General features: G+C 36.4%; 11 protein-coding genes, 1 non-coding gene and 4 pseudogenes across 14 annotated transcripts; 9 read left to right on the top strand and 7 right to left on the bottom strand.

The window, feature by feature from the left end:
* The first annotated feature begins 1,976 nt into the window (after positions 1 to 1,976).
* On the top strand, positions 1,977 to 2,915 carry LOC148579271 (protein FAR1-RELATED SEQUENCE 5-like; annotated as a pseudogene).
* On the top strand, positions 2,004 to 4,781 carry LOC107623759 (protein FAR1-RELATED SEQUENCE 9-like). The gene is made up of 2 exons (XM_088506999.1): positions 2,004 to 3,635; positions 4,658 to 4,781. The coding sequence occupies exons 1-2, from the start codon at positions 3,184 to 3,186 to the stop codon at positions 4,779 to 4,781; spliced, it is 576 nt and encodes a 191-aa protein (XP_088363125.1). The 5' UTR covers positions 2,004 to 3,183.
* A 7,280-nt stretch (positions 4,782 to 12,061) lies between these two features.
* LOC148579270 (small nucleolar RNA R71) lies at positions 12,062 to 12,169 on the bottom strand. Its single transcript, XR_015899240.1, has one exon. It is a non-coding gene; the product is annotated as a small nucleolar RNA R71 (small nucleolar RNA).
* Positions 12,170 to 27,397: 15,228 nt separating this feature from the next.
* Positions 27,398 to 29,396, bottom strand: LOC107621695 (uncharacterized). Its single transcript, XM_088489296.1, has 9 exons — positions 29,338 to 29,396; positions 28,909 to 29,254; positions 28,745 to 28,845; positions 28,489 to 28,660; positions 28,314 to 28,400; positions 28,083 to 28,220; positions 27,882 to 28,003; positions 27,717 to 27,801; positions 27,398 to 27,523 (listed from the first exon to the last, which is right to left on the bottom strand). The coding sequence occupies exons 1-9, from the start codon at positions 29,394 to 29,396 to the stop codon at positions 27,398 to 27,400; spliced, it is 1,236 nt and encodes a 411-aa protein (XP_088345422.1).
* A 2,624-nt stretch (positions 29,397 to 32,020) lies between these two features.
* On the bottom strand, positions 32,021 to 32,512 carry LOC107620240 (uncharacterized). The gene has a single exon (XM_016322432.1). The coding sequence runs from the start codon at positions 32,510 to 32,512 to the stop codon at positions 32,021 to 32,023; it is 492 nt and encodes a 163-aa protein (XP_016177918.1).
* A 4,333-nt stretch (positions 32,513 to 36,845) lies between these two features.
* Positions 36,846 to 37,509, bottom strand: LOC107622000 (uncharacterized). The gene is made up of 3 exons (XM_021114060.2): positions 37,218 to 37,509; positions 37,007 to 37,130; positions 36,846 to 36,891 (listed from the first exon to the last, which is right to left on the bottom strand). Exons 1-3 carry the CDS (start codon positions 37,507 to 37,509, stop codon positions 36,846 to 36,848), a joined length of 462 nt encoding a protein of 153 aa, XP_020969719.1.
* A 14,872-nt stretch (positions 37,510 to 52,381) lies between these two features.
* Positions 52,382 to 58,205, top strand: LOC107623118 (Tetratricopeptide repeat (TPR)-like superfamily protein). The gene is made up of 5 exons (XM_016325275.3): positions 52,382 to 52,846; positions 54,047 to 54,166; positions 54,279 to 57,137; positions 57,380 to 57,497; positions 57,916 to 58,205. Exons 2-3 carry the CDS (start codon positions 54,142 to 54,144, stop codon positions 56,954 to 56,956), a joined length of 2,703 nt encoding a protein of 900 aa, XP_016180761.1. The 5' UTR covers positions 52,382 to 52,846; positions 54,047 to 54,141; the 3' UTR covers positions 56,957 to 57,137; positions 57,380 to 57,497; positions 57,916 to 58,205.
* A 2,593-nt stretch (positions 58,206 to 60,798) lies between these two features.
* LOC148579269 (uncharacterized) lies at positions 60,799 to 61,624 on the top strand (annotated as a pseudogene).
* Positions 61,625 to 82,630: 21,006 nt separating this feature from the next.
* Positions 82,631 to 84,321, bottom strand: LOC148579268 (uncharacterized). The gene is made up of 4 exons (XM_088489265.1): positions 84,292 to 84,321; positions 83,770 to 84,244; positions 83,162 to 83,661; positions 82,631 to 83,095 (listed from the first exon to the last, which is right to left on the bottom strand). Exons 1-4 carry the CDS (start codon positions 84,319 to 84,321, stop codon positions 82,631 to 82,633), a joined length of 1,470 nt encoding a protein of 489 aa, XP_088345391.1.
* A 759-nt stretch (positions 84,322 to 85,080) lies between these two features.
* On the top strand, positions 85,081 to 89,623 carry LOC107624294 (uncharacterized). 2 transcript variants are annotated; one of them, XM_088506470.1, is made up of 3 exons: positions 85,081 to 86,013; positions 87,059 to 87,223; positions 89,358 to 89,623. In XM_088506470.1, the coding sequence occupies exons 1-3, from the start codon at positions 85,239 to 85,241 to the stop codon at positions 89,381 to 89,383; spliced, it is 966 nt and encodes a 321-aa protein (XP_088362596.1). In that variant the 5' UTR covers positions 85,081 to 85,238; the 3' UTR covers positions 89,384 to 89,623. The 2 variants fall into 2 exon arrangements, with proteins under 2 accessions (XP_088362596.1, XP_016182272.2); XM_016326786.3 differs by having other exon boundaries at positions 89,106 to 89,623.
* Positions 89,624 to 93,748: 4,125 nt separating this feature from the next.
* Positions 93,749 to 94,693, top strand: LOC148579267 (premnaspirodiene oxygenase-like; annotated as a pseudogene).
* Positions 94,694 to 115,098: 20,405 nt separating this feature from the next.
* LOC107622725 (small ribosomal subunit protein uS10c) lies at positions 115,099 to 117,449 on the top strand. Of its 2 annotated transcripts, none has more exons than XM_016324734.3 (4): positions 115,099 to 115,262; positions 115,837 to 116,121; positions 116,798 to 116,857; positions 116,959 to 117,449. In XM_016324734.3, exons 2-4 carry the CDS (start codon positions 115,867 to 115,869, stop codon positions 117,268 to 117,270), a joined length of 627 nt encoding a protein of 208 aa, XP_016180220.1. In that variant the 5' UTR covers positions 115,099 to 115,262; positions 115,837 to 115,866; the 3' UTR covers positions 117,271 to 117,449. The 2 variants fall into 2 exon arrangements, with proteins under 2 accessions (XP_016180220.1, XP_016180219.1); XM_016324733.3 differs by having other exon boundaries at positions 115,101 to 115,262; positions 115,772 to 116,121.
* A 745-nt stretch (positions 117,450 to 118,194) lies between these two features.
* LOC107620237 (serine acetyltransferase 1, chloroplastic-like) lies at positions 118,195 to 119,736 on the top strand (annotated as a pseudogene).
* Positions 119,737 to 123,957: 4,221 nt separating this feature from the next.
* LOC107622728 (sieve element occlusion protein) lies at positions 123,958 to 127,668 on the top strand. The gene is made up of 7 exons (XM_016324737.3): positions 123,958 to 124,176; positions 124,613 to 124,729; positions 124,819 to 125,276; positions 125,553 to 125,665; positions 125,762 to 125,889; positions 126,117 to 126,608; positions 126,727 to 127,668. Exons 1-7 carry the CDS (start codon positions 124,009 to 124,011, stop codon positions 127,342 to 127,344), a joined length of 2,094 nt encoding a protein of 697 aa, XP_016180223.2. The 5' UTR covers positions 123,958 to 124,008; the 3' UTR covers positions 127,345 to 127,668.
* Positions 127,669 to 129,409: 1,741 nt separating this feature from the next.
* LOC107622727 (succinate dehydrogenase subunit 7B, mitochondrial) lies at positions 129,410 to 131,858 on the bottom strand. The gene is made up of 4 exons (XM_016324736.3): positions 131,469 to 131,858; positions 131,291 to 131,359; positions 130,497 to 130,599; positions 129,410 to 129,744 (listed from the first exon to the last, which is right to left on the bottom strand). Exons 1-4 carry the CDS (start codon positions 131,523 to 131,525, stop codon positions 129,686 to 129,688), a joined length of 288 nt encoding a protein of 95 aa, XP_016180222.1. The 5' UTR covers positions 131,526 to 131,858; the 3' UTR covers positions 129,410 to 129,685.
* A 781-nt stretch (positions 131,859 to 132,639) lies between these two features.
* Positions 132,640 to 143,346, bottom strand: LOC107620236 (ABC transporter B family member 18-like). The gene is made up of 7 exons (XM_021114027.2): positions 143,161 to 143,346; positions 139,983 to 140,037; positions 138,558 to 138,748; positions 137,934 to 138,391; positions 135,750 to 136,290; positions 133,274 to 135,198; positions 132,640 to 133,084 (listed from the first exon to the last, which is right to left on the bottom strand). The coding sequence occupies exons 1-7, from the start codon at positions 143,344 to 143,346 to the stop codon at positions 132,709 to 132,711; spliced, it is 3,732 nt and encodes a 1,243-aa protein (XP_020969686.2). The 3' UTR covers positions 132,640 to 132,708.
* Positions 143,347 to 144,179: the final 833 nt, after the last annotated feature.

Here is a 144,179-nt window from a genome sequence, read left to right as displayed (position 1 = left end):
TCTTGAAATGTTTGTCGAAATTGGGGGATGTGGAACCAAGGTGGTTGGGGTTAGGATCTGAAAAGGAGATGAGTTGTAGGTAGCTATCGGACCAGTGCATTCACAAGTAGAAGAATGTGACGGCGATGAAGAGAGAGTCGATGATCTTCAATGCAAGGGAATTTCTCAGCAGACCCAAGTTCATTTTGGATCCACGTATGTCTTAAAATTCCTTATTTTTCTTTTCTTTGTAGCTCATGGAAGATTATTAATTTACTATGCTATGACACCTGTGGCTTTGTGATTGTGACAGATCTTATTACAACAGAAGAAGAAGAACAATGGTGAATTTGAAATTTTGTTTGTGCCTTGCCGACATTGATAATTACATGAACCGTGAGGCCACTTCTTCTTCTTGCTTGTATTTTCCCTCACCCCTATTGTTAATTTATACAATGGTACACCTAATATTTCGATTATTTCCAATGTAGATCTACCCACAATGAAGCTTACAAATTTGATAAAAATTGTATTCCAGTATTGATTGCCCTCCGCAGGCTCCATTAATTGTTGTGATGGTAAGATTATTAGATTATTTTGATAAAAATTTTTCATTTATATCATAATAAATATTTATTTAACAATGTATTACAAAGTAGTATGAATATATATGTTTTTCTTAGAACAGGGTTGTTTGACTTTGTAGTGTGTTAGCTATTAACTTAGAATCGAAATGCATTGCATTATAAATGTACTGAAAAAAGATAGAGGATCGAAGTTGTAGGGCTAAAAAATTCACATGGCTTGTCTTATCAACTGAGGTAGAATTTCAAAGATGCAAGATAAAATTACATGGTTGGTGACTATATCATTATAGCATGCATGTGAAAAAAACTAGTACTAAAAGATAAGTATCTCTCTTATAAGATTTTGACTTCAAAAAAATAGTCCATTTTATAGGGACATATCTTGAAATGTGAAATTAATAAACAGTTAAGTGCATATTTTAATTTTTAGTATTGAGTTTGGAACATAATTCGTTTGGAGAATTGGAGTTGTATTTCAATCCTGCTGGAGCAACTAACTTTTGTTAGATACTAAGAATATATTTTAAAACCCAATGGAAGATTGTTAATCTTGTCTTAAAATTCCTTATTTTTCTTTTCTTTGTAACTCATGGAAGATTATTAATTTATTATACTATGACACTTGTGGTTTTGTGATTGTGGCAGATCTTATTACAACAGAAGAAGAAGAAGAAGAGTGAATTTGAATTTTTGTTTGTGCCTTGCCGACATTAATAATGACATGAACCGTGAGGCCACTTCTTCTTCTTGCTTGTATTTTCCCTCACCCCTATTATTAATTCATACAATTGTACACCTAATATTTTGATTATTTCCAATGTAGATCTACGATAATGAAACTTACGAATTTGATAAAAGTTGTACTCCAGTATTGATTGCCCTCTGCAGGCTCCATTAATTGTTGTGATGGTAAGATTATAACATTTTAGCGAAAATTAGTAATAAAGTGAAGCAAATAACATGATATTCAATTTCAATACCGTTCTGTCTGTGTTTGCTATTGCGTGGGGGGGGGGGTGAAGTGCAATACACCATTATTTATTGAATGCATAAATCATCATTCATAATTCATAGATTTTTAAAGCAACACGGGCTTGGTTCCATTCCTGTGATGGTTTTTTCATGAGAAATAAAAAATTGATGTGCATAAAATTAAACAAGGGTAAATTTATTAAAAATTTGTATGCAGTAAATCATTTAAGTCCAGGAAAGATTTAGGAGATTTGATGTAGATTTAGTTTGTTTATTTGTTTTTTGTAGGCCCAAGCAGGGGAGGAAGCCTACTTTAACCATAATGACATCTCTCTTGAGGGTGAAGCCTTGCCAAGTTATTTACCTGACCATGGAAATGAGTTTTATGATGATGGAAGTTACTTTTGTGATGCTGAATAACCTGTAAGCGATGAAGGCATGGACATGGATTTTGAAGTTGACGATTTCTTTGATGATAACTTCTATGAGAACTGGGATGGCAGGTCAATTGATGGTATTGCTGACCTTGATAGTCTTAACTTGAAGTCATTAACGGTGGATGAGATTAAGCTGCTACATTTCCCAGATCTTAATGTCGCCTTCTCTTTCTACAATTTTTATGCCAAAATGAACAGGATTTCTGCAAGGAGGAGCAAGTTGAGGCGCAATGTTAACGGTGATGTCACACAACAGTCATTTGTCTACTTCAGACAGGGATTTAGAGAGATGAAATCCTATGACGAGAGCAGTCAACGTAAACGTGAGCCAAAACCGGAGACTAGATGTGGATGCTAGGCTGAGATGCATGTTCATGTCCACATAGATATTGGGAGATGGATCGTAACATATTTCCAAGAAGTTCATAACCACGAGATGCTTGCTGATGAATTGACCTTCATGCTTCCGGGACACAGGAAGATGGATGCCGGTGCAATCAACCAAATGAACATGATGTTGAAAGTCGGGATAAAGACTCCTCAGATTTATGCATCCTTTGTCAACACAGTAGGGGGCTTCCATAATGTTCCATTTTTAAAGAGAGACATGTATAACCAAATAGACAAGCAACAAAGGCTCTTAGGCAGGGATGCCATGGCTTGCTTAAAGTTCTTGCAATCAACGGCTGAAGACAATTCCGGAATGTTTGTTCAATACTTGGTTGACAAAGAGGGTCATTTGGTGCATCTTTTTTGGTCTGACAAGTGTAGTCAATTGGATTATCATATCTTTGGAGATGTGTTGGCGTTTGATGCGACATATCAGAAAAATAAGTATATGTGTCCTCTAGTTGTGTTTTCTGGTGTAAATTATCATAATCAAACCATTGTGTTTGCCGCTGCTCTTATCTCAAATGAGAATGAGGATACTTATACCTAGTTATTGCAACAATTCTTGGAGTGTATGAATGGAAAAGCTCCTCAATGTGTTATCACGGATGGTCACGAAGCCATGAAGAAGGCCATTAAATCAGTGTTTCCTGGTGCCTACCAATGGCTCTGTGCATGGCACTTAATTAGGAATGCAACAGCCAACCTTGGGAACCCAACCTTCACGTCGGAGTTTAAAAGATGCATGTTTTTCGATTATGAGATATCAGAGTTTCAAGACCGGTGGGAGATGATGGTTTCAAAACTTGGCCTCGAAGATGGTTTCAAAACTTGGCCTCGAGGATAATCAATGGGTGTGTGACCTTTATGCTAGGAGGAAAATGTGGGCTACAGCACACATTCGTGGTCATTTTTTTGGGGGTTTCAGGATGACATCTAGATGTGAGGGGCTGCATTCAATGCTTGGAAAATTTGTTCACTCGTGGCACACTTTGAGAGACTTCGTTGAGCAATTTTTTCGTTGTATATCACAAATGAGGTCGAGGGAATGCCAAACTGACATGGAATTTGTGGTAGGCAATCTGGTACTACAAAGTCCACTCCATGCACTAGAGAGATCAGTTGCAAATATACTCACAAGAGAAATATTCCTCCTATTCCGGCCGATGTTGACAAAGGCGTGCAGTTTGAAGGTCCGATCATGCACACTCACACCAACATGTGAGATTTACACCTTTCACGGTCGGGCAATTCATGGAAGGAGTGGCAGGTATCTCACTACCCTAGTTCTTCTATGTTTAAGTGCTCTTGCATGAGGATGGAATCTCTCGGTATACCTTGTGATCATATCGTTGCAGTACTTGTACATTTAGACTTCACCAAAATTCCAAACAGTCTCTTCTTGGCAAGGTGGTCAAAGAATGCTAGGTCTAGAGTGAGGGCATTCATGGACAAGGGACCCTTTTGTTGGGATTCCATGGTGACTTGTCGAAATTGGATGTTGAACAATCTATATAGAGAGATGTGTGTGCTTGCTTGTAAGAAAGTTGAACAATTTGTAGATGTCACTGGCAAGATCAGGAACGAAATCATTCATCTAAAGTAGCTAGGAGAGTCACTTGAGCCGGCCACAATGCAGAATGTAGAGTCCACCACTCTTGAAGGATGTGTGAGGGATCCACAAATGGTCTGTCGTACTAGGCACCATAGAAAGGGGTCGTTAATTCATTCCTCCCTAAGAGGCCTTAAACGGTGTAGACTTTGCCGACAGGTGGGCCATAATCGCCTATCATGCAACTTACGGCCTCATGGCGCTGACCATGCTATCAAAGAAGACTACACTGACCAATCTAGCGAGGAACCTGAGCTGGGAACCGACTTCATCCCTACGAACTGAATCCATATTTGTGAAGATGGTGCTTGTTATGTGTTATTTTTCCTTTTTTTTGTTGGTTGCACCTGATGGTTTGTGGTGTGACCATATGTACATCTGCTGTATTTGTTTTCATCCTTCTACCATTTTGATATCCCTGATTATGTGTGCCTGTATCCTGCTATTTCTGAACTTTTGATATGATAGTGTGGAGACTGAATGGAAAACGGTTTGCGTTAGTTAACTGATTTTGAACTTATGCTCATTTTAATCTCATTGCATGAAAGCTTTACTTTGCAAAGAGGTAGATCGCTGCAGCTATCTCTATTCAGAAATACATCCGTATGTGTGTAGTTGTTACTCAAGCATGATGGTATATGCCGTATTATTTTATTGAACATTTAACTTCAATATCACAGGCATATTGGAGGATGGCCAAGGTTAGCTCAACTTTCGGACAACGTCAAGCTTCAATTGTGGCAATACAATGCCTTAGGCGGCGCAAACAAGCTAAAGGAGAGCTTCAGAGACGTATCCAAGTGATTTCCTTTATTAGTGCAGTTAAGAAGGCTGATATATTTGGTTTTTGGGGGTTCTACAATTTTACCTGGAAATTGTGACTAGAGGTCATTTCGTGCACTATTTCCGGTTACCTACCCCCCTTTGTTTACATGCATGATTACTCTGTTATGTGAAAATTTGTACTTAAGCTCCTATCATTTAATTATGTGGCATATCTACCTGTTGACAACATTCCAAATTGCGTTATCCCCATTTTTTTCGTCCTTTTCTCTGGTTTGTAATCTTTTTTTTTATTATTTGAATTCAAGGTTTCATGTATCCAAATTATCATAATTTTATTCTACACTCATATGTAGGCTTCGAATGAAGAGTCTAAACAAATGGAGATTTCCAAACTTCAAAAGATTTTAGAAGCCTGGAAAATCTTCAATTAGATGCAGCTAAATTGGCAACAATTAGAATTCTTTACTCCTTAGGCTTCTATGGTTGTTTCCATTTACTAGGTAGAATTCTTGTGAAGTATGTGAATGAAAGAGGAGCTGCTATCATACTGAATAAAATTGTATATGTTGAACTCATATAGATTAATTTGATTCTAAACTAGTATCTTACTCCTATTAATGTTAATGGATACAATTAGCGTATAGTGTGGTGTCAAGGGTTATTTAATTTTCCTTATATGGTGAAGGATCTTCATTTTTAATAATAATAATAATAATAATAATAATAATAATAATAATAATAATAAATATTATTATTATATTATTATTATTATTATTATTATTATTATTATTATTATTATTATTATTATTATTATTATTATTATTATTATTATTAAAAATGAGTTAAACCTATGTAGCTGATAATTGACTTAATGCATCATAATTCATAGGGATAAATGACTATAGAGTACTTAACATACGATTCATACTGGTTGCAAATAGCTATAAACATAGCCTCCAAATTCAACAAAACAATGACAACAAACATAGTCTTCAAAGCCAAATAAAGAACGACGATACTACTTAACATACAATAATGCTAGCATTAAGCCTTCCAGTTGCATAAACTCAAACTATTGATCCATTCTTCTTCATCCATTCCGTACTCTCATTAAAAGGAGACATCAAGAGGCCTAGCGCAGTATGCATTCTGATCATGCTGTCATCTATCTAAAGATAAACATGAACATATATTAATTTACCATAATAGCAACTTGTGTGGTGTTTCTGTCAAAAGGTCACGTCTTATACTTGGGGATGAAGATTGTGCTAGAAAGCACCTCCCATTGCCATCCAATTCAATACCCAAATCCCAGAGGTTGCACTGTTTATTCCAATAAGGTAACAACATTTTAGCTCAAAATATTTAACTAGGTTTCAAAAAAAGCGTTCCAACAAATAAATTGACAAACCTGAAATGTTTAAAAAGATACCGAGTTTGGAATGATGGTAGTCTGCTAGCGTCTGATATCCTAAAGCACATAACTCCCCCAGCAGTCTTCAAGAATTCAAGTGGAAAGTGTGGTGCCGCAATTATACGACAGACCACATTCCCCTGTTTGTAGTAGAAGCATTCTTTAGTACAAGTGCGAATTAAAGTAGTATCAACTAATTTAATCGAAAGAGTCATTACCACAAATCGAATGACGGCTTTTCTTCTGATGCTCGCTTCTTTGGTCATTAAAGCATCCAAATGGTATAGAATGTGCTCTCTGAATGCAATTACCATCAGATACCAGTGTCCTGTTGGCTCCCTCAAGGGGATATATGCCTCCGAATAACAAAAAACAAGTGATACTTTTAGAAATGACTTAAACTAGATGATGACATTAGACGTGATGTGACTCACATAATTCAAAGTTGATGATCCCTTCATTCATGGGTCCTTATATTTCTGTAAGAGTTGGTGCGTGCCCAGATGATAGATATGGTGGACCCCCTTGTAGTTACCAGCAAGCCCCATCATATGCCTATGAACCACCTCCTCAATATAGATTTGAACCACCATACTCACAAGCCAACCACAACCATTCACCTCCATATGACCCTAACCCTTATCCACCCCAATCTCAATCCAATTACCCCTAAGAATCACCACTTCCATATGCACCATGTCTATACCCATCGACCTAAGAACCATAGGCTCGCCTCAAGGAAACAGTAGATCAATTTCATGCAACCCTTCATCAACTGGAGCAAGCGATAAATCAATTACTTTCCAGGCATTTGGACACTCAAGGAACCCCCATGGCTTCATGCGGAGAATCTAATGAAGAACGTAGCATGAAGGAGACACTAGAAACTCCGGTGGATAGTAAGCAGCATGACTTTGTATTGGAACAAGTGGAGGAAGCCAGAATTATTGAAGAGGAAGAAGTGGTCGAAGACTTAGGAGATACGGAACGTCCATGGGAAAGCCCAGTCATAGAGCACCTTCTAAGGAGTTTGAATTTGATGTTGAGGAGGGTGTACAACCTCCAAGGCATATAATAGTTGAAGACTTTGAAGGGGATGATCAAGAGATGGATTCAATCATTGATGAATTCTTATCTACATTTGAATCCTCTCTCATTGGACTTGACATGGAGATTAAAGAAGAAGAAGCACAACCTCCCATGCCCTTTGTGAACAATGAAGAAGAGATCGAATTGGAAGAAAGCTACCAAGAGGAAGAGGTTGATATTGAAGAAGCTTGCAAGGAGGTGGAAGTTGTCAAGGAAGAGCTCAAGGGAATGGAGTTGGAAATCACCTTGCCAAAGTTGTTGGAGACCTCTCCCCCAAAGCCATCACCATCCATTCCTTCATTCAAGTGGGTAAATCTTTTATCTCTAAGCTTAATTAGCCCATTTGAATATGCTTTGCTTGAGACGGATGGGCAGCTTAGAGCTCTTTATGGCTTTAAGAGTAAGAGGGAGATGGTTAGTGGTAAGAGTTACCCTGCAAGGTTCAATATGGTTGCATGCTCCAAATTGAAGTATAAGGGTTAGTATAATTCTCAATTGAATGGGTCTAGAAAGCTGTTTGAATGTCTCAGTGAGAATTTAAATTGCGTGCCACCCGGATGGAATCGTGATGATCAACAAGAAGACGGGTGTAAAAGCAAAGTTTGGGACCCTGGAATTCATTCCAACAATCAACACTCTTGGGGCCGTGTCACTTGCTTCAACTTGCTTGAAGACTTTATGCATCTAATTTGGGACCTGATGAGCGGATAATTTATACGCTTTTTGGCATTGTTTTTAGGTAGTTTTTTGTAGGATCTAGCTACTTTCTAGTATATTTTTATTAGTTTTCAAGAAAAATTCACATTTTTGGACTTTACTATGAGTTTGTGTGTTTTTCTGTGATTTTAGGTATTTTCTGGCTGAAATTGAGGGACCTGACCAAAAATCTGATTTAGAGGCTGAAAAAGGACTGTAGATGCTATTGGATTCTGACCTCCCTGCACTCGAAATAGATTTTCTGGAGCTACAGAAACCCAATTGGCACGCTCTCAATTGCGTTGGAAAGTAGACATCCTGGGCTTTCCAAAAATATATAATAGTCCATACTTTGCCCGAGTTTTGATAATGCAAATTGGTGTTTGAACGCCCACTTTCTACCCTATTCTGGCGTTAAACGCCAGAACTGGCATAAAAGCTGGAGTTAAACGCCCAAACTGGTACCAAAGCTGGCGTTTAACTCCAAGAAGAGTCTCTACACGTGAAAGCTTCAATGCTCAGCCCAAGCACACACCAAGTGAGCTCGGAAGTGGATTTCTGCATCATTTACTCATTTCTGTAAACCCTAGGTTACTAGTTCATTATAAATAGGACCTTTTACTATTGTATTTTCGTCTTGGTTATTCTGGTTCCCCCTCTGGGGCCGAAGCCAATGAACACCATTATCACTTATGTATTTTCAACGGTGGAGTTTCTACACCCCATAGATTAAGGTGTGGAGCTCTACTGTTCCTCATGAATTAATACAAAGTACTATTGTTTTTCTATTCAACTCAAGCTTATTCTTATTCTAAGATATTCATTCGCACACAAAAACATGATGAATGTGATGATCAAGTGACACTCATCACCATTCTCACTTATGAACGCGTGCCTGACAAACACTTCCGTTCTACATGAAAACAAGCTTGAATGCATATCTCTTGGATTCCTGGTCCATGCGTTTGATTGTCTCTCCTAACAACAGAGCCTTCAATTCCTTGAGATCAGAGTCTTCGTGGTATAAGCTAGAATCAATTGGCAGCATTCTTGAGATTTGGAAAGTCTAAACCTTGTCTGTGGTATTCCGAGTAGGATCTGGAATGGGATGACTGTGACGAGCTTCAAACTCGTGAGTGTTGGGCATAGTGACAGACACAAAAAGATCAATAAATCCTATTCCAACATGAGTGAGAACCGACAGATGATTAGCCGTGCGGTGACAACGCATTTGGACTATTTTCACTGAGAGGACGGACGGTAGCCATTGACAACGGTGATCCCCCAACATACAGCTTGCCATGGAAAGGAGTATGAATGGTTGAATGAAGACAGTAGGAAAGCAGAAGTTCAGAAGCAACAAAGCATCTCCAGATGCTTATCTGAAATTCCCACCAATAAATTACATAAGTATTTCTATCTTATTTTATATTTTATTTATATTTTAATTATCAAAACCTCATAACCATTTGAATCTGCCTGACTGAGATTTACAAGATGACCATAGCTTGCTTCAAGCCGACAATCTCCGTGGGATCGACCCTTATTCACGTAAGGTATTACTTGGACGACCCAGTGCACTTGCTGGTCAGTTACACGGAATTGTGAAGAAGTCTTGAGATCACGTTCTCCCACACCAAGTTTTTGGCGCTATAGCCAGGGAATGAATAATCACGATTTCGCGTACCAAGTTTTTGGCGCCGTTGTCGGGGATTGTTCGAGTTTGGACAGCTGACGGTGCATCTTATTGCTCAGATTAGGTAATTTTATTTTAATTTTAAGCTTTTTGTTTTTATTATTTTTATTTTCGAAAAATTTTCAAAAAAAAATATAAATAAATTATTCTATGTCTTCAGAATTTTTAAGAACGAATTCTAGAGTTTTATGATGATCTTTTGAAGTCTGGCTGGCTGTGAAGCCATGTCTAATCTTTTGGACTGATGTTTCAACTTATCATCAGAAGAGCTTGTTGATTTTTATCAATCTTTCTGTTGAATGTAATGATCTGCTAAAGCTTGGCTGGCCATTGGCCATGTCTAGTATTTTGGACCGAAGCTTTCACTGAAAGCTTGGATGGCTAGTAAGCCATATCTAATTCCTGGACCGGAGTTTTAGACTAACATTGCACGATTTCTAGAATTCTCATTAAGAATTTTGAATTCCTTGTTTTCTTTTCCCAAATAATTTTCGAAAAATCCAAATTTTTTTTAAATCATAAAAACCAAAAAATTGTGTTTCATCTTTGAGTAGAGTGTCAAATTTTAAGTTTGGTGTCAATTTCATATTTTTAATTTTCATTAAAATTTTTGAAAACTCATGCATGTGTTCTTCATAATCTTCAAGTTGTTCTTGATGATTTTCCTTATTTGATGTTTGCATTTTCTTGTTTTGTGTCCTTTCTTTTTTTCATATGCATTTTCAATTTGTTAATGTCTGAACATTGAAAATTTTTAAGTTTGGTGTCTTGCATGTGTTTCTTTTCTTAAAAATTTTCGAAAACATGTTCTTGATGTTCATCTTGACATTCAAAGTGTTCTTGGTGTTCATCTTGACATTCAAAGTGTTCTTGCATATTTTTCTTGTTTTGATTCATAATTTTCATGTTTTGAGTCATTTTGTTGTTTTTCTCTTTCTTCATTGAAAATTCAAAAATAAAAAAAAATATCTTTCCCTTATTCTTCTCATAAATTTCGAATATTTGAGTTGACTTAGTAAAAAATTTTTAAAAACTTAGTTGTTTCTTATGAGTCAAGTCAAATTTTCAATTTAAAAATCCTATCTTTTCAAAACCTTTTCAAAAATCAAATCTTTTTCATTTTTCTTTCATTTTTTTCGAAATTTTAAAAAATTGATTTTCAAAATCTTTTTCTTATTTTTATCTCATATTTTCCAAAATCTTTACTTGCCTATTAAGAAAGGTTCAATCTTTAATTTTAGAATCATATCTTTTTGTTTCTTGTTAGTCAAGTAATCAACTTTAATTTCAAAAATAAAATCTTTTTAAATTTCTTTTTCAAATCTTTTTCAAAATAAATTTCAATCATATCTTTTTCAAAAATTAATTTCAAAATCTTTTCTAACTTCTTATCTTTTCAAAATTGATTTTCAAATCTTTTTCAATTAACTACTTGACTTTTTGTTTGATTTTAAAAAATTCTTATCTTTTTAAAAGAAAAACTATCTAACTACTTTTCTCTCTCTGATTTTCGAAAATCACTAACCACTTTCTCAAAATCTTTTTAATTAAATAATTTAATTAGTTTTCAAATTTTATTTTGTTTCTCTTCTTAAATTTCGAATTCTAACTTCTAATTTTAAATAAAAACAAAAATATTTTCCTTCTCTTTTTAATTATTTTAGAAAACCCTCCCTCTCATCTCTCTATTTATTTATTTATCTACTAACACTTCTCTTCTACTCATAATTCGAACCCCCTCTTCTTCTCTGTGTTCGAATTTTTCTCTTCTCATTCTACTATTCTTCTCTTCTTCTACTCACATAAAAGAATCTCTACACTGTGACATAGAGGATTTCATATTTTCTTTGTTTTCTTCTCTTTCATATGAGCAGGAACAAGGATAAAAGCATTCTTGTTGAAGCTGATCCTGAACCTGAAAGGACTCTTAAGAGGAAACTAAGAGAAGCTAAAGCACAATACTCTGAAGAGGACCTAACTGAAATTTTCGAAACAGAGAAAACAGCTATGGCCGAACCCAACAACAACAATGCAAGGAAGGTGCTTGGTGATTTAACTACACCAACTTCCAATTTCTATGGAAGAAGTATCTCAATTCCTACCATTGGAGCAAACAACTTTGAGCTTAAGCCTCAATTAGTTTCTCTAATGCAACAGAATTGCAAGTTTCATGGACTTCCATTGGAAGATCCTCATCAGTTCTTAGTTGAATTCTTGCAAATTTGTGGCACTGTCAAGACCAATGGAGTTGATCCTGAGGTCTATAGGCTTATGCTTTTCCCTTTTGCTGTAAGAGACAGAGCCAGAACATGGTTGGATTCACAACCTAAGGAAAGTCTGAACTATTGGGAAAAGCTGGTCAGTGCTTTCCTGGCCAAATTCTTTCCACCTCAAAAGATGAGCAAGCTTAGAGTCAAAATCCAAACCTTCAGATAGAAGGAAGGTGAGTCCCTCTATGAAGCTTGGGAAAGATATAAGCAATTGATCAAAAGGTGTCCTACTGACATGCTTCCAGAATGGAGCATCATATGTATATTCTATGATGGTCTGTCTGAGTTGTCAAAAATGTCATTGGACCATTCTGCAGGAGGATCTCTTCATCTAAAAACCCCTGCAGAAGCTCAGGAACTCATTGAAATGGTTGCAAATAACCAGTTCATGTACACCTCTGAGAGGAGTCCTGTGAACAATGGGACGCCTCAAAAGAAGAGAGTTCTTAAAATTGATACTCTGAATGCCATATTAGCTCAGAACAAAATATTGACTCAGCAAGTCAATATGATTTCTTAGAGTCTGAATGGATTGCAAGCTGCATCCAACAGCACTAAAGAAGCATCTTCTGAAGAAGAAGCTTATGATCCTGAGAACCCTGCAATGGCAGAGGTGAATTACATGGGAGAACCCTATGGAAACACCTATAATCCTTCATGGAGAAATCATCCAAATTTCTCATGGAAGGACCAACAGAAGCCTCAACAAGGCTTCAATAATAATGGTGGAAGAAATAGGTTTAGCAATAGCAAGCCTTTTCCATCATCTTCTCAGCAATAGATAGAGAATTCTAAATAGAGCCATTCTGGCCTGGCAACCATAGTCTCTGATCTATCCAAGACTACACTAAGTTTCATGAATGAAACAAGGTCCTCCATTAGAAATTTGGAGACACAGGTGGGTCAGCTGAGTAAGAAGATTACTGAAACTCCTCCCAGTACTCTCCCAAGCAATACAGAAGAAAATCCCAAGAGAGAGTGCAAGGCCATAACCATGACCAACATGGCCGAACCTGGAGAGAGTGAGGAGGACATGATTCCTAGTGAGAAAAGCCTCATGGGACGTCCTTTGGACAGAAAAGTGTTTCCCTTTGAGGAACCAAAGGAATCTGAGGCTCATACAGAGACCATAGAGATTCCATTGAACTTCCTTCTGCCATTCATGAGCTCTGATGAATATTCTTCCTCTGAAGAGGATGAAGACATCACTGAAGAGCAAGTTGCTAAATATCTAGGAGCAATCATGAAGCTGAATGCTAAGTTTTTTGGTACTGAGACTTGGAGGATGAACCCCCCCTGTTCACTAATGAGCTGAATGCATTAATGAGGCAGACATTACCTCAGAAGAAACCAGATCCCGAAAAATTCTTCATACGTTGTACCATAGGCACCATGACCTTTGGAAAGGCTCTATGTGACCTGGGGTCAGGGATAAACCTCATGCCACTCTCTGTAATGGAGAAACTAGGAATCTTTGAGGTACAAGCTGCAAGAATCTCACTAGAGATGGCAGACAAATCAATGAAACAGGCTTATGGAATAGTAGAGAACGTGCTAGTGAAGGTTGAAGGTCTTTACACCCCTGCTGATTTCATAATCCTAGACACTGGGAAGGATGAGGATGAATCCATCATCCTTGGCAGACCCTTCCTAGCCACAGCAAAAGCTGTGATTGATGTTGACAGAGGAGAGTTGGTCCTTAAGTTGAATGAGGACTACCTTGTATTCAAGACTCAAGGTTCTCCTTCTGTTACCACGGAGAGAAAGCATGAAAAGCTTCTCTCAATACAGAGTCAAACAAAACCCCCACATTCAAACTTTAAGTTTGGTGTTGGGAGGCCACAACCAAACTCTAAGTTTGGTATTGAGAGGGCACAACCAAACTCTAAGTTTGGTGTTGAGAGGCCCCAACCCTGCTCTGATTATCTGTGAGGCTCCATGAGAGCTCACTGTCAAGCTATTGACATTAAAAAAGCGCTTATTGGGAGGCAACCTAATGTTATTTAATTATATCTATTTATTTTCCATTGTTATTTTATGTTTTCTTTAGGTTGATGATCATGTGAAGTCACAAAAACAACTGAAAAATCAAAAATAGAATAAAAACAACATTAAAAATAGCTCACCCTGGAGGAAGAGCTTACTGGTATTTAAACACCAGTAAGAGTAGCAGAATTGGCGTTAAACGCCCAGTCTGGCACCATTCTGGGCGTTTAACGCCAGAAATAGGCACCAGACTGGCGTTTAACGCCAGAACAGGGCACCAAGTTGGCGTTAAACGCCAAGAAAGGGAGAAAAAATGGCGTTCAACGCCAGAAACAAGCAGCAATCTTGCGTTTAACGCCAGAATTGTACTCTAAGGGCGTCTTGCACGCCTAAATAGAGCAGGGATGTTAAAGTCCTTGACCCCTCAGGATCTGTGGACCCCACAAGATCCCCACCTACCCCACCTCTTATTTTCTCCTCTTCACACATTTCCATAACACTCTTCCCCAAATACCCTTCACCTATCAAATCTTACCCTCGTCCAAATACCTTTCACCAATCACCTCATTCACTTTTCCTCAAAATACCACCTACCTTCAAATTCAAAACTCTTTTTCCCTCCCAAACTCAACCCCAAATACACGAACCAAGCCTCCCCCCACTCCTATATATACCCCTCATCACTCTTTCAATTTGGCACATCACAAACACCTTATACCCCCTTTGCCGAACTCACCCTCCATCTCCTCTATTTTCTTCTTCTTCTCCTTCATTCTTTCTTCTTTGCTCGAGGACGAGCAAAAACTTTAAGTTTGATGTGGTAAAAGCATTGATTTTTATTTTTCCATAACCATTTATGGCACCTAAGGCCGGAGAAACCTCTAGAAAGAGGAAAGGGAAGGCAAAAGCTTCCACCTCCGAGTCATGAGAGATGGAGAGATTCATCTCAAAGGTCCATCAAGACCACTTCAATGAATTTGTGGCCAAGAGGAAGGTGATCCCTGAGGTCCCTTTCATGCTCAAAAGGAGTGAGTATCCAAATACCCGACATGAGATTAGAAGAAGAGGATGGGAAGTTCTCTCCAATCCTATTCAACAAGTCAAAATATTAATGGTTCAAGAGTTCTATGCAAACGCATGGATCACTAGGAACCATGATTAAAGTATGAACCCGAATCCAAAGAATTAGCTTACAATGGTTTGGGGGAAATACTTAGATTTCAGTCCAAAAAATGTAAGGTTGGCGTTCAACTTGCCAATGATGCAAGAAAATGCATGCCCCTACACTAGAAGGGTCAACTTTGATCAAAGGTTGCACTAAGTCCTCATGGACATATGTGTGGAAGGAGCTCAATGAAAAAGTGACTCAAGAGGCAAACCGGTTCAATTGAGAAGACCGGACCTTAAGCCTGTAGCTAGAGGATGATTGGAGTTTATCCAACGCTCTATCATTCCTACTAGCAACCGATCCGAAGTAACTGTGGATCGGGCCATCATGATCCATAGTATCATGATTGGGGAGGAAGTGGAAGTTCATGAGATTATACCTCAAGAACTCTACAAGGTGGCTGACAAGTCCTCCACTTTGGCAAAGTTAGCCTTTTCTCACCTCATTTATCACCTCTGCAATTCGGTTGGGATTGTCATAGAGGGAGACATCCTCATTGAAGAGGACAAGCCCATCACTAAAAAGAGGATGGAGCAAACAAGAGAGCCCACTCATGGACCTCAACAAGAGCATGAGGAAATTCCTCATCATGAAATCCCTAAGATGCCTCAAGGGATGCACTTTCCTCCACAAAACTATTGGGAGCAAATTAACACCTCCCTAGGAGAATTAAGTTCCAACATGGGACAACTAAGGGTGGAGCACCAAGAGCACTCTATCATTCTCCATGAGATTAGAGAAGATCAAAGAGCTATGAGGGAGGAGCAACAAAGGCAAGGAAGAGACATAGAGGAGCTCAAGAGCACCATTGGTTCTTCAAGAGGAAGAAGACGCCACCCTCACTAAGGTGGACCCGTTCCTTAATCTCATTGTCTATTTATTTTTTTCTATTTTTGTTCTCTATGCTTTATGTTTATTTATGTTTGTGTCTTTATTACATGATCATTAGTGTCTAATGTCTATGCCTTAAAGCTATGAATGTCCTATGAATCCATCACCTTTCTTAAATAAAAAATTGTTCTAAATACAAAAGAACAAGAAGTACATGAATTTTGAATTCATCCTTGAGATTAGTTTAATTATTTTGATGTGGTGACAATACTTTCTGCTTTCTGAATGAATGCTTGAACATTGCATATTTTTTATAGTGAAGTTTATGAATGTTAAAATTGTTGGCTCTTGAAAGAATGATGAAAAAGGAGAAATGTTATTGATAATCTGAAAAATTATAAAATTGATTCTTGAAGTAAGAAAAAGCAGTGAAAAACAAGGCTTGCGAAAAAAATGGCGAAAATAAAAAAAAAAAGAAAGAAAAAGAAAAAGCAAGCAGAAAAAGCCAAGAGCTCTTTAAACTAAAAGGCAAGAGCAAAAAGTCAGTAACCCTTTAAACCAAAAGGCAAGGGTAAAATAAAAAAGATCCAAGACTTTGAGCATTAATGGATAGGAGGGCCCAAAGGAATAAAATCCTGGCCTAAGCGGCTAAACCAAGCTGTCCCTAACCATGTGCTTGTGGCGTGAAGGTGTCAAGTGAAAAGCTTGAGACTGAGCGGTTAAAGTCGTGATTCAAGGCAAAAAGAGTATGCTTAAGAACCCTGGACACATCTAATTGGGGACTCTAGCAAAGCTGAGTCACAATCTGAAAAGGTTCACCCAGTTATGTGTCTGTGGCATTTATGTATCCGGTGGTAATACTGGAAAACAAAGTGCTTAGGGCCACGGCCAAGACTCATAAAGTAGCTGTGTTCAAGAATCAACATACTGAACTAGGAGAATCAATAACACTATCTAAATTCTGAGTTCCTATAGATGCCAATCATTCTGAACTTCAAAGGATAAAGTGAGATGCCAAAACTGTTCAGAGACAAAAAGCTACTAGTCCTGCTCATCTAATTGGAGCTAAGTTTCATTGATATTTTGGAATTTATAGTATATTTTCTTCTTTTTATCCTATTTGATTTTCAGTTTCTTGGGGGCAGGCAACAATTTAAGTTTGGTGTTGTGATGAGCGGATAATTTATACGCTTTTTGGCATTATTTTTAGGTAGTTTTTAGTAGGATCTAGCTACTTTCTAGTATATTTTTATTAGTTTTCAAGAAAAATTCATATTTCTAGACTTTACTATGAGTTTGTGTGTTTTTCTGTGATTTCAGGTATTTTCTGGCTGAAATTGAGGGACCTGAGCAAAAATCTGATTCAGAGGCTGAAAAAGGACTGCAGATGCTGTTGGATTCTGACCTCCCTTCACTCGAAATAGATTTTCTGGAGCTACAGAAACCCAATTGGCGCGCTCTCAATTGCGTTGAAAAGTAGACATCCTGTACTTCCCAACAATATATAATAGTCTATACTTTGCCCGAGTTTTGATAACACAAACTGGCATTTGAACGCCCACTTTCTACCCTATTCTGGCGTTAAACGCCAGAACTGGCATAAAAGCTGGAGTTAAACACCCAAACTGGCACCAAAGCTGGCGTTTAACTCTAAGAAGAGTCTCTACATGTGAAAGCTTCAATGCTTAGCCAAGCACACACCAAGTGGGCCCAGAAGTGGATTTCTGCATCATTTACTCATTTCTGTAAACCCTAGGTTACTAGTTCATTATAAATAGGACCTTTTACTATTGTATTTTCGTCTTGGTTATTCTGGTTCCCCCTCTGGGGCCGAAGCCAATGAACACCATTATCACTTATGTATTTTCAACGGTGGAGTTTCTACACCCCATAGATTAAGGTGTGGAGCTCTACTGTTCCTCATGAATTAATGCAAAGTACTATTGTTTTTCTATTCAACTCAAGCTTATTCTTATTCTAAGATATTCATTCGCACACAAAAACATGATGAATGTGATGATCAAGTGACACCCATCACCATTCTCACTTATGAACGCGTGCCTGACAAACACTTCCTTTCTACATGAAAACAAGCTTGAATGCATATCTCTTGGATTCCTGGTCCATGCATTTGATTGTCTCTCCTGACAATAGAGCCTTCAATTCCTTGAGATCAAATTCTTCGTGGTATAAGCTAAAATTAATTTACAGCATTCTTGAGATGCGAAAAGTCTAAACCTTGTCTGTGGTATTCCGAGTAGGATCTGGGTTGGGATGACTGTGACGAGCTTCAAACTCGCGAGTGTTGAGCGTAGTGACAGACGCAAAAGGATCAATGGATCCTATTCCAATATGAGTGAGAACCGACAGATGATTAGCCGTGCGGTGACAGCGCATTGGACCATTTTCACTGAGAGGACGGACGGTAGTCATTGACAACGGTGATCCCCCAACATACAGCTTGCCATGGAAATGAGTATGAATGATTGAATGAAGACAGTATGAAAGCAGAAGTTCAGAAGCAACAAAGCATCTCTAGACGCTTATCTGAAATTCCCACCAATAAATTATATAAGTATTTCTATCTTATTTTATATTTTATTTATATTTTAATTATCAAAACCTTATAACCATTTGAATCTGCCTGACTGAGATTTACAAGATGACCATAGCTTACTTCAAACCGACAATCTCTGTGGGATCGACCCTTACTCACGTAAGGTATTACTTGGACGACCCAGTGCACTTGCTGGTCAGTTACACGAAATTGTGAAGAAGTTTTGAGATCACGTTCTCCCACACCAAGTTTTTGGCGCTATAGCCAGGGAATGAATAATCACGATTTCGTGTACCAGGACCCCAGAGGTTACTGGAAGTACAAACATTGGTGGAGATTTCTGGATGAGTTCAAGCACAAGCCACCATAACAAGGAGCTCACCAAACGTCCAACTTAAGGACTTAAACCAAAAGTGCTAGGTGGGAGACAACCCACCATGGTATATTCTTTCCTTTTTGTTCTTAGTCTTATTTTATTTTATTTTTCATTCGTGTTCATTCATAATTTCTGCATAATCATCTGCATTCTGCATACTGCATAAAAAAAAAGGCATCCCACGCGTTCGCGTGAACCACGCGCATGCATCACATGCGACGCTAAACCTTACAGAGAGTTACGCGAGAGCGTGGCTGGAGGCGTGCCTCAGGCACAAACACGCCCACGTGTGCGCGTCCTTGACGCGTCCGCGTCAAATTGCAAAATCAGCCTTCCACGCGTACGTGTCACCCACGCGTACGCGTGACCTACAAATCAGCGTAAAGAGGTGTCAGGCCGAAAGTTGTGCTGGCCTGGTGCGGGCACTATGCCCAAGGCACAAAATCACCCACGCGTACGCGTCTCTGACGCCTGTGCGTCAATTCGCTTTCAGACCACCCATGCGTACGCGTGGGCGCCGCTTACGCGTCAAACGGCCAACTCAGATTTCACGCGTACGCGTGATGCACGCGTACGCGTGATGCACGCGTATGCGTCGCGCCCCATTTCTAAATTCTTATTTCTTTCTTCTCTCTTGTCTTCTTCCTTCTTCCTCCTTTCTTACTTTCTTCTTCTTCATCCCTTTAACTTCTCATCCTTTTTCACTTCCATTCTATTTTTACTTAATTTATTTGTATACTTTCATTCATTGTATTTTAATTTTGTGCATATTTTTATTTTCTTTTTTAAAGTTATTCTTTTTACTTTGGTGTCACATGTTCTTATTCAACTGTTGTGTCTTTTCTGGTATTATTTTGGTGCTTAGTGACTTATTTTATACTGTTGGATGATATTATTTATCTGTCACTGCCAATCTTTTATGTTACCTGTATCCCTTTTGCATTGACATGAATTTATATTTTCTTGCATTACCCACACTCTCTTCCCCATTGTTGCAAATTTTTGCACTCTTGATTTGCCATGTGCTTCTACTGTTTTCTAACTTGCATGTTGTAGCTATCATGTAATTGAGACTCTCATCATTTGGCATTAACCCACTCATATTTTATTTGTTTTCTATCTTTATTTATGGGTTACTTTTCTTCTTTTCCTCTTCTTTCAGGATGGCCACCGGAAAAGGAAAGGAAAAGAACTTCTATATGGGGCGACAGACAAGTCCACCTGCATAATCTTTGGAGAAAAGCGTCAGTTGGAGCAACCCGTCCACTTGCACATCTTAGCATGCACTGAGGACGGTGCAATCTTTAAGTGTGGGGAGGTCGATACCGATCTCCATGGGTTAGTTATTTCCTTCTCAACACCAATGTTTTATTTTCTTTGATTGTTCATTGTTGCATTTGCATGTTTGATTGCATATTTGTTTGATTTTGTGCATATTTTACCACCACTTGGTTAAAGTAATATTTTCTTTTTCAAGAAACTTTTTTATAACATTTCACTAATTTGATTAAAAATTTTTTGATAAACTTGTTTGAAGGAATATTATACTGGAACATGGTTTTAGAGCTCGAACACACAAAATCAGTGAGATTTTGAGCCTACTTGATTGGTTGCATCTTATCAACCAATATTTTATTTTTTTGGTGTGTGTTTTTCTCTCTAAAATTGTGATATTTGTCTTGCTTAATTCTATATTTCCATTGTTTGATGTATACATCCACTTATGTGATTGAGGTCTTGTTTCACTAAGCTTACATATCCATATGGTCTTACCCTTTCATTATCCTTTGCAAACCAATGTTGAGCCTATTATACCCCTTTGTTCTTTACTTTAGCTCATCACTAACTCTAAGCGAAAAACAATAATGTCCTAAATTTGAATCCTTGGTTAGCTTAGACTAGTGAGAGTGCTCATGAATTAAGTATGGGGAAAAGTGGGTTTGGAAACATTTGGTTTAAGAATTGGGTGTTATATATATCTTTATGAAAATGTGAAAGAAATGTTTAGGACATGTTCATGCATTCAATAAATTAATCATATGCATTCAGATTTAAAAAAAATAAAAAAATAAAAAAATAAAAAAATAAAAAAAAATAAAAGAGAAAGAGAAAAGAAAAAAGAGCAAATAATAAAAGGGGACAAAATGCCCCAAAGTAAATGGTGATAGCAATGCATATGTACTGTACTCGAAATTAGGATGCATGAATATGTGGAAAATATGGTTAATAGATAGTTAGATGTGGTATTATGATTACATGGATTGTCTACAGTTAGGTGGAAAGTTAAAGTTAATTACGGATTCAGATTTTAGTCCACTTGGCAAAATACAATCCTACCTTGACCCTAACCCCATTACAACCCTTAAAAGACATCTTGATATGTGTATCTGTGCATTAATTCTTTGTTGATTGATAGAAGAAAAGCAAGCCTTAGAAAGCAAGGTTAGTAGAGAATTGAGAGAGTCGAACCTTAAACACTTGATGATTAGAGTGTATACACTTCCGGTGAGGGTTCGATGCTCGATTCCTTGTTCCCGGCTTTCACGAGCTATTTTCTTTTGCAAGTTTACTTGTACCTTATTTTATGATTTAAATTAGTGGAATCCAGTTTATGTTTATCTTGGGAAATTTGTTTACTTTTAATTAAGTAGGTAAAAGCATTTTGTATTTAGCTGCATTCATATAGATAGGTTGCATTTCATACATTCTACATTCCTCTTCACTCCTTTATAGCTTTTCTTGAGCTTATCATAAGGACATGCTAATGTTTAAGTGTGGAGAGGTTGATAAACCACTATTTTATGGTTTATCTTGTGCTCAATTGAGTGGTTCTTATCAAGTCTTTGCACACTTATTCATACAAAATGCATGGTTTTACAATTTCCTTCCCGATTTTGTGCTATGATTGAAAACATGCTTCGTTGCTCTTAAATTTTACTAATTTTAATCCTCTCTTATTACCATTCGATGCCTTGATATGTGTGTTAAGTGATTTCATGGTTTATAGGGCAGGAATGGCTTAGAGGATGGAAAGGAAGCATGCAAAAGTGGAAGGAATACAAGGAACTGAAGGAACTGCTAAAGCTATCCAACCTGACCTCTTGGTACTAAATCGATCATAACTTGAGCTACAAAGGTCCAAAATGATGCGGTTCCAGTTGCGTTGGAAAACTAACGTTCGGGACTTCGCAACGATATATAATTTGCTATAGCTGCCCCGAAGCCAGGTGACGCGCACGCGTGGATCATGCAAACGCGTGACCTGGCAAAAACTCAACCCGCGCGAACGCGTGGACGACGCGTACGCGTAACTTTGCAGCGGCCTATACGTACCAGAAATCGCTGGGGGTGATTTCTGGGCTGTTTTTGGCCTAGTTCTCAGCCCAGAAAACACAGATTAGAGGCTATAAAGTAGGGGAATGCATTCATTCAGAGAGACAACATTCATAATTCACAATTTTAGATTTTAGATGTAGTTTTAGAGAGAGAGAGGTTCTCTCCTCTCTCTTCAATTTTAGGATTAGGATTTCTCTTAATTTTAGGATTGCTTCTCAATTCCAGGTTCAATATTCCTTTAATTTATGTTCTCTTCTACTTTTATTTATTTTATTACTTTAGTTTGTTTATTTTCCCAAATTGGTTTATGGATTCCTATGTTTAATTTGATTCAATACAATTCGAGGTATTTCAGATTTATAATTGCTTTCTTCTATTTATGATATAAATAATTTGAATTTTTCCCCTTTTGGCTTTGGTTGAGTAATTGGTGACACTTGAGTTATCAAACTTAGTTGTTGATTGAAAATTGGAATTTTCTTATTGATTTGGATCCCTCTAAAGCTAGTCTTTCCATAGGAGTTGACTAGGACTTGAGGAATCAAGTTAATTAGTCCACTTGACAGGGTTAACTAAGTGGGAGCAATAACAATTTTCATCACCCTTGATATAGATAACTAGGATGGGATTTCCAGTTCTCATACCTTGCCAACATTTTTTCTAATTAATAACTTATTTTCTTCCAATTAATCATTCTTTCATTCAAGAATTTTTATTTTTGATTATATAAAATCTCTTGTTAATTTTCATTGCTTTAATTTATAATTATTTATTTGCCCATTGCCCAAACTCAACATTCCCCAGAAAACTCATAACCAATAATAAATACACCTCCCTGCAATTCCTTGAGAGACAACCCGAGGTTTAAATACTTCGGTTATAAATTTTATTGGGATTTGTTACTTGTGACAACCAAATTTTTGTACAAAAGGATTCTTTGCTGGTTTAGAAACTATACTTACAATGTGATTATTTTTATAAAATTCTTTACCGGCAGAAACCCGATCGTCAGTGCCCTCAATAACTTTTCCCCCAATCGCAGATAACCCTGGTCCGGCGGAATTGCTGAAGAACATGGCTGGGCGGCCAAGCAAAGGTTCTCTAGTAATGTGAGATCCTGTAATTCCTCCATTGAAAGCCCCACCCAGAGTGAAATGGAGTCTTTTGGAGGAAATTAGAGCCTGCTGCTCCCCTTTACACTACACAATGAAGCAACCCATGAGCACCCCTCAGTGGACCCAGAAAGAATTTTTTTGTTGGCCCAATAAAATGAACAACTTCAACAACGCATGATTTACAAATAAAGTAACTGTTCCTTACTGACTGAAACAAAAAAAAAAAACATTACTTTCTACAAACCTAACTAATCTGTATGGAAAAACCAAATTAATAAAAATGATAAAATGAAATTTACTGGACGCAGCCATTGACATTGAGAATAATAAATATTAACAAATTCAAAGTGACTAATACGTTTTCTTACTTTTTAAAAATAGCTTCATTTAACTATATCTTTTTCTATAAACCTATATATATCTTTTTCTTCGAATGATAGAACCCTAAACCATATCACCGTACCTTGTTATTCACTTTGCGATATGAGGCCTTCGCTGGCTTCCAATGTGCAGTGGCAGGTCGTCCGGCAGTTCCACGAATGAGCCCTTCATCATCATCCTCTGTTATCTCTATCGGCATATGGATGGTAGTGTTGAAGTCGTCAAAGAGGTTGCTCCTACCGTTGTGATGATCGTTCCTCTTTGGAGTCGTCCTCCCCGCAAGGTTTTGAGTCACATCCAACATGTCCCTTTTCCATCCTAGACTTCTTTGTCATTCCCGTGACAGGTTTCTCTTGTTGGACTTGTTGGGATATTATTTTTAACGTGTTCTGATCAATACGAATCACACTAGAGGAGATCAACTCCAACCTCTGATCACTACGTTTTGCAGAGAGTTCACATGACTGGAAGTGGGTTCGGCGAAGAAAAATTTTAAGTCAGTATCCTCGTCTTTGACATAAAAATAATATCATCACCTTAAGCACTCAAAATGATAAAATCTGTAGTTCGATAAAAGGACAATGTACCTCTAATTTATAGGTCAAAGCTTCAACTGCGACAGAGAGTGCCCTCAGACTTCCTGTTAACTCACTGTAGAGTGGATCTCCAACCTGCAAGGCATGCAAAAATGATAAGCACATGGGTTTTACACAGGACACGGCATGAAGGTGACAAAGGCCACTTACATTCACGGAAGGTTGGGTTAACGTGGCTGCATCGGGTATTTCATGTGCCTCATCGTTCAAGTGGCACTCGGTAGCTGGGTTGGGGGAGTCATCTATGTCCATGGTGGCTTTGGCTTGGGATGAGGCGTCCATAATGGTTGGCCGAACTCAACTCAATACGTGAAAAATACTATCATCAATATGTTTGCAACGCTGGGAATCTTCATCCTATTAATAAAATATGAAGGTCGAATACAAACAAAAATTTTCTGTTGGAACGCCATTGTGTCTTTCCATAAGAGACAGAATGCCATTGCTAAACTTAGTTTACGTCTGCCTTGCAACAGGAGAAAAGTTTTTAAACACATATTTCTCTTACTGTGATTGTGAACATGATATCGTGACATGAGCTCAGTCAACCTTATACATCGAAAAAGGCAACTTAGAAGGGAAGGATAACACCGTCATTTAAGCTTCTCAGTAAATTTTGAATTGGAGACAAACTCTATGCAGATCCATATTTTGTTTCTAACAAATAGTTCATTTTGAACTAGATCGTTAGTGATATAATTAATGGATCTTTAAAACACATGGTCATTCCTATCTTTTATATTTTTATGAAATTCTTAAATCTTCTACAAAATTTTCATAATTTTTTAATTTTTTTTAAATTATTTACAAATTATTATCATTTTTAAAATTTTTTGTAATTCATTTTGATACGAATACAACTAAAATTGGAACACAAATTTTAAGTTTAACATTTTTAAATCGAGTTAAAAAACTTTTTTGTAGGTTTTTTTGTAATTATTGTAAATAATGCTATAAATTTTAAAACTATTTTAAAAGATGTTATGAGTACTATAAAAATTTATAATGTATTTATTATCGAACCTATTACATAATAAAATTTTTTAAACTTTATAAATGGGAATATTTTTTGTTTTACGACATTCATATAATATTAAATGTCATTTCATTATTTGATTAATTCATACATAGATAAAAAAAAAGTTCATGGTAAATGGTTTAGGGCATTATTCTTCACAATGTGATTGATGTTTAGGTTATCTTTGATAATTAGGGTTCAGGATTAACAATTTATTTTATTAATTTAAATATATATATTTTTTGTTCATGGTACATGCTTAAGGGTTTAGGGTTTTATATTCTCGTTAAGACTTGGATTGGGTTTAAAGTTTTCAATTTCACTAAGAATTAGGTTATTACTATTTTTCATTCATTATTAGGATTTGGGTTAACATTTTTGTTTATTAATTTATACATATAAAAAAAATTCAACTACTTTTTATTTTAATCTAAATACAGTGATCTTTATAATCAATATTATCAATTTAAGGTAACCATAATGACTTTTACAATTAAACAGCAATATAATTATTTTTTTAACATTTAATGTAACTATAGTTATTTTTATATAATGTCATAATTTTTAATTTTTTTTACATTTATTTTGTAGTGAGTACAACTAAAATTGTAATAAAAAGCTTAAATTTAGACATTTTTATAAGGTTTTACTATTTTTTATTATAAGCATTTTTCCATAATTATTGTCAATAATTCTATAAATTTTAAAACTTCTTTACCAAAATTTATAAGTACTAACAAAATTTGTAACGTATTCGTTACTTAACCTATTGCATAATATAAATTTTTAAATCTTATAAAAATGCAATTTTTATAATCAATATTCACATCTAATCTAACTATAGTAACTTTTGCAATGTAACAAAAAATTAATTACTTTAATTAATCACAATTTGTTCCCTGCCTTCTTATGAGCCAGAAATGGGAATACTGTTTACTAACAATTAAAATGTTTAACAGAAAGTGAAACAGGATTAGCTATCAATGGAGAAAGACATCAAGTTATATTATCAAAGAATAATTGATTTAGAGGTTTAAGAGAAAGGTTTAAGAATGTTGATCAAATAATGTGACAATCACAAGCATAATCTTTAAAAATCTTGCTTTTGTCATTGAAGGGTCGATGTCCTTTTCGGCCAGAGTTTCAGATAACATTTGTTAGTAGATATAACACTAAGCTTTTTTGAGCAAAAATGATAATAAAAAATTAAATTTCTGAACGGTCCGGTTAGGCTTGTATGTGCTATTTTGTCGTTATAACCCTTGGTCCAATAAATTAAAGATTTACGCAATTGGTAATATACACTAGTGGCTGTACCAAAAATTCATAAGTCAACGAGGCAAAAAGAACACTTTTTCATTGTCTCCCCTGGAAGGCTAGAACAAAGGTATCGCATGTTCTCAATTATTATCTTACATCAATAAGAATTGAGGTCATCGGTATATCTGCTCAAAATAGAATGATAATAACTATATTTATTTTTTTCCTCGAAGTCACCATAGTCTCCCTAAATGATGGATCTGTTTTTCTAAATTTGATGTTATACACATGCATAAGGAGTGTCACGAAGAAAATTGGGCATAGCAGATGATAATTCTGTATATATATATATATATATATATATATATATATATTGTACTAATCAGCCTATCACTAATCAAGGATAGTTCATTTTGTATTGTGGATTCAATCCAAAAGAAATTAAATTTTGGCAAGCTAGCTAAGTGACTACTATTTAACATTTTTCCTTGTTATCCCAATAACGTTTTAAACTTAAATATAGCAAATGCACTAATTTTTTTCACAAACGATGAATGTTATTAACAAATAAAGTGCACACAACACTTTCTCATAGCAAGTCCGACCCTACCCTCAATGACTAGTTAACAACACATTGCAACATAACACAATGAACATAGCACTTGTGAAGGATAGGCCATACTATGCAGTACGTACCCAATTCACGTTATTATTCTCAAGAGCGTATAAGCTACCATGAGACACAAATAAACACAACTTTAAAATAAACCCTACATAGACTAAGCTAAACACAATTCTAATGATGCCATTAAAGGGAGATAATGCTTAGATGCCACGACGGTTAATTACTTCCTCGAGATGCCAAGCCTCTGCCACTGCTTAGCCCACATTCTAACTAGGCTTCCAATGGCATTGAAAGGGCCACCAGCCAGGGAAACAGCGGTCCTGCCTTTTAGAGTTGAATCATCCAGCTACACATTGCGATAAATTTGACAATTAAAAGTAAGTTAAAAATAATTATGCACACTATATTACTAATGGAACAATTAATAATGGTTTCTATTATAAGAACACCTAAAAACCATTATGCACACTTAATTACTAATGGAACAGTTATCGATGGAACAGTTAATTATGCTTCACGGTATAATGACATGGTGTTACCACTCCGCTAATTTCCAACGCATTAAACCTTCCTTCTAGGTCCAGCCATGAAATAACCCAAGCTGCCGCACTATCATTGCATACGCTCAAATCGGTGGGGTTTCAGTTAGCATGGTCACATGTTATTGAATAATTTAATTGCAGTTAAACAGTTATAGCTATAACCTTGTGTTGCAGTTTGGGATCCCTTGCCCTTGCTTAATTGGCCACTCGCGAAGGTCTGTTGGTGTAAATGCTCGAAGAGGACCATAATCGGGATATGTCATCAAGTCGTGGAGCCTTTCAACCTGAAAATATACACAAAACACACAATGAGCCATATAAAATGCGAAAGAGGGATGTCCATTTATTAACAAGCTCGCCTACCATGTTGCGGATTAGACTTTCCCTATCGGCAATCTTGTTTGAATTTGGATACGAGTCCAGGTGGTATACCATTTTATCAGCAAAGTCAACCACGACGCAATACCAATGGAAGAAGATTTCTTTGACAGGGATGAAAATCTGATTCCAGATTCAATTGGATTTTAAAACTTTTCTAATAAAAATACAATAACAACATTGTCAAATGTAACAGACAAGAATGTCATTACTTACACGATTGAGAAATCGACTTGGCTTAACCCAAAATGGCAAATACGTTTCAGCAAGTTCATCCACCAACAACCCCTTACTAACATCTTCCTAAAAGAATACCCCTAGCATGAGAATTCAAGGCTGCAAACCCAAAATAAACTCCATAGAAGAAAGTAGCAGGGAAGGATCAACTCACAGCGAAACGAGGTGGAAGGCACCAAAAGTATGGATGATTCAAGTGTTGGATGGAGCAAGTGTTACGCATGGCCACCATTTCAACAACTCTTCCATCGATCGGACGTCCAGGAATTAGAGTTTCTATGTGACGCCTAGTGAGGCGACATTCACGCATTCTCACCAAAGTGTCTCTGTGTTCAGTTCATTTTACTTGTTAACAGGCGTACTTACACAATCATACACAAATTAAGAGGAAATTAAAAAAATCCACATACTCCATTGGATGGCCCTCAGAAAACAAGTAATTAAACAACATAGTTTTTTCGCGGTTGAAGTCCATGTTAAATGTCACCTTAAATCTTGGCTTACAATTTTTCTGCATAAACCACAAGCCACATGCATTAACATGGAGGTAACAACTATGATTCATGCAACAAACCAATCTTACACGAGATGCCTTGTTGCTTGAACCAACTCTCGACCACTTAGGAGGTTCTGATCCATAACGTGTTAGCGTTGGTGAATGGAAGAGCCTTCTCCCCATAATAGGCAGTGACATTACCTGCCCGGCAGGGTTGTCATCATCGGTATCTGCAGCAACTATGGCTGGACTACCATCGAGGACCTCATGATCTTGGTTGGGTACATGCAAATTGGAACTGCCCGCCCCACCAGCAGCATTCTCAAACATGCAGTTTGAAACATGATGGCCTTGAAAAGAAGAAAAAAGCGCTGATACAACCTTCGCAGAGACCACGAACTCTTCGGAGTTGAGACATTGATTCCTATGCAGATGGAGAAAATAAATTAGAATCTACTATTATAACTATAATTCATGAAGTTCTGATGGATACTTTGAGATACATACGTAAACAGCTTAGCTTCTTGAGTGAGGGCAGATGCATGGCATATCTTTGAAGGTTCCATTGCAAAATTTTCAAAAGTCAAAGAAAATCAACCCTCACTATGCATCAAGGTTCACAACTAGCAAATTTATAGTAAAATTTCATGCACTTCATCACGACAAGTATAGCTAGTGAAGAGTGGTACGTAGTGCTACCAGTGACAGAATCATGGGGTGGGCCCCTCCCCCCATCTCAACATCTCTAGTTCTTTATATATATATATATATGATTATTAAATTCTTATCTAATTTTATTTTTTTATGTTTAACAAACATTATTTTGGTATAAATTTATTTAATTTTATTTTTTCAAATATTCATTTAATGAGTACTAATAAATTAATTATAATAAAATTATAAGGGTAAAAAACCTATTTAAGCCAAGAGAGGAAACATGTAACGCATATAAGCCAAACAAGAAACTGATTCGAGAATCAGCCAAAGCACATTATAATGTAATTCGAATCAACTTAGTTCGAATTACATTTGTTAATAATTCGAATCAATAGGGATCAAATTATTCTCAAGCAAGCCGATCAAGTAATTCGAATCCACTTGGATCGAATTATAGATGCTTAATTCGAATTGTATAAATTTGAATTAGTAGGTACACGTGAATAGGGGGAAGTTCGAATCAAATGGATTCGAATTACTCACAATTCGTGTAATTCGAGAGGAGTTGATTCGAATTACTCACATTTCGAAAATAAAAGGTAATTCGAGAGGAGTTGATTCGAATTACAAGTGAGTGCCCTATATAAGGGGTTCGAACCAAGTTCATTCGAATCAGTTTTCCATTCTCATACCCCACCAAATCCCAGAGAAAACGACCCAAAACCAGTCCGAGAAAGTCTGGAGCGGCTTGCTTAGGCGATGGGGGACGATCCGAGAAGGCTGTATCGACTGGATGGAGTCGCTCATATAGCCGGGGTGATCAACGATGAGGTTAGTGGTTTATGATGGTGGTTTATGATATTCGTATATGTTAGTGGTTTATGAAAGCGGTATTTGAAGTGGTTTATGATAACGGTTTTGCATGCGGTTTTATTGGCGGTTTATGTTAGTGGTTTGGGTTAGCTGTATTGCATGCGGTTTATGTAAGTGGATTTGCTCGTGGTTTTCGTAAGTGGAATTGCCCGTGGTTTAATGAGTGGTTTAATGAGTGGTTTTTCCCGTAGTTTTCTTAAGTGGATTTGCATGTGGTTTATTGTTCTAATTTTTTGGATGCGGTTTGAGTATGCGGTTTTGCTAGCGGTTTAGTACAATTTGCTTTTGCATGCGGAATGTAGATGCGGTCTAGGTTTGCGGGTTTTGTTTGCAATTTCCGTAGTGGACCGATATATCTCCTATTGCATGTTTTTTTTGTTACTTGTTTACGTCGTGAATTTTATCTGTTAGTGGTATTATAATTCGTCATAATTATGTGGTCAATGTAATGCCCAGCCCCGGCGTTGCATTACGAGCATGCGGCGGCAGCAGGGGATGCGACTTGATGAGAGGTACGTTCCGTACTTGCAGATGGCCGGACTATACCATCTTGCGAGATTGAACGACAGATGGTTTCAATTGGACGAGCCCCTTGTCAGTGCATTCGTGGAGCGGTGGCATCCGGAGACACATACATTCCACATGCCGTTCGGAGAGTGCACCATCACACTTCAGGACGTCGCGTACCAGTTGGGGTTGCCAGTGGATGGACGTTACGTTAGTGGTTGCCTGACAGACTTCCACGTATACATAGAGGGTGGCAGGCCAGCTTGGCAGTGGTTCCATGAGTTGCTTGGTGTGTTACCTCCCGCGAACCAAATACAAAAGTTCGCAGTGAATTGCACCTGGTTTCAGGAGACTTTCGGAGAGTGCCCCGAGGGGGCAGATGAGGAGACGGTCAGGCACTTTGCCCGTGCCTATATCATGATGTTGTTGGGCACCCAGCTGTTTGCCGACAAGTCCGGCAATCATATTCACATCATATGGTTACCGTTTGTGGCTAGGCTTGAGGAGATGGGTGGCTATAGCTGGGGGTCGGCGGCACTAGCATGGTTGTACCGGTGCATGTGCCGAGGGGCCAACAGACATGTCGTGAAGTTAGCCGGGCCGTTACAGTTACTTCAGTCTTGGATCTTTTGGCGGTTTCCTGGTTTTAAGTCTGCTGGGTATGATGCGTTTAGCTGGCCCCTTGCCTCGAGGTACCACTATCGTATTGTACTATTTATCCTTATTTAATTTATTTTCAATTTCGCATGCAATTTTATGCCTTTTAGAATCATTCATGAATGCAGTACCATGTTTAATTTCCTACGCAGGTGTTATATTTTATTAGTGTTATATTTTATTTTGTTATCTTTGTTGTATGTTATATATTTTTGTTATTAGTGTTATATTTTATTTCGTTAGTTCATCAGATCATGAAGCAGTGAGTTTGGCTTTGCGTTATTGTGTATCAGTGACGGTGATAACATGTGTATTTTCCTTATGTAACTTATTTCCATTATTAGTAACACATTTGACATACATATCTTCTACGAGACGGAATTTTCAGCACTGAAAACCGACTAGTTAGCAAACCTAGTACATCGTTTTCTAAAAAAAAGTACAGATGATCAAACTAAAACAAATCAGAACACAAAACCAGACATTACTATTCATTTCACCCTGCATGGCTGGGTCCTCCGGCCTGTGGACAACTCCGACGAATGTGTCCGAGTTGCCTGCAGAGGCCACATCTCTTGGGCCGGTTCAGATCTGCCTCATCTATATTGGTCCGTATTCGAGTGGACCGCGGACGACCCTCCCTTGCATGCCTCATACTCAGGTCCGGTATAACGGTCGGCCCGTCATAAGGTGGCCAGAAATCCTCCAGAATGGGAGGAGTGAATCCCATCTGATATACACTGAAAACCGAACTAAGTCGACACACCGGGTGGACGTATGGCTGCCAAGTAACACGTGAGTAGGCACAGCATGCCAATGCATGCGGACATGGGAAATGAAGTGCCTGGAAGTATCCACAATCACATGTCTGAGAACCCAGTGAGACCCTGTAGCTTCCCAGTGAGAATGAACCAGTCGGAGTCGTCTCTGCCACGGTGTACTCCGAGTTATCCCTGTCATATACAGTCACCGTAAAGCACCTAGCCATCTTTAGATTTGCCTCGATACACTTTACCAGGTATTGACTGAATTGTTGTCCGGTACCCAGCTAGGCCTGTGCCTCCCTCCCCTTGCAGACGAATAGTTCAGCCAACCTGCCGTATGTGGCCTTCACCAGCGAGCACACAGGGAGGTTCCTGACACCCTTCAGGATTGAATTCACACACTCAGAGATATTGGTCATCATGTGCCCGAATCTGCGCCCCTCGTCACAATATTATGTCCACAACGAATACTCAATCCTGTTCGCCCAGTCACACATCGCTGGATTCTCAGAACGCAGAATGTCAAACCAGTAATCGAACTCCACTTCGGTCTTGGCATATGCGGCGTTCACAAGAAGCCTCCGAGCATCTTTTCCCTTGAAGGTGAGGGCGGAATTTGCTGCTACGTGTCGAATGCAGAATGCACGGTATGCAGCCGGAGGTAGTCATCCCCCATCAGGAGCCTCAAGCGCGGCCTTGATGCCATTATGCCTGTCCGAAATAACTAGCAGACCTGGCTGCGGTGTCACGTGATGACGGAGGTGAGAGAGAAAGAAGGACCATGACTCAGCATTCTCACCCTCGACTAGTGCAAATGCCACAGGCAGTATGTTGGAGTTCCCGTCCTGTGCAATTGCGACAAGCAACGTTCCCCCATACTTGCCATATAGATGGGTGCCGTCAATACTCACCAATGGCTTGCAATGACGGAAAGTCTCGATACAAGGTGGGAACGTCCAGAATAGCCTGTGAAAATAAGCTTGAGACTCGTTGAGCTGTCCCCCAACTCGAACAGGGCATGTCCGAAGGACTGCTACTGTACCAGGCATGGTCAACTGGACTCCTAACACCCACCTAGGGAGCTCGTTGTACGACTCATCCCAGTCACCATAGATGACGGCAACAGTCTTCTGCTTCGCCATTCAGACCCTCCTGTACGTCGGTCTGAATCCAAAGTGTGCGGCTGTGGCATTTAGGAGCACCTTGATGTTGACGGATGCATCAGCCCTCACCATTGACATAATGAATGTCGATATGACATGATAATCCAAACTCCTATGGTCGCTGGAGATAGAGGTGGCAAGACACGTATGCGGTCCGTTGTACCGTTTCACTTCTCAGATGCCCTTGCGTTGCCAGAGACTCAACCGAATCAATCATGTGCACCCATTCCCAAACTCAGAACACTTTTCCACATACCGGCGATAGTCAGACACAATTACCTTGTACTGTACCCCTCGGCGGATGCTGTAAGTCTTCACACTCAACAGGGCCTCATCTTTATCCTGGAACTACTGACCAACCTGGAACTCTGTCATACCAGCAGACCCGTCTGCATCTCTAGCGCCAAATCCAGCAGCCTGCCTAGGAAGCCCATCCTGCCTCATGGCATCCATGTCCAATGATGAAAAATGGGGTGGGTACTGCTGTGTGCCAGAACTAGATCCACCTGCAGCCCCTCTCGGGTAACTTGCTCCGAGGTCATCGCCACTGTCATCGGCAATCAGATCCGGCTCAACATCATCGTCATCTGGATCATCAAAGAATCTGTCTCCAACACCAGCCGGTGTAGCACAATGTAATGAGGTCGGAAGATGTTCCCCTGTACCAACATCGTCGCCGACATTGCCGCTGAGATCAACAACGAACGAAGGGGAGGCAACAGGCTGGATCGGTGGCTCGTACGCAGGGACGGAGGAAGAAACAACGGCAGGTCTCGAGCTAGAACCGGCCACCGTGGCTAAAGTGTGCGTATTCCGGTTCGAACCCCGTGAATTGGATACCACATCAACTAACTTTGCCAACAGCTCAGGTGTCCTCACCTCAGGAAACTGCCGGCGACAATGAAACATGACCTGCAAGTCCTCATCACTCCCGATCGTAAAATAATCATACTTCACGGTATCTTGGAGCACCGTGGTTGGAATGCGATAGAAAAACTTATTAACCCTTTTCACACCATCCAAACCAAGTTTCAGCAGTACAGAGCTAACAAGGTCATCATAGCTCGTCGTAGGCCTCACGAAAATACAGAGAGGATCCTTATCGGTGAACTTCACACCGGATCGAGTTTTTCTCTTAATTGATCCTCTGTGGTGAACCAACACTAGAAAACTATCCTCACTAGCCATCTGACCCCTCTATTGAGAGCAACTCACGTACACCTCATATATATAGAGATCTGCTTCACACTAATTCGAATCAATTCCATTCGCACTATATATACGTAATTCGAATTAACTCAATTCGAATTATCTTTAATTACCAAACGAGAGTAATTCAAATCAAGAAGATTTGAACTCCCTTAACCACGTGATGATAGTAATTCGAATTGATATAATTCGAACTATGCATACTTAATTCGATGCTTATTGATTCGAACTACTTTCGAATAATGATTGTGAATAATTCGAACTATATCAATTCAAATTATGTGGAAATCTAATTCGAATTTTATTGATTCGAATTATATTAAAGTGTTCTTTGGTGGATTGATGTATCAGAATTTCGTTTGGCTGATTTGGGTAAATTTCAAATACCCTTGGCGCATATAAATTTTTTACCCAAATTATAATTATTTTATTGGTTCTTGTAATTTTATTAAGTTTTTAATAAAATTCATATAGTTTAAAAAGTTATGATTGGATTGTAATTATGTTAAATAAAAATTTGTAATTACACATTTAGTAGTTAATTTTTTAGCTAAAAACACATAATACTAGAATATTTCATAATGCATTTTACATCAATTACAAAAATAAAATTTTAAAAGATACTTGTATTTTTTAACAAAAAATAGCTTAAAAAACTTAATTTATAATATTTATGTAATATAAAAATTCAATCATAAACATTTTATTTATAAAAATTTAATTGAAAAGATTAATAAAATCATAACAATAAACAGAATAACTAAACCACACAAAAAATTTTAACATAAAAAATATTGTTAATTTTTTAAAAAAATTTCGAGTAATTATAAGTTAAAGATTTGATCTCCTCATTTTAAAATTATGCTGCTGCTAAAGGGATACGGCCAACAATTTGGGTTTCTGTAAGTACAACAATTCTACACAAAGCTTATACCATACAAAAAGCCTGAATTACATCAGAGGGTTTTTTTTTTCGTTCTTACTCCCTATCAATGAAAATGACAAAACTAATAATGAGTACATTTAATGAGAAAACGAGATTCTTTCCTTAATATTCTTAGTATCTTATTTCTAGTTTATCTTATAAAACATATGCTGCTTTACTACATTTTCAACGTACTTGTTCACCAATAACACCCATAAGGCCATAACAAAGCAACAAACTAAACTATTGGCCAATTTTAGAGCAAAAAAAATTACTTATTCCTACCACTATCGGATTCAAATATAACTTCAACTCAAATACTCTCCTTTTATATTTCACTTACCCTGGATCCATGGCCTTTCATCCACATTAAAAAAAATAAAGAACACACGGCACTAACATTATATTCCATATATGTTATCCTAATAGAACTGGAACAAATTTAATCTTCTAGTCAAGTTGGCCTTATGCTGAGATTCTATCCTCAAACCAGCGACTGCCTAACCTCTATTTCCAAAGTAATCTCTATCATGACAATCCCTACTAAGCATAGCTAAACAAATGGCGACAAAAATTGCTCTTTTTAGGACTCTGACTTCGAACAGAGGTGACTGCAACAAGTGTAAGAAGTACCACAGAAGTCACATACAGAGCACTGGCATTTATTATTACTCATACTAATTACTTTTTTTCATAGTAAAATACTAACAAAATATAACCCTACAACTTTGTACTTGGTTAGTCAAAAGTTATTGGCAACAACACATTTTGAAGCAAATTAAAAATCAAGAACCAACAAGTTAAACAAATTCATATTAATTAACTAATCCATTGCAACATTAAGCACCAAATACAACATACTTAACAATTAGAAAACATAAACACCTTAACCTTAACCCATTAAGTTAATTATAGAATTAGAACCCCTGGCAAATCAAAAACGAAAACAACACAATCAAGGACATTGCCAAATACGAAAACATCAAGCGCCAAATACAACATACCTAACAATTAGAAAACATAAACACCTTAACCTCAACCCATTAAGTTAATTATAGAACCCCTGGAAAAAAAATCGAAAACAACACACTCAAAGAGATTTCCCATCAACGTGAGCGCTAACAAGGGATTCGTAGTTTGCCTTCAGCTTCTCGTAGGCATCTTCGAGCTGGCAAACCTTTGCCCTAAGTGCATTGTTTGAGTCACGAAGTAGGTTAACTTTGAAGTAGTTATAATCGCGAATCTCCTTATAGGTGATTTCTAGTACCCGACCAAGTATTTCCAAAACTGCGTCTTCACGGGCAACCTTTTCAACCAAAGAAAAATGACCATTTTCAACCATAGAAGCTTCAAACGGATTGCCAGGAATTACCACTGTGAATCCATAAAATGGGGAAGATTCTCTCAGAAATCTTTCTTACTTGAAAAAGCATGGACCAGGAATTTCAGAATCATGGCAAATCTTCACCAGCCATGACTCCATGTTGTTGACTATGGCAAACTCAGGAACAGGGTTTAGTTCCTCTTGAGGAATTATAGGAAGCCCTAAACAAAATCATTTGGTAGTTAACAATTACATTCATGCTACAAAACTGTATACCACAACTTTCATAACACCTTATAAACACTTACATGAAACCAATCCATGCCGCCGACTACTGCCTGAAGGGAACACACCCTTCCCTCCAGATACTCCCTCGCTCTGTGTTCCAAACATTTCCACATTTGCAGCTTTGTCAGCATCAATGGACACCATTCTCGATTTGAAGCACTGTAGCGCGTGTTCGTAGCTATTGAAACCATGATACTCGGGAAAACTATAATTCGACACCTGCTCGTTCGCCTCTTCCCAGCTTGAGTAAACACCCGGATGAGCCCCCTTCGTGACAGCAAAAAATAGATAGCGCTGCATGCGTTCTTCCATCCTGGAGAAACGCTAACAAAATCACAATGCTCCCCAACCCGAAAATAGATGGCGTTCTTCCTTCGTTATTATTTGAGATAAAGTATCGACTCTTTTGGGAGTCTATTCTTCATTATGTATTTATTTTGGGTTAGTGTTTTTTTCTTAGGACATAGTCCGGCCCATAAAAAGCAGACCCAAATTGGATCCGGAAACCCTTACACAACCCGAATCCACACCCGCATAAAATGAGATGTAATATGCACTCCTATTCTAGCCTTCTGATAAAATGGATACCTATGGCATCTTAAAATGAGTAAAGTGCAGTTGCAATTAATCTTACTATACAAGGACACTCAAATAAAAATCCATTCATTCAACTTGAGATTGCATAATATATTGAACTTGAAATACAATGAAATGCAGAGTGCTTAAGTGACTAGTACTGACCTTAAAACTAATAATAGCAATCCCTCTAAACTTGCCACTCTCAGAAAAACACATGCAATCAACTTCAGTTATGGTGCCACATCTCTCAAAATAACTTTGAATATCATTGTCCTCGGTAGAATAATAGGGAAATCCTCCCACATATATCTTTGTTGGATTATCACAACCTTCTTGACTGAAAATATCACCCAACAGATAAAGAAGCAAAAATAAATAACTAAATATATAAATAAATAAACAAAATGCAAAATAACTTCAGCACATAATCACACTTCTACAACAATTTTACTGAAAACAAATCCAACTATTACATTGTTACCGACTAGCCTTCTACAATAAATTTTATTGGTTTAAATTTTTTTAATTTTATTTTTTCAAATAATAATTTTATAAATATTGATAACTTAATTATATTAGCATTTAACTATTTTATCAGTTCTTGTAATTTTATTCAATTTTTAATACAATTCGTAATCATTGGATTTTAATTATGTGAAATAAAAAATTGTAATTACATTTTAATAGTAATTAAAAGTACTCAAAGCTATATTACCTGCTATTAGCATTAGTATTATTATTACTGTCATTCAACACTGTAGCTTGGCACTTTCTCTTCATAATTCGAACTATTTTATTTCACTATTTTGATCTTCTTTTTCTTCTTCTACTGTTTCTGTTTCTTTTCCTTGATTCTTGATTTCTCAGCAACATCGGAAGCTTTAGTTGCCACATCAGCATCGTTCTTTACTTTCCTCTTGTTATTCTTCTTACTGCCCAAACCCTCTGAGCCATTTTTCTTCTTGCTTCCTTCAACTTCATTGGCAACTTCTAGAGAAGCCTCAGCTGTGGGTGTTCCAAAGATCGAAGCTTTCGACGTCTCTGACGAGCGAAACTCTTGCGCGGTCTAGAATTTTCACAATTAAGTTCTCGTTGCAAGTATAGCTTCTAGACCGACAAGAAATCCTTTCATACAAAAATTTGGTTGTCACAAGTAACAAAACCCAATAAAATTTATAACCGAAGTATTTAAACCTCGGGTTGTCTCTCAAGGAATTGCAGGGAAGTATGATTTATTATTGGTTATGAAATTGTATCTTTTTGGGGTTTTTAAAATAGGGAACAAGGAAATAAATTGGCAAGGAGGTAAATTAATAACTAGAAAAACTCTTGGCAAGGTATGAGAACTGAAAATTCCATCCTAGTTATCCTTATCAGGTGTGATGAGAATTGTTATTGCTCACACTTAGTTAACCCTTACTAAATAAAGGAAAGTCAAGTGGACTAATCAATTTGATTCCTCAAGTCCTAGTCAACTCATGTGGAAAGACTAGCTTTAGAGGGATCCAAATCAATAAGCAAATTCTAATTTTCAATCAACAGCTGAGTTTGATAACTCAAGTGTCACCAATTACTCAACCACAGCCAAAAGGGGAAAAATCTAATTTATATCATAGAAGAAAGCAATCATAAATTTAAAATACCTCGAATTGTATTAAATAGAGAATCAAATTAAACATAGGAATCCATAAACCAAATTTGGGAAATAAACAAACTCAAATAATAGAATAAATAAAAGTAGAAGAGAACATAAATTAAAGGAACATTGAACCTGGAATTGAGAAGGAATGAACCATAAACTAAGAGAAATTCTAAATCCTAAAACCTAAGAGAGAAGAGAGAACCTCTCTCTCTAGAAAACTATATCTAAAACCTAAAATTGTGAATATGAAAGTTGTCTCTATGAATGGATGGATTTCCCCACTTTATAGTCTCTAATATGTGTTTTCTAGGCCGAAAACTGGGTCAAAAACATCCCAGAAATCACCCCCAGTGATTTCTGATACGTCCAGCACGCGGCAAAGTCACGCGTGAGCGTCGTCCACGCGTGAGCGTGGATTGGATTTTTGCCAGGTCACGCATGCGCGTGATTCACGTGTGCGCGTCGCCTAACTTCAGAGCAGATATGGCAAATTATATATCGTTGGGAAGCCCCGGACGTTAGCTTTCCAACGCAACTAGAACCGCCTCATTTGCACTTTTGTAGCTCAAGTTATGGTCGATTTAGTACTAGGAGGTCAGGCTGGACAGTTTAGCAATTCCTTCAGTTTCTTGTATTCCTTCCACTTTTGCATGCTTTCTTTCCATCCTCTAAGTCATTCCTGCCCTATAAACCCTGAAATCACTTAACACACATATTTAAGAGAGGATTAAACATAGCAAATTTAAGGCTAAAGAAGCATGTTTCCAATCATAGCACAAAATCAGGAAGGAAATTGTAAAACCATGCAATTAGTATAAACAAGTGTATGAAAGATTGATAAAATCCACTCAATTGAGCACAAGATAAACCGTAAAATAGTGGTTTATCAACCTCTCCACACTTAAACATTAGCATGTCCTCATGCTAAGCTCAAGAGAACTAAAAGAGTGAAGAGGAATGGTAGAGAGTATGAAATGCAACCTATCTATGTGAATGCAACTACATGCAAAATGTTTCTACCTACTTGGTCAGAAGTAAACAAATCTTTTAAGAACAAATATGAACTGGATTTCACTAATTCAAATCACAAAATAAAGTACAAGTAAACTTGCAGAAGAAAATAGCTCATGAAAGCCGGGAACAAAGAATCGAGCATCGAACCCTCACTGGAAGTGTATGCACTCTAATCGCTCAGGTGTTTAAAGTTCGGCTCTCTCAATTCTCTACTAACCTTGCTTTCTAAGACTTGCTCTTCTTCTACCAATCAACAAAGAATTTAATGCACAGATACACATATCAAGAGGTCTTTTAAGGGTTGTAATGGGGTTAGGATCAAGGTAGGATTGTATTTGGTCAAGTGGACTAAAATCTGAATCCTTAATTAACTAAACTTCCCACCTAACTTAGACAATCCATGTAATTATAATACAATATCTAACTATCCATTAACCATGTTTTCCACATATTCATGCATCCGAATTTGAGTACAACTCATATGCATTGCTATCATTTACTTTGGGGTATTTTGTCCCCTTTTTATTGTTTGCTCTTTTTCTTTTCTTTTTCTCCTTTATTTATTTATTTTTTTATTATTTATATATATATATATTTTTTTTCTTTTTTTTATTTTTCTCAATGCATATGATTAAATTATTGAATGCATGAACATGTCCTAAATATTTCTTTCACATTTTCATAAAGATATATAACACCAATTCTTAAACTAAACGTTTCTAAACCCACTTTTCCACACTTAATTCATGAGCACTCTCACTAGTCTAAGCTAACCAAGGATTCAAATTAAGGAAATTATTATTTTTCACTTAGAGTTAATGATGTGCTAAAGTAAAGAATAAAAAGGGTAAAATAGGCTCAAATTGGTTTGCAAAGGCTAATGAAAGGTAAGGCCATATAGGTATGTAAGCTTAGTGAAACAAAGGCCTCAATCATATAAGTGCATGCATACATCAAACAATGGAAATATAGAATTAAGCAAGACAAAGATCACAATTTTAGAGAGAACAACACATACCAAAAATAAAATATTAGTTGATAAAATACAACCAATTCAAATAGGCTCAAAATCTCACTGGTTTTGTGTGGTCGAGCTTTAAACCATGTTCCAGTATAATATTCCTTCAAACAAGTTTATCAAAAATTTTAAATCAAATTAGTGAAATGCTATAAAAAGTTTCTTGAAAAAGAAAATATTACTTTAACCAAGTGGTGGTAAAATATGCACAAAATCAAATAAATATGCAATCAAACATGCAAATGCAACAATGAACAAACAAAGAAAATAAAACATTAGCGTTTGAAAAGGAAATAACTAACCCACAGAAGTTGGTATCGACCTCCCACACTTAAAGATTGCACCGTCCTCGGTGCATGCTAAGATGTGCAAGTGGACGGATTGCTCCAACTGATGCGTTTCTCCAAAACTTGTGCAGATGGACATGTCGATTGCCCCATGTAAACGTCTTCCAGTTCCCTTCCTGGTGGCCATCCTGAAAGAAGAGAAAAGGGAAGAAAAGTAACCCAAAAATAAGGATAGGAAACAAATAAAATATGGTTGGGTTAATGCCAAATAATAAGGGTCTCAATTACATGGTAGCTACAACATGCAAGTGAGAAAACAGTGAAAGCAAATGGCATACCAACAGTGCAAAAATTGCAACAATAGGGAAGAGATAGTGGGTAATGAAAGACAATCTAAATTCATATCAATGCATACGGAATATAAGTATCATAAAAGATTAGCATTGACTTAAATAATATTACCCAACAGTGGAAAACAAGTCACTAAACACCAAAATAATACCAGAAAAGATGTAACAGTTGAATAAGAAAATTTAACACCAATAAAAAAAATAATAAATTTAGAAAAGAAAATAAAAATATGCACAAAATTATGGAATGAGAAGTAGAAAGTGAGAAAGGAGGAGGAAAGGATGAGAAAAGAGAGAGAAAAGGAGAAGAATGGAATCTGCGAAGCGACGCGTAAGCGTCGCCCACGCATACGCGTGGGTGTGCAAAAGAAGAGGCGATGCGTAAGCGTCGTCCACGCTTACGCGTGGGTGAGCAAGAATCCTAGTGATGCGTAAACGTCGGTCACGCGTACGCGTGACCACTGGTTATGCTAAACGCACAATACCAACACCAAGGTAGCACAACTCTCGGCCAAATCACCCATTGATGCCGATCTGGCAATCCAGGCGTACACGTCACTGACGCTTATGCGTGGGGTGACTAAAATACGGGTGACGCGCACCTGTCGCCCACGCGTACGTGTGGGTTGGCTCGTGCGCAAGGCACCCTTCTTGCACAGCTCCCGCGTAACTTTCTGTAAGGTTTAGCATCGCATGTGACGCGTGCGCGTGGTTCACGCGCACGCGTGGGACGCGCTTTTCTCTCTCTTTTTTTTTATATGCAGAATGCAGAATGTAGATGATGATGTAGAATTTACGAATTAACACTGATAAAATTAAAATAAAATAAAACTAAGAATAAAAAGAGACGATCATACCATGGTGGGTTGTCTCCCACCTAGCACTTTTAGTTAAAGTCCTTAAGTTGGACATTTGGTGAGCTCCTTGTCATGGAGGCTTGTGCTTGAACTCATCCAGAAATCTCCACCAATATTTGTAATTTCAATGGCGTCCGGGATCCCAAACTAGGCGTAAAGAGCCTTCAAGCAAGTTAAAGCAAGTGACAAGACCCAAGAGTGTTGATTGCTAGAATGAATTCTGAGGTCCCAGACTTTGCTTTTACACCCGTTTTCTTGTTAATCATCATGATTCCATTCGGGTGGCACGCAATTTAAATTCTCACTGAGACATCCAAACAGCTTCCTAGACCCATCCAATTGAGAATTGTACCAACCTTTGTACTTCAATTTAGAGCATGCAACCATATTGAACCTTGCATGACATTTCCTACCACTAACCATCTCCCTCTTACTCTTATAGCCACAAAGAGCTCTAAGTTGCCTATCCGTCTCAAGCAAAGCATATTCAAGTGGGCTAATTAAGCTTAGAGATGAGAGATTACCCACTTGAATGAAGGGATGGATGGTGATGGCTTTGGGGGAGAGGTCTCCAACAACAACAACCTTGGCATGGTGATCTCCAGCTCCATTCCCTTGGGCTCCTCTTTGACAACTTTCACCTCTTTGCAAGCTTCTTCAATATCAACCTCTTCCTCTTGGTAGCTTTCTTCCAATTCGATCTCTTCTTCATTGTTCACCAAGGGCATGGGAGGTTCTTCTTCTTCTTCTTTAATCTCCATGTCAAGTCCAATAGGAGAGGATTCAAATGTAGATAAGAATTCATCAATGGTTGAATCCATCTCTTGATCATCCTCTTCAAAGTCTTCAATCAAGATATGCCTTGGAGGTTGTACACCCTCCTCAACATCAAATTCAAACTCCTTAGAAAGGGGCTCTATGACTGGGCTTTCCCATGGACGTTCTGCATCTCCTAAGTCTTTGACCACTTCTTCCTCTTCAACAATTCCGGATTCCTCCACTTGTTCCAGTACAAAGTCATGCTCTTTACTGTCCGTCGGAGTTTCTAGTGAATATGGTGGTTCAAAGGTATGTTGGGGAGGTGGTTCATAAGCATATGGTGGGGCTTGTTGGTAACTACAAGGGGGTCCACCATATTCATCATCTTGGTACGTTCCCTGGAATGGCTCTTGACCATAGTAATTTGGTGGAGGTGGTTTGTCACGAAAGGATCCACCATAACTATTGTCTTGGTATGCATCACAGAATGGTTGTTGGTTATAGCACATTGGAGGGGGTTGTTTCCAAGAGAGTTGATCAAATCCTTGTGGCTCCTCCCATCTTTGATTCTTCCAACCTTGATGCCTGTTCGCATTATAGCTTCCATTTCTTACAACAACATTGGAACCAAACTTAAAGCCAGAGGGGTGAGAATTCATAGTAGCAAAAGAAATAAAAACTAGTAAAAATTAAAGAAAATAAACTCCTAAAACTAGAAACACTAACAAAGAAACGAAAATGAAAATATTTACAATAACCAATAATAAGGCACACGTTTGCAATTCCTCGGCAACGGTGCCATTTTGACAAGCAGAACTCTCGCGGGGTCTAGAATTTTCACAATTAAGTTCTCGTTGCAAGTATAGCTTCTAGACCGACAAAAAATTCTTTCGTACAAAAATTTGGTTGTCACAAGTAACAAAACCCAATAAAATTTATAACCGAAGTATTTAAACCTCGGGTCATCTCTCAAGGAATTGCAGGGAAGTATGATTTATTATTGGTTATGAAATTATATCTTTTTGGGGTTTTTGAAATAGGGAACAAGGAAATAAATTGGCAAAGAGGTAAATTAATAACTAGAAAAACTCTTGGCAAGGTATGAGAACTGGAAATTCCATCTTAGTTATCCTTATCAGGTGTGATGAGAATTGTTATTGCTCCCACTTAGTTAACCCTTACTAAATAAAGGAAAGTCAAGTGGACTAATCAATTTGATTCCTCAAGTCCTAGTCAACTCCTATGGAAAGACTAGCTTTAGAGGGATCCAAATCAATCAGCAAATTCCAATTTTCAATCAACAGCTGAGTTTGATAACTCAAGTGTCACCAATTACTCAACCATAGCCAAAAGGAGAAAAATATAAATTATTTATATCATAGAAGAAAGCAATCATAAATCTGAAATACCTCGAATTGTATTAAATAGAGAATCAAATTAAACATAGGAATCCATAAACCAAATTTGGGAAATAAACAAACTCAAATAATAGAATAAATAAAAGTAGAAGAGAACATAAATTAAAGGAAAATTGAACCTGAAATTGAGAAGGAATGAACCATAAACTAAGAGAAATCCTAAATCCTAAAACCTAGGAGAGAGGAGAGAACCTCTCTCTCTAGAAAACTACATCTAAAACCTAAAATTGTGAATATGAAAGTTGTCTCTATAAATGGATGGATTCTCCCACTTTATAGCCTCTAACCTGTGTTTTCTGGGCCGAAAACTGGGTCAAAACAGCCCAGAAATTGCCGATACGTCTAGCACGCGGCAAAGTCACGCGTGAGCGTGGATTGGATTTTTGCCAGGTCATGCGTGCGCGTAATCCACGCGTGCACGTCACCTAACTTCAGGGAAGTTATGACAAATTATATATCGTTGCGAAGCCCCAGACGTTAGCTTTCCAACACATCTGAAACCGCCTCATTTGAACCTTTGTAGCTCATGTTATGGTAGATTTAGTACCAGAAGGTCAGGCTGGACAGCTTAGCAATTCCTTCAGTTTCTTGTATTCCTTCCACTTTTGCATGCTTCCTTTCCATCCTCTAAGTCATTCCTGCCCTATAAACCCTGAAATCACTTAACACACATATCACGGCATCGAATGGTAATAAGAGAGGATTAAACATAGCAAATTTAAGGCCAAAGAAGCATGTTTCCAATCATAGCACAAAATCAGGAAGGAAATTGTAAAACCATGCAATTAGTATGAACAACTGTATGAAAGATTGATAAAATCCACTCAATTGAGTACAAGATAAACTGTAAAATAGTGATTTATCAGTCTCTCTCTTGGATAATACGGGCTTGTGGGTGCTAGAGTCAAGAGGACCTTTCAGAGAATGAGAAGAAGGAGAATGAGAAGGGGCATTACAAAAACGAGAAGAAGGGACATCAAAATTAATGTCTGCATTAGAAGACTGAGAAGAAGAAGGGACATCAAAAAGGGCCACCAAAACTAATGGTCTACATTAAGAGGAGTTATAAAATTCCAAGGCCTGCATTAAAAAAAAAAACAAAAAAACAAACAAATACTTTAGTCCATAAAGCCCAAAAACTGGTATGTACAAATATTCTAAAATTGGCATCTCAACTTTTATTATTTATGCATTGCACCATGTGTTGGGGGAGAATAACAATTTCTATACAACACCGGAATTGTCTTTGTTAGGTTACAAAGTAATACATTAATACACATACCTTTACAAGTGTAGCATCCTGACAGTGGACAACAATCCACTCCGTACCAGCCTCATGGAGAGGCTCATTCTGCCAGCCCCAGGCTAGAAGTCACCAGCAAACATGGTCCATATAGCTTGAGACTTTCAAAAAATGTCCCTAGGTGAGTTACAATCCAATTTTACAAATGAAGCATTATGCCAAAATGACTAGTTTTAAATATGTGTAGAGCACATAATTAGACAATTGGGGGTCAACATGTCATTAAAGTATAAGCATAACATATGGATGCATATGATCAAGCAACACAATGTATTGAGATAAATGCACATCATCCAACATCAAAAGTTTCCTAGTCAAAGTAAAGAATTCAAATCACATGGTGGCCAAAACATGTAATTCAAAAAATTTAAAACGCTTTGAAGGAAATTCACATATACTTGGTATTCACAACTATTAAGCATGAACAAAATTCAATACCAAGCAACAAGGTATAACCTCAACAAAGGAATCTAACAATGACTATTTTTAGCATTAAGAAACAGCAAATCAAATCAATAATCCAACACTTATCACCTAAAACAAAAATTGAGCTAACTAACTAACTAACTAATTAAGTAAAGAAGATGATAGTGAATGGTAAATGGTGGTGGTAGATGATGGTTAAAGAGGGGGAGAAGAGAAAAGAAGAAAAGGAATGGAAAGAAGAGAAGAAAATAAGTGTGTGAAATAGGGGTGCCTATGCGTACGCGTGGGTCACGTGTAGGCATGGGTTGGGGAAAATGGAATGCAACACGTGTGCGTCCAGAAGGCGTAGGCGTGGAATGGGAAAATAGATGGTGATGCGTACGCGTGGGTCACGCGTACGCGTGGGAGGAGTTTGTGCTAGACGCACAGTTTTCGCATCCTTCCCACACAACTCTCTGTTTGGACCGTGCGATGGCACAGTCCACACACAATCCTGGCACGCTCGAAATCTTGGGGTCACACGTACGCATGACATGGTGCTCTATTTTTGAAAATTTTTCAAGTTCTAGCACCAAACTAAGCATTCCAAACATCCAAACAATCATCTAAACACCACCAAACCTTATTTAACATCCTAGACTACCAAAAAAACTCAGCAAACTAAACTAAACATGAAATTAAACTTATTTACCAATATATACAAAAGAGAAAAGTGAAAAGATGTTACCATGGTATGGTGTCTCCCACCTAGCACTTTTATTTTGAGTCCTTAAGTTGGACATTTGATGGGGTACTTGTCAAGGTGGCTTGTGCTTGAATTCTTTCTTGAATCCCCACCAATACTTGCATTTCCAATAGCCTCCAGGATCCCAAACTAGGCACATAAAGCCTTCAAGCGAATTGAAACAAGTGACAAGACCCCAAGAGTGTTAATTGTTGAAGTGAATTCCGGGGTCCCAAACCTTGTTTTTGCACCCGTCTTTTTGTTGATTACCATAATTCCGACCACGTGATAAGCAAGCAGAATTCTCATTTGAACACTAAGACATCCTTCTAGACCCAATTAATTGAGAACTATACCAACTCTTGCACTTAGACTTTGATTACTTAACCGTAATAAACCTTGAATTGTGGTGCCAACCACTAACCAACTTTTTTTTGCTTTCCACTCCACAAAGAACTCGAAGTTGACCATCTGTCTCAAGCAAATCATATTCAAGCGGAAAAGTAAAGCTTAGGGATAAGAGATTTACACACTTGAATGATGTAATGGATGATGGTGACTTAGGAAGGGATGATTCCAATGGTCTTGTAAGTTCCACTCCCTTGTGCTCTTCTTTGACTACCTCCACCTCTTGACAAGCATCTTCCATGTCCACTTCTTGACAAAGTTTTTCACATTCAATCATTTCCTCACCAACCTCTTCTAATTCTTTTTCATCCTTCATGTCACAACTCGGAGGTAATGTAGAACCTATCTTAACATCAACCTTAATTTCAATGGAAGAAGACTTCTCAATCCCAAAAAGACCATGTGTTGGTGTGGAATCATCATCAAGGGGAAGATTTGTTGCTTGCTCAACTTTTTCCAATTCTTCATTTACCATATCTATTGGAGGTTGCGCACCCTCCTCAACATCAAACTCAAGCTCAATGGAAGAAGGTTCAACAACTTCCACAAAATCATCAACAACATTACTTGGTATGGAAGTGTTCTCAATCTTGGAATCCAACTATTGTTCAGCTTTGGCTAGGTCTTCAACCACTTCTTCTTCTTCTTCTTCAATAATCTCCATCCCTTCCACTTGTTGCAAAACACACCCCATTTCCTCGTTCTCAAGTTGAGATTCTAAGATCTCCTTCATGCTCCACTCTTCGGTTGAATCTTCACATTCATCCGTGAAAATTCTTTGTTTGTTGCATGAGTCCCATGAGTGCAAGTTGACTTTAATTTTGGCAAGGTTAGCCACGATAGCTTCATGTCTCTTTTGGGCTTCTTCTTGCTCCTTTTGAAATATGATTGCTTGAAGCTGATCCATCGCTTCCTTAACACGATCCATTGGCTCTTGTTCCAGTTGGTTAACATAAGTAGGATCATATTGCTCTTGGATTGATGGATATGGATATTCTTCCATGGAGGGTTGTGGTGGAAAGGAGAATTCATCATGTGGTTGAAAGTTCTCATACATGGGAGGTAGTTCATCTTGGTAAGAATAGTGAGGTGGTGTATATGGAGGTGGTGGTTCTTGGGAATATTGATGTTGGAATGGTGGTAGTTCTAAGTATGGTTCACATGGTTGTTGGTATGGTGGATATGAGTTGGGATCATATGGAGGTGTTTGGTGGTATGGGGCTTGTGAGTATGGTAGGTAACTAAGGGCTATGTTGAGGAGGGGGTCATAGGCATAGGGTGGTTGTGATTGATAACCACAAGGAGGTCTACTATAACCATTGGATTGGTATGCATCATGGTATGGTTCTTGCTCATAGTACATTGGAGGAGGTTGTTGCCATGAAGGTTGTCCATAAGCTTAAGGCTCCTCCCACATTTGATTGTTCCATCCTTGATACATATCCTCATTATAATTCCCATTTCCTACAATATAGTTAGAACCAAACTCATAGTCAAATGAGTGAGAATTCATAGAAGCAATAGAAAATAAAAATAAACACTAATAAAAAAATAAGCAAACAAAGTCCTAAAACTAGCAAGAACTACCAAAGAAACTAAAGCAACTATTCACAATATTCACATGTATACAATAACCAATAACAAGGCATACATTTGCAAATCCCCGGCAATGGCGCCAAAAATTTGACGGAGGAAAATCATCGGTTAGGAATTTTCACAAAAATAATCTCATCGAAGTATAGATCCAAACCAACAATTTACCCTCAATTAAAGTTTAATTTTGTTTGTCACAATGCAAACTCAATAAAAACCGAGAGTATTTAAACGTCGGGTCATCTCTCAAGGAATTATAGGGAAGTGTGCATATTATTGGTTATGAGAAAATATTTTTTGTGGGATTTTGAAATGATGAACAAGAAAGTAAATTCCAAGAAAGTAAAGGAAACTCGAATGGTAAAAAGGTCTTGGTAAGGGTTAATGGTTAAGGATCACTATCCTTATTACTAACCACAATATAATAATTACAAGGATCAATCCCACTTTGTCATCCCCAATGTTAGAGGAAAGTCAAATGGGCTTAATTAATCTTAATCCATAAGTCCTAGCTAGCTCACTAATTAATCTAGTGAGAGACTAGAGTCAATGAAAACAAATTATCAATCACTTGGACATTAGTAACTCAAAGTTACCCAAGTTACCAACCCAAGCCAAGAACACAAAAATCTACTCTAAAATTCAACCAAGCATTTTATCAAACAATTGAAAAGTATAAACGAAAGCATATTAAAATAGCAAGAAATATAAAATCTAACAGTACCAAATGCAAGATACCAAAAATAACAACTCAATCAAGCATTAATAAACAAAGAAACATTAAATTGCATTAATAGAAAATCCAAATCAACAAAGAGTTCATAAACATAAAAGCAACAAAATAAAGAAAATAGCAAGTGAAACTAAGAGAGAAAAGATGTAAGAACAAGAAATTTCAAGTGAAACTAAATCAAGACAAGTATCAAAACCTAAATCTAAGAGAAATTTAATTAATCTACCCTAATTTCTAGAGAGAGGAAAGAGCTTCTCTCTCTGGAACTATAACCTAAAATATGGCTAAAACTCCATTACGACTACTTGGTTCATTTTTCCTTGAATCCCTGGTTCAATAGCATCAGAAACGGGTTGGATTGGGCCCAAAATGCTTCAGAAATCGCTGGTCATGTGTTGCCTTTAGTGAAGCGCGTTGATCCTGTGACGCGTATGCATGGCCTAAATGCATGTCAACTATATATTTCAAATTGCATATCATTTTGAAGCCCCGGATGTTAGCTTTTCAATGCCACTGAAACCGTCTCATTTGAATCTCTGTAGCTCAAGTTATGATCTATTTAGTACGAAGAGGTCAGGATTGACAGCTTAGCAATTCCTTCATTTCTTCATGAATTCTCTCAACTTGCATGCTTTTCTTCCACTTCTTCAAGCCATCCTTTGCTTTCAAGACCTTAAATAACTAAAAAAAAAAAAACACATCAAGGCATCGAATGGGATTGAAGTGAATTAAATTTAGTAATTTAAAAGTCTAAAAAGCATGTTTTTACTCTTAAGCACAATTTAGGAGAAATTTACAAAACCATGATATTTCAATGGATAAGTGTAGGAAAAATTGATAAAATCCACCAAATTCAATACAAAATAAATCATAAAATTTTGGTTTATCACACACGCCCGGTCCAGCCCAGGCTCGAAGCATTTTGGACGATGAAGACTTGAACCCGAAATCAGTGTTATCAAAACCGGACCGGACCGGCCAGTTCGATCGAAAAACTGGTGAACTGGATCCTATATCGATCCGGTCTGGTATTTGAACCGTGAAAAAAAAAACCAATACGAACCGGTCAAACCTAAAATGAACCGTTAAAAACTGGCCAAATCCGGTAAAGACCGGTCCAACCGAACCGCGTGGTATTGAAAATTTAAAATTCTTGAGTAAGGGTTCAAACCCTCACCCTCATAAATGAAAGCACCTTGCACAACCACTAGGATGCTGTCGTGTTTACTATTATATATGCAAATTTAAATATATATAAATATCTTTTATGAGTTTCATCAAATAATTTATTTTTATTTAATTTATTTTAATTTTAGTTATAAACTCCCTCATTCTTAAATTAATTATATTTTTATTTAACAATAATTATAAACTCACTTATTTTTTAATAAATACTTATAGTATATAATAGTATAATAAATATAAATTAATTAATAAATTATTAAAAATTAAAAATAATAGTTATTTTAATATAAGAAACAAAATAAAAATATCTATAATAGAGTAAAAATAATAAAATATTTATTATTCTTATTCCATATTATTTTAAAATAGCTTGAAATTCTTAAAATGTTAGTAAAAATATGTATTTTAAATTTTAATTTTATATTTTTTAATTATTTTTATTTTTATTTACATAGGACCGAGTCAATCGGTTCAATCAGTGATCTACCGGTTAAACCAATAATCCAATAATCCAGTAATCTGACCGATTCGATCACTGATTCGGTTCTAACATCTATGCCCGAAATGACTTAAAATTGACTCAGAAAAAATAAATAAAATCCAGAAAAGGAGTGAAACTGGGGTTAGGCCATAGCTCGGGTCATCCAGACCTGACCCGGTCATCATATACATTACACAATTAGGGCTAAGACGAGGGTGTACACGCAACAACGCAGCCCTCAAGGTTTGTTTAGATGCCATTCTCAAAAGAGATTTTTTTAAAATAATATTTTTTTAAGTAATATCTTTTATATTAATCTAAATAAAATACTAAAATATAATTCAATCTTATACCCTTTACACGAAAGACAATACAAAAATTTAATTTAATGTCAATCGTTCAATTTTTGTCTCCAGTTTCTTCTTTCACTTTCTGTCTCCCTTCCATAGGCTACGTAAATCTCCCTCCTCCTCACTCGTCGCTCCTTCAAAAAATGGAGCAAATCGGAAAACGGCGACGGTGACAACTAGCAGTCCCCACTCCCCACGCTGACCCCTGACCTCGTCTTCTCTCCCACTCCCAGTCTCCCAGCACGCACCACGCAGTCGCACCCTCCTCCCCTCTTCGTCTTCTCAGCCCTCCGTGTCTCACACCAGTCACCGTCGAAGCTCGTCGTTCGACTGACGACGGTGACGACCAACGATTGACGTCCGACCACTGACGACCTACGGTGCTGCCCTGCTTCTCGGTGACCACTGACGCTTCTCTGCTTGGCCCGGTCGTCTTCTTCTTCTCTATTACTTCCCCGCCACTGCTCTGCTCTGCTAGTCTCGCTCCTTCTGCTCCGCTCTCTTCTCCGGTCTTCTTCTCAGGTAAATAATTAATTTTATTGCTTAATTAATATTCTGATTAGGGAATAGGGATTTTGATTATCAGAATTTGTGAATTTAGGGATGTGGGTGTTGATTTTGGTTATTAAAATTCTGATTAAGGGTGTGGATGTTGATGCTTCCAAATCCAAATGGAGCATATTTCTTAGCTTTTGCTACTGTTTTGAACTGAAGCAGATATTGTTACATAATTTAATTTCTCCTCTTGATTGCTTTGTCTTTAAATGGAGACTCAAGCTGCAAGCTTATTAAAATAAAATTAGGTGGTGGATAATATGGTGGTTAGGTTGCTTCAGTATGGTTAAAGAGATGTGTGATGATTGTCATGATTCCCTGCATTGTGGTTACGTGTTTGTGTGCTGACTTATGTGTGTTTGGAAGGTTGTGTTGTGTTGAATCCAGGTTTTAAACTGTTTATGTAAGTGATTTTTGTGGATGTATGTTGCAAATGGCTATGAAGCCATGAGGGAGTTAAGGTAGAAAAACCCCATCATCCCAAGAACATCAGATGAAGATAGATACTTAGACTTTGAAATTAATCCTTGGACATAGTTTATATTTTTATTGTGTCAAATTAAGATATTATTGTAGCGTGATTAATTTTATGTCTATTTTCGTATAAGTTATTTTTAGAATTTGAGACTTTGATTGTTGTTCAAATGTTACTGAAGACATGAATTTCAAATTTTAATTTTAAATTTTTGACTATTTTATATTTTTATTTAAATAAGACCGGATCAACCAGTTCAATCGATGACTCACCGGTTGAATCAGAGACTTAATGATCCAATAGTCTGAACGGTTCGATTACCGGATTGGTTCTGACAAGTATGGATATATCAATTACAGTTCTAACTAAAGATAATTACAATTGTAAATTAACAAAATGATAAAACTTAAACTTAATCCAGCTAAAAAAAGTTGAATTTAAAATAATATCATTTTATGATTTATTAATTAATTATCAGTTTCCACGGTTAGCAATAATTCTATATTAACAACTTATTTTAAATGTTGATATATGAATATTTCAAAAGGCTACTCACAATTATTAGAAACACATTATATTAATTAACCATAAAGTGTACTCCTAGAAGGAAAAAACAAAAATGCTTTCAGTTGGGAAGCCATTTAAAATTTCTAGCTAAATTTTTTTTTTTAATTTTGAGCTTCTCTTTGCAGAGTTGCTCTTCTCTTTACTCTGTTTCTTTTCATCTTCTCGGTGATCGGGTCGAGTTCTTCATTACTTGAACCATTCACTAACGAAGGCTGCACGAATGAAAATTCTCTCAAGAAGCCAAGGTCCTTTTTTTTTTCATTGTTCTTATCATCATAAATATGCTTTTTACAGTTTCATAGTTAAATTGAAGTCTTCTTGTTTGATGTTTTCTTTCCCTTTTTTGTGGGGTTGCAGTTCTAAAACTTCGATTTTTTCTGAGATGCCGAAAAAAGATTGAGCCCTTATCGAAGAGGTTCTCTTCACAGTGGTCAAATGGATTTCCTCCTTCTCCTGAGATGAACGGTAAAGTTGTTCCCTTTGTGGAAGAGAATGCAACAAAAGTGGAAGGTATCCGTAAGGCAGTGTTTGATGTGTGCGGGGTATTGGAAACTAGCATGTGGGGACCTGCCGTTGAGGATGCCCTCAAGGTGTATGATGAAATGCTTCAACCAGAACTTGTTGTTGGAGTGATAAGGAGGTTGAAGGATGTGAATAAGGCGTTGCATTTTTTTCGATGGGTGGAGCGGAAAACTGAAGAAGCTCATGGTCCTGAGGCCTACAATGCACTTCTCGTGGTTATGGCTAGGACTAGAAACTTGGTGTACTTGGAGCAGGTTCTTGAAGAAATGTGTGTGGCAGGGTTTGGACCAGATAACAATACTTGTATTGAATTGGTTGGTAGTTTTGTCAAGTCGCAGAAGTTGAGGGAAGCTTTTGGGATTATTGAGAGTATGAGGAAGTACATGTTTCGCCCTGCTTTTTCAGCTTATACTACATTGATTGGTGCGCTCTCTTCAGTTCACGAATGTGATTCCATGCTTACTCTCTTTCATCAAATGCAGGAACTAGGCTATGAAGTAAATATACACTTGTTTACTACGCTTGTTCGTGCGTTTGCAAGGGAGGGTCGTGTTGATGCTGCTCTTTCCTTGCTGGACGAAATGAAGAGTAATTCGTTTCATGCTGACCTTGTTCTCTACAATGTTTGCATAGATAGTTTTGGCAAAGTTGGCACAGTGGATATGGCCTGGAAATTCTTTCATGAATTGAAAGCACAAGGGTTGGTTCCTGATGATGTGACCTATACTAGCATGATAGGTGTTCTTTGCAAGGCTGAGAGGCTGGATGAAGCTGTTGAGTTGTTTGAAGAATTGGATCAAAACAGAAGTGTCCCGTGTGTATATGCTTATAATACCATGATTATGGGTTATGGTTCAGTTGGAAAATTTGATGAAGCATATGATTTACTCGAGAGACAAAAAAGAAAGGGATGCATACCTAGTGTAGTTGCTTATAATTGCCTTCTGACTTGCCTGGGTAAAAAGGGTAAAGTAGCTGAAGCATTGAGGATCTATGAAGAAATGAAAAAAGATGCGGCACCAAATCTTGCAACCTACAATATCTTGATTGACATGCTTTGTAAGGCAGGACAGCTCGAACCCGCTCTGAAGGTTCAGGAAGCCATGAAAGAGGCTGGTTTGTTCCCCAATATCATGACTGTAAATATAATGATCGATAGACTATGTAAAGCTCAAAGACTTGATGATGCTTGCTCCATATTTTTAGGATTGGATCATAAACTTTGCACCCCTGATGCAGTTACATTTTGTTCTCTTATTGAGGGTTTGGGTAGACATGGCAGGGTAGATGATGCCTACATGCTTTATGAGAAGATGTTAGATTCCGATCAAAGTCCAAATGCAGTAGTGTATACATCTCTTATTAGGAATTTCTTCAAGTGTGGTAGGAAGGAGGATGGTCACAAAATTTACAAGGAGATGATGCATAGGGGTTGTTCTCCTGATCTAACGCTCCTTAATATTTACATGGATTGTGTTTTTAAAGCAGGTGAAATTGATAGAGGAAGGGCTTTGTTTGAAGAGATAAAGGCTCAAGGGTTAATTCCTGATGTTCGGAGCTACTCAATTTTAATTCATGGTCTTGTGAAAGCAGGCTTTGCAAAAGAAACATACAAATTGTTTTATGAGATGAAGGAGCAAGGACTACATTTGGACACCCGCGCTTACAATGCTGTTATTGATGGGTTTTGCAAGTCTGGTAAGGTCAATAAGGCTTACCAACTGCTGGACGAAATGAAGACAAAGGGCCTGCAACCTACTGTTGTCACTTATGGATCTGTCATTGATGGACTTTCTAAAATTGACAGGCTCGATGAAGCATATATGTTATTTGAAGAAGTAAAATCCAAAGGTGTTGACTTGAATGTAGTGATCTATAGTAGTCTCATTGATGGGTTTGGGAAGGTGGGAAGGATTGATGAGGCATATTTAATTTTGGAGGAGTTGATGCAGAAGGGTCTAACTGCAAACACATTCACATGGAATTGCTTACTTGATGCATTGGTGAAAGCTGAGGAAATCGATGAAGCTCTTGTCTGCTTCCAGAATATGAAAAGTTTGAAATGTCCTCCAAATGAAATAACTTATAGCATTATGATAAATGGTCTTTGCAAGGTTAGAAAATTTAACAAGGCTTTTGTGTTCTGGCAAGAGATGCAGAAGAAAGGGCTAAAACCTAATACTATCACATACACAACCATGATTACGGGACTTGCAAGGGTTGGAAATGTTCAAGAAGCAAAAGGTCTCTTTGAGAGATTTAGGGCAAGCGGGGGCAGGCCTGATTCAGCTTGTTATAATTCTATGATTGAAGGATTAAGCAGTGTCAATAAAGCAATGGATGCATATACACTTTTCGAGGAAACTCGCACGAAAGGTTGTCGTATTTATAGCAAAACATGCGTTATTCTTTTAGATGCACTGCATAAGGCTGACTGCCTTGAGCAAGCGGCAATCGTCGGAGCTGTCTTAAGGGAAATGGCAAAGTCCCAACATGCCACAAGATTCTCTTGAGAATAAGTTATATATGTGTGTTGTACTGGTATTGGTATTGAAATCCGTTTTCCATATAAAAATTGTGTGCACCTTATCGCCCTTCACGTTGACTGCTCAGGCAATTTGTGAGATATTTAAAGACTTCTAATGTCACCACTTCTCTGGATAATGTTAATGGCTTAATGGTCTTAGCCCTAAGGTAATCCTTACAAATTAAAGTAGTTATGCATACTATTTTTTGAAGTATTGTGCTATAATTTATTGTTATGCCTGATGGTTATTTTCTGAGAAGGAATACACTGGATTTTTTTTCTATTATGTTTTGTCCTGTGTGCAATATATTTTTGTTGTTGTTGCTTTGTCCATAATAATGTTTTATTTTGAAGTGATTGATTCAAAAGGTATTGTTAATGTGATAATGTGTTTATAAACTTATTGCAGGGAACAAGTACCCAATCAAGTTACACCTTTGTTGTATTTTTTCCATTCTTGAAGAATATGTACACAAGATTTACTGCCAATGCAGTGTCTTCATTCTTCGAGTTCTTTCTATACTCAGGTAATTCTAAGTGAATGCCAATTTTGTTTCTTATTTGGCAAGAGTTATAACATCATTCATTTTTGTACACTCTTAATTTCTTTGAAAAATAATTGAAAGTATAAGAGAATGTTGGTTAACATTTACCTGGTATTGTAATTTAATGATTTATTGGCATCCTGTTGTTAATAAGCAAAGGAAATATTTGAAGTGCTTTGGTCACAAGTGTTAATAGCTTTCTGTCTTTGTACTATCATTTCCTTATTATATGATTTTAAGCAGCGCTTTGCAGAAAATGCTCAACTCATACTGAAATTTGAGCAGAACATTCTCCTTATTCTATAGATAGATAATATATATCCTTCACGATTTAATACATGGAATCCAAACTTAATTTTATATGTACACTTATAATCAAATATTGAACTCCATTACTTAGTTGGAAGGATGAACAATGGACCAATTTTCAACAATCTCACCTAGGTTCCATCACTGGCCTCCAATGATGAGCGTAAATGGAGGAGGATCAATGTTTTTGGCACAATGTTATGTACATTCTTAACTTTTATTGTTGCAACACAATGCAAACGCATGTAATTGGAATTGAATTTATTTATTCAATATGTATATTACTTTTTTAATTTTTTTGAAGTGATAGATGTCCAATTTATCTGATGGAGAATAATAAAAATTTATTTAAAGTATGTAATCTAAAATTCTTAAAACCAATTAGGTGTTTACTTTATCTCTTTTGTTGTAATTTCAATAATTCACCATGTCAAATTCGGAATTGATTATCTTTTACAGATTTACCAGCATTTTTTTTAAGTGCACAAGATGCTTTACACTTATGTCATTTCTAGACTTGATTCAACTTTGGTTTAAAACAAGTTAGAAACTTAAAATTGGAAAAGCATCATAAAGAAATTTTATAATAGCAAAAACAGGAAATATACCATGATCACGACACGAAAACACAAAGTCATGCAGTTCTATCTTAATCTGACAGTAGCGCTTACATTTTAGTTTGAAAAACGAATATGTTCTCACATTATATAATTAGTCAAAGGAAAACCAACTCGTGTTTGAATATTATTCCATGCTTGACGAAAACCAACTAAATTTTAATCAGTTGAATTAGTTTAGTGATTAACTCACTAATTTGCTTAAATAAATGGCAGAGGGTCGAATCTCGCGTTCGGGTTATTTGTACTTATTTATTTGGCGTACCAAGTTGATATATACCATATTATTAGATAGAGTGTGAGTTCCACACAACCACTCTTCATCTAATCTTTTGCTTCTTCTGATAATCGTGATCACTAGCATGGGGGAGCTTCAGGTTTTCATTTCCATGATCCTCCCTTTCTTCATCTTCTTGTTTATGTTGCTCACCATCTTTTGGAGGATGTCATCATGATCACTCATGAAGGATGTCATGGAGGCAGTTTAGGGTTCTCTGTTGTTGATCTGCATCCTCCATTTGGATAGGATACTCGAGAACATTGTGACAGATCATAGGGACAAAATTACAGTTGGTGGAGGAGGAGGAGGGGAAGATCTTGTTGATATTCTTTTAAGGCTTCAAAAGCAAAATGATCTCCAATATCCCTTATCAGACAGTGTTGTCAAAGCAATCATTTTGGTTAGTATGTTTCAGTTCAAAAACCATGCAAAAATTAAATTGATGTCATGACACTGATATGATTCTTTTTCTTCAAGCTTTTACAGTTTTGTCAAAGTAATCATTGATTAGTATTCTTTTGAATATGAAACCTTGCATATAATAGAGTTCCCTAAGATCACTCGTTTTTTTGTATTTTCATTTATATACTTGATAATGAAGATTGATAAACTGATGAACTCGTTTTATCCAGAAAGGTTCATTGATGATGATAACTCATCAGATGACTAATACAAGTTTATAGCAAACCTGAAGAACTTGAAATGGCTGAATCCTTTGGATTATCTGTAAGAAGAAAATACGATTTAGAGTTGATTCCTATCACTTATCACTCAGCAGAATAAAATGTAATTTTATTAGCACAAGTTCTCAAGTTAAGTAGAATAAAAGTTTTGAATGTAAATTTTACTAGACTATATATTCATATCTCTCATTTCATTTTATTATAGTGATAACCTATTTCTATAACTATGTATTATGTTAGGAGCTTAATCTAAATTAGTTACAAATATTGAACATATCTAGAGAAAAAAATTACTATACGTTAAACATAGTGAGAAACTACAAATTTTAATAAAACAAGATATTTAATATAATTTTTTTTTGTATTATCATTAACCATCCCATTTTTTTAATATAGAGGTGAAGATTGGAAAAAACATCCTACAAGAAGTTAAAAGTTTTAAGTATTTTGAGTGTATCATACAGGATAATTGAGAGATTGAACAGGATGTAAATCATAGGATCCAAACAGGTTGGTCAAAATAGCGGAGTACATTTGGTTTTATATGCGACAAAAAAGTGCCTTTAAAACTTAAAGGTAAATTCTATCGCACCCCTATAAGACCGGCTATGCTTTATGGTACGGAATGTTGGGCGGCTAAAGGGGAGCACAAACATAAGCTGAGTGTGGCAGAGATGAAGATGTTGAGATAGATGAGTGGTCATACGCGATTGGATAAAATAAGGAATGAAGATATAAGGGAAAGAGTTGGAGTAGCACCCATTGTAGAAAAGATGGTTGAATCGCGTCTCAAGTGGTTTGGACATGTGAGAAGAAGACCGATAGAACATCCAGTCAGGAGGGTGGATGAGATGGAAGATGGACAAAGGGCGAAAGGCAGAGGAAGACTTAAAAAGACCATCCATGAGGTGGTCAAACGAGATCTACATGTAAACAGTCTCTCTGTAGACATGATACATGACAAAGCACAATGACGTCATTTGATTCATGTAGCCGACCCTACTTAGTGGATAAGGCTTTGTTGTTGTTGTACTCTAAATTCTAAACAAAAGAAACTCATTCAATTTTTGAGAGATACTATTATCTATTATTTAACAACAATTCATTCATTTTTTAAAAATCTCTTCTCTAATTATTTTAAGAATTTTTCTCAATTTTCTTATACTACTTCATTTTGCATTGTAGTTCCAACTCTACCCTCCTTTCATTTAATTACGGAAATGTATATTCACTATTACAAAAGAAGAAAAGCATGCTTCTTCTCTTCATCTTCCTCTGTTCCTCATTCAGAGTAACATTTCTCCCATTTTTTCAGCTTCAGGCAAAGAAAATGCAATAACTTTTTCGAACCCCACTTCCCTTTTTCTTCAAAGTTCGAATCTTTTGCCCTTGTCATGTCAATTCAACCAAAAACCGAACCTGGGTCACTCCCCATTCTCTCATCAAACAACCGGTAACAAAAGCTTGGAGACGATGAGCATTCCTGAGCTCATTCAAATTCTTCGAGTTAAGTGGCAAAAAGAGGATTATGACAGAGTTGAAAAGGCTTTGGTAGCAAGAGAGGAAAAACTTAAAACCAAGGTTGGTCAACTTGAAGAGAAGTTTCAGATTCAGAGTCTAGCTACGATTGATGCTGAGAAGGTACAAGGGCTTTATGAGACGTTGTTTAAGGAAGTGAAGGAAAGTGGGTTGGACAAGGAAACCATTGAGAATTTGAGGGAGAAGAACAAGGAGTTAGAGTGCGAGAATCTTAAGTTGTTGGAGTTGAAGAACAAATGTGAGGTTGATGGCAATGCTGTTGATGAATTAAGGAAGAAAGTGGCTGAGTTAGAGGCTGAAAAAAAAGAATAATTTGGATAGTTGAATGATGAGAATGAGAAGTTGGAAGATGAGAAAATAGAGGATCAGTCTATAGCTCGCAAGAAAAATTTTAGCTTGAAAAGAAAAAGAGTGGAGATTGATACTCAGAAGAATAAAATGGTAGATCTAATCAACTTTAAAATTGCGGGAAAAAAGATTGGTTTGGGAGAGATAGAAAAATTTATCAAAAATCAAAAAGAATTTCATGGATATAAGAGAAATGATGATCCTTTATCTATATGGAGTGAGCACTTTCCATTTATGTTAATAGCTGATGAGTATGGACAATGTTATCCTGACGTGAACTTGGTTCATGATGTGAGTGATATTGGTATGGAAATAGATGCTCTTAATTGTTGAAAAAAATTGAAGGAATAAAGTGCGATGTATAATTTTTCAACGTACTCTCTCTTATATTTTTTTTGTCTCACTTATAATAATTAATGGTGAGAAATTACATTTTATTCTTTTAATTGTTAAAAAAAAATAGAGATGATCTATTTCCTATTGGTATAGCTCAATATTTTTTTTTTTTACTAAAGATAGGAGACTCAAACCCGCAACCTCTTAATTGAGTATGTGGAGATTATCCCATTTGAGCTATTACTTATTGGCGGTATAGCTCAATATTTACAGGTAAGTTTTTGTTAAAATGTATTAAGTTATTTATTATGTTGTAATGAGACTATAAAGGTAATTTATTAAGTATAGCTCAATATTATGCTGACACATATATAGGACACAACACGACACAGGACACGCCGACACGCAAATTTTAAAATCTTATAAGACACGGAGACACGCATACATATAAAATATAAAATATTTTTTAAATAAATCGTAATGATATTTTAATATTTTATTGATATTAAAATATAAATTAATTTTTTTGATTATTTTTAATGTCTTATTTTAATTATATCAAGTATTTAAAATATTTTTGTTTTAATAAATAATAATATATACTATATCTAAATTTATTTTAAAAATATATATTAAGAATAAGACTGAAGACACATAATGATATTTAGGTGTGTCAAAGCGTGTCTGGAGAAGAATTTTTTTATTTTTTATTAAGATACAATTTGACATAGCAGACACTATGTCTATGAAAAAACTTATGCAGAAAAATCTAGAAAAAGAGAAGAAACTCCAGGTCATTTTAGAGTAGATAGACTCGAAAGATGAAAAAATGAAAAACTTAACAGAACAGATGTTACTATTAGAGGAAAAGGAAAAAAAATTGGATGAAGAGAAAGTTGATTTGTAGACAAAGGTAATTGAGTTGACAATAAAAAAGATGTTTGAGACCGAGAGGGATAACCATGGAATAGAAATGTTTATCATTGGATTTGATAGAGAGCAGAAAGTCATTAATGGTCAGCTGATTGATGAGGATCAGGATCAAGAGGGTGGAAGTAAAAATGTGACCGTCTCCCCTGATGTTTGTTTTATGTAAAAGAATATTTTTTTTGTTTCTGTTTAAATAGATGATATTAGATGGATTTTGATGATAATATTTTAGTAGATTTATGACCTAAGTTTAATTTGGTCAAATATGGCATGTTTATTATTTTGGAACAGTTTTTAATATTTGAAGTATTTTGGATAAATATAATTGAAGTATGTTTCATGTTTTTTTTTTTTTTTGGTGACTAAGTATGTTTCATGTTTTAATTGTTTGCATGATAATTGTTTTGCTATTCTAAAATATGTTGTGAAAAAAAAAGTTGCTGTTTCGACTTATAGGTCGTCGGTATGAGTTTTGCTTAATTAGAAGATATATAGAAATAATAATAAAAAAAATGTGGAGAAGTAAATGGTGGTTTGTTTATACAAATATCTATAGATAAGTATAAATATTATAAAAGATAAAGTAACTTATATGTGTTGTTCTTAAAATTGCAAAAGTGAATAAATATAATTAATAGTAATTGATGAGGAGCAATTTTAATAGGTCAAATAGATAGCCTTGATTGTCACTAAGTTGTTTTGTTTGACTAATTTGCAGGAGTAAAATTATTTTATAGGAATTATTAGATGACCAGTGTAATTGGTCGGTTTAAAACTTGGTTATGGAAATAGCGTATATAATATCGATTAGCATGGGGTTTTGCTTTGGCTTATAGGTCAGTTTGTGTTTCTAACATTAAAGAGATAAGAAAATGAAATATAACAACTGATACAGTGTACATCAATTACGAGTTATAGTTCGGAGATGCATAATCCTCAGTCGTAACCGATGATTTACAATAATTAGCATTAATTTCTGTTCAATAACGTCGGATATGCAGTTACTTTTTCTTTTGGGCGTTATAACTTGGACAAAACAGCTAACCTCGCCCAACCGAGTATAAAGCAGAATGAGAAAACAGTGAAAGGTACGCAACTTCTTTTGAGTAATGATTCCTATCTACTCATACTTTTATTGACTTGAGCATCGGAGTGCCTTTGCAGGTATCCACCTCCACTGTTCCTCCTTTGCCGACGTATACCAAGTTCCAGCTTTGAGGAGTCTACCGATCTCCATCAGAGAACAGGATATACTTAGGATTAATCAGGCAAGAACATTTGGCGCCCACCGTGGGGCCCGAAAAGCAAAAGATATCACTCGCTGAAGGTCCCAGAACACCCTAACGTTCGCACATGGCTGACGTTCCCCCTCCTACCTCATCCGAGCTTCTGAGGATGGTGACCGAGCTTCAGCAAGCAAATCAACGAATGGCGGAGGACAATCAAAGGATGCAAAACCAAATCGCGCAACTGATTAATGCCCGAATAGAGCACCATAATGATCACCATGAGCGACAAGAAAATGATGAGCGTCAGTCGGCTCCGACCCATGTCTCTGAGACACCTCAGAGTAATGAGGAAGGAGGCCACCACAATGAGGAAGGCCAACCTGATGCTGAGGAAGATGGACGCGACAACTCCGCCGGCCCATTCACGGCCGATATAATGAATTTTCAATTGCCTAGGCAATTTACCCTGCCGACGACTTTGACCCCAGATGATGGGCTCGGAGATCCCAAGCAACACATTAAAGAATTCCGATCTATTATGATCGTTAACGGTGCATCAGATCCTATTTTATGTCGTTGTTTTCCCTCATTTTTAGATGGTCCTACACTTGACTGGTTTTGCTCTTTGCCTGCAGATTCCATATCACGCTTCCAGGAGTTGGCGAAGTAGTTTGAGGATCACTTCGCAGCGTCAGCGATATACTTACATGATTCTGACTATTTGACGACCATTAAACAAGGTCCACAAGAGAGCCTGAAAGATCACATTACCCGCTTCACAAAGGTCGCTATGAGGATCCCCGATCTCCATCCTGAAGTTCATCTCCATGCCATTAAGAGCGGCCTCCGCCCAGGTAAATTTCAGGAGATTATCGCCGTGGCCAAGCCTAAAACTTTGGCCGAGTTTCGTGAAAAAGCCAAGGGACAGATTGACGTTGAAGAGCTTCGACAAGCACGGAAGACAGAAAGGTCGGCTACAAGCAAAGACGACAATAAACCTCGGGATAGCAAGAAAGCATTTAAGCCGGTACCTCGTTATGAGTCATATACTCAATTCAACGCAAAGAGGGATGACATCATCAAAGAGATACTCAATTCTAAGCTAATCAAGCCTCCCCGTAAAGCTGGTAATTACCCAGAATTAAAAGGCGTGGACAAATCAAAATATTGTACTTTTCATCAGAAACATGGACATACAACCGACGAGTGTGTGATTGCTAAAGATCTCCTCGAACGCCTAGCAAGGCAGGGCCACCTTGACAAATTTATCGCATGGCACATGCAAAAGAACACTGTCCCTGCTCCTGATACAGCAACAGCAGGCCCGTCCTCAAAAGGCAAAGAGAAAGCTCCGGCCCAACCTAGAGGAGTGATAAATTGTATTTCGGGGGGTTATGCTGGAGGCGGACATACAAGCTCAGCACGAAAATGCACTTACAGGGCCATGTTAGCAGTTACAGATGCCCCCAACAATCCTCATCCGACGACGAACGTTCCAGAAATGACCTTCCGATCAGCCGACTTTAATGGTGATGATACCAATCTAGACGACCCTGTTGTCATCTCCGTTCAGCTGGGCGATTTGATAGTCTGAAAAGTCTTACTTAATCCAGGAAGCAATGCCGATGTGTTATTTTTCACCACCTTTGAAAAGATGAGGCTGAGCAGCAACATTTTGCAGCCATATCTTGGAGACTTGGTCGGATTCTCCGGAGAACGAGTTCCTGTCATGGGTTCGGTGTGGTTACAAACCACACTCGGTGAGCAACCATTATATAAGACACAAGATATTCAATATCTTGTAGTCGATTGCTTTAGCCCTTATAATCTTATATTGGGACGACCTTTTTTTAATAGATTTGCTGCAATTGTGTCCATAGTTCACCTTTGTGTCAAGTTTCCTGTGCAGGACAATGTTGTGGCTACGATTCACGGTGACCTTCATGAAGCTCGGCAGTGCTATAACACAAGCTTGAAGCCTATCAAAAAGAGCGGCCCAACCCAGGTCAACTCCATACAATCCGAGCAGATAATACTCGCCGAACTCGATCCTCGGGCCGACTTTGAAGATCGGCCCATGACAAATGAAGAATTGACAAAGGTCACTTTAACTAATGACTCAACGAAGTTCACATTTGTGGGAACTTCAATGAGTACTGAAGACGGAAAAAGGCTTCTAAACTTTCTACGACAAAATGCCGACCTATTTGCGTGGACTTCTGCTGATATGCCAGGAATAGACCCGTCTGTTATAACACACAAATTGGCGATCAGTCCAGCAGCTCGACCGATCTCCCAGAAAAAGAGAAACCTCGGCACCGAGAAACGACAAGCATCCATAGCCGAGGTTAAAAAGCTCATCGACACCAATTTTATCAGGGAAATCAGGTTCACCACTTGGCTGGCCAATGTCGTTATGGTAAGAAAGAATAAAGGTAAGTGGCGCATGTGCGTTGACTTTACTGACTTAAATAAGGCATGTCCTAAAGATGCTTATCTTTTACCCTATATTGATACTCTGGTTGATAACTCTTGTGGTTACGGTTGTTTGAGCTTCATGGATGCATATTCTAGTTATAATCAGATTCTCATGCATCCATCAGACCAAGAAAAAACGGCCTTTATAACCGAGATTGGTAATTACTGCTATAATGTTATGCCTTTTGGTTTAAAGAATGCAGGGACAACATACCAACGGCTAATGAACAAAGTCTTTGAGCAGCAAATAGGACGGAATATAGAAGTTTATGTTGATGACATGGTCGCCAAAACAAAGCTCGGCAACTCCCACATCCAGGACCTAGCCGAGATCTTTGGACAAATCCGACGTTTCAACATGAGATTAAATCCTGAAAAGTGCGCCTTCGGAGTTCAGGGAGGGAAGTTCCTTGGATTCATTCTCACTAACCGAGGAATCGAAGCAAATCCAGAAAAATGTCAAGCAATACTCGATATGCAAAGTCCAACGACAATAAAGGAGGTCCAAAGGCTAACAGGGCGACTAGCCGCTTTATCAAGATTTTTACCATGTTTGGCATCTAAATCTTCAAACTTTTTTCAATGTTTAAAAAAGAACACAAAACATTTTGAATGGAACAAAAACTGTGAAATGGCCTTCACGAGTTTAAAACAATTTCTTTCAAAACCCCCTGTTTTACAAAGGCCAAAGCTCGGTGAGCCATTATATATATATTTATCTATTACTGATGTTGCAATTAGTTCTGCCCTTGTAAAAGAAACAGATAAAGTCCAACAGCCAGTCTATTTTGTGAGTAAGTCATTACAAAACGCCGAGCTTCGTTACCCGAAGTTGGAAAAGCTTGCCTTGGCCCTAGTTTTCTCATCGAGACATCTCCGACCATATTTCCAGAGTCACACGATTATTGTTAGAACTGGACAACCTCTTCGGCAGGTTCTTTCAAAACCCGAGCTTGCAGGGAGACTTATCAAGTGGGCCATCGAGCTTTCAGAATTCGATATTCAATATTAGCCAAGAGGATCAATCAAGTCTCAATACTTGGTTGATTTCGTCGCTGAACTCACAGAACCATATACAGATGCACCAAGCTCAGAATGGACCTTGTTCGTTGATGGAGCCTCAAACCCTCAAGGGTCTGGAGTAGGGGTGTTATTAGAAAGCCCGGAAGGAATAACCTTGGAACATTCTCTACGTTTTTCTTTCAAGGCCAGCAATAACCAGGCGGAATACGAAGCCCTTATTGCTGGGCTCAGGTTAGCCATGGATTTACACATTACCAGCTTAAAGGTTTATTGTGATTCATTATTAGTGGTTCAACAGGTAAATCAAAGTTTCCAAACAAAAGATCACATTTTGCTAAAATATCTAGATATTGTTCAACAATTGATGAACAAATTTTCAAAAATTGAAATTTGCCATATTTCTTGAGATCAAAATAACAGGGCAGATATTTTATCAAAACTAGCCACTACACAATCACATACAGCAACACTTTTACAATCGACTTTAGATAAGCCCAGCATTCATACAGTTAACATTTCAAATATTTTAAGTAATCAAAGTTGGCAGTAACCTTATATGAAATACCTCCGGGATGGTTCCATCCCGGACGAGGTTTCAGATCAGAAAAAATTTAGAAGGCAGGCCTCTTTCTTTACGTTACTGAATAACACCTTGTATAGGCGGGGATATTCCCAACCACTTTTGAAATGTTTAGACAAGATAGAAGCCGATCTTGCACTAGCCGAAGCTCACGAAAATATCTGCGGTACACATTCTGGAGCATGAAGCCTTGCACAAAAAATACTCCGTGCCGGTTTTTACTGGCCGACATTGTGGGAGGACAGCAAACAAAAGGTCAGAACTTGCGACAATTTTCAGAAGCATGCCCCGATCATTAATCTACCGGCCGAGTATCTTCACCATTCAATAATAAGTTGGCCCTTCAACCACTGGGGAATTGATATCCTCAGGCCATTCCCCACTGTCCCAAGACAGGTGAAATATCTGGTGGTTGCAATCGACTATTTCTCTAAGTGGATTGAGGCAACCCTTAGCGAAAATCACATCATCACAAATGATATCCTTTGTATGGAAAAATATCATCTGCCGATTTGGTATACCTCGTCATATTGTGACTGACAATGGTCGACAGTATACCGACCATAATTTCAAAAATTTTTTGCAGAATCTAAAAATAAAGCAACACTTCTCATCTGTGGAAAATCCGCAATCTAATGGCTTAGCAGAGGCAGCAAATAAGGTCCTCCTTCAAGCACTAAGGAAAAAGCTCGACACTGTGAAAGGACTATGGACCGAGCTTGTTCCCGAAATACTATGGGCATATAATACTACAACACATTCAACAACTAAGGAGACCCCGTTTCGCCTAGTATATGGATCTGAGGCAATGATTCCCATTGAAATATCTCACAATTCAATGCGGGCACAAGCTATGCACCATGATCAAGCTCGGCAAGCAGAACTTGACTTAATCGAAGAGGTACGAGAAACAGCGGCAATACGACACCGAGCATTGCAACAACAGCTCGGTCGATGACATGCAAGGAAGATACTACCAAGATCATTTAAGATCGGCAATTTAGTATTGAGGAAAACTGAGCAGGCCCGCCGACCTCCTTCCCACGGAAAACTCGCAGCAACCTGGGATGGTCCATACCGAGTATGCGATGTCCTTGGAAAGGGAGCCTATCAACTGGAACAGCTAGACGGCACCAAAATTCCCAGCACTTGGAATGTCAATTCTTTAAAGTAATATTTCAGTTAACGCAGCATGCTAGTACTCTTTTTCCTACCTTGAGATTTTTTCCCAGAAAAAAGGGATTTTGCTCATGGAGGTTTTAACGAGGCTAGCTTACCTAGTATGAGTTGTACAGGTATTGCTTTTAATAAATTCTAAATTTTCTCGTAGCAAATAGTATACCCTTTATTTTTACATTATCATGCCTCATTTACGTCCAAGCCAAAGTCGCATTATCCATACACGATTGCGCAAAAACAAGCTAAGCTATGCTTAAACTGTAACATACAGACATTATGCCCTTTCAAGGGTATCAGCATACTAAATAGGAAAGTTCAGAAGCTAATTCACCAGATATCGCATAAACACATATGTTCTAACCAAAACAGAAAAGAACTGATTACAGTTCCTGAACAAGCCAGTCATACATCAAAACGTAAAAGAAAGCATAAAAGGTTCCTTATGGCTAGCCCAATACAGTAATTTGATAAAAACCATATACAAAACAAATCATTAATCAGCCAAATTGTCACCATTCTCCTCAGCAATCTCTTCATCATCCACAAGTTCACCATCTCGAATTACCTTACTAGGATCCATGGCTGAGAATTCCCCATCAGGAACAAGGAACTTGGCTTGCTTAACAGCTCGCTCAAATCCTTCTGCGAAAGCATCCAAAATATCTCCCTCTTTGTTACTTTCCATCTCTTTCATTTTTGCAGACAACTCAATAACCTGGTTACTTATCCCAGCGAGTTCATTTACTTTCTTCGTCAGCAAATCAGCATCATTAACCCGAGCTTCCTTTTCTTTTTTCAACTCCTCCTCTACATCAGACAGTTTTTTCCTCAACTCAGTCAATGATGTATCCTTTAAACCTAACTGTTCCTTTAAAACCGCAATTTCAGAAGTTTCATACAACAGCTTTCGGTGCTTCTTCTCTTAGCTACGACCAATGCTGGCCAACCGAAATCCCAACACCTACAATTTGAGAGCCAAACATACATAAAAAAATAACAAAATAACGACAGAACAGAAAAACCAATATTCATAACACCGGCCTGTAGAAACTGGTCAATCCCTATATCTCCAGCTTCATCCACTCGGGCTATATTAGCCACGGATTGAACAACTTCGTCTGCCACAAGGTTAAAAGGGAACTTCCGACTCCAAACGGACGATCCCTCCTCTTCGTTCTCAAAACAAAGAAATTTTTCTTGTTTGGAAAAATCTTCAAGCTGGATCACATCACCTTTGCTCTGCTCAGCATCCAAAACTATGGTATCTGATTTCCTCTTCTTAAACACAATTCCCTTTTTCTTTGGTGCGGGCTGATTTACCTCCGCCTCACCATCAACCTTATCAACATTAGAAGAATAACCTTCAAAGTTCTTCGCTTTGAAACGGGACCTCAAAGTGGAAGCCGATACTCCAGGAAACTTACCAGCTGCAAAAAGTCACCAAAAAAGGAAATGTATTAGATTACATGTCAGAAATAGATAAGAAAATTCATTATCTAGTTTCCTCACCGAAATAATCCAACACTGCCGACCTATTTTTTTCCCAAATAAGCAGATCAGATATAGATATGAAACCCCCTTTATCCACAATCTCAACTAAAAACAAGATAACACATTCATTTCGGCTACTAATAAGCTCAGGACCCAGTATGTGTTGCGGTTGACAACACCAATACATTAGGAACTTTTCCCCCCAAATGCTCATCCAAGTAGAATGGAAACTCCTCATCCACTGACTTCACTTTTAAAAACATTTCTTTAAAATCTTTAAAGGATGATTTATACAGTTTGAAAATCGAAAACCCTGGAGTACTATTTAAATTTATCCATAAACCTTTCCAAACCCATTTTGCTTGAAACAAGGAAAAGAATAGTTCCAAGTCAGGTTCAATTTCAAAAAATTCCATTAGGACCTGGAAACATTTGATGAATGCCCAGCCATTAGGGTGGATTTGGGAAGGTGCGCAGTTCATCTGTTTCATTACGTCACATTCAAACTTTGAAAAAGGAAGTCTAACGCGTAGCTCTTCCATCACACAGCTATACATGTAAAAATTTTCAAAATCCTTTTTTCTATGAAAATACGATCAGCCCGGCTACATGGCAATAGTTCTAGATGAAACCCAGGTTTTACTATCCTAGACAAGTTGACTCTATCAACACTATCTCTGTCAGAAAACAGCGAAGCCCGAATATGGACATCACCATCAACCCATTCATAAGAATCGTTGTCTTCAATTTTAGGTAGAGCTTTCTTCTTCTTATCACTAATCTTTTGACTAAGACATGGAATAATTTGGAATGGTAAAAGATGAAGAAAATTTACTAACCTCTGATTGTCATCCTTCCTTAAAAGCTCCTGAAGATAACTCCCAAGTTACCCCACCAAATAACTACCACGCATAGACTCTAACCCACTCTTTAGTTAAACTGTTCAGTTCCACTATTAAATCTTAACCATTAAAGCACAATGCACTTACAACGGTTAACAAGTGACATTGGTAATTGCACCAAAATATGACAATAATAAATAACAAACGTGTCAAACGATGAGAACCATTAACTCAGTGCATTCGCCAGGCTTTTCATGTTCCAAGAAGTATTTAAATGAGCCACGTTGATTTGGGGGATCCATATACCGAGCTATAACTCGTTAAACTTAAAAGCTCAACCTGTCTCCTTTAAGTCAGGCTAAGCTTGAGGGCTGTGATATGACCAGTGTACATCAGTTACGAGTTATAGCTCGGAGATGCATAATCCTCGGTCGTAACTGATGATCTACAATAATTAGCATTAATTTTTGTTCAATAACGTCGGATATGCAGTTACTTTTCCTCTTGGACGTTATAACTCGGACAAAACGGCTAACCTCGCCCAACCGAGTATAAAGCAGGATGAGAAAACAGTGAAAGGTACGCAACTTCTTCCGAGTAATGATTCCTATCTACTCATACTTCTATTGACTTGAGCGTCGGAGTGCCTTTGCAGATACCCACCTCCACTGTTCCTCCTTTGCCGACGTATACCAAGTTCCAGCTTTGAGGAGTCTACCGATCTCCATCAGAGAACATGATATACTTCGGATTAATCAGGCAAGAACAATAACAAAAAATATAGAAAAATAAAAAATATTATTTAATAGAGAACCTTTGGAATTGAAGGTGGCAGAGGTGTCTAGTTAAAATCTCTTCCAATAAAATTTAATATGGGATAAAATTCAAGTAGTTAAAAGAAAATACATCATTATAATAACGTGTTGTCTTCTAAATTGTTATCTGTTGCCGAATTATTAGAAGGTGGCTACTCTGATAAAGTTGTCAGTTTCAACTTTTTGTAAAGACGTTTTTCATTTTGTGGTTGTTATTGATTTAAAAGCGTATCACTAAAAGTGTTGCTTAAAGAGAAAGTGTTACCCTTAATCGTTAACTTGGCTCTGATACCAATTTTTCAAATTCGATTTTTCCATTAATTTTCTTTTCGAAATTTCTATTAACTCTTCATATTTTGCTTCGAATAAGTTTATAATTTGTATAGATTCAATTGGTGGTGTTTTATTTAAAGGATTTTGATAAAAATAATTTGCAACTTCATAATCTAAAGTATTGACCATTTCTACTATTTCTCTTGTATTTGTTATATGATCATTTATTACTAGTCTTTGATGTATATTTATAATTCTGATTTCATGTTTATAGTTTTTTAATTCTGTTTTAATTTCTATCATAATTATGATATTCATTTTTGCATGGATTATTGTATATAAAATCTTTTATCTGTTTGTCTTTTTCTTTAATATAATTTCTCAAATCCTCAAAAACTTCTTTTATTTCTACACTTTCTCTTGTTTCTAAATATATTTCTAATTTTTCAACTTCATTCTCCATTTTTTCTTTCAACAACTTTAATTCTTTTAAGCCATAATATGGTTTTCCAGGCATTTATAAATTTTTTAAGTTTAATTCCAACTTGTTTATATTTATTCTTATTTCTATCCTTTTTATTATAAGATCATCAATTTCGATCTGAAGATTATTTAATTCCCTTTTATACTCCTCTATTTTACTTTTTAATTTTTTCGCCCTTTTTCTTTTTATTTTATTTTCTGGTTTTTCAATCTTTTTATGCTTTATTATTTATTTTAGAATTTCTGCAAACTCTATCATCGATTCATCACTATTTTCTAGAGACTCTATTAATTTTTCTAGCTCTTCAACTTCTCTTTTTAACTTGTCATAGATTATTTTTAGAGCTTCAAATGCTCTTTGATTTATTTCAGAAAATTGTAAATAATTCAAACGATTTTCTCTTTCAAAAAGCTCTTGTTTCTTGTCTTGATATGTTACATATATTTCTTCTTTATTTATTGTCATAATTTAGTATTTAGGGTTTCATTTAATTTTTTGACTTTTTTTGTTAATTCTTTTATTTCAGAATTTTCTTCTTTAATTTTTAACTTAGATAAACTTAAAGGGCTATTAATTTTAGATTCTCTTATTTGAAAATTCGATGAAACCAATTTCCCTGATGGTTCTTTTAGTAATAAAACTGGGTTTTCAATAGCTTTATATTTTGGTATTTCTATTTTTACAATTTTCTGAAATAATTCATCGACATAAATTCTTTCTCTGTTTTTAAATATTATACTATGATGGCTATTTGTTAAAGCATAATTTATTGCATATGTAATTGAAAATGGTTCATCATTTTGTTCCATTAAATTTTTTCTGTGAAATTTATAAGCCAAACTTATAGATCTTCCAAGATTTTCAGTTGATAAAGGTTTAGCATATCCAAGATGGGCATTAAATTTTACATTTACGTTTGCCAAATTTCCATGAACAATTCCAATTATTTGATCTATTGGGTTATCAGTAATTCTTTTGTCACAGATTGCTAAACTTATTGGTGAATTAATTCCTTTCATATATGTAGATTTGATTAAGACTTGTATGGTACTAATATGAATCCATCCAATTTTAGATCTTTTTTGTTGATCATTAATTTTTTCAATCTGTTTACTCAATTCTTCATCATTTATCAAAGCTATTTCAAGTTCTCCATTGGCAGATTTTATCTTTATAGGGGCTTCAAGTTGAATTTTTCTATAGTATATTATATTTTTTCTATTAAAAACTTCTTTTAAAAGACTTTGTTTATTAAAATTTTCATTTGATTTGAGATTTAATTCTGTTTTTAAAACAGCCTGTTTTTCATTATCTAATAAAGCAGTTAATCTATAATAATCAGATTCTTCCGTTAATTCTAAACTTTCTAAATAATTCATAACTAAAAGACTAGGATGAAGATGTACCTTTCTGGAGAAAAACTTCCTTTATTTAGTATATTTTACAATAGATGTTTCTATCTCCAGAGGGGAGATTGTAGATACTAACTCCAGAGGGGAGTTTAAAACTATTTTTCCCTAAGAGAATTCTTTGTCAGACTATAGAATCGCCTCGACAGCTTCCTCCTTGCTCTCCTAGCATATGAGTACTCTTAGCCTTCTGCTTTCTATTTTCTGATGCCTTCTTCAATTGCCTAAACAACCTATTTATAATAGTTGGGTCTAATGGACAATTCCCATCCTTACCCTTCTTATGACGTCATTGCTTACGTTATTGTTTGTTATCTTGCACCAGCTACATTATTGGTGCTTTATGACCTAAGCGCTTACGTCATTATGCAATAATGTTGAGGGATGCTTCAGATGCACTGTCCTCTTCTTTTATCATGTGGGCTTCAGATGTATTGTCCTCTTCTTTTACCATGTGGGTTGATTCTGTTTCATTATTGCTTTCTTCAGATATTTCTGAGGCACATAGCTGGCACTTGTGGTCTTCTCTATCTTTTATCAAATAGCAGAGATTCTTCTTTATCCCTTCAGAGAGTTTTTCTAAAAGTCCAGATAAGTTGTAGAATGCTGATTCAAATTCTACTAAGAGTCTCATCTCTCTTTCTTCAATTTCATTTCTTTTGCTGGACACGAGCAGAGTATTTCTACTTTTATAATTAATCCTTGTGTGAGATTCCTTTGTTATTTTTTGAGTTCTTTCAAAGACCCTTGCTAATGTGCTGGCTAGCCTTCCTTCATGACTGTAAATTGTTAGATCTTGAATTTGATCAATTGGTTGAAAATTTTCTGGAAAGACGGACATGAATATTACTTGGTGTGCTAGAACCAAGCATTCTTCTTCTTCATTAAAAATAGGTTGACTGTTTGTAAATTTTAGGGATACATCCCTTGGATTTACATTGTCAATCATATTTTTAAATCTCTTTACTGTATCAACAAATCCTGCAGGAAACTCACTAATAATTTTTAGATCATTAAAAATTAAAATTGTATCAATTAATCCATACTGGAAGAACTGATAAGTGTCAGATGGAGAAGCATCTGAAAAGATAACCAGCTTTGTTAGCTGTTCTTTGGCAATAGGATAATATCCCAAAATTGCCCTTTTTTCTTCAGTCTAATTCAGGACTATATTAAGGGTTTCTCTGAGATTTGATTTACAGACCCTTTTCTTTTTCTTGATTTCAGCCCTTGTAGGAATGTTTCTTATTATTCCTGTTCTCTGGGTTTGAATTGGAGCTTTATCTGCTCTTTTTAGGGTTTGCTCTGGATGAAGAGCTTTATATTCCCTAAAGGATTCTTTTGCCTCTTCCAGTGTTAAAAATCCTCCTTTATGAATTACCCTTGATTGATGTGTGAATGGTGCTGCTTTTTCCCAGGCATCATATACTCCTTTCATTGGGCCATTATAAATTACATAATATTTTTTATCCTGGGTGAATTTTTTAATAATTTCAGCAATTGTTATATTTTCTGAAATTTTTTCTTCACCTGACTTGTCCACCATGCTTAGCTGGCTGAACTCCGATGGTTTCGGTTGTTGTGTTGATTTCATTGCTTGAATGTCCTTCTTGAGAGATTGGATCTGTGTTCTTATTTGCTGACAATGCTTGCATTTTTCGAGCTCTTGCTCATATTTTTGAATTTCTTGATCTAATGCGTTGTAGACGAACTCCATTCTCTTATTAATGTATCTGCAATAACATTTTTGTCACCCTTAATATATTCAATTTTTATTGGATATTGTAATAAAAATAATTTCCATCTTACCAATCGTCCATGATTATAATCAACTTTTAAATTATATCGTATGAAACCTGTTAGGTAACTTGAATCTGTCCTTAATGTAAATTCTCTGGGTAGTAAATCAATTTTTTATTTTTTAAGAGATTTAATTGCTGCTAGAGTTTCCTTTTCATGAGTAGTATATCTCTGTTCTGTTGGAGTGAAAGTCCCTGAAATATACCTGCAAAGTAATTCCTTTGGGGAATATTTAGAATCTAGTGATTCTTTTTCTTGTTCCAAACTTCTTATAGCTTTCTTAGCTTTTAGACATTCTGACCAGGTTATGTCTGAAGCATCTGTTTCTACTATTAAGTAGTCGTTTTCTTCTGGAATATAAAGTTCTAGAAGTTTTTCACATAATTCTTTGACTCTTTGAATTTGCATACTATCTTTTTCTTCCCATTTTCATTCTTTTTTAGTACTTATTTTTGGAAATAAGTTTTTAGTGTATTCTGTTATATTCTTTAAAAATCCTTGATCAGAAATATAATTTATACACCCTAAAAATCTTTGTAATTGTTTTCTATCTTCTATTTTATTAGGAAATAAATTTATCTTTTCTAAAATATTTGGTTGAAGTTTTAACTTTCCTTGAGTGGATAGAATTAATCCAAGGAACTCTATTTCCTGTTTTGCTATTCTTGCTTTCTTTTTGCTAAGAACTAATCCTTTTTCTTTACATCTTTCTAAAACTATTAATAATTTTTGAAGATGATCTTCTCTATCCTGTTTTGTAAAAAGTTAATATATCATCAATGTAAACTAAAACAAATTCATTTAACTCTTTTAGATTTTCTTCCATAAATCTTTGATAAATACCTGGGGCTTGTTTTAATCCGAATGGTAATACATTCCATTCATAGAGCAACACACTTGTTGATTCTTTTGTTGGGCAAGTAAAAGCAGTTAATTTCTTTGTTTCTTCGTCTAGACGAAGTTGCCAATATCCTGATTTTGCATCAAGAGATGAAAACCAAGTTGCTCCTTTGATTTTTTCTAAAATAGAATCTTTTCTTGGAAGTTTATGAGCATCACCAATAGTTGCTTCATTCATCTTTTTATAATTAATTACCATCCTTCGTTTTCCCCTTTTAATTTCATTATTGTTTTCGACATAAAAGGCTGGAGCCGCATGAGAACTTTTACTTAATCTTATAATTCCTTTTGGAAAAAGATCTTTACATTCTAATGAGAACTCTTCTCTATCTCTTGCGGAATAAGGAATTTTATTTGGAACATTTATCTCTTTTGTAGGATCTTTTAATTTAATGCTTACTAATTCTTTATTTGTATTTTTAATATCTAAAAGATTTTCAGCACAAATTTCATCCAAAAGTTCTTCTATCTTTATTTCAAGATTATTTTTTGGAATATTTATCTGAAAGTATAAATTTAAATAACATGTTTCTAATATGGAAAATATTTTAAATTTTAAGATCTTATCTATAGTAGTAGTTGGTATTTTTATACGTTTTGATTTTTGATTTATTGAAAAATCGTGTGGAGCTTTTAAAACTATATATGTTAATTCTTGAATGAATGGATGATATAGCTTTAAAAAGTTATTTCCTATGATAAAATCCATTCCAGAATCTAACATATATATAGATGGAACAATGAACCTATAATTTTGAATAAATATTTCAGCCATCTCTGCTTTTTGGTCAATTTTATGTATTGATTTGTCAGCTATTCTAACTCTTAATGGTTTCTTTAATTTTTTCCAATCAAGTTTTATATTTGTACTAGCAAAGCATTGTGTTGCTCCAGTATCTATGAAAGCATTTATAAACTTTTCTGTTATTTTTATAGTAATAAATGTGGCATTATTACTCAGTCTCTGAGTCTGTTTCTGAGACATATTCAAAAATATAGTCTAAGTTATTATCAGATTCTTCTAATGGTTCCATGAAACAAGACTTAGCAATTTCTATTTGTTTGGTAAGATCCTTTTTATCCTTCTTTTTTGGACATTCATTTGCATAGTGTCCTTCTTCTTGGCAATACCAACACTTACAATTTTCTTTTTTATTTGGGCAATAGTCATTTTTTTGTCTTTTGTTTTTATTGTTATTTCTTTTTCTAAAATACCTCTTTTTTCTCCAGTTTGGATAGTATTTTCTTTTTCTAAATTGATATTTTCTTTTTCTTTGAAAATTTTTATTAAAACCATATTTTTGGGGTATCTCTTCATTATCCTGACAGCAAATTCTAATTATATTTGTAAATCTTTTTTGAGTCGCTTCTTGCATACAACGTTCTTTTATTTCCTCTCTTATTACAGAGGTTGCTCCACCAAAATTATTTTCAATTGTCCCTCTATTTATTTCTCTTATAAATCTTCCCATTATAAATTCATTAGCAGGATATGGAAGTTTTGTTATATCCATACTAAGATAATGGTCTTTATCTTCTTCTTTTAATTTATAATAATATATTCTATATTCACATGTATAAGACTCCACATTACATAAATCATATATCTGAATATTAGCTAAATGGTTTTTTGCTTCTTGATATTCTTTATTATAGACTTCTTGTCTATGATCTATAATATTTTTTCCAAAAAATTCTTTATATAGAATCATCATTATATGTAATATCTTATCATAGGCTGTTGTTTTTGTTGCTAATTCTTCTATTATTTGGTTTTCTATTGATGTCATATAATCTCTTACAGTTCCTTTAGTATGAAACCCTATGTAATTCCAAATATCTCTTCCAAACAATTCACTAAGTTTTGGATTAGTAAAGGCTTCTAATAAGAAGGAATTCAACCAGTTCTCGAAAATTTCTTTTTTATTCTTTTTACAGTCTAAATTGAGCATTCTTTCTCCTTCCATTTCCTGGATTTTAGGAACGTATTTTGATGATATTTTTGTATATTTTGAATCTTTATTTATAAACCCTTTTTTAAAAGCATAATTATCAAAACCTGTTTCCCATTTAAATTGAGATTGATTATCCTTAGATGTTCCAGCTTTATTTTTTACTTGTATTGGAATTGCTGGTTCTTCGTCACTTGAATAATCTAGGATGTGTTCTTCATTTTCTATATTTTCAAAATTTACTAATTCTTCTTCTATTTGAAATCCCTATTCCATAATATTATTTTCTTGAGCCATTTTTAATTGTTTAAAAAGTATTATAATTTCTTCTAATTTTTCTTCAATATTCATAATTTCAATGGTGGTTTTACTTTTAATTCTGTTATGTTGATTATATTTTGAAATTTTTCTTCTTTGGGATTCTCTTTTTCCTTATTTCTTTGAAATTTTATGGATACTAATATTTCTTCAAGCATATCTACTATAAAATTTAATTGTGGGTTAAAAGTATGATAAAGATGTGGGGAATCATTTTCATGATAACATTTTTTAGAAATTCCGTGTGAAATATAAGTTTTTTCAAGTTTTTGAAGTTCTTCAATAAAATTTATAGTAAAATAAAGATTTTGAGAAAAATCATTTTGTATTGATTTTAAGAATTCGGTATCATTACAGTTAACATTAGTTAAAATCATTAGTTTTTGATCTATTAATTTTGATAATTTAATTATTTCTTCTCTTAAATATTCTAATTTACTTTTTTCCATTAGGTGATGCTTTTCTTTATAAAAAGTTATGGTTTTAAGTAAAAAAATGACTTTAAAATGTATGGTTTAGATTTTACCACGTAGACGTCTTTATCGTAAAGTTGTTTTTCGTGACTTTATTAGAATGGAATAAGTATAGAGATGCTGTAAGTCTGTAACCGACTATATTGATAACTGGTATAAAAAATAATATTATTTGAAACGCTTTCGGTATTTAAAATTGATTAAGTAGAATCAAAATTTTGAACGTAAATTTTACTAGAGTATATATAATCATATCTCATTTCATTTTATTATAGTGATAACCTATTTCTATAACTATGTATTAAGTTAGGAGCTTAATCTAATCCTAGTTAGTTACAAATATTGAACATATCTAGAGGAAAAAAGCCACGACACGTTATAGAGATTAGAGAGTATAAATTTTTTTAGTATTATCATTGACCATCCCATCTTTTCATTTTTTTTTCAATCTAAATTCTAACAATAAAAACTCATTCAATTTTTGAGAGATTCTATTATCTAATATCTATTGTTTAACAACAATTCATTTTTTATTCTTCTTCTTCTTTTTTTTTTTCTTTAATCATTCTTCTTCTTTTTTTTATCTCTTATAACATAGTGTATATAAAAAATTTTCTCAATTTTCTTATACAGTTATACTACTTCATTTTGCATTGTAGTTCCAACTCTACCCTCCTTGCATTTAATTACCGAAATGTCTTTCGTCTCAAACAATTAAGGTAATTACTATGATGCCTAAAAGTGTTTGCTTAACTTACCAAAAAAATTAAAAATATAAAAATAAATAATTATTAAATATTTAAAAATTACTATAAAAAATAAATTAGATAAAAATTAAGCATCAAATTATATACACCATAAAATTTAGGCTAAAAAACCTATATGAGCCAAGGGGATTTAAAATTACCCAAATCAGTCAAATGCAATTTCGATTCATGAATACGTCAAAGACCAAATATATGTAATTTGAATCAATATGATTCGAATTTGATTTCAACGTAGTTCGAATTGATTTAATTCGAATTACTCGAAGCAATTCGCAACACGTAATTCGAATCGATATGTAACGAATTATAAACATATAATTCGAATCGAATCAATTCGAATTAGCAGGGAATTGAGCCTTTAAGGTAGTTCGAATCAACTTGATTCGAATTACTCAATGTTCGAAACTATTAGTAATTCGAAACGATAAAATTCGAATTACAAAGGAGTAGCCTATATAAGGAGTTCGAATCAAGGTCATTCGAATCACTTTTCCATTCTCACACCCCACTAAATCCGAGAGAAAACGACCCAGAATCGGTCTGAGGAAGAGTGGAGCGGCAAAGTCAGGCGATGGGGGACGATCCGGGAAGGCTGTATCGACTGAATGGAGTTGCTCATATCGCCGGGGTGATCAACGATGAGGTTAGTGGTTTTTGATTTTGATAGTGGTTTATGATATTGGTTTATGTCAGTGATTTTTGATAGCGGTATTGATAGTGGTTTATTTTAGCTGATTTGCATGCGGTTTTATTGGCTGTTTATGTTAGTGGGTTGGGCTAGTGGTATTGCATGCGATTTCTTCTAGTGGTTTTGTTTTCGGTTTTTTTGGTGGTTTATGTTAGCGGTTTAGGGTTGTTCTTTCTTAGCGGTTTATGTTAGCGGTTTGGGGTGGTGGCATTGGAGGTGGTTAATTGAGTGGTTTTGCATGTGATTTTCTTTAGTGGATTTGCATGTGGATTATGTTAGTGATTTTCTGCATGCGGTTTTAGTATATGGTTTTGCCAGTGGTTTACCACCATTATTTTGTGCATGTATTTTCCAAAAGAGGTCTATGTTTGCGATTTTCGTAAGAAATTCTGTTAGTGTTTGACTATATCTGTTATTGCCAGTGGTATATGTTAATCGTTTACGTCGTGAATTTTATTTGTTAGTGGTACTGTAATTCGAAATATTTATGTGGTCAATGTAATGCCCAGCCCCGGCGTTGCATATCGAGCATGCGACAGCAGCAGGGGATGCGACTAGATGAGAGGTACGTTCCGTACTTGCAGATGGCCGGATTATACCATCTTTCGAGACTGAACGACAGATGGTTCAGATTGGACGAGCCCCTTGTGAGTGCCTTCGTGGAGCGGTGGCGTCCGGAGACGCACACGTTCCACATGCCGTTCGGAGAGTGCACCATCACACTTCAGGACGTCGCTTATCAGCTGGGGTTGCCAGTAGATGGCCGTTACGTCAGTGGTTGCCTGACAGACTTCCACGTATACATAGAGGGTGGCAGGCCAGTGTGGCAGTGGTTCCATGAGTTGCTCGGTGATTTACCCCCCGCGAACCAGATACAGAAGTTCGCAGTGAACTGCACCTGGTTCCAGGAGACCTTTGGAGAGTGCCCCGAGGGGGCAGATGAGGAGACAGTCAGGCGCTTTGCCCGTGCCTATATCATGATGTTGTTGGGCACCCAGCTGTTTGCCGACAAGTCTGGAAATCGTATTCACATCAGATGGTTACCGTTTGTGGCTCGGCTTGAGGAGATGGGTGGCTATAGCTGGGGTCCGCGGCACTAGCATGGTTGTATCGGTGCATGTGCCGAGTAACCAATCGACATGTCGTGAAGTTAGCTGGGCCGTTACAGTTACTTCAGTCTTGGATCTTTTGGCGGTTTCCTAGTTTTAGGCCTGCTGGGTATGATGCGTTTAGCTGGCCCCTTTGCTCGAGGTACCACTATCTTATTGTACTATTTATCCTTATTTTATGTATTTTCAACTTCGCATGCAACTTTATTCCTTTTAGAATCATTCATGAATGCAATACTATGTTTAATTTCCTATGCAGGTGGTCAGGATACAATCAGGATACACTTAGAGATATTGGTCGTCATGTGCCCGAATCTGCACCCCTCGTCACAATACTGTGTCCACAACGAATACTCAATCCTGTCTGCCCACTCACACATAGCCGGGTTCTCAGAGCGCAGAATGTCAAACCAGTAATCGAACTCCACTTCGGTCTTGGCATATGCGGCGTTCACAAGAAGCCTACGAGCATCTTTGCCCTTGAAGGTGAGGGCGAAATTAGCTGCTACGTGTCGAATGCAGAATGCACGGTATGCAGCCATAGGTAGCCATCCCCCATCAGGAGACTCAAGTGCGGCCTTGATGCTGTTATGCCTGTCCGAAATAACTAACAGACCTGGCTGCGGTGTCACGTGCTGACAGAGGTGAGAGAGAAAGAAGGACCACGACTCAGCATTCTCACCCTCGACAAGTGCAAATGCCACGGGCAGTATGTTGGAGTTCCCGTCCTGTGCAATTGCGACAAGCAACGTTCCCCCATACTTGCCATATAGATGGGTGCCGTCAATACTCACCAACGGCTTACAATGACGGAATGCCTCGATACAAGGTGGGAACGTCCAGAACAGCCTGTGAAAATAAGCTTGAGACTCGTCGAGCTGTCCCCCAACTCGAACAGGGCATGTCCGAAGGACTGCTACTGATCCAGGCATGGTCAACTGGACTCCTAACACCCACCTAGGGAGCTCGTTGTACGACTCATTCCAGTCACCATAGATGATGGCAACAGCCTTCTGCTTCGCCATCCAAACCCTCCTGTACGTCGGCCTGAATCCAAAGTGGACGGCCGTGGCATTTTGGAGCACCTTGATGTTGACGGATGCATCAGCCCTCACCATTGGCATAATGAATGTCGATATGACATGATAATCCAAACTCCTATGGTCGCTGGAGATAGAGGTGGCGAGACACGTATGCGGTCCGTTGTACCGTTTCACTTCCCAGGTGCCCTTGCGCTGCCGGAGACTCAACCGAATCAACCATGTGCACCCATTTCCAAACTCAGAACACTTTCCTACATACCGGCGATAGTCTGACTCAATTACCTTGTACTGTACCCCTCGGCGGATGCTGTAAGTCTTCACACTCAACAGGGCCTCATCTTTATCCTGGAACTACTGACCAACCTGGAACTCTGTCATACCAGCAGATTCGTCTGCATCTCTAGCGCCAAATCCAGCGGCTTGCCCAGGAAGCCCATCCTGCCTCATGGCATCCCGGTCCAATGATGAAAAATGGGGTGGGTACTGTTGTGTGCCAGAACTAGATCCACCAGCGGCCCCTCTCGGGTCACTCGCTCTGAGGTCATCGCCACTGTCATCGGCAATCAGATCCGGCTCGACATCAGCGTCATCTGGATCATCAAACAATCCGTCTCCAACACCAGCCGGTGTAGCACAATGTAATGAGGTCGGAAGATGTTCCCCTGTACCAACCTCGTCGCCGACATTGCCCCTGAGGTCAACAGCGAACGAAGGGGAGGCGACAGGCTGGGTCGGTGGCTCGTACGCAGGGACAGACGAAGAAACAACGGCAGGTCTCAAACTAGAACCGGCCACCGTGGCTAAAGTGTGCGTATTCCGGTTCGAACCCCCGAGCTGGATACCACATCAACCAACTTTGCCAACAGCTCTGGTGTCCTCACCTCGGGAAACTGCCAGCGACAATGATACATGACCTGCAAGTCCTCATCGCTCCCGATCGTGAAACAGTCATACTTCACGGTATCTTGGAGCACCGTCGTTGGAATGCGATAGAAAAACTTCTTAACCCTTTTCAGACCATCCAGACCAAGCTTCAGCAGTACAGAGCTAACAAGGTCATCATAGCTCGTGGTAGGCCTCACGATAATACAGAGAGGATCCTTATCGGTGAACTTCACACCGGATCGAGTTTTTCTCTTAATCGATCCTCTGTGGTGAACCAACACTAGAAAACTATCCTCACTAGCCATCTGATCCCTCTAATAAGAGCAACTCACGTTCACATCATATATATAGAGCTCTGCTTCATAGTAATTCGAATCAACTTCATTCGCACTATATATATATAATTCGAATCATATCAATTCGAATTAGCCTTAGTTAGCAAACAATAGTAATTCGAATCAAGTAAATTTGAACTCCTCATTTATGCAGCTGATGCTAGTAATTCGAATTGATTCAATTCGAACTATGCTTCATTAAATCGATGCATATTAATTCGAATTACTTAGGTTTGTTACTTGGGAGTAATTCGAATTAAATCAATTCGAACTACGTTAAAATCAAATTCGAATCATATTGATTCCAATTACATATATTTAGTCTTTGGCGTATTCATGAATCAAAATTGCATTTGGCTGATTTGGATAATTTTTAACCCCACTTGGCTCGTATAGGTTTTTTATCCTAAAATTTACCAACAATCAAACATCAATTTTCATACACTGCCCTTTCAAGTTTCGAGGTGCAGAACCCTAACAACTTCACTATCTGCTCCTCGTTCGGAGTGACATTGCTCCGATTTTCTCAGCTTCAGACAAAGAAAAGGCAATAACTTTTCGAACTCCACCTCCCTTTTTCTTCAAAGTTCGAATCTTTTGCCCTTGTCATGTCAATTCAACCAAAAACTGAACCTGGGTCACCCCCCATTCTCTCATCAACCAGTAACAAAAGCTTGGAGACGATGAGCGTTCCTGAGCTCATTGAAATTCTTCGAGTTAAGTGGCAAAAAGAGGATTATGACAGAGTTGAAGACGTTTTGGTAGAAAGAGAGAAAAAACTTAAAACCAAGGCTGGTGAACTTGAAGAGAAGTTTCAGCTTCAGAGTCTAGCAAGGATTGATGCTGAGGATAAATTGAAGAAGAAAGAGCAAGAGTGTGAGAAGGTACAGAGGCTTTATGAGACGTTGTTTAAGGGAGTGAAGGAAAGTGGGTTAGACAAGGAAACCATTGAGAATTTGAGGAAGAAGAACAAAGTGTTAGAGTGCGAGAATCTTAAGTTGTTGGAGTTGAAGAAGAAATATGAGGTTGATGGCAACGCTGTTGACGAATTAAGGAAGAAAGTGGCTGAGTTAGAGGCTGAAAAGAAGAATAATTTGGATACCACTACTGAGTTGAATGATAAGAATGGGAAGTTGGTGGATGAGAAATTGAAGGCTGAGTTTACGTTTTCGGAATTGCTTGACATGGTTTCGAAATGTTCGGTAAGGTTTTGGATGAGTGATGCTTCTTTTGATGGAGAGCATGATATTAATAAAGCTGATGATCCTGGTTTTCCTTCTAAAGTCATAGAAGAAGTGAAGGAGTTCAATGATGAAATCAATGATGGTTCTCTACCTTTGCGAAGAAACAAAGATTTTCATCAATCTCATGGTGCTGCAGCTGGTATTGAAATTCTACTTCAAATTCTCTTATTACTAAATCAATTAGTTATGTCCATTTTTTTTATTGGTAGTACTCTTTGAAAATATTAAACTTTGTAGTGATCTTTGGATTTATTATATAATTTTGTCAGGTTTTTAGGTGTGTGGGTCATGATTATGTTTGATTGAGTCTAAGAGCAATATATTAGTCTCATTAACACATTGAACTAGTATTTTGGAAGCTGCATGCCTGCATTAACAGAAAATGTTCCCTTTTATATTTTTTTTGAAAGTAAGAGCTCAACACACAAGTGGAGCAAAGTAATACTAAGCCAAGAACAATAAATACATAACAACTCCTATGTCATCTCTGGCATAGCCATCAACAACATGAGTTATTTACAACACCATTCCTTAGCACATGAAAATGATTGCTCCACACAGTCACCAATTCTTGTTTCTTTGCTGTGAAATATGTTCCCTTTTATATATATTTTAAATAACTTTGAAAGAATGCGAGGAGAAATTTCTTCTAGTGATTGTACTATATGACACAAATTGACAACATAAATTCAATACAGAATTCAATTTACTTTGAAATCAAAATGTCATAGTGCTTAGTGAAGTTCATCAGGTTGGTGCTTCCACAAGTATTAAGTTCATAACTGCCAAGTTTACCAAATAAAATTATGTGATTATTTGTGAAATGTAAATAGAATATTGTTCCAATTTACTCTCTTTGAAGTTCACTTCTTGGCTTGATTGGAAAATCTTAGTTACATGAGATTTGTGGGTATAAGAAAATTCTAAAATATCATTGTTGAAATTTTCTTTATCATTGTTGAGTAGATAAGTAAATTGATCAATTTATCCAAGCAAGATCACAGAGTTTCCTATTGTTATGTTATTCAAACTTGATGAATGCATTATTCTTATACAATAGACTTTCAATTACATGAAATGCTTGAGATTGACTTTACCTAAAAAAATGTTGCAATAATTATGGATATATATTTCATTTGAGTTATCCAATCTAGCATTCTTCAATTTCCATGCCTTTGATGCAGCTGAGGGAGGATCCAAATTTCAAAATATCATTGAGATCAGTGACAATGACCATGACGATGATGATATCCCTATTTCACGAGTAATGCAAGCAAAAGCTACCGAATCACGCAAAAGAAAGCTCCCATTCTCACAATCTTGTTCTGGCAATAGGAGTGGTAGTTTTGGTTAACTCAGGTACATAGGTCCTGCATTTTTAGACTCCCTTTTAAGGTATAATTGTTCCTATACACATTCAAGTCAAATATGGTTCTAAACTTGTAACTTATCCTTTCATGGATTGAAAACAATGATGTGCAGATTGCTCTCTTTAGTCTAATACATGGAAGTTTCTGTTAGTTCTTAGACTTGAAAACATTAGCACTCATTGTATAATGTATATAGTGTTGGTTGATATGGTAATGTTTTGTATGTTATTTCTCTTTCATTTTCTAAATTTTAGACGGTGATATATATACAAATTTGTGCTTTTTCTTTTGTTTGTTGAGATGGATTGAAACGTTTCTAATCCTCAGCATTATATCACAAACTTATAATGTAAATCCCGTAAAATTAGCGAATAATTAACCAATAAATTAAATTTTAATAAAGAAAATTAGAAATGTGAATTTTATAATAAATTAAGATAGAGTTAATTAAAATAAGAATTTTGACACTAATTTCAAAGGATTTGGCCTAAGATTGGGCCGAATGGACCAAACCGGTCAAACCGGGCCCAAAGCCCAACCCATTGGCTCAATAACTTGATGAAGAGAGTCCTCTTCTTCCCCATTCAGCAAAGGAACGCTGAAACAAGCCAAGGGGAGAGAAGAGAAGGGTTCCAACCCTAGGCCTTGATTGAATGTGGTATGATGTGGGGATTTTAGTGCTGCGTTGGTATGTTATGATATGTTGTTGAGTTGAATATCTGTATGGGAGGTTGGATTTGAGGTTTGAGTTTTAATGAAAATTGAGGTTTTAGAATTTTGTGAAAAACTGATTTTTGGCCGAACTTCGGCGAGCCATAACTCGGCTTCCGAACCTTCAAATTGTTTCAAGTTTCATATGAAAATTGGGTTCGGGAAGTTTACGCCGTTTGAAGAACGGGTGAAAAATGTTTTAAAACGAAAAAGTTATGCGCGTCGGAAGTTTGGAGGGCAAAACTAAAAATTTTGCAGCATTCAGCATTTTTGCTGTTCTGCATAACTTGCGTACGCGAGCAGTGATTTTTGAAGGGGTGCGTACGCGACCAACCTTTTCGGGTTGGACATCTCGCGTACGCGAGCAAGGTGCTTGCGTACGTGAGCATGGCAAAACCACGCCCACGCATATGCGTGACCCCTATTTCAGCAAACCTAGGTTTTGTGTTTTAAAGCTAAATTTTGAACTTCTAAGCCTCTGTTTTCATTCTTTTAACCTTAGATCTTATTAGTAAGCCTAAGCCTAGTAACAAGATGGAGTTAGGAAATGGAGGTAACTTGGGGGTGAAGTAAAGTTGGAAAATTAATGAATTATATATGGAAATGTGAATACTTGGAGTGCATATGGTGCTATGACTTTAATGATATGATTATGCAATGATTACAAATGACTATGAATGTTGTTTTTGCTTATGCACTCAATTATCTGAAATACGAGTTTCCCTGGGCAAAGTACCGTGGCTTGCCACCATGTGTTCCAGGTTGAGACTCGATACTCTATTGATCCTAAGTCGTAAGGGTGACCGGACACTTATAAATTCCCGAGAAGGTTAACTCCTATTGAGTAAAGTTTTATATATATATATGAGAAGAGAAAAAGTTATGTATAGACTCATGGGGATGCGCGACGGGGGATAGTCCATGATTTAGCAGCTGGACTTGTCGGGTTGGCTTGATAACCGACAGATGAGACTCATTAGCCATAGGACAGGCATACATCATGTGCATATTGTTTTCTTTGCTTGTTTGTATATTGATTGGGAATGCCTAAGTGAATTTACTATGTTAATTGTTATATTCGCTAATTGCAGTACTTGTATACTAGTTGTGTTTGCCTTTGCTTGCTTGTTTGTTTATGCGGTATCACTAGTGTTGAAGGATCGGAGGAAAGGAAAGGCGGGGAAGTTAGGGAGTTTAGTCAAATTTAAGGTTTGGTTAAGTTAGAACCTTAGAAGACCACCCGTTTATGGTTTCTGTTTTAGTCCTTTAAGTTTTATAATCTGAATGTCGGCGTTTTAGGATTGCCTCTGGCATTTCCAGGATCTTATATCTTATGTACGTGACACCTTTACCATGCTGAGAACCCTCGGTTCTCATTCCATATAATATTGTTGTTTTTCAGATGCAGGTCGAGAGGCACCTCACTAGGCGTCTGGAGTTCTGCAGCGAAGTGTATTTTGGGACTTTATTTTGATATATAGCATATATATGGTCATATGTATAACTCTCTAAATAACTTGTTTTATTTTGTACCTCTTAGAGGTTTAAGGAGAACTAGAGTTTTATATATGTATTTTGGACTTCGGGTTATGTATATATATATGTAAATATTCTCCAGCTAGCCTTAGCTTTGCAGGCTGAGTTAGGAACTTGTTATTTTGTACTCTTGACCAAGGTTGCGAGAATCGAACCGGTCATTGAACCGGTCAAGTTACTGGTTCAATGATTCAATGGTCCAACCGTGGTTGAACCGGGGTTGAACCGGTTTTGTTAAATATAAAATAAAATTATTAAAAATGTAATATAAATCTTTTAAAATTTAAATTTAATCATTCATATAATAATAAAATTTAAAATTTCATAACCTACCCACTAACTAAACTATATCTCATCTCATAATTAAAATTCTACATTCAAATTCAAAAATCACAATTTATAACTAAAAGAAATCATGGCATAAATACTATATCCATATTCAATCAACAATCACCAACAATCAATAATAATATCAATGATTACTTAATTAGACAAAACTCACTCAATTAATGTCAAATTACTAATTAGAAATAGCTATGAACCAATCTCAGCAGCAACAATTTATCAAGGTGTGCAAAACAAACTATCCCATGCCCCCTTAAAACCTAACTTCATGTTTCAGACACTACAGCAATTACAGTAAAATAAAACTTCAGCCATTACAGCAATTACAGCAAAATTCAAAATTACAGCAATTCAAAATCCAAAATTATATCAATTCTATTCAGTATTATAAAATTATACCAAAATTCAATTCAGCATTCAAAATCCAGGATCTGAAATTATATTAAAATTAGGAGGATTATTAGAAGAATACATTATAGAATATAGAATTCTACAATGAGATCACTAGTTTTCAGCCATCAACAGAAAATAAATTCAAAAGAAAAATTCAAGTTCCTTCATAAACCAAACAATGAAACAGAAAATAATGTTAGAATTACTTTCAATAGCAAGGGTATATGCCAAATATTCGGCACATCATGGAGACAGAAGTAATGTTCTGAAAAAAGGTTTTGAAATTCTATTCAGCATTCAGTGTTACAGCAGAATTAACAGAACAAAAAATTAATTGATAAAAATAAAGAACTCTGCAGCAACTCCAGCAAGCCAATGATTCATATAATTAATAGAATAAAAAATATTAATTGAAAAACTGAAAAACTCTGCAGCAACTCCAGCAAAGTAGCAATTCATATCATTATGAGTTTATCAAAAAAATTAATTAAAACACTAAGAAGCTCACTGAGGCAGAGAAAGCAGAGACGGCCTAAAGTGGCATAGAGATGCTCGACAGGACAGAGGCGGCCGACGACAGAAGCTATGCCCCGACCTTCCGACGACGAGGGTGATAGAAGCTTCAAACGGACCACCCGACGACGACTATGGCGACAGAAGCTTCGAGTGGTGATGGTGGCAACGACTGGTGGCCACTGCCGATGCCGATAGTGGTAAGGACGGTGGAGTGGAGGCGTTCCTGCTGGCTTCAGCCTTCAGCTCATTGAGGAAATTAGGGTTGGAAGGGGAGAGAGAGGCGTTAGGCTCGAAGGGATTGGGTGGGTTATGGGCCTTTCGAACTTTTTTTTTTCAAGCATCAGAAAAACGACACCGTTTTCTATAAGGATGGCAAAACCGGTCTTCTGAAAAACCCGTCCGGTTCGTCCGATTCACCGGTTAACCACCGGTTTGACCGGTTTTTTTACCGGTTTTTTGCAGAATGGTTTTAAGAATTACCCGGACCGGCCAGATGACCGGTTCCCGGTTAATCCGGTTGAACCGGCCGGTCCGGTCCGGTTTTCAGAACATTGCTCTTGACCCTCTACTCTTCTCTTCTGTGTATATATGTTAGTGAATCATAGCTTTCTTGGTACGCAAGTTACGTTATTTTCTAAGCGTTGCGTTTTTTAATTTTGCGATTTTCTTTTACCAATTTTTCAAGGCTCCTTGTATATATTATATCATTTCAATTACTATTTGTATAAATTTTTATTTTAGAGGTCGTAATACTACACCATCTCTATTTTATGGTTTAAGTGTAAAACTTTGTGTGGTAAAGTTATTTTACAGCTTAAACGTAAAATTTTGTGTGGTAAGGTGTTACACACACAAACTATCCACTCACACATCCAACATTTTTAAAGATTTTTATCCATCATTTGGTATTGCCAAAGTTTAAATCCAGATGCGGCATATTAAAAAGCATGCTAATGTGTCATTTCAATTAAGCCTCATTTGCATACGAATTTGTGCTTAATTTTGTTAGGTTGAATGATTTGGGCTGAAATTTATATAGAAGCCCAACTCCTTAACGAAAATCCATTCAACTAATTAACCGGGTTTGGAACATGGGCCTAACCATGGCAGTAAAATATAAGAATCCATACTAATGACTAATGAGTGTGTGAGAGAGTGTAAGACCAAAAACCAAAAAATAAAAAATAAAACGAAAATAAATTTATTGGAATTTAGTGCTAATAACGGAATTAATTTTGGTGGCCCATTTAATTTTCAATTTAACAAGTTAATGACTAATTTTTCATAAATTAAAATTTTATTGAAAAATTTACAATGAGATTTAAATATCTCACATTTACTTAAGGGAAATTCAAGTAGGTTGTTGTTGACCAATTAACTATTGTCACCGCAGCTAACATGTGCATTTAGGATACCTAATAATATTTACCTATTTCACTCGTTATTATGGGATCCTGCCCCTTGATTTGGGAGCACAGCAGAAGGCACCTATCTATATCATATATACACACGCATAGTATAAATATTTTGTATTGAAGAAACATGAAAAATATGGTATGACAAAGGTTCTAAGTCAATCAAAGAATCCTGCATCTATACAAGCAATATATAAGTTGGATTATTCCTGGGTTTACATCAGAATCAGCTATTAATAAAATCAGTCACCAATAAAGTAATAAATGGGCCTAAATCTATTGGGTTAACTCGCGTAATCCATTAAAAAAAGACATATTAGACTAAAAAATTAGAACTGCCAAAAATCAAAAGTCTGTCTAACTCGCACCGTTTAAACTACGGATTTTGGCGGACTTTGACGGGACGGGTTTTTCCGTTGCGCTTATTATTTTTTTTTTTTTTACAAAGAGATATTTTTGCAATTTTTTATCCAAAATCTAATTTCCTCCAACCTAACTTACAAGAATACGAAGATGAAAATTGAGTGTTTTGGATTATGTTTATGTTGCTTTGGAGATAATATTTATAATTATGTTTTGGATTATGTTTTATTTTTCTTTGGAGACAATATTTATAATTATGTTTTGGATAAAAACTTGGTTTATAATTATGTTTATTAGATCTTTATAATTTCAAAGACTTTAATATTTATGAATATAAAAAATATAATTTTTTATGTCTTTAGAAATTATAAATTTATTAATATGATTGTGAAATTATATATATTATTTAGTAGTTAATAGTAAAAAAAAAAGAGAGGAGTTTTGGCGAATTTAGCCCACCAGTCCGCAGTTAGGCAGGGCGGAATGGAATTTTAGGACTGCCTCATTAGGCGGGACCGGACGAGGCGGGCTTTCCCAATATAAAATATATGTTAGAATATGAATATAAATTAAAAATAAATTAAACCACATATATTTATACATAAATACATTAATAATTGATTTTAACACCTACGCAACCATGTGGTTTATTATTATTGTTGTTGTATACAGCTTTTTTTTTATTATCATTATTATTAGTTAGTAGTTAATTTCCAAGTTTTAAAGATGTTATTGTGAGTCTATTTCTTCAATTGAAAATATTTAATTTAAAAAAATAAATTTTGCCAAAAACTAACACGTGTAAATTTTCCTATAAATTAACCTTTAAATCATTCTATTCTATACAATAAACAGAATAAAGTGCACAACATGTAGGATAAAAATTAAATACACGTTACGTTATGTATTAAAAACAAATAAATACACAAAATATTTTTTATTTAATAAAAAATTATAATTTCTTTTACAAATCATGTATTTATACATGCATCCGTTTCATCCTCTATAAATATATATGGTGGAAACTCAGGTGCAGTCGACTTCACGTGAAGTTAATAACTCGTTAGATGGTTTGACTGATTTGACTAAATTTTTATCTAACAACTCTCAACTATCAACTTCACGTGAAGTCGACTGCACCTGAGTATCTACCAATATATATAGGAGCACTATCTTAACTTTATAATCACTTACCCCTCTCTTTCTCTACACATTTGATTTCCTCATGGAGAATCATCACTACTCCTCATCATCCTTACCTTTCTTTTTATTTTCGTTAATAATCTTCATCCTTTTCATATCACAACTTCTCAAATTGTTAGCTAAGAAATCCAAAGTCACAAGCAAGAAAAAAGAGAAGCTTCCCCCGGGACCATGGACACTACCTCTAATCGGTAGCATACACCACTTAATTGAAAAATCTCTACCCCATCATTGTATGAGAGACTTAGCAAAAAAATATGGTCCTCTCATGCACCTTAAGCTCGGTGAAGCATCAATCATGGTGGTTTCTTCTCCGGAAGTTGCCAAAGAAGTGTTTAAAACCCATGATATCAACTTTGTCAAAAGACCTAGACATTTAGGTGCAGATATCTTGACCTATGATTCCACCAACATAGCCACCGTAAGCAACTAAGAAGAATATGCTCAATGGAACTTCTTAGCCCTAAGCGTGTGAGTTCATTCAAATCAATAAGGGAAGAAGAGGTAATGAATTTGATAACACGGATTTCTGATAATACTGGATCTTGTGTTATTCTTAGTAAGAATGTTGCTTCTTTGACAAGTGCCATCACTGAGGCAATTTTCGGAGAAAAGTGTAAGGACCAAGAACAATTCATCATTTCATTGTTGAAGAATTTTGGAAGGATCGTAGAACGTGTATTCGTTATATTTAGTATTTTTTTATCTCCTACATGGCTTCATTTTATAAGTGGAGTGTGGAGCCAAATGTGAGGCAGAAAAAGTGTATAAAGGATTTGATGTCGTTATTGAAAGTAATATAAGAGATAAAATAAAAAGGATAAAAAATAGTGATGAAGGATCTGAAACAGAAGATCTTTTATCTATTCTCCTAAATATTGTTAAAGATCATGAAGTCTACGAGTATCCTATGATAATTAACACTGTCAAAGCTATAACACTCTATCATCCTAGGTCTTACTTCTAGCTGTAAAGTGAAGAATATCAAAATGTCACGACAATTCTAAAGCTCATACAGTTGTAAATATAGAAGGAAATAATAATACTAGAAGCCCAATGAAAGAATAAAAGCACAAAATCGCATAAAATAGATTTATAAAGCGCGAAACGTTCACACATAATAACTAAAGCGTACAGATAGGATATATAAAATAAAAATACAAGATTATAAGGTATATAGATACATATATATAATAATGACAAAAGAATACTAGTCGCAGCTTGCAGAGTTTAGATCGACTAGCCAAATACCGATATAAATAAGTTTTGATACAAAACACCAATGTCCTAACTCTCAAAATTAAGCCTCTGAGGCAATTAATCCTCTAAGACAACCAGTACAATATATTAAAGTGAGAGAATATCTATATCAAAATAAACAAAATAGAAAAGAAAGGGAAGTCATCCTCCACTCTGTCACCATCCGCAAACTCACGAGGTGGGTTGCGACCTGCATATGAAAAACAACAATATATGGTATGAGAACCAGAGTTTCTCAGTATAGTAATAGTGCCCAATATATAAGATATAAGGTTCTGGGACGCTAAAGACAATCCTGAAACTTCACATCGATACAATTATTCAAACTTAATAAAATATATACATTAAATCATAACCACGTTAATCTAACTTCAAGGATTTTTAAACTAACAGTCACTGCTGTCCCACATTCTTTGCCAACCTACCCTTCGTGCGATCCCATCGCCACCACCTACCAATTCTTCTCAACACCAGTAAAACACATTTAATGCAAACAAGTAAAGCACAAATAGTATACATATATAGCAGGTAAATCAACTAGCATTTATGCATGTTATTCAAATAGGCATAACTCAAGTAATCAAAGCAAGCAAGCATGTAGAAGATGCATATGATGAATGTCTATCCTATTTGGCTCGTGATATCACTTGTCGGTTCAAAATGCCAACCCGACACATCCCCGGGATGTCGCCTTTCTGCCACGCTAGGAATATAGTGTCCTGGCTACTCTCAATCCGTGGATATTGTCCCCGGCACACTCTCAAAGCTTTTGTGGATATAGTGCCTGACTCACTCTTTCGGGTTATAGTACTCGAGTTTACTCTTGCGGCAGAAAGGTTATGTGAATTGGAGACTACCTCAGTCCTCACATCTCAACATAGGCGGGAGACTGCCTCGACCCCTACACCGACGTCGCTACCTCGACAAGCAGGAGACTGTCACAGCCCTTACTTGAGGTGCATAGCGACTTACCAAAATAATACATTATCATAGTTCAACCCAGGGATATAGTGCCCTACACACTATCGTTATCCAATAAGTCCATCGTTCCTTTCCAAGTTTCAAACTCGTCATAACCATCATCAACTCTCAATTTTTCAAATTTATCATCAATCCAACGCTTCATCAACTCACATAACAAGTCCCTCCAACTTAGATACCAAGCCTAAGTCACCGTCTTTCAAATTCTCTTACAGAAAAATACTAGTTTAGAGGCTTAGAATCTAATTACTAGCTAAGAACTTCAAATAGAAGTTAAAGAAGTTTGGAAAGCTATAGAATCCTTTAAAAATGAAGGAAAGCAAGTTTTTAGCAAAATAGGGGTCATGTGTATGCATGCCTCTGTCCGCATATGCATGGGTGTCAAAATACCCAAGTCGTGTACGCATGCTACACTCGAGTACATGAGTCCTCAAGACAGCGCGAGAGACTCGTGTCGCATGCAACACATGGCGTACGCATGCTTGTCAAGACAGTGGAAAATTCCCGCGTCGCGTGCAGTAGTCCGCGTACGCATGCCACCAAAATTTTGCAATTTTTCAAAAGCTGCAGAAATCAGATTTTTGCACCGAACTTTCGATGTTCATAACTTCTTCCACAAAATTTTATTTTTCTCAAACTTTATATCATTTTAAAGCTCTTAAAATCATCTTCAATTTGAAACAAAATCTACTCAATTTCAAAATCCGACGCTCAATTTATGATATGTTGAAGTTCATCAAAAACAGATTTTTACTAAAAGTGACAATTCTCTAGTTTTTCCAAAACTTCTGAAACCAAACCAATGCAAAACATACGCAAAAAAACCCAAACATCATACCAAGCTTTTCTCATCTATCCCTCATTCATCCACTATCAAACTGCTCAATTTCACAAGTTTCCTTAGATTTCCTATCAATATCATCATTTTCCAATTCAATCATCATCAACACTCATCAACAACAATAACAATAACACAACCTTATTAATATCAAGCATCAATTTTACCATCATTCATTATATCATCATCAATATTTGCCAACCTCCGTAATCAATAACAAGATCCTCAACAATATTCATAATCAACCACACTCATCAACAATCAATTCAATCCTATCTTAAGGTCCACTAGCCTATGTTTCACGAAACATTATATATTACATAAAGAAAACCGAAATCATACCATGGCTGATTCCCACGCAACTCAAAATACCAAGATTCTGAATTCCACTCAATTCTCTAGCCACCAAGCTCAATCCAAGTAATTAACTCACCAAATCAACTTCACACAATACCAATTTAAGCTAGCAAACACACAAAATATCACAAATTAACCTAGGGTTTCATATATACACAAAACCACAAGGAATTTAAAAATTCTCACCTTATTCAACGTTGATTGGGACAAAATCCAAGAGCAATTAAGTGCTAGAGTGTACCTAAACACCCAAAATCACAAAAATTACTCAATAACCATATCCAATATTTTTGAAACTGTTAGGGAAGAAGAATGGAGTATGAGTTTCAAAATTCTTATCACTTTATTAAGCAAAAATTGAAGAGCTCGGCGAGAACTTTGCGTGGCCACAAACGACACGCAAATTGGAATTTTGTAGCTCAAGTTATCGTTGACGGAAGAGAAGAGTAAATAGTACCAATGGGGTTTCTCTTCTCTTCTTCAAGCTCAGCATGACTCTCACTTCTTGAGGGTGAAAATGAGCTGAGTTGCCTCTAAACGAGGCTCTTATATGTTGAGCTTGGGCGCAACTTAAGTCCGGTCCAACCTGTTAGTATTTTTGGTTCGTTTAGCCTAACTTCGGGCCAAAACTTTTAAAATTAGAGTCTGGTTTTCAATTCTAAATATTTTTCTAATAATTTCTGATATTTTTATTTTCTCGAACTCAGTTCTGGACAGATTTCAGCCAGTACTGCCGGCTAAATTACCGGTATGTATTTTTCCAAAGAAAATTACATTTTCCCACTCGAAAAAATCAGCTAAGTCCAAATATCATATTTAAATTTTCTAATTAAGACTTCTAAATTTTGAACCTATTTCGGACAATTAAATTATATTTTTATTCTATTTTAATTAAATGATTAATTAATATCCGGTTCTTACATTCTCCCACCTAAGAAAAGAATTTTTCCCTCAAAATTCCGTTTGTCTAAAAACAAGTGAGGTTAGTTCTTCCCCATCATAAATCCGCGCTTTCACGTGTGCTCGGCTATACTGGCTCGACTCCTAATGACCTTAACCAGTCAAACTTTTCCCACGACGTCTTGTGACACCAAATTAAACCCAACCAAAATGGTCCTCCTTTAAACCTCCGTCCACACACAACTCAACAAGTCACTGAAGCATCCTACATCCTTCCACTACGCCACTCTGATTTTTTGTCATTCCGAATTCGAATTCCTCAGCTACATGTACCAAAAATTTTCCTTTTTCCTTGGTTCCTTCAATAGAACTCTAAGCTCTTTCACTCCCAACCGGCAACATTCTATAAAATAAAACTAAGCTAAACCTCGGACCTAGCAAAAATCTATACCAACTTTATATGCTTACCTCTCATCAGAAGATCCGATCCTATTGCATCACCCGCATCCAAAGCAAACACACGGCCTGGCTGTTGATCCCAACCTGCATCTTGATTCTTCCCCTGACGGTAGTACTTGGCAATATGTCCAGGAAGTCTATAACTAAAGCATATAACTCTTCCCCTTACCTGGCAGAACTGGTCATAGTTAGCTCCCCTGAAGTTGTTTTGACCCTGAGGACGCTGAGGAGTGTGTCCTTTCCTCTTGAAGTTCTGTCCCCTTGGTTGAAATTAATCTCCACGGCTTCGGTTGTTGTTACCTTCACGAGTATCTCTCGCCAAAGCCACCTTCCTAGCACATTCTTCCACAACTCTTCCTTTGTTCATGAACTTGGAGAATCTCCTAATCTTCAATGGAGCCACTGTGATCATGATGTCATCCTTGAGCCCTCCTTGGTACTTGATGCATTTCCAACCTTCGTAGGACTCGGGAGCACCTTGGCAAACCCTAAAAAATCTACAAAGCTCCTCAAACTTGCTGGTGTACTTTGCTACGGTCATAAACCCCTGCTTCAGCTACATGAGCTCCAACTCCTTAGCCTCCCTCATCGACTCCGAAAAGTACCATCTCCACTTCCATTACCATTTCCATTACATGTCCCATCCTTTCCATAGCCTAAGCAGTCATAGCAATGTTAGTTTGCATGGTGTTAGCTAGGTTGGTCATTGCTTCCATGAACTCAGCATGGTTATCATCTAACAAGTTACTTTTACTTTCTCCTCACGTACGTGGTCGACCTTGTCTACGAAGCACCATTCTGGGTTCTATCTACACAAAACAATTGATATCAAAGTGATCAGTCTCAATATCTCAAGGTCAGTACATCAATTATCCCAAAATGTGTATCACAAACAAGCATGCTATGCATATCAAGCAGATATTCTAAGTAGCACGAAAAGAAAAAGACAATCCAGAGTGTGCAACGAAGTACAATTGGTCCTTCTCTTAGGCTCACAAGGATAAACCACTCTGATACCATAAATGTAACATCTTATCACCCTAAGCCTTACCTCTAGCCGTAAAGAGAAGGATAACAAAGCGTCACGACAGTTCTAAAGCTCATATAGTATTAAATATAGAAGAAAATAATAATACTAGAAGCCCAATGAAGGAATAAAAGCTCAAAATAGCATAAAGCGAATTTACAAAGTGCGAAGCATTCAGACACGATAACTAAAGCATACAAATAGGATATATAGGATAAAGATACAAGTTCATAAGGTATATAGATACATACGTATAATAATGACAAAAGAATACTAGTCACAACCTACGGAGTTTAGGCTGACTAGCCAAATACCGATATAAGTGAGTTTTAATACAAAACAACAATGTCCTAACTCTCAAAATTAAGCCTCTAAGGCAACTAGTACAATATACTAATGTGAGAGAATATCTACATCAAAATAAATAAAATAGAACAAAAGGGAAGCCATCCTCCGGTTTGTCACCATCCGTAAACTCACCGAAGTATGTTGCGACTTGCATCTGAAAAACAACAACAACATATGGTATGAGAATTGGAGGTTCTCAGTATGATAACAGCACCCAATATATAAGATATAAGGTTTCAGGATGCCCAAGGCAATCCTAGAACTTCACATCGATACAATTATTCAAGCTTAATAAAATATATACATTAAACCATAACTAGGGTAATCTAACTTAAAGGATTTCTAAACTAACAGTAACCGCTATCCCACAGCCTTCGCCAACCTATCCTCCATGTGATCCCATCGCCACTGCCTACCGATCCTCCTCAACGCCAGTAAAACACATTTAATGCAAACAAGTAAAGCACAAATAGTATACATATATAGCAGGAAAATCAATTAGCATTTAGGCATGTTATTTAAATAGGCATAACTCAAGTAATTAAAGCAAGCAAGCATGTAGAAGATGCATATGATAAATGTCTATCCTATTTGGCTCGTGATATCACTTGTCGGTTCAAAATACCAACCCGACACATACTAGGGATGTCGCCTTTCTGCCACGCTAGGGATATAGTTCCCTGGCCACTCTCAATCCGTGGATATAGTACCCCGCACAGTCTCAAAGCTCCCGTGGATGTAGTGTCCGGCTCACTCTTTCGAGTTATAGTACCCAAGTTCACTCTTGTGGCAGAACGGTTTTGTGAGTGGGAGATTGCCTCAGTCCTCACATCTCAACGTAGGCGGGAGACTGCTTCGACCCCTACGCGGGCACCGCTACCTCGACAAGCGGGAGATTGCCACAGCCCTTGCCCGAGGCACATAGCCACTCACCAAAATAATACATCATCATAGTTCAACCCAGGGATATAGTTCCCTACACACTATCGCTATCCAACAAGTCCATCGTTCCTTTTCAAGTTCCAAACTCATTATAACCATCGTCAACTCTCAATTCCTCAAATTCATCATCAATCCAACTCTTCATCAACTCACATAACAAGTCCCTCCAACTTACATGCCAAGCCTAAGTCACCATCTTTTAAACACACTAACAAAAAAATACGAGTTTAATCAACTTACATTTTCACTAGTTTTAGAGTCTAATTACTAGTTAAAAACTTCAAATTGAAAAGCTATAAAATCTTTTAAAAATGAAGGAAAGCAAATTTTCAGCAAAATAGGGGTCATGCGAACGCATGCCCCTGTCCGCGTACGCATGGGTGTCAAAATACCCAAGTCACGTACGCATGCTACACTCGCATACGCGATCCTCAAGACAGCGTGAGAGACTCTCGTCGCGTGCAACATGCTGCGTACGCATGCTTGTCAACGCGACCATTCCGCGTACGCAAGCCTGCGCCGCGTACGTGTGGGTACTGGGCAGTGAAAAATCCCCACGTTGCGTGCAGCAGTCTTCGTATGCATGCCACTAATACTTTGCAATTTTTCAAAAGATGTAGAAATAAGATTTTTGCACTGAACTTCCGACGTTCATAATTTTCTCTACAAAACTCCATTTTCCTCAAACTTTTTATCATTTTAAAGCTCTTAAAATCATCTTCAATTTGAAACAAAATCTAGTCAATTTCAAAATCTGAAACTCAAGTTATGATTTGACAAAATTCTTCAAAAATAGGTTTTTACTAAAAGTGATAATTCTCTAGTTTTTCTAAAACTTTTAAAATCAAACAAATGCAAAACATACACAAAACAACTCAAACGTCATATCAAGCATTTCTCAACTATTCCTCATTCATCCACTATCAAACTACTCAATTTCACAAGTTTTCTTATTCAATGCAAAACAATATTTATTTTATTTTCTTCTGTGAATAAAAAAGAAATTATGGTTAATAAGTAATCTAGATTAACTAATAAGTGTTTGTAGGAATAGAGTTAGCAAAAAAAAAATAGTTTTTTTTCTAATAATTAAAAATGTTCTTTAACAAGAATAAAAATATTAGCTAATTAACATTTTTTCCTTGTATTTACATTGTAATGTGTTACGGATCCGGTCCACGGATCCCGGACCCACGACTAAACCCGAACCCGGTTCCTCGGGTCCGACCCGTCTCCATCTTCCGGAAGGCCCGAAACCGGCCCTCTAGAGCTCCTAACCGACTTTCGAATTCAAACATCTCCCTTATCTTAGCCAGATAAGATAAGATAAGATAAGATGCTCACCAACACCTATAAAAGGAGGACCCAAGTCCCTCTAGGTATTCATTCATTCCTCACACCTTATACCTCTTAGATCCATTCTGACTTGAGCGTCGGAGTGTCTTTGCAGGTACCTCCCCCCATTGCTCCAGTCAAGTGATCCGGCATCTGCCTCAACCTGCAAGTTCTCGATCCATCTCTCAACCCGTACCAGAGACATCTTGTACATTGGCGCCGTCTGTGGGGAACTTGCGCCAGCCGAGCCGGATGGGGGACGTCCTGGAGGAAACCCCCTCAAGCCAAGATGACTCTCGACCGCTTAACCCAACTCCAGAACACCGGGAGGTCACAAACCAAGCAAGAATAGCAAGTACTGTCCACCACACGAATGACCACGTCGTTACGGACCAACGACATTCTGAGAAAGCTAGGGACAAAGCGGCACAGATCATCCAGGATCTCTGCCTCCGGGTCCAGGAGCTCGAAGGCAAACTGACTAATAGAGAAAAACACAACAACGAACGCGGAAGCCAGGCAACTTCCAGATCAAGATCTCGCCACGGCAGGTCACCAACTCGACAACACGATAGGAGAGATGGTCGCAGCACCTCACGCGACCACGGTCACGAGAAATCGCCGGAACGACGATACAACAAGAAACACAACCGCAGCGCTTCCCAAGATCTAAGTCGTCAACATGACTCAGACGAAGATCGGAGGTACCGAAATACCAAGCGCACAAGAAACGACCACACAATAATGGGAGCTACACCCTTCATAGAAAGAATCTTAAGAGCGAAACTCCCTAAAGGTTTCGACAAACCTACCGACATGAAGTACGATGGGACCAAGGACCCCCAAGAACATCTAACGACCTTCGAGGCCAGGATGAACCTAGAAGGAGCGGCCGACGCGGTCCGATGCAGAGCCTTCCCGGTAACCCTTGCAGGGCCGGCAATCAAATGGTTCAACGCCCTCCCAAACGGATCTATAGCCAGTTTCCACGATATAACACGAAAGTTCATGGCCCAGTTCACAACTAGAATCACCAAAGCCAAACACCCCATCAGCTTGCTAAGGGTCACGCAAAAACAAGAAGAATCCACAAGGAAATACCTCGACCGCTTCAACAATGAATGCCTGACGGTCGACGGACTCACGGATTCCGTCACGAGCCTTTGCTTAACCAACGGACTCATGAATGAAGATTTTCGCAAACACCTCACCACCAAACCAGTATGGACCATGCACGAGATCCAGAATGTCGCCAAAGATTACATCAATGACGAAGAAGTCAGCCAGGTTGTCGCCGCCAACAAACGGCAGCACGGCAACACCCAACACGGCAACTCAGCTTCTCGCCAAAATCCACCACCCAGAGAGAATCAAAGGGACCACCCCAGACCGACAAATACAAACTGACCACCAAGAATTGGCAAATTCTCTAATTACACGCCCTGACAGCACCAATTACTAAAATATACCACCAAATAGCAGATCGAGGCATCATTCCGAAAGCCCGACAACTCAAAGAAAGGACGGGAGGCAACAAAACCCTCTACTGCGACTACCACCGAGGTTATGGTCACAAAACATAAGATTGTTTCGACCTTAAAGACGCCCTCGAACAGGCCATACGAGACGGCAAACTCCCAGAATTTGCCAAAATCATCAGAGAACCAAGACGTGCGGAAAGAGACAGGTCGCCGGAAAAATACGGGCGTAACCCGAGAACCCAAAAGCAACCGCCCAGGGAAAGCCCAGAAGACGACCCGACCATCATCGTAAACGTCATTACGGGTAAGGACATATCGAGCAAGTCGAAACTAACAATGAAAAAAGATCTCAAAGTAATGGCGGTCAGAAACCAGACTCCAACCATTGCGGCCGACAACACGATAACCTTCTTACCAGAGGATTGCCAGCACGGCACCTCGGCCGAAGACGCCCCTTTCGTCATCTTGGCTAGAATCGGAACATGACTAGTACGAAGGATACTGGTAGACACCGGGGCAGACTCGAACATCCTCTTCCGAGGAGCCTTCGATAAGCTCGGGCTCCACAACGACAACCTCCAAACACACCGCAACGGTGTCACGGGACTCGGAGACAACTTTCTCAAACCAGATGGCTCAATCACCCTTCCCATCACCATAGGAACAAGCAACCAAAAGAAGATAATCTTATCCGAATTCGTAGTCCTAAAAGACTCCACAGCCTATAACGTGATTCTCGGAAGAAAAACAATCAACGACTTCTCCGCAGTCATCTTTACCAAATACCTCCTCATAAAGTTTAGAACCGACGACGGCTCCGTCGGTACCATCCACGGGGACCGAGAAGTCGCAGCCGAATGCGACAACACCAGCCTAGCCCTAAGGAGGAAATCCTGAGACGCGGCCGGGGTATTCCTAGCCGACCTGGATGCTCGGCAAGACGGCCAACCCAGGCCAGAGCCAGAAGGAGACATGGAAAAGCTACAAATAGGGCCAAGCAAAGAGGAATACACCTTCATTAATAGGAACCTCCCATATGATCTTAAAGAAGAACTCTCCCAACTCTTGAAGCAAAACAGAGATTTGTTCGCATTTACACTAGCCGACATGCCGGGAATAAACCCCGACCTAATGTCCCACCGGCTAGCCGTGGACCCCAAAGCTAAACCAGTGGCACAAAGGAGGCAAAAAATGTCACCAGACCGAGCCGCCGAGGTCAAGAAACAAGTCAAAGCCCTACTCGAAGCCAACTTCAGCAGGGAACTTCCCTACACGACCTGGTTAGCAAACGTCGTGCTAGTGAAAAAATCTAACGGGAAATGGCGAATGTGCGTCGACTACACGGACCTCAACAAAGCCTGCCCGAAGGACGCCTTTCCCCTACAAACATCGACGGATTAGTAGATGCCGCATCCGGCCACCGATACCTCAGCTTCATGGACGCATATTCTGGCTACAACCAGATTCCGATGCACCGACCAGACGAAGAAAAAATAGCGTTCATCACCCCAGACGGGACATACTGCTACACAGTGATGCCCTTCGGCCTGAAAAACGCTGGAGCCACCTATCAAAGACTCGTCAACAAGATATTTCAAAACCTGTCCGGAAGCAAACTAGAAGTTTACATAGACGACATACTCGCTAAGACTGAATCCGACGAATAACTCACCGACGACCTCAAGGTCATAATGAACACCCTACGAAAGCACCAAATGCGACTCAACCTGGCAAAATGTGCCTTCGGGATGGAGGCAGGGAAGTTTCTCGGCTTTATGATCACGCAACGCAGAGTTGAAGCAAACCCGGAGAAATGTCGCGCCGTCCTCGAAATGACGAGCCCAAAAAACCTCAAAGACATCCAAAAGCTCACCGGCCGATTGACGGCGTTATCACGCTTTCTCGGGGCATCGGCTCAAAAAGCGATCCCTTTCTTCAAACTAATGAAAAAAGGAGCCCCTTTTAAATGTGAGACGGAGTGTGAAGAAGCATTCCAGCATTTCAAGAAAGTCCTAGCGGAACCACCAATCCTTGCCAAACCCCAAACAGGGGAAACATTCTACCTGTACCTCTCCATTACGGAAGAGGCACTCGTAGCAGCACTCATCCGTGAAAACATGAGAAAGGAACAAGAACCTATCTACTTCATAAGCAAAGTCTTGCAAGAAGCGGAAACTCGCTACTCACAACTAGAAAAATTAGCTTTTACACTCCTCACAGCCTCCCGGCGCCTGCGACAATACTTCCAGGCCCACCCCTTGACGGTCCGAACCGACCAGGCGGTCAAACAAGTACTACAAAAACCCGACCTTGCGGGAAGAATGTTAGCGTGGTCCATCGAACTATCTCAATTCCAAATCAAGTTCGAACCCCGGTACGCGATCAAAGCACAGGCCATGGCCGACTTTATCGCCGAGATGACCCCAGGAAACTCCACCCCCGAATCGTGGAAACTACATGTTGACGGCTCATCGAACGTCACCTCTGGAGGTGCCAGAGTCATTCTCGAAAGTCAGAACGGAGTCGTAATCGAACAATCAGTACGATACAAATTCCCAGTCTCAAATAACCAGGTAGAATACGAGGCTCTCCTGGCAAGCCTAGCTCTAGCTCAGGAAGTCGGAGCAAAGGTCCTAGAGGTAAACACCGACTCACAGGTAGTCAGCTCCCAAATCAACGGAGACTACCAGACACGAGATCCCCTACTCCAACAGTACCTCGCCAAGGTAAACAAACTAAAAGAAGGATTCGAGCGAGTTACCATACAGCATGTCCCTAGGGAACGAAACGCCAGGGCAGACCTACTTTCCAAACTAGCCAGTACCAAACCAGGACACGGTAACAAATCGCTAATCCAGGAAGTCGTCAAGTCACCCTCCGTGTCAACGACAACCAACGCTCATCTGACACTCTCGAACCAAGGATCTTAGACCTACCCTATCCTACAGTACCTCCTTGACGGAACACTGCCGCCGGATCCCAAAGAGGGAAAACGAATAAAACGGGAAGCCGCCAACTATACCGTTGTCACAGGATAGCTATACAAACGCGGATTCTCGCAACCCCTGCTCAACTGCGTCGAACCCGAGAACACGGAGTACATACTCTGCGAAATCCACGAAGGTTGTTGCGGCCACCACGTCGGAGGCAAAACATTAGCCCAAAAAGTCATCAGAGCAGGCTACTTCTGGCCCACGGTTATCCGGGATTCCATACAAATAGTTAAAAGCTGCGACAAATGCCAAAGGCACGCCAATATCCACCAAGCCGCGCCACACCAGCTCAGCATCATATCGGCAGAACGGCCATTCGGCACCTGGGGGATCAACGTCGTCGGACCCTTCCCTACGGCACCCGGTCAACTCCGGTATCTCATCGTCGCCATAGACTACTACACCAAGTGGATCGAAGCCGAACCCCTAGCCTCCATAACGGCAGCCCAATGCCGTAAATTCCTCTGGCGACAGATCATCACCCGATTCGGGATCCCCGAGATCGTTATCTCAGACAACGGAACCCAATTTGCTGACAAAAAGTTCAGAGAATTCTTAGAAGGACTACGCGTATCTCACCGTTTCAGCTCGGTAGAACACCCCCAAACAAACGGACAGGTGGAATCCGCAAACAAAATAATCGTCAAGGGATTCAAGAAACGGCTTGACGAAGCCAAAGGACTATGGGCCGACGAACTCGGATCGATCCTATGGTCATACCGAACCACACCGCAAACGACCACGGGAGAAACACCCTTCCGATTAACATACGGTGTGGAAGCGGTCATCCCGGTAGAAATCGGGGACCCAAGCCCTAGAAAAACGGTCGGCGGTAACGACGAAGAAGCAGAACGAGACCTCATTGACGAGGAAAGAAGCATAGCTCATATCAAAGAGCTAGCCCTAAAACAGAGAATCAGCTTAAGATACAACCATGGCGTCATCCGACGAGAATTCACAACCAACGATCTCGTCCTACGACGAAACGACATCGGTCCCCCGACCCCCAGGAGAAGGGAAACTCACCCCCAACTGGGAAGGACCATACAGAATCAAGGCGGTAATCAAAAAAGGAGCATACAAACTTGAACGGCTTAACGGCGACGAAGTCCCAAGGACCTAGAACGCCGCAAATTTACGGCGATACTACACCTAGGCCGACCTAACTAGGTCACCCCTTTTTACTTGTTTATGTATCTTCCCATTTTACAACTCTCAAATTTGCTTATCTTCCCATTTTACAACTCTTGAAAATTGCTTAAGTATCAATCCCGGGTACTCTTTCCCCCCAAAGACGGAGGGTTTTAACGAGGCCCACCCATCAATAAAATTCCATTAAAAGGCTATCCCTAAATTCTTCAATTTTGAGATGTCCCAAATATGGAACAAAACTATGGCCACGACTGGGGGACCGATCACCCCCCAGGCCCAACACACGGATATCCACGAAAATACGACCACACGACGGTCCGCTCATCCCAAACGGAATGAAATAAACCAAAAAATGGAACAGTCTTAAACGGAATATACAAAAAGGCCCGAACGGCCGAAAAAGTCATTTAACAAAATCCGGAGTTACGAAGTCACGGTTACACGGCCTACGGCCAAACCAAAATATCCAAAAAACAAGCCAAGTCTCAAGACAAAAATACAAAATTACAAAAGAGATAAAGCTACTCGACGTCGACTATCCGGCCATCACGAACGGTCTTGAACGCTCCCATCACGGACACGTCTACGCCCGGAGCCAGCACCAGGGCCTGTGCCTTCATCGTCTCCTCGGTAGCAGCAATCGCATCCTTATCATCAGCCAACAACTCCTTTTTCTCCCTCTTCAAGGCAGCAACCTCGGCCTTCAAAGCCTCCGTCTCACCAAGAAGCACGGCAGCCTGGGAACCCGTATTAGAAGCCTTTTGCCGCTCCTCACCCAGTTGAGAAAGAAGTGAAGTCTCAACCGCGGAAAGCCGGAGAATCTCTGCCCCGGCCTCCTCAGAAGACTTCATTGCCTTTTCCCTTGCAATCTCGGCAGCCTCAAGCTTCTCCTTCAGCTTAACCATTTCAGCCTGAGAGTGACGGAGTTTCTTATCCAGCAAACCAACTTGAGCCATCATGGGCTCAGCCTTCCGAACAACGACAGCATACTGAAGGAGGGCACGGTACACTGACTTGGCCTGGAACGAAACATCGTAACCATCAAAAAACGGCTCCGTACCAGGCATCAAGTGTTGATTAATAAAACCCGGGGCATCGAAACGACGATCCATCACACTAGGCACCAAACCCTCCTCCTCAAAAGTCTCGCTGCTCGGGTCCTCAGGCCTTTTTCTCTTCCGAAAAGCCTCAGCAGCCGTCACCACGACGACTTCAGAAGAGTTTGCAGGACCAGGAGAAACTTGAGCATCGGCCCATGCACCCGAGGAAACCACCTCCTGAGAAACCGGCTGAGAATCCATGGCAGGATTGGAGACAGGGGTAGAAGGAGACGAAGATCCCTCCTCCCGACCCATCGCGGCCTTCAACCTAGCCAAAGAAGTCAGCCCACCAACCATCTCAACTGAAAGAAACCAAAGAAAAAATCAAGTTACAAACTCGGGAAAACAAAACATAAAAAATTAGGAAAGAGACAGGGCAGACACCAATATACGCCCGACAAGCCTCGGGGTCTCCCATGACATCCCGAGGATTCAACGGATGCTCGCCAAACAAATGCCACAAAATGTTGGCGACATCCTTATCCTCCTGGGACAAGCCATCATAGGTGAACTTAGTCAAAACCGACGGGCCAGCACGGAAATTCCAGTACGTCGGAAACCGGCGGACGCCTTCCGGCGACAACCAAAACGGATGATGCCCCTGAACGGGACGCACCTTAAAATACTCCCTTTTGAAACCGTGAAAGGAATCCTCAAACAACCCAAAAATTCGGCGATGAGGCTAAAGCACGGAATGACATATATCCTTTCTTATGCTTTCCTTCTTTAGTCGGGAGAGTGCATAAGAAGAGAAAAAGAAAAACAGGAACAGAAGCCGGAAGGTCGAGATACCGGCACACCAATTCAAAAGACCGCACGGCAGCCCAACTATTCGGATGAAGCTGAGACGGCGCCACGGAACACCGACTCAGCAAATCCTGAACAAATGGCTAGAAAGGAAACCGCACGCCGAGCCGTGTAAACATCGACTCGTAAACCCACATCCAGTCCAGAACAGTGGGCGAATGAAGATTTAAATAACAGACACGCTCGTCGGCATCTGGAAGGGCAAGCTCGTACTACCGCTCCATCTCACCGCCACCACAAATCGCCCCCTGATCACGGAGGCGTTGAAGATCGGCCTCCGTCATCCGTGACGGAACGCCCCACACGTCGCTAGTCACCCAAGTGTAGCGAGCGGGGACGCCCCTGGAGGGAGCCACGGGAGCACCAACACCCTCATTTCTCCGCCGATGCATACCTAAAACAGGGAGGAGCACCACCATCAGCCTACCAGCCCTACGCAGAAGCAAGAACAGAAACATACCGCTACTGCCAAAACCAACACGGTGGTGCACCGCCACTACTAACCAAACACAACCACACTCACCCCCCCCCCCCCCAAAACTCAAAATACCACCGCAGAAAACACAATGCAGCAAGGAAATAACAAAGTACAACGCATGGCAAATACAAAACAGGCATAGCACAAAACAAAAAAGAAGAAAAGAATCACACCAACCTAGAAACGGAGAAAAAGACCCTGGGGAAGCTTGAGAAGCAGAAGCGGCAAAAAAGCACCAGAGAACAGTAACACAGAGAGAAGAGAAGATTTCTTCAAGAAAGAACGAAAAAAGAAAAAATAAAACAAACGAGGGAATTGGAAGGCCAAAACGGTTACAAAAGGAGGGGGGCGAAAATACACAAATAACCCTAAAACAAGGTAAGGCTCGTAGGGGCAAAAGAGGAAAATGCTCCCTCGCATTAAACACCTCCCTCGAAAATAGAAGCTAATAAAGCACGCCTCGAAGAACGCAACAGACGCAGTAGGCTCGGAAGAGTCACGTCAAACCAAAACGGTCAGACGAACCTTCCAGCAAAAGTCGAGGCCGAGACACCGATCTCACGACGGAGAATCAAACGAACACCCAAGAAAAACTAAAGACCCAGCCCGCAGTCAAATACCACACCTCCCAGCGACAGACCGACCTTGCTCGCTTTCCCACTGCGGGGGCAACTGTTACGGATCCGGCCTACGGATCTCGGACCCACGACTAAAACCGAACCCGGTTCCTCGGGTCCGACCCGTCTCCATCTTCCGGAAGGCCCGAAACCGGCCCTCTAGAGCTCCTAACCGACTTTCGAATTCAAACATCTCCCTTATCTTAGCCAGATAAGATAAGATAAGATAAGATGCTCACCAACACCTATAAAAGGAGGACCCAAGTCCCTCCAGGTATTCATTCATTCCTCACACCTTATACCTCTTAGATCCATTCTGACTTGAGCGTCGGAGTGTCTTTGCAGGTACATCCCCCCATTGCTCCAGTCAAGTGATCCGACATCTGCCTCAACCCGCAAGTTCTCGATCTATCTCTCAACCCGTACCAGAGACATCTTGTACATAATGTATTTGCATTGTAATTAAATTGATATTAGCTAGATTTTTATTTTCTCACTAAAAATATTTTTCTAAAGATATAACACATAAATTTAATATTTAAAAAATGAATTTAATTTTGAAATATTGACAATGTAAAATATATTACGCCGTCTGTAATTACATCTATTTTTTTAGATGATTATTTACACAGTCAATATAAATATAACATTACATAATTAGATACACGTGTAAAACTACTTTACACTGACAGCATCAAAATTAAATTTTTAAAAAATCTACATCAATTGAGCTATATAGTTTCAATTGGCTCCTACGTAAATGATATATAGGAAGAAAAAATCATATTTAACAATGTGATTTATGTTTTGATATATGAATTCTTATTTTTCATTTTTATATATAAAGGTTCACAATTTAAGCTTATCTTACTTTACTTTTAAATGTATCATAGTATGATTTATATCGATAAAAGAAATTAAAGAGAAAAAAGAGAGTAAAAATTGCTTGAGGTTCATATTTTTCAACTGCCACCTCATTAACACATATGATCTATTTGACAATAAATAAGAATTAATGTGACTAATTTTTTTATATATAAAAAAAATATTGGTGTTTTTGTTAAAAATGTAATTATTTGGTATAATTACAGGTAGGTAGATTTTGTAGATAAAAGGTCAACACGTAGGCAATATTCTGACAATATGTAGAGTGCGTGTTGGACACGTGTCATCATCCTGGCAACACATAAGGTGCATGTCACCTTTTTTATACATTCATAATACTGTAATACACTTCAAATATCCCATCTTCAACCAAAACATCATTTTCATCTCCATATTAAAAATAATTTCTGCAATTAATGTAAGTATTTACCTTTTCTTAATTCCATATACCAAAAGTTGCGCTGATGTGATTGTTTTCGGTTAGGCCAAATTTTTTTTTGACTAAATGACTATTTATACCCATAAAAATTGACATGTATGTATTTATATATTCGAAACGACATTTAAAAAAAAAATTTTGTTGGTCTTTTATATTATATACTCATACACACTTACACACACCACTACTATCATTGGTTCTATGACCTCCTGAACTTAGTCAAGGTTCGAACTCTTGTACAGCTCTTTATGAGATAGCAGATTCTACCACTAGCTCAAAGCCTCGGCTGCAACATTTTAGAAGTTTAAATATTGCTTGGTAAACCTATCCTTACATTATATTTAAGTGACAAAAAAAATACCAAATCAGTGAAACACCATGCGTTGGTGTGAAGTGACAAAGTTGGGGATACAACAAGAAAATAGGGCAAAAAATTAGAATAAGCCAAGAGAAGTTGCAAATTACCTAAATAAGCTAAAGTGAAATTTGTTTCAGCAATGAGCCAAACCATATATTTATATAATTCGAACCAATGTGGTTCGAACTCGAATCATTAATAATTCGAATCAGCTTGGTTCGAATTACACACAAACACACGCACACACATAATTCGAACCAGCTTGGTTCGAATTACACACAAACACAAGCACACACATAATTCGAACCAGCTTGGTTCGAATTACGCACACAATAATTTATGGTATAATTCGAATTATGCTGTTAAAAAATTAATAATTTATTAAAAAAATTTATTAAAAAAATTAATAATTTAAAAATTAAAAAATATATATTTTTATTTCATACGTTAAAAAAACTAACAAAATATTTAATTACGATACTTCTTTAAAATATTAATGAGCTATCAATTCGAATTCCATACAATACTTTTCTGTCCATTTTTAATAGTTCATGAATATTTTTTAATAAATTTTTTTAATAAATTTTTTTAAATTATACTACAAAAAATATTTTATCCTATGCAAAACAATTTTTAAAAAATGGCTTAAAAAATGTTAGGAGTACTATAAAAATTTGTAATGTTATAATAACTTAGGTAAATACATGCATGTACTCAAATTTTAAATAAAATACTCTACATAGTCAATAATAATTTAGAAATGAAAGAAAATATTTTATTCCATACAAAATAATTAAAAAATATATTTTATTCTATACAAAATAATTTTAAAAAATGGCTTAAAAGATGTTATGAGTACTATAAAAGTTTGTAATATTCTAGTGATTTAGGTAAATACATGATAAAAATATTTTTTCTTTAATTTCTAAATTATTAGTGACTATGTGGAGTATTTCTTTAATGTCTTAAGTTATTAGGACATTACAAATTTTTATAGTACTTCTAACATCTTTTAAGCCATTTTTTAAAATTATTTTGCATAGAATAAAATATTTTTTTATGGTATAATTTAAATAAATTTATTAAAAAATATTCATGATAATTTTTTAATAAAATTATTTAAATTATATGGTGAGATATTACATGATTCGAATTACGCATAGCGAAGTTCGAATTACTCTGATTCAAATTATATGGTAAGCAATTCGAATTCTATACAATACTCTTCTGCCCATTCTTGATAGCTCATGAATATTTTTTAATAAATTTATTTAAATTATACTACAAAAAAATATTTTATTCTATGCAAAATAATTTAAAAAATGGCTTAAAAGATGTTAGAAGTACTATAAAAATTTGTAATGTCCTAATGACTTAGGACATTAAAGAAATACTCCACATAGTCACTAATAATTTAGAAATTAAAGAAAAAATATTTTTATCATGTATTTACCTAAATTACTAGAATATTACAAATTTTTATAGTACTCATAACATCTTTTAAGCCATTTTTTAAAATTATTTTGTATAGAATAAAATATATTTTTTAATTATTTTGTATGGAATAAAATATTTTCTTTCATTTCTAAATTATTATTAACTATGTAGAGTATTTTATTTAAAATTTGAGTACATGCATGTATTTACCTAAGTTATTATAACATTACAAATTTTTATAGTACTCCTAACATTTTTTAAGCCATTTTTTTTTAAATTGTTTTGCATAGGATAAAATATTTTTTGTACTATAATTTAAAAAAATTTATTAAAAAAATTTATTAAAAAATATTCATGAACTATTAAAAATGGACAGAAAAGTATTGTATGGAATTCAAATTGATAGCTCATTAATATTTTAAAGAAGTCTCGTAATTAAATATTTTGTTAGCTTTTTTTAACGTATGAAATAAAAATATATATTTTTTTAATTTTTAAATTATTAATTTTTTTATTAAATTTTTTTAAATAAATTATTAATTTTTTAACAGCAAAATTCGAATTATACCATGAATTAGTGTGTGTAATTCGAACCAAGTTGGTTTGAATTAGTGTGTGCGTGTGTTTGTGTGTAATTCGAACCAAGTTGGTTCGAATTATGTGTGTGCGTGTGTTTGTGTGTAATTCGAACCGAGCTGGTTCGAATTACGTGTATGCATGTGTTTGTGTATAATTCGAACCAAACTGGTTCGAATTATGTAGAAATGGAATTCGAACCAGCATGGTTCGAATTATATAAAAATATGATTTGGCTTATTGCTGAAACAATTTTCGTTTTGGCGTATTTACGTTACATGATTCTTGACTTGGCTTATTAAGGTTTTTTACCCAAGAAAATATGTAATTTAATATGAATAATTTTACACAGTCAGTTTTTTCAAAAAATTTGATTAAAAGAAGCCAAGTGTAATTGCTAAAAAATAAAATTGTTATTGCCGAAATAAATAGAACGTAAAAAAAATTAAAATTGAGCCGTACCTTTTTGGGTCAATATATTGGGCCGTATCTTCAACAATGATCCATATGAAGTTGAACACTTATGAGTTATGGGACTCGAACAGTAATTAGGCCCAATATATTTTTCTAAATAATAATTTAGAAAATAAATGGATAAAGAGGTAAACCAACGCAGCCACACCTACTCACACAGCCACCGCAGCCGTCGCCGTCGTTTGGAAGCTCGTTGGCCGTCTCCTCTGTTCGAGCTCTCTCTCTCTCTCTCTCTCTCTCTGTGTGTGTGTCGCCGTTGTGTTTCTGTCACTGCCCTTCCTCCTCGCAGCCGGTGAGTACTGTGATAAATTGAGAACATTGAATATTGAGAATATTGAATGCTGTGTAGTTTGTTAAACACAGTCATTTTGCTGTTCATAATTTTGTTCATTTTTTTATTCATACCTGTTCATAAGCACTAATAATATTGAATGCTGTGTAGTTTGTGAATTTTGTTCATAAAATTTCTGTTTGCTGTTCATAATTTTGCTCATATTTGTTCATAAACAATGACAATATTAAATGCGGTGTAGTTTGTTAATTTTGTTCATAAAATTTCTGTTTGCTGCTCATAATTTTATTCATAATTTTGTTCATATTTGTTCATAAGCACTGTGATAATTCTGTTGCTGAGTTAATTGACTTAATTCTATTCATAAATTTTTTGTTTGCTGAGTTAATTTGGTTTGCTGAGTAGTTTTGTAAGCACTGTGATGAAAGTTTGTAAGCTGAGTTAATTTTTTTTTTTGTAAACGCTGTGATATACTGATATTTAATTAAATCGGTTGAATTCCGAATCAGTGAGCCGTTGAACCAGTGATTTTATCGGTTTATTGACTGGTCCGGTTCTGGCAAACTTGGTGTAGAGTGAGCTTCTTCACCTCAGAGCTTCTTCGATGGCGATGGTTTCTTCTCTCTCTGCGGCACTACTTCCTCCTCTTTCTCTCTCTACCTCTTCCTCCTCGCTCTCTTCCAACCTAAAGTTTTCGGCTTTGTGCTTTCAATCTGGTAACACCTTCAAGCTCAGAACCCCTAAGCTGCTTCACTCATCAACTAGGGTTTATGCCGCGCCTGAAGTTTTGGATTCGGAGGAACCGCTAGACGTACCTCCAGAAACCCTTGGTGATGAATCTGAGGCCACCACCTTTCAGGTCTGTGCATATCGCATTTCTTCATTTTTTGTTCATTCGAATTCGGATAACTTGAGTTTTCTGGATGGTGAAAATGATAATTGGAAATTGTGCAATGTAATATAGTAAATATCTATGTATGTTGTTTGATTTGTTTCTCAGAGTGCTTGGTCACTAGAATGAGATTGAATTCAACATTGAATGAATGAATTTAGCGAATGAATGAACTTAGCTCTATGATTTTCCTTTAGTTTTGTGGATTCAATTATGGATTAGGACAAGGAGCCTAGAAAGAAATTTTCTACCATTAGGTGGATATAATGTTCTAGGAAAGGATAACTATGCAAATGTTTAGGTTAAAATTTTATAGTTCAAGCTAAGAGACACACTTATCAAGGGCAAGTTTCTGTTGAGGGTTTAAGATTGGAATGTACAATGAACTTGTAAGTACTAATAGTGATTTATAAATATAATCCTTTCCCACTAGATTGAGTTGTATACATGAATCAAACAATGTTATTTGGTCTTTGTAAATTCACAGTTTTTGGAACTGAATTTCCAAGAGTGTTAATAAGAAATCATATTCTGTGAAAAAAAGAAAATGATATCCCGCCTAGCTATGAATGAATGATATCCATTCATACTTCTCCTGAATCAATTTGGTGGTTTTGTTGATTTTGTTGTGTTGTTTTTTAAGGTTGGAGATTCAGACACTCGTACCACTTCCTCAATTAGCATTGGTGGTGATCCGGATACAGTATATTCATCAACTCTGTTATATCTTGTTCCCGATTCGTAACTATTTTCCTTAATTCCTTATCAATTTCAGTTTATCTGAAATTTTCCCTCCATTTTCAGATGGCGCCTAAGCAGAAGATTAGAATCAAACTTAGGTCTTACTGGGTGCCCTTGATAGAGGATTCTTGCAAGCAGATACTAGATGCAGCAAGGAATACCAATGCAAAAACCATGGGTCCTGTACCATTGCCAACTAAGAAGAGAATTTATTGTGTTCTTAAATCGCCACATGTACATAAGGATGCTCGATTCCATTTTGAGATCAGAACACATCAGCGTCTCATTGATATTTTGTATCCTACAGCACAAACAATAGATTCTCTGATGCAGCTTGATCTTCCTGCTGGTGTGGATGTAGAGGTCAAGCTCTGAGCTATCGACATTTTACGGCATGTAAGGTGTGAATTTTTATTCTATGTATGTAATGTGATTGATCCGCATGCAAATCAAGTGTAATTTATAATGAAGGAATCCTAGAATATTTTACTTTTTCAAGTTAGTAAAGCCTGTATTTACCTATATCTATTTATTTATATCGTTATTTATTTCAACCCTATAGACTTAGTCCACAGAGTTGTAACATTTAAACATTTCAAATTGTAATGCTTGTAGAATGAATTACAATAATATTTTGGTTAAAATAATCTTTATAAAAAAGAGGTACATTAATATGAATTTTGACTTTACATGGAACATGTTTTTTAATCATTTCGTATATAATTGTTTGTAAATTGATACGTATCGTTAACTGAAGTTATAGTCATATATAATAATACTCTAAACAGGTAAAATTGATGAAAACAAGCAAGTATATTTCTTTCGTTATGTAGACTGGTCTAAAGATGATGAATTCATCGGTGAGATTTCATTACAGAAAAGTTAAGAATTGCAAAACACATACTTTTAATTTTTTTGCGATTCTTCACTAACCTTTAGTAAATGAATAAAATAACATGATAGTGTTTAAAAGAAGTTAATATAATTATGAGTTTACGAATAAAAAAGAGGGCGAAAATTAAAACATATACAAGTTTGTAGCTACTTCTTCTTTATGTTGCTTGACCACAATTATTGCTGCTGCTTTTTTTTTTTTTAGTTGGTTTATATTGATGTTCCGGTCAAGAACAAGATAAGCTTGCTCTCTAATTCAAAGATTGTGCAAACAAAATTATTATATGATTTTGTAGGCCCTAGACCTTTCTGACCTTATATAAAAAGTATATACAACATAAAGCATCAAATTTGGTAATTAATAAAACCTTTCTGACCTTTGTCAACCCAACACTAACCCAATTCTCTCTTCTCTTTCTTCTCAATCCAAAGTTCTTAACTTGCCACACCCCTTTTTCTCCTCTCACTCCTCTTCCTTCACCTAAAACCTTGCCTTCTAAGTCTTCTGCTTCAATTGATGCTTCAAGTTCAAAGTTGACCAAAAATAATTCAAGGGGTCAAAAATCTTCAGAAACAATTTCACTGATGGTGTTTGCAAGTACCAGGTGAAAACTCTTCAGACTACCCGTACTTTTCTTGAGGAAGTTCAAGAAAATGAAGCTGTGGATCTATGGCCGAAGATGAAGGAAGAGGCTGAACTTGATGTAACTGAGGAACCTATTCTGAATACCAATCCTCAATTCTGTCTCATGATTCATTGGAATCTGCTTTGGCCAATCACCTTGCTAACAGATTAAGCAGTGCAAGCCTTCCAAGTAACACACTCTTTGATCTTTTTGTTGGGATCTTGAAATCTGACCAAGAAATCATGGATTCTGTGAAGGATGATCTCAAAGCAGTTAAGGAAAAAGACCCTGCTTGCATAAGCCATGTGCATTGCTTCTTGAACTTCAAAGGCTTCTTAGCATGCCATAGAGTTGCTCATAAGCTATGGCTTCAAGGAAGAAAAGTCTTGGTAGTTATGATCCAGAACCGAGTTTCCGAGGTTTCGCAGTTGATATTCATCCCGGTGCTAAGATTGGAAGTGGGATTCTGCTTGATCATGCAACTGGATTAGTGGTTGGTGAAACTGCAGTGACTGGTAACAATGTGTCAATTTTGCATAGTGTGACTTTGGGTGAAACTGGTAAAGCTTCTGGTGATAGGCATCCAAAGATTGGTGATGGGGTTTTGATTGGTGCAGGGACTTGTATTTTGGGGAACATTAAGGTTGGTGAATGTGCTAAGATTGGTGCTGGTTCTGTGGTGATTAAGGATGTTCCTCCTAGGACTACTGTTGTTGGGAATCCTGCTAAGTTGGTTGGAGGCAAGAACAACCCTGTTAAGCTGGACAAGATGCCTAGCTTCACCATGGATCATACTTCAAATATTACTGAATTTTATGATTACTGTATTTAGATTTTAGCATGCATTTACTCTTTGGTAGGTGTCTCAGGATATAGAACATATGAAAACAGGATACAAGGACAAGAAAAGATAGAAGAATTCTGTCTGTCTGATAAATTGTCTTGAGATAGAGACATTTTGCCTATTTCTCCGAATAAGTTCGTTTTCCATGTGTTTCTGTATTTCTGTCCTGAGATAATTACCGAATAAGTCAGCTTAGAGTTGAAGCTTGAAACATGGTTTAGGGTTATATTCTTGATTTTGGAGAGGGTGGCTTCTTGTTTGTTATGTAAGAGTGAATCCATGTTCTCCTGCTAACAATAAACGAAAGGAAAATAATAACAGCAAAGTGCCCTCAGGACCATTGTATTAGTCTATCAGAAATATATAGTATGCAGAACAACAAAGCTGTATCTATAATATGCAGGGATTTTGTTGTTGTAAGGTTTCAGAACCACCTTTCTGTAATAAATACTACAATAATTTAGGTTGTGTTGCTTATATAGTATCTTACATAGTATGTTCTTGTTATGTGGTTCTCCTTGTGAGACATGCTTGTTTAATTAAATTGCAACCAAATTGTGTGCAGTTATGTAATAAGATCAGTAACAATCATAGATAAAAAATTGCAGCCTCAAATAGTCTTCCACCAGGACCATAGGAACTATCAAGCTTCGGTAGCATACATCACTTCATCGGCCATAGTTCTCTCTTCGCCGGAGATTGCCAAAGAGGTCTTGAGACACTGCCTTTGCAGAAAGACCTTGCTTTCTTGCTGCAGAAGTTGTTTGCTTCACAAAAGTGGCTGCATGTGATTAGTGGAGTGATGCATAAAGTGAAGGAGATGTATAGAACTAGTGATATGATTCTTGATAATATATCAAGACAAAATCAACAACCAAGAATGTTGATAAAAGATGGTAGTCTTCTGTCTTTTGATATGATATATAAATGCACTCGAATTATCTTAGCGCTGCCAAAAGTACTCTCGAATTTTGTTATCAATAAAAATATCTTCAAATTATTTTAGAACGTGACAAAAATGCGACAAAAAATGGAGCAAGTCTATGATCACGGTAGAGTATTTTTGTCACGTTTCTAAATTCTAAAGTATTTTTGTGAGTGACAAAATTATTCGAATGTATTATACCAAGTGAGAACATTTTTCATCTCAGTTTCTATTCTTCCTCTGCACATTGTCTCTTTCCCAAACTCTCTTATTTTCTATTTGTTCGACTCTGGTTCTCTTATCTAGCAAACTAGAGAGCTAGGATATCTTTATTTATTAGGTATACAATTTATTCAGGATTGACTTTGAATGATGGGATCTGCAACCTGACAAGGTTGTCGAGCAGTTTTCCGGATTTTGTGCAAGCGGCGGGATATAAAATCTGCAAAGGCACTCAAATGCTATTAGAGTGAATTTCTTAGGGTTAAGATTTAGAAATTTTTTGTGTGTAGGGGTGAGCGCGAATCAGATCGGATCGGATATGGTCAAAATTTCGATTCGATCCGCACTAAAATCATCGGATTGGATCCAATATCCGCAGTTTTTAAGGTTGGATCCGATCCGATCCGCACATTTGAGGATCGGATCGGATATGATATCGGATATATCCGCAAAACACAAAAATATTTCTAAGAGCTTATTTTATTAAAAATATATCAATAAAATTCATTTTTTCTATTCTTTTAAATATATTTACTCTTAAAATAATATTAAATATACTTTTCTTAAATAATAAATTAAAATAATACAACATATATAATAATTATTAGTTGAAATAAAACATAAAAAGAATATTTACTTATTTATTTCTTTATTTTTTGCGGATACGCGGATATACGGATACTAACACAAAATCCGCAATCCAATCCGATTAGTGTGCGGATATGATCCGATCCGATCCGAAAGCTTTGCAGATCGAATCCATATCCGCAATTTTTGGATCGGATTCGGATAAACACCGCGGATATGCGAATCGGATCCGATCCATAAACACCCCTATTGGTCTGGCATACATGAGAGAGTCCGAAACTCCCCTTCTATGGATTACTTTGAGACTTCAAAATCATCCTTGTATAAGAAGTAGGGGTGTGCATGGGCCGGGTAAAACCGGATTTGATGTGACCCAGACCCGACCCGAAATATATACCGGGCCTATTTATTAGACCCGAATCCGGCCCTAGACCCGATGAAACCTATACACTTTCGGGCCACGATTATACCGGGTAAAAACCGGGCCGTTAAAATTACATTACCTTGATACCTTCTTATAAGCTAGCATGTGAAAATATCCAAATTTATAAGACACCAACCATTATTTAACATGGTAAAATTCACTTAGAAAAATATAATAAGAACCAACTCTCTCTAAAATTAAAGCATAACCATAAGCAATACTAATATTGTCTAATAACACCAAATATTTAAATCAATATAAATAACACAATATTATGCATTAGTCTAAAATCTTATGCATTTAAAACATAAAACATTAACTTATAGTTTTATAATAACTAATAACACAAAATATTAAGGTTTACAATACTTAAATTCTACATAAGAATAGCCATCATCCATCACTAATAACACAAAATATTAATTGTGTATGATGACCGGGCCACTGGGCCGACTTCGGGTGACCCGAAATAATGACCGGGTCTATTTTTGAGACCCTTACCCGACACTAGACCCGATGAAATCACACCAAAATAGTCTCTAAAATGTTCGAAATCGAGCCAGGTCTTCGGACCGGGCCGGGCCATACACACCCCTAATAAGAAGATACGATTTCGTATCACAGTATGATTGATGGACCGGGAGGTCTTGGGTGATTGGGCCAAGGGGAACGAATTTTGCCCAAGGGCCAGATTTTTGTCGAGAAAACACTGTCCTTTTGAATAATATAAGAGTCAGGATGAGTTTCTAGATGGTACCGAGAATCTGGTCATTCCTCAACACTGTCCTTATCATTAATGATGAAATGAGATGCTTCTTTGTTCTTCTCCATCTTTATGCATCCAAAAGCAAAAGTAAAAGCAGTAGTTCCATACTTACATACTGAGACTCATTTTTGGTGACCCACGCAAAATAATGTATTAGAGAAAGAAAAGTTATATAGATCACATCCCTTTGTTTTATTGAAAGATCTTTTTGATAATATAATTCCATTAGGTTGGTAATCTCACACTGAAGAAACTATCGTGGGACGTGGATGGAACTGCAAATGCAATTATTAATGAGTCACAAATGTATGAGTTAACATGTGTCATTTTTAAAATGGTACAATATTATATTATTATTACTTACATATTCTACTTTCAACAAATCACTGACTATTAATGTCATTAAAACATTTTACACTATAATTACCTGCTAATTAATATACTATCGTATTAAAATTAATCAACAAAATTAGTTATTATTTATGTATAAATAATATATGTAACTATATATAGTTTAATTTATTTTTATTATATATTTTATATTTTAATATATATTTTATATTAATATTAATTAATTTTGGTAGCTAATTTTAATATACGTCTAATATGGTTAAATAAAAAACAACAGTTAGAATCATAAAAAGTAATTTGCTAAACTTTGGAAAAAACTAGAATCTTAATCATTTTGATAATTAAATTCAACCAAGATGGTTTAATAGTTTAAGAATTAATAATTAAAATTTTTAATTAAAAAATAAAAAACATAATAAAAGATTTAATTAAACTTAATTATAAAATTAATTTATTCTCTTATCATTTTTCTAATTGGCGTAACAACTTCACGTTAAAAGAAATTTGTTCCAAATAATGTAAAGATAAAGAGAAAACAAAAAGTAAAAGTGAAGAGACATTCCTTTTAATCTTTTGGGAGATATTAACAATTTAGCATATAGCGTAGAGATATTATTTGTGCTTATTTTTCTCTTATATATTGAAATGATATTTTTTTAATGAGAGATGAGATTTAGACAATACAATTTACGCGTTTTAATAATAATAATAATAATAATAATAATAATAATAACAATAACAATAATAAGAAATTAAAGTAGATATTATTTTAATCAACTATGTTAGGTATATAAAAAAAAGTATATACTACAAATCAATTACAAAATTAATTATTCGTATAAAATATATATTTAAATAATATAAAATATATCTTAAAAATAAATTAAACAATATTTATATTCATACAAAAATATATAATAGCTGATTTTGTAATTAATTTTTAGTATGCATATAATATTTTTTAACAATATTATTTGTAAGTTAAAATTTAGTCACTAAATCAGTCTTTAATGTATTTTTTTATAAATACATATATTATTTAATTTATTTTTAATGTGTATTTATATTATAATATATATTTTATAGTAAAAAAATGCTAAAAGATCAGTAAAATTTATTGTTTTTGACTGATACTTTTAACGTTTACTAGTGACCAAAAATAATAAATTTTATTAATTATTTAATATTTTTTTATATTAATAGTTAATTTTAATAACTAATTTTACTATATACTGTTAAATATTTTTATATTTCAACATACGAAACAAAATAAATATACCAAATATTTACAGAGGCATACATATGAACTATTATCGACCCTATTTAAGTATAGCAAAGAAGTAACCTCATGGGGAAAAAAAAAGGAAGTAACCTCATGCGTGTGTCGCATAAAAAGAAGATACTTGATTCTTTTTTACATATAATGCTTAAATAGTGGGATTATTTTCACCATTATATTGCATTCTTTCAGCCATGGATTTCCATAAAAGGCACTCGGTTTCCCTGCTTTCAACTTCTAGCATGCTAGATGATAATCTCATAAAGAAGCTTCTCCTCACACACGATCCAGATGGTCGTTGGTTGGATTCTGAGACTATGCTTCAGGCTGTTGGAACTGTTATGTTTCATGCTTCAACAATAGTTAGTAATCATATTTCCACCCCCAAATGCATTCACACTATTAAACTCTTTATTTATTCATAACTCTCACTCTTCTTTTTCTCTTTGTCTTGTTTAGGATATAGATCCATAAACTATAGTATCGTTTTAGAATATAGATACTTACACCATCTATCAAGGATGATGAGGTCGTGAGATCCATAACTACTTCCAACACTATCCAAGATAGATGGTATAGATTTGGTGTCTATATGTCAAAAAATGATGATACCGTACATTATTGAACATAGAGATCTTAACCTTTTCCACTCAGAATATCATTAGATTCATAGTTTTGCAAGCACTGCTCAACAAATATATTGACATAAAAAAGTAATAATGATAGTGCCTTTTTTTTTCCTTTTACCTTACTGAAATGTTCAGATAATGATTTCTCAATTGGCTTTGCTTGCTTCAGGTGGCTTCTAATTTATCCTCTGCCTCCTTTCGAATTCTGAAGAACGACATAACCGAAATTGAGCAGCTTGATTGTTCCGAACCATTAGGATGCATCGTCAACAAAATTTCATACAAGGTATTACTTCAATTTCCTAAATTCAACAACACTGGATCACTCGACACATTCCTTGTAACACAAGTAATTAACATCTATTATAATGGCAGATTGTCTGCAATTGCAAACGCACCGCGGACGGCGATCTCAATTCAAGGATACTGAGTTTGTTTGATTTGATTAAGGATTATAGATGGGATGCGAAAGTAGTTCTAGTCCTAGCTGCTTTCGCTGCACGATATGGCGAATTCTGGCAACTCATACAGCTTCGGCCACAGAACACTTTGGCCGATTCAATAGCGAGGATTAAGCAATTACCCTTCAATTTAAGGCCACTGCGGCCACAAATCAAGGCATTGAGCTTGTTGGTTAAGACAATGATGGATGTGGCAATGTGCATTATTGAGTTTGAATCTTTTCTACCACATCAGCATTTAGAGCTTGGAAATGAGATAGTAACTGCCACAAAGTCTCTGGTGTATGTTGCTGTTTACTGGATCATTAGAAGCAGCTTTGCATGCTTTTGTCAACTCATGGATCTCAGAACCAAGAAGAAACATGACCAAGTGCATGTTCTTTCCCTTGAGGCTTAGTGATTAATTAATTCTAAAAACATATTCTTTTTGCTTACTTTCCCTCCGTTTCAATTTATCTGTCGTTATTTTATTTTTGAATAAATACAGTTACTGTAGACATTATACATGATAGTAGGATAAGGCTTTGTTGTTCTCGTAAATTATATCTAAATTTATTTAAGGCTAATATTGTAATTAGCATAATTTCTTACATTTACTAATATTATATATATATATTTTGTCCTAACCTGTGTGTTGTTTGGTTTCAGGTATTCAGATTCAACAATAATTGCTGCTTGGGAGCTCTCAAGTTTGACATATAGGTTAGGAAGTATATGCAACATTCTCAGAGCACAGGTGGATTTGTGTCACCAAGAAATAGGTTACTTTTCTGGTTCATAAGTGTTGTTTCTTCTTATAATGGAACTATAGTTATATATTAAAACAATTCTGAGTTATCCACTAATTAATGTTTCAGAGAGAAACGTACAAGACAAGCTATTGAATCTTGCTGATGAGGTTCACATTGATAATCAGAAGGTTCTCAATTTATTGTTTCCTTCAAAGAATTACTTGCCACTGAAGGATTGCTCAAAAAACGTGAAGGTATAAGCAGATCAATTGGCATATGAAATTCAAAAATACTATTTGTATACCAAAATCAACTATTAAAATCAGCTACTACCAATGTATTTGTATTCCAACATGTATTTTATACTGGTGGCTGACTTTAATAGCTGATTTTGGTGTACACGTAGCATAGTTGTATTAAATTATATTGAAAGTGATAAATATAGGAACATGATAATACAGTGATTCTCCTAATTTTGCAGCTTGGTGTGACTAAACTGAAACATAAGATAGTTCTTCTTTTAATCTCAAAGCCGAAGCTACTTGCGTTTGAAGAATTACTCTTACTAGTTCAGCAAACATGTGATCATCCTTTGAATGAGAGATTCAAGGACAGTTATGAGATTGTGTGGATTCCATTTCCATCTTCTGGTACATCATGGACTGATGCTGAACAGAGTAGTCTCGAATTCTTATCGAATTCTCTGCCTTGGTATGCTGTTTGGAAGCCAAGGCTACTAAGCTCAGCTGTAGCGAAGTACATCAAAGATAAATGGAACTACAGAGATGATCCTGTAATCGTCACACTCGATTCGAATGGAACGGTTGCAAATCGCAATGCTCTTGATATGATCATGATTTGGGGCGTTCGAGCTTATCCGTTTTCAGCTTCAAAAGAGGCAGAGCTCTGGGAAGACCAGAATCTCACAATGCAACTTTTGCTAGGTGATATCAACCCTCTTCTTGCATATTGGGTAGGAGTTTGTTTCATAGTGTATTTAGATAAGAAGAATATTTGTCTCTTGATATTTCTATATTTCTAACCTAACTGCTCAGCAACTCCTAAGCCAATCACCTTAACAACTTTGTCAGGTTGAAAAAGGCAAAAACATTTGCATTTATGGGAGTGAAAACCTGCCATGGATCCAACAATTCAGTGACTGCATAACCAAGCTCAAACAACAAGGCCTGCAGCTAGAAACAATATATGTTGGTCATAGTAACTTCACTGAACAAATAAAAAATATAATGTCAAGTTCTACTGAGATTAATGAGAGTAGCCAACTTTCCTTTACAAAGATGCAACTCTTCTGGATTCGGTTGGCGAGTATGAGAAGATCGAAAATCAGACTAGGAAAGACACCAAGTTCTGATCAAGTTTTGGCAGAGTTATCAGCAATGCTTGACATGAATGATAAAAAGGAAGGTTGGGCAGTGATTGGAAGTTGTTGTAAAGAAGATAATATTATAAGGCTTCAAGGAATGGTTTTGATGGATTTTTTAGGGAGATTTGAGGAGTGGAGTGAAGATCTAGAAAGGTTTGGTTTGGTTGGTACTGCAAGAAAGTTCTTAGACCCTAACTTTGTTGTTGAAGGTCCTTGCAATCACTCTTACATGGTTTCATCAAGTGAAGGTTCAACTCAAGGGAGTGTTGTAACTTGTCCAGTGTGCAACTGTCCTATGAAGAAGTTTGTGGTGTATCAACCATGATTGATTATCATAAAAGACAATTAGAGTTGAATTCCTTGGCTTTGTTATTCTTATAACCGTAAACTGTCTCTAATTTCGGCCTATGCTTGTTTTTGGTTGTTTTGTTTGTGGGACCAACATGAACTATGATATTAAAATGGGTGACAATGGTAAAAATATTTCTAACCTAAACCATTTTAGTTTTCGTTGGTTAATTTACTTTTGTTTTGGTTCCTTTGTTTTGAGTTGGAGACGGGAGAAGTTTGGGGAGTTGTTTCCTATTTCCACTTCTCTATATTGTCATATTTAACCATATTTTTATTTATAAACTTTTGTAATAGTCCAGTTTGGTGTCTTCTAATTCTTTTGGACAGTTAAAGAATTAGATTTTAAATCTTTAATTACTTAATTACTATGGTTTTGACAACTGAATTAAATTGGTCTTTTTTTCCAATCATGCTACACATCCATATAATTTTTCATTAAAGTCTATCCAAGCTGGCTCAATACCAACAAAACCCATTCTCATTAAATGAAACGTGACTCCACGCACCCAAATGCACGAAACTTTAATATATTCATTCGTGTCTTAAATATGAAACAACGTTCCTTCTTCAATATTGAAATCGCTACTGGAGAAGGTCGAATCTCTCTCAAAATCTCTCAAACTTCACTCGTGTTTTCTACAGAAATCGTTACTGGAGAAGAATTGCGAGAAGATTTCGAAAGAAAGAAGAAAACACGAACAAAAACAAGAATACAGACTGCGAAAAGGTATGATAAAAACTACTATTCATTTAAAATCTTGCAATCTCACATTTCTCTTGCATTTTAGGTTTACTGAATTGAGTTACTTCATTTAGTAGATTGACTTAATCTAATTCCATTTTTTGGCGTAACTAGGGCATAGAAATGGAAATGTGTTCATATTTTCTTTCTGTTAAGTGGAGTCATTTTCATTCATTTGATTGTTAGTGTGTTTAGTTGAGTCCTTTTGCATGCAGAAATTATTTACTTGATGATTGAATGTTTATCACGTTTTATTCAGCACATGATTGGTGTTCGGTTCACTGGTGTTTGCCATTTGATTCACCTGATTATTAGTGCGTTCAGTTGAGTTCTTTTGCATACAGAAATGTTTTTTTTACTGATTGAATGTTTATCAAGTTTTATTCAGAATATCAATGAATTTCAGTTCACTGGAGTTAGTTATTTTAATTCATTTGATTATTAGTGTGTTTAGTTGAGTCCATGCAGAAATAATTTACTTAATGATTGAATGTTTATCACGTTTTATTCCGCACAATATTAATGTTCGATTCACTGGTGTTTTTAATTTGATTAACCTGATTGTTATGTGTTCAGTTGAGTTCTTTTGCATGAATAGATCACAATGTTAAACAATGGGTCAAAATATAGTAAACCCACAAAAAAAAAAAAAAAAGACTCACCTTGATCTCCCACTGTCTTTTGCCCTGGACTCGTCTTTCCCAAATGGCATCCCAGTTGGCCGAATATTATTCAAGCATATTATTTTGCCATTAAAAATTTCAGGGTGCATTTAGTTTGTATTTTTATTTTTAATGTTTTCTGTTTTCAGAATTTTATGAAAAAAAAAAAAACAGGTAAAAATAAAAAATAATTTTATTGTTTTTTCTTTTTCTTTCACAACCCAAAAATAAAAAATAAAAAATGATAAAAATAAAAATAGAAAATAAAAATCACAAACCAAACACACTCTTAAATATTCTTTAAAATTAATCTCTTTTAATTACTCCAACACATTCTAAGAACAATTTTGTGCTCAACACTTTTTTCTATATTTGAAGTCATCTGTCATTATATTTGTATTAGAAGTAACAACAAATATCTTTCTCAGTATAAATAACTAGATTATCTTTAAGAAACACATCATCCATTTTATTTTGAAATATTATTTTGACAATTCTCATAGCTAAAAATATCCTTTCCAACGTTACTGCAAATCAGTCTAATGATCGAATGATATGTTCTTGATTTTCCTATTGCTCTTGGTTTTGTTGAATTCAGATCAGTTCACGGTGCAGACAAAAAGCCAAACCATGAGTAGCCAGGAGAACTAATCACCTCTGGTTAGTTCATCAGACCAAAACTGTGTCTAGATACATCATCAAATTCAAGTTCATCAGAGAGTTTTAAATCTTGAACGATGAAGTAACTACTATTGATGCACAAGCATTTTGGGTTCAAATAAATTTCTGCTTATTCGGTTATTCCAACACGGCAAAGCATACAACCCAAATTGTTATTACCATAGAAAATAAAATATTAAAATGGAAGCTAGCGTCCAACAATATTCACTTCATTCTGCAATTCTGGAATGTTACTGTTTCCGAGCTGCTTCTCTCATAGCTGCCTTGACATATATTTCATAGCAGCATCCTGAAACATCATAAAAGAATGCAAGACATTGAAGAATCGAAGAATGTGTGATTGCATTGTGAGTAAGACCTACCATCTTAATCACAAACAGACCTCAGAGAAATGACAATATTGGAAATGCCCCAGACCACAAGGATAAAGAGAATAACATCCACATTTTATTGGCATTATTTATTGGAAATTCCTTGATAGTATATTTTTCTCTTCTAACATCGAAATGTGAAAGCAACTTTGCAGATTCGCAGAAAGGTGCTTAAGAACCCTGGAAATTAAGACTGTGTTGGATGAATCAAATACAATGAGGAGAGTTAGAGCTCTCAACTATATAAAACTACAAATGATTCTCAAACTAACTAACCGTGTGTTCTGCTATGTATCCCAACCTCCCAGCAACAGACTTTCCCTCCCAAATTCTGCCCTACCCTTTATTCTTATTCTGACTATTAACTATTTCATTACGTGGATCTACAACAGCAAAGATATATGGAGTTGGGAGAGCTCGTAACAATGACAACAACAAAGCCCTTTATTCTTATTCTCACTGTACAGGGTGAAAGCCAGGCTCATAAGCAACCATAAAATTTCCAACATATAAACAACGAATTTTAAGCCTTGAGAGAGAACAAAGCATCCATGATGGTTTCATTAGTCAAAATCAAAGACATCAGAAAAAAAAAATGTTATTCTACTTCCACTCATAAACCAAAACAAAAACAGGAAAAATAAAATAGAAAAAATAAAATACGACTTACCTGCAACGACAACAATTGTTAGAATATCGCCAATCTTTTTGAGCTTCTTAACCCTCTGTTTATATGACTTAAATGGCTTCAAAGCTGCATCTTCAGCCAAGAGCTGCAACAGTTGAGTGCCATAACTATAAGCAAACATTAAAAAATAAAATACAGATAAAAAAAAATATCATAAAAACCATGACTGCAAGACAGAAAAAAAGTTATCAGAAAGATTAGCGCATTAACTAAAGTTCTCTAATGTAGTCATAAAACTTTTATGGGGATTCCATCAGTACTCCTATCAAATTGGGAGGTTCATACCCTTATATTGTGTTGTGTGTCCAAGAAGTTGCCACTGGTTTTATTAACTAAAATGATTAAAATTTTAAAATTCATATAATTTGTGATCAAATCTCAACCATTGATTGGATAAGAGGTACTGAAACCCTAGTTTTTTTATACATGAACGCAGTAATACATCTACCCTAAGTCCCTAACCCTAACCCTATTCATTGCACCATTGGAGCCAAACCAACAAGATGTTGAAGCCAGATTCAAGAGATCATTTGAACAGTTTGCTTTAATTCAGCCCAATATTTTACTACATATTCAACCAATGAAATATTCGAAGGTATACACAAAACGTTTTATTGATCAACATCGTTCAGTAATGGGGGAAAAGAAAGAAGTAAAACTTAATAAATCGAAGTAACTATAGATAAGTGAAATACATTAGTTCAATTATTTGAACACAACAAAATTTTAGAAAACCTAAATAAAATAAACAGAAAAGAAAGGGTTTTAAAGCTTACCGCTTTTTCACGAGGCCCAGGTTCGATATGGTATTGACGGCGCGAGAGTGAAAGCAGATCTTCACCCTTCTGATCTCTCAAAAATAATAATCAGAAAGACAATGATATTTTATATTAAATAAATATTAAGTATTAATCAAAAAGAAAAGAAGAGAAAGGAAGAGGGGATCTTAGAAACCTGGGAGTGAGATCGGAAATGGGAAGCAATGGTGGTCTTGTTAAGCAAGAAGGCCATTTGGTTGTGTTGGTCAAAGTTCAGAGTTCTGAGAAGATAGAAACGAGAGAGCTGATTGAAAGTCGAAAGGAATCTTGTATAGTTTGTTACTGTCGGGATGGGGGTTGGGGAGGACGAAGGGGAACTTCTCGTTCTAACTAGTTTTCGACACGATAGAAACTTAGGTGTTTGAAGTTAATATCTGGATAAAAATTTAATCAAATTATCTAAATTATTTTACAGTTAACTATTAACTTTACGTGGCAATAGCCAAAAATCAAAGATGAAGTTGTAAATATTCAAATAGGAAAACGCCAAAGAACTTCGCATAGGAGATTTTCTTTTTAGAGCCTTAAAAAAAAACTGAAAAAGTTACTGTTTAACAGTTATATTGTCTTAAAATTAAAAAGTTGATAGTCGAAGTGTTTTTTTTTTTTTGGTTTGCAAGGGTCATATTGGGTCTTTTCTCTCTAAATTAACTCTATTTGTCTCTATTTAAAAGCAGAAAAAACCAATATTGTGAATACTATATAAATAACAATCATCTCAATCTGAGTAAATACTCTCTTCCACAATAAAATGCACACTTGAGAAGGAAAACACTATATAATAATGTCTGCTATGAAAATAACACCTCTAATTATACTACATTAGCATCCCAACCAAATTCAAAGTGACGGCCCAAACACATACAACAGCAAATAAAGGAGCATGTTTGTGAACCAACTTGGGTTGGTCGAGTAGTCAGCTCACTCGTCGCTTAAGCAAGTGTCGGGAGTTTGAACTCCGCCTTGTGCATGCAACAACTCATTAGCCAGCGGCAGACCCTTAAATAGAGCTCAGATCTGCGACGGATTAGTCCTCAATCTGTCGGGTTGGGAGATACCGTTTGGGTAAACAAAAAAAAAAAAGGAGCATGTTTGTGTCAATTAGATCAGATTTAACAAAGAAAATTGAAAACGCCACAAAAAGCTGAGATTAATTTCTTGGTTGTTTAAATTCTTGAGATTCAAAAGTCATCACAGACAGAGAATTTTCTTCTTAGGCCCATCTTCCTATAAACATCATAAGATGCCAAACACTCCCATATTACAGCGTTGACATAAAGTCATAAACAGATAAACTAGCGGGGTGAGAGAATGTACTTGTTTTAACTAACATGATTTGTTACATGCAGCAACAAGGGTTGTAAATCAAAAGTTACTCAGCTAGTAGAGTTAGTCCCACGTTGTAACCTAATCATGGAGTAGTAAGCACCCTTTGTTCCAACATTCATTAACTGGGAGTGTGAACCTTGCTCCACCAATTTCCCATTCTTGATCACAGCAATGGTGTCCACATTCTGAATTGTAGACAAACGATGAGCAATAACCACACATGTTCTTCCAACCATCATTTTCTCCAGGGAATCTTGCACTAGATTCTCTGAAACGCTGTCGAGAGCACTTGTTGCTTCGTCCATGAGAAGGATTGATGGGTTCTTTAGTATTGCTCTGGCAATTGCAATTCTTTGCTTTTGTCCCCCTGAAAGCTGCACTCCTCTTTCTCCACAGTATGTATCATATCCATCTCTCATTGAACTGCATTATTAGATAAATTCTGTTAATGAAAGCAATCAAGAACATTTATACATTTTTTTCCCTTCTAATTTTAATCTTGTGGCAACTAAGTTATATAATTGAATATGAGTGCTAACTAGTTCAAGAACTTGTTACAAATAGTTGAGAAATCAAGCAAAAAGATAAACAATGATAATAATAATAATGTACCTTATAAACTCATGAGCATTTGCAAGACGCACTGCCTTTCTTATTTCATCTTCAGATGCATCAATCTTTCCATACACAATGTTATCACGTATAGTTCCACCAAAGAGTGTAGGCTCTTGACTCACCAATGCAATATGTAACCTCAAACTTCTCAAATCAAATTCCCTAATGTCACAACCATCAATAAATATTGATCCATTAATTGGGTCATAAAATCTTTCAATTAGTCCAATGATAGTGGATTTCCCTGACCCACTTTGCCCCACCAATGCAATTGTTTTCCCAGCTTCAATTTCAAGACTAAGACCCTTTAGGATCATTTGTTCTGGCCTTGATGGGTATGAAAAGAACACATCTTTTAACTTCACATGACCCTTTATGTTGTTGTTCTTTCTGAACTTCATAAGCCTAGGATCTTCAGGTTCAATCTGAGTTTTCCTGTCCAAAATTGCAAAAATCGAGCTAACGGCTTTCCCGCTTTTCGCTATGTCCGAAGTCATGCTTACTGTCTCAGCAATTTGTCTTCCAGTTCCCATCAGTATTAAGAAAACTTGCAAAAGGTCATTTGAATTCACCATCTTTTTGTTTAGTAGCAATCCTCCATACCAAAATGTTAAGGTTATAGAAGCTGTAGTTATGAACTGTGACAACGACAAAATTGCAGCTGAAATCCATGATTGCTTTACGGTTTCCAAATGAGGTCCTTTCATTGAATTTTTGAACAAATTCAATACCCTTTTCTCTGATGAAAATGCAGCAATAGTTCTATGGTTAATGGTAGCTTCCATTGCTAATTGACTACCTTCACTTTGAGCCTTTCTTGCTTTACCTGACATACTTTTCATAAGCATGAATTTGGAATAGAAACAAGCAATGATCAAGGGCTGCATAGCTATCATTACCATTGCCACCTTCCATGAGACATATAAACCGAGTGCGAAAGCCAGGGTGGCAGTGACAAATACTTGAACTAGTAATGACATTCTTTCTGCTACAAGAGACCTGACCAAGTTTGCATCAAACGCCAAACGAGCGCAGATGGCTGCACTGCTGTTATCTTCTTGATCAAACCATCCTATTTCAAATGTAAGGATTTTCTCTAGCAGATTCTCGCGCACCCTTTTTAGCAATTTCTCGCCCATGATGGCGAAGCTCGAGTGCTGAATTAGGCCTGATATGAAGTTGACAACTGCTATGATGCAGAAAATTGATGAGTACAGCCTGATTTGTGAGACAATGCGCGAGTGATCGGTTATAAAGTAGATAGAAGCAATGAATCCAAGGCAATAAGAGTAAAAAGGTTGGCAAATTCCAGAGCCAATAGCACCTAAGCATCCTATCAGAGCATACTTCCACTCAGGGGAATTCATTCTTATCAAACGCCATTGCGAGAAACTTGCTTTTGAAGTTATCTCAGAATTCTCAGTGTAGTCATCAAAAGGGGACCCCAGAACACTGATTGAGTATATTGGTGAGGTGAATGAATGATGAGTTGGAGTACCTGGCATTGATCTTGGACTTGTTAAATATGACATAACTTGGGGACTCTTGCTCACATGATTCAATGTTGAATCTTCATTTTGATTTGTTTGTTGTTGTAGTTTTAGCATTTTGCTATAAGCACCACCTTGTCCATTGTTAAGTTTGAGTAGCTCAACATGGGAGCCAGATTCAACAACTCTTCCTGATTGAAGGACTACTATCCAGTCAGCATTTCGAATCGTCGATAAGCGATGAGCTACAATGATTGTTGTTCTGCCTCTTGAAGCCAAATCAAGGGCCTCTTGCACTATTCTTTCAGACTCTGAATCCAATGCACTTGTGGCTTCATCAAGGAGTAGGATTTTCGGGTTGCGAATTAGGGCCCTTGCTATTGCAATTCTTTGCTTTTGACCTCCAGATAACTGAGTCCCAAGTTGTCCCACCTGATAAAAAAATTATCAATTTTCCTAAGTAATCAAATTGATTAGATGAAAAATACTATCTAGGATGCTGCATATCATAATTCAAATGGATTAAACAAGATAGTAAGTATGGTACAAGAGGAGCAATTTTTTAGTTGATTTCAACTAATTTTGACTTGTTACTTCAAAAAGGGTCTCAAATTGATTCTTGTGAATAGAAAAGAACTAGCATTAGTCCTCAACTTGAGTAAAATCAATTGGAATCTAGGTGAGTTTAGGTATTAATGATCTAAACATTCTAAATAAATATTAAATCCTAATCTCGTCTATAATCAAAATATACAGAGGATAGTCGTTCTTAAAAATTTTAAATAATAAAATTATTTTTCAATAATCAGAAAATAGCGCCAAATTGATCTTTCATAAAAAATGTCAACGCGTGTAAAAAAACTAATATATCTTTCTTAAATATAAAGGACAAATTTATTTGATAAGAAAATAGTAACCGACAAGATTGAGAATTTACTCATAAATAAATAAAGTGTCTATATAGGAGAATACTTATGTCTTACTTGAGTTTCATATCCACTAGGAAGTTTAACAATGAAACCATGTGCATTTGCAGCCTTAGCTGCATCTATAACAGCTTCCATTGAAGCACCTTCCTTGCCAAACAGAATATTCTCCCTAATTGATGTTGCAAACAGAATAGGCTCCTGATTAACAAGTCCCATTTGTGACCTTAGCCACTTAAGCTCAAGCCTCTTTATATCATGTCCATCAAGCAATATCTCACCATATAAAGGATCATAGAACCTTTCAATCAAAGAGATGATTGTGGATTTTCCAGAACCACTGCCTCCAACTAGGCCTATTGTTTTACATGCTGGAAACTTCAGATCCAGTCCTTGGAGAATCGGTGTGTCCGGTCGTGATGGATAAGTGAAGTCAATTTTTGTGAATGTGATTTCTCCTCTCACATGGCTTAAGATCCTTCCTTTTTGTTGGTGAGAGTTTATGATTGGTATTTGCTCAATCATTTGGAAAATTCTGGTTGTTGCTACTTTTGCCTCTACTATGAAAGTTAGATTTGGAAGTGCATTCATCAGAGACCTGTATAGTTTTTAAATTGAAGTTATCATCAATGTCACGTGAACATTTTCTTCCAATATAATCTTGATGGGTTTTTATTCATTTACAAGTTCACTTGCTTATAAAACAAGAAGGATATTTGAACATTCCCAGTTCTAGATTTTACAATGAGAAACATACTAAAAGGTGTTGAAGGAAGTGCAGAGAGGATAATCACCTTACATCATCAATTATCTTATGTCATATTTAGACTCTATTTCTTTAATTAATGGTGAGTAACACCGGATAAAATCATATGAGAACTTCACATGAAAATATCTACTTGCTAAAATTCTTCACTTTAAAAAGACTCAAAACTTGTTGAATAGAATGGCTCCCTGCTTAAGTTCAAATTATTCAAGTCCCATCCAAAAAATACAAACAATATAGAATTTATTACTTCCATTCTTAAATAATTATCTTTTTAAATTACACTAAATCTTTTTTTTATGTAATCTTTTGTCCGAATAAACAGTTATTAAAGTACAACAAAAGGTGTATTCAATTACGAGTCAATATATGCAATGCAACTGTTGCACTAATGTTAAATCTTTCCCTTGGAATATCGTAAAACTTCAACCATTTATTAACCGACCAATTAACTAAGGGAATCAACTTTCTTCTAGCTAACAAAAATTGAGACAACTTTATTTTTCAGCTAACAAGAGAGAGGGAACAAAGACAGAGTTAGAGAGAGAAAGAATGACAAAATATTGGCTAAACGTTGGTTGGAAAAAGTTGGTCCCATTCATCTAACTCTAAAGGGAGCGTTTGTTTTGAAATATTGAGACAGAGATTGAGAGACTGAGACTTAATATCATATTTGCTGGTTCAGGTACTAAAATTTCTGTCTCTGTCTCCAAAATTTTAGTATTTCAGTACCTCCAAAATGTGGGAACAGAGAGGATTAAAATTTTTAGAGATGGAGACTAAAACTTTAATAATATTTTATACTTAAAATACCTTTATTTCAATTAATTAATTTTAATTTTACCCTTTGTATAAATTAAATTAGAATTCCATTCTTGTTTTAATTTCTGTCTCCCACTTTGCACCAAACAGAATACTAAGATTTATTTCAATTTCTATCTCTTAGTTTTTGTCTCTCGGTCTTAGTCTTTCCGTTTCTGTCTCTCCACCAAATAGGTAGCGTTTGGAAGACTGAGACTGAAACTGAGAGACAGAAACTGAAATAAGTTTCAATAAGTCAGTATTATATTTGGTATAAAATGGGAAGCAGAGACTGAAATAAGAATAAAACTCTAATTTAATTTGCACAAAGAATAAAGTTAGAAATAATTAATTGAAATGGAAGTATTTTAGATATAAAATGTTATTAAAGTTTCAGTTTCCATCCATAATAATTTCAGTTTCTTGTGTCACCATTTTTTGGAGGTACTGATACTAAAATTTTGAGAGACAAAGACTGAAATTTAGTACTAGCCTCAAATATGATACTGAGTTCCAGTTTTCCATCTCCGTCCCATTATCTCAAAACAAATGCTATCTTAGACAGCCGTGTATACGATCCATGGTAGTTAGCCCAATAGCATTGCAGTTTAATAAGTAGTTTAAACTTTTGGAAGAAAATCATAAATAAAAAGAAAAATTGAAGATGTACTTACAGTCCTCCGTAAATCATGCAAATTTGAGCAGCAAACACAAGTCCGCCTCTTTCACCTGTAGTCCTGACCACAACACTTCCAACCCAAGATTGAAATGCCCAAGTAGCATAAAGCAACCCAAAGCTACCAACTACAACACCCTTTGTTCTCCCTAGCTTTATTCCCAGCTCCATACTCCTTTCAAGAGCAGAGCTAAACCTCTTTAGTGTTTCTTTCTCGGCAACATATGAATAAACCGTTCGAATCGACGAGATAGCTTGTTCCGCTATGCTCCCTGCTACGCCATATGCATCCTTCATTTTCTCCCCAAGATCTTTCATTTCCTTCCCAAATATGATTGCTGGCATGATCATCATTATTGAGAATGGAAATGCAGCTATTACAAGCCTCCATGAGAGGAAGAGTCCTACTATGAAGCTAGAAAAAAATGCTGAGAGGTGAACTAGACAGTTCGGTATCTGTAACAATACATCAAATTTGAATATTTTGAAAATTAAATCTTGCATGTTAGAATGTTAAGCCTATTAAATCTTACCAGTCATGCAAAACAACTTGAGTATAAACATAAAAGCAATAATATTATTGAACAGGAAGAAGAAAGGTTCCGCAAATTCAAAACAGCACCTTCTCAGCCATGGTGTCTTGGATTGTTTGGGCATCAGAAGTTATGGTAGAAATTACTTGGAAGGTCTTTGAAGAATCACTATCGGCTTGCTTGTCAAAGAAGCCAACATCTTGCTTGAGAACTGATTTAAGATATTCAATTCTCATGCGACAACTTTGTCTTTCTGCACTTCTTGTCCAACATACTGCTTCTGCAAAATAATTGTGTTTGTGTTATTCTCTTGGCATATATATACAAGGTTATTTTCTTATCATTGGTAACTAACTATGTTCTTGTATGCAGGACGGATCCAAGAATTTTAATACGGAGAAGTCGAATTTTAGATAATTTTTTTAATTTTTTATTATATTTTTCATTTTATAAAAATAATTTAAACATAATTTATAATTATTAAGTTGGTTTTTTTAAAAGGTTTATCAATATATATATTAAAAAATTATAAATTCTTTTTTACAATTTTACTTTTAGCATAATAGTTGTATAAAAGAAATATAATCATATTAATTATAAAATTATAAAATATCAATAATTTATAATATGTTTAGTTAAAAAATTATAATTTGACAATATTCTTATAAAATATTTTTATAATTTTTTTTAATAATATAAATTAAAAAAATATATAAGTATTTTTTATAAAAAAAAATCTAAAGTACACGGTGTGATTACTAAAATATAACTACGTAAATTATTATTAATACTTTATATAATAATATAAATGTTAAATATGTTAATATAAAAAAAATAAATAAATTTTTTTAAAAATAGATATAAAGATGATTATATAAAAACTAATTTAAAAAGTATAAAGATGCGAGAATATGATATTAAATTGGTTAAATAAAAAATATTAATAAATAAAATAATTGAGATAAAAATTTATTATATAATAAAAAATAATACATATAAAATTAATAAATTATATAATATTTTTTATTTTTTAAACACATATATCATATATAAATATAATTTCTTATCGTATATTTTTATTTTTTAAACCACTACTCGTTCTCTCTAAATCGGCCCTACTTGTATGACAAACTGTAATAAGAATAGTGCATAATATAAATTCATGAAGTTTTATATTAAAAAAACTATAAGTCAACTTTTATTTACTTGATCCTAATCCGTTTAACTCGTGAGCTATTCAAATTAAACCAAATTAACTCCTAAACAAATCGTGATTTTACTATCTCGATTCGCCTTACTGTAACATAGATTTGTCACTGAAGATTTGCACACAACACATACAAATACTGTGAATAAGAATATTAAACTCACTAAATTTAGGAATTTATTTATGGCCCTAATACATATCAATGATTTTAAGATAAGAGACCAAAAAAAGGGAGAAAGTGTCTAGCAGGCCACATTGTCTAATGTCTATGGAACAAAATGTCGAGAATTGCAAGAATAATACATACCAACAAAAGCACATACAGCAACCCCGATGGAAATATACAGCAACTTGAGAGCGTACTGAAATAATCATAAACAAAATTTGGTGAGATGCTTATGCCATATACAATGGCATCAACCATGGTAGGGTACGTGTACGCTAAATATCACCCATCAAATCAATTTCATATAAAATATTTATTAAAATATAAAATATATATTAAAAATAAATTAATAACATATATATTTATATATAAATATATAGTAATTGATTTTTTCTTTGCATATAGTATTTTTGCAATGACATACTATCTGACTGAACTTTAAAATTATTTCACACTGACTACATGTCTACATATAAAAAGAAAGAAAAATTTAAGGGCCAGTAATTTTTGTGTTTTGTGACCAGCATTTAATTATTAAAAGAAAAGTGAGTGATCTCTCACTATTAAATATAATCTTATACCATCAAAAATACTATTGATGACTAATTAATAGTTACAAAATATAAAAATTGCTGACCTCCTAACTAGCACTCCTCTAAAAAGAAAATGTTTAAATAAGTTTTTGGTACTTATAAAATATTTAAATCATTAACGAACTTTAGATAACATATTTTAGTCTCGGCACATTTTTTTTAAAAATCTTTTAGAATTAATTTAGTTAAACAAATTTATTCATTTGTTGTTTCAATTAAATTTTTAATATGTGTTGGATGAATAAGTTTCTAAAAAAACAATTATATTAAAAAACATCCTTCTAAAATAAATTAATCTCCTTTTAAAATAACAAAGAGATCAATTATGGAAAAAAGTTCAGAGACACCCATCCCATAAGTATTCACGAAATGAATGCAGATAGATGTGAAATTACCAGATGCCTTTTAATTTATAGTAACTATCTAAATGCTTAGAATTTTGAATGACACGGATGAAGATAGAACTTAGGGATAAGAAAACTTTTCGAGATGCAGAGATCCGACTGTGAGAAATTTTTTTTGCGGGAATGGGGACGGAGACACAATTCTCTTGAGGTAGGCGTGGGGACTCGAGCGGGAATTTCCGTCCCGTTCTCGTTAATCCCCAAAATTCATAAATTTATTGAATTGCTTTTAATAGTTGAATTATCTTAATCCTCATTTGCACAGCCCTTCTTCAATTTAGAGATCCCTAATGTTGTCCCTCGCCACTTTCTCTTCTCGCCGCGTTGTCACGCCTCACCATACCATCATCTTCACTGCGTCGTGTTCTCTATTTGCAGTGTTTCTTTTCGTAACTCTGTCGTTGTATCCATTCTCCTCTCTATTCTCCCACCTCGTCCGTTGCTTTGTCCTCTGGCTCGCCGTTGCGTTCCCCACTGAGTCATTTCGAAAGAAGTCACCATCTTGTCGTTTAAATTTTTTGTATAAAATCTTGTTGTTTTTGTATAAAATAGATATTTGCAGCTCTATTAATATATAAATTAATAATTAGTTAGAACTATCAAATAGATGGGGAATGGGGTTCCCGCAGGAAATAAGACTCTGTGGAGAATGGGGATGGGGAGTAATATTCTCCCATGATAGGAAATGGAGTCGGGGACAGAGAGCAAATTTGGGGGTGAGAATGGGGAGCATGGAGACATCTTCCGCCCCAGCCTTGTCCCGTTGACATCCCTAATAGAACTTTATGTTATTTTCTTTTAAACTAATAAATTTTTTTATATTTAATGTATCATGATTTTTAGTGTGTAAATTGGATCGTATTGGATAGGTTAGAAATTTTTTTTGCGGGAATGGGGACGGAGACACAATTCTCTTGAGGTAGGCGTGGGGACTCGAGCGGGAATTTCCGTCCCGTTCTCATTAATCCCCAAAATTCATAAATTTATTGAATTGCTTTTAATAGTTGAATTATCTTAATCCTCATTTGCACAGCTCTTCTTCAATTTAGAGATCCCTAATGCTGTCCCTCGCCACTTTCTCTTCTCGCCGCGTTGTCACGCCTCACCATACCATCATCTTCACTGCGTCGTGTTCTCTATTTGCAGTGTTTCTTTTCGTAACTCTGTCGTTGTATCCATTCTCCTCTCTATTCTCCCACCTCGTTCGTTGCTTTGTCCTCTGGCTCGCCGTTGCGTTCCCCACTGAGTCATTTCGAAAGAAGTCACCATCTTGTCGTTTAAACTTTTTGTATAAAATCTTGTTGTTTTTGTATAAAATAGATATTTGCAGCTCTATTAATATATAAATTAATAATTAGTTAGAACTATCAAATAGATGGGGAATGGGGTTCCCGCAGGAAATAAGACTCTGTGAAGAATGGGGATGGGGAGTAATATTCTCCCATGATAGGAAATGGAGTCGGGGACAGAGAGCAAATTTGGGGGTGAGAATGGGGAGCAGGGAGACATCTTCCGCCCCAGCCGTGTCCCGTTGACATCCCTAATAGAACTTTATGTTATTTTCTTTTAAACTAATAAATTTTTTTATATTTAATGTATCATGATTTTTAGTGTGTAAATTGGATCGTATTGGATAGGTTAGATTTGGTTATGATTATTTTGTTATGTCATTTTGGTGCTTAGATTTAAAAAAAAAAAAATCAATTAATATCTAAGAATACCCGGAGATAAAGGCACAAATAAAAAGAATTTGCATTTCTCTTGATGAGGTGTGGCGGGAGTAGGCTCTCATGGATCCCCACCATAAATCCCTAGTCTAACAGGAATAATTTTCAATGATTTGTAAAGAATAAAATTTATTGAGAAAACAAAATGTCTGATTTAAAATTTTTTAAAAACTAATTTAAATATTTATTCGGCCCAAAAATTAATAGTAGAGACTAAAACTAGAACTCAAAAAAATTAAAGAGACCAAAACTAAAAGACCAATATTTTATAAAAACCAAAAACTTATTTAACCTGCTATTTTTTGGAAGTGATATATATATAAGTGTAAAAATACTTCAGATAATTAATCGTTTATTGCTATGTAAGCAGAAGCAAAAGAAGAAAGACACAATTATGAAAAGAAGAAAAATAAACTATTGAGTATGTGAATTTCAATAATTTTTTTTTTTTTAAAAAAAAAGAAGTAATAATTATATGTTATGGTAGCTATTTCGCTATACTAGTAAAAGAAATAATGGATCAAAATTTTGAGTTCCCCCACAATCGCAGTTCATGTATGTTTATTGATTTTCAAACATGCAAGTAATAAATTACCTTGTCTATGATATGCTTAGGAACAGAATCTCCAGAACCACGTGCATAATCGTCAATCAAACTCCCAAAAACAAACATTGTGATAGGTGTTTGTAGCCCATCCCCTATGCAACCCATAGTTCCAAACAACAATAGCAATTTGTCAACTCCATCCGCATAACGAAACAATCCACCTTTCTTTCCCATTTCGCTCTCAGCATCACCAGCACAATTGTTAGCGCATGTTAATGTCATAAAAATTATTCTAGTCTCTTGCTTTTATGCATAGTCATCTATGATTCTAGTGTTTGTCTATTATGACAATGGATTGGCTTATTATATGCTGGATTTTCCAGTTGGCCGGCTCTCTTGTTTTGATATTGGGGGGTTCCTCATTTGGTGTCACAATATGAGACGTTGCAGGTTCTCCTAAGCAATGTTGCATTGTTGCTTTTGTAATTTAGTGTAACTTGATAGTTACTGTAACAATGAAAAAGCCAAAAGGGTAATTTTCTCGTTCGCTTGTATTGAAAGATAACAAATAACTTTCTTAAATAACATGTTAATACAACGATGATGTATGTATGTTATTTTTGTCATATTATTTTTTAAAAAGATACTATTGGTACACCAAATATCATTGATATCCATATAAAAATGTAATTATTATTAATTAATTACAGATGTTGATTCAGTTAACAAATAAAGTCAAATTCACGTTATAGATTATATGCTTCCTAAATAATAATAAACATCCAACATATCCCTACCTTCTAGCATTTATGTTTATATTCAATTTTAGTTTTAAAATTTTAATTTTATTTTTTCAAATTGAACACAGTATTATTGCACTCCTTTGTCATTTTTTATTGTAATTTTCATGGTTTTTTTTTTCATCATCATTCTTTTCATTAAATCATTGTAAAACTTTACTTAGTATATTCCAATTCATTCTATATTTTATTGGATAAATATCCTATCCAACTCCGGAGTTTTTTCTCATGAGACAGTAGGACCGTCAAAATGGGCGGGCTTTGCCT

Source organism: Arachis ipaensis, chromosome B10 (genome assembly GCF_059453495.1).
Source record: "Arachis ipaensis isolate K30076 ecotype BB chromosome B10, ASM5945349v1, whole genome shotgun sequence".
In the NCBI taxonomy this organism is placed as follows: domain Eukaryota; kingdom Viridiplantae; phylum Streptophyta; class Magnoliopsida; order Fabales; family Fabaceae; genus Arachis; species Arachis ipaensis.
Note: the sequence above shows the minus strand (reverse complement) of the source record. Positions and strands in the feature narration are given on the sequence as shown.

Coding starts and splice junctions, on each gene's coding strand:
- LOC107624294 (XM_016326786.3), top strand. CDS start 85,239: ATGTCAATTCAACCAAAAACTGAACCTGGGTCACCCCCCATTCTCTCA. Junction 86,014..87,058: donor ATCTCATGGTGCTGCAGCTG/GTATTGAAATTC, acceptor CCTTTGATGCAG/CTGAGGGAGGATCCAAATTT. Junction 87,224..89,105: donor CAATAGGAGTGGTAGTTTTG/GTTAACTCAGGT, acceptor CGGTATCACTAG/TGTTGAAGGATCGGAGGAAA.
- LOC107620236 (XM_021114027.2), bottom strand. CDS start 143,346: ATGGGAAAGAAAGGTGGATTGTTTCGTTATGCGGATGGAGTTGACAAA. Junction 140,038..143,160: donor CTAAGCATATCATAGACAAG/GTAATTTATTAC, acceptor TGATTATTTCAG/TACGCTCTCAAGTTGCTGTA. Junction 133,085..133,273: donor AATGCTCATGAGTTTATAAG/GTACATTATTAT, acceptor CTAATAATGCAG/TTCAATGAGAGATGGATATG.
- LOC107622727 (XM_016324736.3), bottom strand. CDS start 131,525: ATGGCCTTCTTGCTTAACAAGACCACCATTGCTTCCCATTTCCGATCT. Junction 130,600..131,290: donor CTGGGCCTCGTGAAAAAGCG/GTAAGCTTTAAA, acceptor CAACTGTTGCAG/CTCTTGGCTGAAGATGCAGC. Junction 129,745..130,496: donor AACAATTGTTGTCGTTGCAG/GTAAGTCGTATT, acceptor ATGATGTTTCAG/GATGCTGCTATGAAATATAT.
- LOC107622725 (XM_016324734.3), top strand. CDS start 115,867: ATGGCGATGGTTTCTTCTCTCTCTGCGGCACTACTTCCTCCTCTTTCT. Junction 116,122..116,797: donor CTGAGGCCACCACCTTTCAG/GTCTGTGCATAT, acceptor TTGTTTTTTAAG/GTTGGAGATTCAGACACTCG. Junction 116,858..116,958: donor TTGGTGGTGATCCGGATACA/GTATATTCATCA, acceptor CTCCATTTTCAG/ATGGCGCCTAAGCAGAAGAT.
- LOC107623118 (XM_016325275.3), top strand. CDS start 54,142: ATGAAAATTCTCTCAAGAAGCCAAG. Junction 54,167..54,278: donor AATTCTCTCAAGAAGCCAAG/GTCCTTTTTTTT, acceptor GTGGGGTTGCAG/TTCTAAAACTTCGATTTTTT.
- LOC107622000 (XM_021114060.2), bottom strand. CDS start 37,509: ATGGAAGAACGCATGCAGCGCTATCTATTTTTTGCTGTCACGAAGGGG. Junction 37,131..37,217: donor GCGGCATGGATTGGTTTCAT/GTAAGTGTTTAT, acceptor GATTTTGTTTAG/GGCTTCCTATAATTCCTCAA. Junction 36,892..37,006: donor CCTGGTCCATGCTTTTTCAA/GTAAGAAAGATT, acceptor TTGGTTGAAAAG/GTTGCCCGTGAAGACGCAGT.
- LOC148579268 (XM_088489265.1), bottom strand. CDS start 84,321: ATGTATCATTGTCGCTGGCAGTTTCCCGAG. Junction 84,245..84,291: donor GTCGCTGGCAGTTTCCCGAG/GTGAGGACACCA, acceptor TGTGGTATCCAG/CTCGGGGGTTCGAACCGGAA. Junction 83,662..83,769: donor TATGACAGAGTTCCAGGTTG/GTCAGTAGTTCC, acceptor GCCGGTATGTAG/GAAAGTGTTCTGAGTTTGGA.
- LOC107622728 (XM_016324737.3), top strand. CDS start 124,009: ATGGATTTCCATAAAAGGCACTCGGTTTCCCTGCTTTCAACTTCTAGC. Junction 124,177..124,612: donor TGTTTCATGCTTCAACAATA/GTTAGTAATCAT, acceptor TGCTTGCTTCAG/GTGGCTTCTAATTTATCCTC. Junction 124,730..124,818: donor TCAACAAAATTTCATACAAG/GTATTACTTCAA, acceptor TTATAATGGCAG/ATTGTCTGCAATTGCAAACG.
- LOC107623759 (XM_088506999.1), top strand. CDS start 3,184: ATGGTTTCAAAACTTGGCCTCGAGGATAATCAATGGGTGTGTGACCTT. Junction 3,636..4,657: donor ATTCATGGAAGGAGTGGCAG/GTATCTCACTAC, acceptor TCAATATCACAG/GCATATTGGAGGATGGCCAA.
- LOC107621695 (XM_088489296.1), bottom strand. CDS start 29,396: ATGGAACCTTCAAAGATATGCCATGCATCTGCCCTCACTCAAGAAGCT. Junction 28,401..28,488: donor GCCTTCCACCTCGTTTCGCT/GTGAGTTGATCC, acceptor GTATTCTTTTAG/GAAGATGTTAGTAAGGGGTT. Junction 28,004..28,082: donor AAAGTCTAATCCGCAACATG/GTAGGCGAGCTT, acceptor GTATATTTTCAG/GTTGAAAGGCTCCACGACTT.
- LOC107620240 (XM_016322432.1), bottom strand. CDS start 32,512: ATGGCTAGGTGCTTTACGGTGACTGTATATGACAGGGATAACTCGGAG.